This window comes from Vipera ursinii (assembly GCF_947247035.1).
Source record: "Vipera ursinii genome assembly, chromosome: 9".
NCBI lineage: Eukaryota > Metazoa > Chordata > Lepidosauria > Squamata > Viperidae > Vipera > Vipera ursinii.
This window is the reverse complement of record NC_139523.1, coordinates 18,142,687-18,248,846: the sequence shown is the minus strand read 5'-3', so window position 1 is coordinate 18,248,846 and position 106,160 is coordinate 18,142,687. Positions and strand designations below refer to the sequence as shown.

Sequence of the window (106,160 nt, the reverse complement as noted above, 5' to 3'; positions counted from 1 at the left end):
ACATAGATATATATTTGTGTGTGTCTCACACTATTAATTTTCCCTTAGTTTATCTTTTCCATTCTCTCTAGTATCAAGTATTCAAAGTTCTTTAGAACAGAAATTTAAATTTCTTACCAACATAACCAAAAACAGTTCCTGTTTTGTGTATGGTGATAATACTTTTCTTATGCTGATCAATACTACTATGTCCACTTATTTAAAAAAAAGCATTTACAGTTGATGTTGTGGGAATCTGTCAAGATCTGTAATGATTGCACTCATGAATATAGAGGGAATATAATGTTAGAGGGAATATAATGTTCAGCATAAAAGCAGGCCGGATCTAGAATAGCTCAAGGCCTGCATCTGGCTAACAATTCCTCCCAAAACCATTGTTTGCTTTCCAAACAGGAGCTGTAATTTCTTGTGGATTCAAAGTTAGCTTTCTTTCTGCAGACTTCTATGCTAATTGGGTCAATGTACATGCTATTTATTGCCCACAAGGGTACCGTAAATCATTCCCAGTTGCTTTATTTAAACTCAAGCAGGAAAGGGAAGAAAGAGATTACTACAGTATATATAAAAAACAAAAACAAGGTTAACAGTAAAAGGATAAAGGAATTACAACATTTGCACCATAGCAGGGAAAGAGCATCTGGTTCAGAGCCAGATGAGTAGTCTAAGCAATCCAACAGGATGGGAAAGGGATAGGGAATCATGGACAGGGATAGTTGTAAGTCTCAGGCAATCAAAGAGGAAAGGCTGCTTTTCACTCTCCTTTTAAAGCAGGTGCTTCTAATATTTATATTGCTGCTGAATTTCTTGATTTGGGGGATACGTTTGGTCCATGCAAGGTTTCAGAGATGCTACAGGAAAGATAAAACACTATTAGTATCATATCAAAAGATTCTAAGTATTTTATATTCTATTCAGAGTATGAACACTTGGCAAACAATTTAACATAAAAGGGACTAACGATTTCTAACCAAGCCCAGATATTTCATAAAGAAAAAAAAGAGACTCATTCATAAAAGTTTCCTGAGTTAAGATTATAGATTGGAAGAAAATGTCAGATAAGCAGATATTGCTCACTTTTGTTTACATATAATGGGAAACAAATCTGCATCAAAAAGTGGAAAACCACTTATTTAGATGGATTACATTAGTTCGTGGAAAGTACAATAACTATCCATCAAACTGCCCATCAATTTTTTTTTTAAAAAAATTCTTTTAACAAATCTTTCCACACCTGTGGAAATAATTCTTTATTAGTTTCTCCATCCCGTGTGTGATGTTCAAAATATCTTCCATCTGATTAAGTTTTCAGAGGCTCAACTACTGAATTTTATTGAGAATGGAAGTTTAGCTCTCCGTTCCAAGACTGTCTTCCAGCCACCATTGAAACCATCTGCAGTAATCCAAATTTGCAATGACACTGCACTGTGGACCTTCCCTAGTTGAAGAGCAAGAGCTTTCCATGCTATCACTTTGGAAAACAGGCAACTGCTTCGGATTAATGGGAAAACTGTAAATTCTACCAGATAGCCCAAATAGCAAAGCCAAGTATTTAAGGATGGCTGTTTGCCATTTTTAAATCCTTGCTACTTTCTCTGTTTTAACAGTACTCAACCAGAGACTCATATTCCTTTTCAAAGAAAGGAAAATAAAACCTAGAGAGTATGAAAGGAAAAATGCCTTGCGCCCAAAAAGTAACAAAGGGGGAGACTTACATTTCTTTCCCGCCATACTGGCCTACTAGAGATTTCAGCAATGTTCTGGGATGTATTTGTTCCTGGTAAAGATTTTGTGTTGTTCAGGATTCGTACAACGGTGCCAAGAGCCTCTGATATGTCCTGCAAAGACGAACCGCTCAACCCATACAGTGTAGAAGCTGCATATAAATGAACAACAACAAAGATAATAAATATCACAAAATGCTGCGAAAAACCCTTCTTAGCAGACCTGGTGGGACCGTCGTTCTTGCCACCTTAATAAATGCATTGAGATATGTCTTTCCACCTTAGTTTACTTTTAAAACAGTGGATAAATTTTTCAAATCAAGCATTTCCTGCCACTCCTAATTCCATCCTTTGTTCCTTCATCAAGCTCTTTTGCTGGTGCCTTTAAACTGTATTCATTTTAATTCTTGTTTATTCATTGATATCCTACCTTTCTAAATGTAATACTCATATAAGACCGCTTAGCTAGGATGCCAGTAAAGAATTCTCTACCAAATATCAACACTGCACTTTCCTGGCGAGTGCTCTTATATTATAACAAAATGAAAAGTGAGATTTGCTATGGGGGATGCTGTTTTCAATAAGTAGACTTAATTAATAGCCAAGCAATTATTCTGGGCAAGATCTAAGTGATTTATGTTCTGTATTGTGGTCAGTACTGAGTTCAGGAACAAACAAATATTAAACAGAATCAACGGCAAGACAATCATGCAAGTATACAGGCAAGATACAAATTCTTGCAAGGAATGCTGGAAGGACAAAAAGGAAATTGATGTCACCATGGTGAAGAGGCCCTGTTTGTTGATGCCTCCAGAGTTACCTTGGGTTAATCGGAGCTCCTCACGTACTGTATCCAACTCAGCCTTCAACATGGTGCAGCCCACACATGGGGGTTGCATCCTGGAACCAGGGCCCCCGTCTTGGGCTGTGTCACCACTGCCATTTCCACTCCAAGGAGAATCCAGTAAAATGTCAATGCTGTCACTAAATGAAGGTCTGTCTATGTCAGGAGACCCATGACCATCATGGCCAGGTTGGGGGCTGGACACGGTGGCATCCTTGTCAAAAGCCAGCTGAGATGGCCCAAGACTAGCCGATGCTTTCTGCTCATGCATTATCCCATTCACAGCTTCTGAAACTCGGCCACTGCTTTTCATCTTAGCTTCCCCCTCCGTCTGGCTTTCTCCAGCCACATTATAACTGGGGACAGATCTTCTCCGCCCTTTTGCTTTCCCAGCCTGCTTTCCTGGCCTAGACATGGACATTTCCTTTGCTTTCTTTCCAGTTTCAAGCATTTCTTGCTCCTCTATGTTATTATCCAACTTCATCTGCTTGGCTGCTGCCACACCGTGTTCTCCATCCTGTTTGGGCACAATCTGCTCTCTTGGATCTGATCTGGCTCTCTTCCTCAGCTGAAGATGTGTTTCTGTACCTGAAGATGGAGAATAAGTTTATCTTGAGAGACCTGCCAAGATACAAAAATAACAATGGGCTCGTGGTTAAGGCCCTAGGCTGGGAATCTTAAGACTTGGGTTCCAGGCCCATAGATGGAGTGCCATTCCACTCACTTCTTAGAGGGTATATGCTTCCTTACTTAAGAGGTTTTTGTTTGGGCTGTAAATATGAATACAACCCTTAAAATGTGAAGGGTAGTTGATAGCTTTCCTTTCATAAAAACTTTGAGACAGATCATAATTAATTATTCCTATTTTACAGATAAATTGAAGAGCCTTGGTGGAGCAGTGGGCTAATGCCTCAAGTAACACCAGCTGCCTGCAATTAGTGCAGGTTCGAGTCCCACCAGGCTCAAGGTTGACTCAGCCTTCCATCCTTCCGAGGTAGGTAAAATGAGGACCCAGATTGTTGGGGGCAATAAGCTGACTTTGTAATAATGCTGCTTTGGGGGGGGGGCGAAAGCCCTAATAAGCAGGCATATACATAGAATGAAGGCTATTGCTAAGCACATTGATTTGTGCTTTAGATTGTAAGCCGCCCTGAGTCTTCGGAGAAGGGTGGGATATAAATGGGAATAAAAAAAAATTAATTTTTTTTTTAAAAAATGACAAATTAAGATAAACTGACTTGCTTAAGATTCACCCAATGTGGAACTTCTTCATGGAGTTTATGCATATACTTCTAAAGTAATCTGAATTAATTTGAAGAGTTCTTTTTTTTTGTCTTCTCTCTATAGTGTACCTAACCCTCCAGAAGAGGCTTAGATTCAACTAAATGCCTTTTGAATCAACCAACCCTGCCATGGATCTGAAAATTACCATTCAAAGTGTCTTTACAAATATGCTGTTGAGTGAACTCAACAGGCTGTGACATATATAATGAGTGAACATAAACTGAACCTGAACAGGGGTTGCCACAAGGAAGAGGGAGTCAAGCTATTCTCCAAAGCACCTGAAGGCAGGACAAGAAGCCACAGATGGAAACTAATCAAGGAGAGAAGCAACCTAGAACTAGGGAGAAATTTCCTGACAGAATAGTTTTTTAGTGGAATAATTTGCCTCCAGAAATTGTGGGTGCTCCAACACTGGAGGTTTTTAAGAGACTGGACAGCCATTTATCTGAAATGGTATAGGGTTTCCTGCCTGAGCAGGGGGTGGTACTAGATAATCTCCACGGAGGAGGAGGAGGAGGAGGAGGAGGAGGAGGAGGAGGAGGAGGAGGAGGAGGAGGAGGAGAAGGATGAGAAGGAGGAGGAGGATGAGAAGGAGGATGAGAAGGAGAAGGAGAAGGAGAAGAAGGAGGAGGAGGAGGAGGAGGAGGAGGAGGAGAAGAAGAAGAAGAAGAAGAAGAAGAAGAAGAAGAAGAAGAAGAAGAACAACAACAACAACAACAACAACAACAACAACAACAACAACAACAACAACAACCTGGGAGGCCTATAACATTTGTCCTCAGCAAACACTTCACTTCCTTGCCTTCTGATGATCCCAATCACGGCCTTGGCTGGCTTTTCCTTCCCACAGATTTTGCTAATTTGCTAGTCTCTATGCTAAGAAGCGTATTGTCAAAAAAATGCTTCTTTGTTTGATATATTGACCAAGCAATGATAGAAACTGAGAGGATAAAGTGGATAAAGCTGTTTATGGTATGCAAATATAAGCAGAAAGGGGAAAACAACCTGAGTGGAGATTTACTAAAACAATAGACACTGATCCTCAAAAGATAAAAAGAAACAAATCTGTCACATCCAAGATTCGATGCCCCTAATAAGCAAAGTCTTACCTAGCAAGCCAACCTTCCTAGGATTTTCTCGACTGTCTTTTACGCAGGGTTGTCTCTGATCCTCATTCACGTCTTCTCGGGGTGAATCTACAACCATGTTATCAGAAGTAACACGGATCTGAAAAATAAGAATTGCCACTCTTACAAATTAAAAAGGGCCCTCACTTCCACACCAAAAGGGTAAAGAGGTATTCCCCTATCATTCGTGAACTGAGGATAAATACAAGCATTTTGAACTTGCTGTTTGTTGCCTCATCCTAAATATTCTCCAAAACTGAATCTTGCTGCACAATCACATGAAAATATTGGCTAGAATTTGACAATTTATACCCATAAGAATTTTAATTTTTTTAAAAAAGCAGATTCATTTTCTACTGTCTAGAGAACATTTTGAACAGCCTGTCTGCTTTTACCAAAGCAGAAAGGCTCAAAGCAAATCGGAAGTACAGGAAAACAGCTTTCATCTTCCTATGACCTGCAGTGCTTCTCGTTGCTACCTTGTCAACCCCCCCCCAAAGCAGAAATAATTCTCAACATAATCTTACTTGGTCCCGTTGCCTCTTGGACTCAAAATGGAGCTGGAATCTCTCTGCCAGGGCCACAGCTTCCTTGCTATTTTCGGGCTGGCATTCACGTACCAAGGTCTGGATCTCTTCAGGGAGTATGTTCAGGAACTGCTCAACAACTAGCAGCTCCATAATTTGCTCTTTGCTACGCACGTCTGGCCGTAGCCACTGGTGGGAAAGCCGCCATAGACACCTGTATGCTTCCTGGGGTCCCTGGGCCTCCTGGTAATGGAACTGCCTGAATGACTGTCGGCGCGTCTCTAAGTCTATGTCTGTTTCAAGTGCTTTCGCACAACTGCTGGCACACAGATGTTGGGCCTTGTGGTGGAGCTGGTCTTTACCTTGCTGCTGAGAACTCTGGTATGGATCGCACAATGGATTCAAACCTGAGAGATGTGCCTCTGAATTATCACCTTTCCCTGTTCCTCCCAGGTGCCCCGCAGCGAAAGGCAGCCTTGGGCCTGACAGCATCTCCTGACAGTGGTCTGCGGGAGGCTGCTGAGACAAGAGCCACCTTAGTATCTCTTCGGCTGTCCAATACTGTACTTCAGGAGGCACCTTAACTCTTCCTCCGAGGGCTTCCTTCACTGCAAGTCTGTTTAGACTCTTCCCCGAGAGGTCAGACTGCATTATCTGTTCTAATAAAGCCTGCAGGGATGAACTAGGCCCTGCAGCTGTTCCTGCTCCATGCTTCGTGGCCATCTGCAAGGTCTGCATAGGATTAGCACAGGCAGCAGAGTTAGGACTGGCAGGAGACCGCTGAGTTAGCACCTGGACAAGCTCAGTTTGCTTCTGAAAAAGTTTCTCAAAGAGCTGGGCTTGGAACTCCCTATCCTCACGTCGCATCTCCTTGTCGTGCTGGATGAACTCCGCTAAGCTCTGTTTTTCCTCAGCTTGTAGGGCAACCTGTTTCTGCATTCTCTGCAGTTCTGGCTGATGTGAGCGACTGCACTTCTGGCCAGCCCCCCTTGACTGCCCATCCCCCTGAACCTTTTGTTTCCGAGTTCGAAGATGGGGACGTTGGTCAAGCAGGGAGATGAGCTGCCTGGGCGGAGGCTGGATCTCCATTAGCATAGGAGAGACCACATCTGTAAAATAAGGAACACTGAAGAGCCATATATGTGTATATATATATTAAAAATATACCGGTACTCGCAAAGTAGTGCAACCTCATCCATAGCGTCAGAATGATTCCTAACATCTGCTGGCTGATTCGAAGGTCAGGAAAATAATAAAATGAATGCGAACACAACACCTGTGACTGCATGCTAAAAACAAAAAAAAAGGCTGAAGGTTACCCTGTGATGTTTTTGTTTTGAGTGTATAAATAATAATAATAATAATAATAATAATAATAATAATAATAATAATAATAATAATAATAATAATAATAATACCTGACAGAATTGGCTATAGAGCAGGGGTCTTCAAACATGGCCGTTTTATGACTTGTGGACTTCAACTCCCAGAAGTCCTTAGCCAGGCACGCCTGGCTGAGGAATTCTGGGAGTTGAAGTCCGCAAGTCATAAGAGGGCCAAGTTTGAAGACCCCAGATATAGAGGATTATATTTATGGCCAGAGACATCAAGTTCTGGTTCCAGTGGAATTCAGGTAAAATATTTAGACCAAAATATTAAGTCCAACAAAATTGTGAAACTAAAGACCCAAAAAGTTCAGAAAACAATTAACAGAATATTCAGACATAAGCTCCACCACCCCTCCTTAGGTATCCTTCTAGAGAATTTGTACTGACACCCTCAGGAAAAATGAACAAATGGTTGTTACCCAGCTCAGGTGAGATTTCACCTTCCGATTCCTCTTCCTTCACCTGAACTGGGATGACTTGTATCTCACCAAAAGCCTCATGAGTCTCTGCCTGAGTGTAGCTGAATTCATCAGTCCCTTGGCTTTCAGAGGCAGCAGTTTGGGACAGCCAATGCCCGGAGGCCTGGGACCCCCAACGCTCAGTGATGCTGGATTGGGCCCCCCAGGGCTCAGAGATGGAGAGGCCTTCCTGTCTGTCCGCAGTGACACCGGACCCTTCACCAACCTCAGAGGGGAAACCGGGCCTGCAGTTTATATACTGTGTCATGATCTGGTCAATTTCATCGTAGAAGGGGCATTTGATAGGGGGCCGGCCCACAGAGTTATTTTCCTTGGCCTTGCGGTAAGCCACTTTTAAGCCTTTCATTTTTTCACGGCACTGGTCTCCAGTTCGATAAATGCCCATTTCTGCAAGACGCTGAGAAATGCCATCGTAGACGGCACGGTTCCTCCCGTGGGAGCTAAGGTCATGAGTGACCGCTGCCTCAGTCCAGAGGGCAAGGAGCACCTTGATATGCTCTGCTGGCCAGCTAGCTGCCCGCTCTTGTGGTCTATCCCGCCTCATTTCTACCAAGGGAAACCTGAAACGTCTCGTCGGCAGGTTACACAGCAGGGATCAGGCCCGCCGAAGTCCAAACACAAGCCGTGCTGATACAAGGAAGGAAATGTAAATGGTCTGTATTTCAGAGTTCGGGCTTTCTGTGCTGGAACTGCCTTGCAGATGGTCCTCGATTCTCCTCCGTCTGTCATTTATGCAGAGAGTGTAGATTACGAAACTTCCAAATCTAGGCATCCAAACTCTGCACAGCCCCAATAGCTACATCTTCCCACTTGTATCAGGTGCAGAGATATTAGGTCAGGGTAAGTCACAGCTCACGAGAGAAGGAAGAATACTGCATCTCCTGGGGAAGAAAGGTCAGGTTTCAAAAGCCAACGTTTAAATCAGAAAAACTTTGATCTTCTATACCAGGGGTAGGCAACTTTGTCTCTTTTATGACTCGTGGACTTCAACTCCCAGAATTCCTGAGCCAGCCATGCTGAGGAGAAAGGGAGAGGTTTCCAAGCTGAGCTATGCTGGCTCAGGAATTCTGGGAGTTGAAGTCCACAAGTCATAAAACAGCCAAGGTTGCCTACCTGTTCTATACTGTATAAAACCTCTCTCTCCTTTTAACTAACTTAGTTATCTCCTCTGTTTGTTGAAGGGGACAGTTTGGTCACATCTGGAAAAATCCTGGAAGCTTGTGCCAAAAAAAATGACTAAATATTTATATCACACACTTCTCCCAAGCACTCCAGTGCAAGTTAAATGTTTTCTCCATTTTGCCTCATGTCAGTTCTGTGAAGAAATTCAGGTTGAGAGAAAAGTGATCGGCTCAAAATATAAGCAAGCTTAACAGAGAAGAACTACAGAGTATTATGCCTCGGCTTGTCACACAATATTGTAGCATTTGAACACTAACCCCCGGAATCCTTCAAAATAAAATCACTGTGCAAAATTAATTGATAATATAATCAATTTCTATTTCTTGCAGAGATCTGAGATGACTATTCCAAGAATAAGCGATGTTTTTTCCAGACATGTCTACTTCCATTTTCAGCTTCTGTGTTGTACAATGCACAAAAGCTTGCATTGGTTAGAAAAATAAGTAATCCATTGTATACAATCCCCCTCAACATGACAGAACTAAAACTACTTCCATATCAGGAGATTACTTGTTTTCATTCAATACCTCACATTCAATACCTCACATCATGGTAACAGCTGAACAGTTGAACAAGATTAGAAAACACACAATCCAGGACATCAGTGTTATGAACAATAAAGGTCAGTAGGCACTAGATCATTTATTACATGTAAAAATGAATAATTTTATTTTCTGTTCTAAAATATTGTCTCATAGCCCAACAATATAAACAGATCTTGCTTTTAATCAGCTTTATCTCCATGTACATCTGCACAGAATGGCAGTATGACGCTACTGTGTGCTTGCTCATCTGTGACATAAGATTTGAGGATTAATGCACATTTTAACAGTCCAGTTCCAATCTTAAGCAATTTCAGTCCTCTTGTATATTTTCATGAAAGCAAATTCAGATTGGTTCCACAAGGTATATTCTCAGATATATAGCAGCACTATTACTTTATCACAATCTGGAAAAGAAAGTGAAATGCACTCTTCACCAAATATTGGGCTAATTGCTATTTCACACCGTAACCAATCTAAGAATGGTATTGTGAAGTTAACACTATACAACACAAGCCTATATACTGAAACAACTCTTTTGTTGATTCATAATATACTAAAGGCAAAGGGTCCCTCATGCACAATATTTACTAACTATATTTTTTGCAGCAATGCAGAAGTGATTTGTCATTTTACTTTTTTTCCTCAATCTGCAAATTATATTACTGTACAGTAAGCTTTTTCCAAATCACCAGATGGCAGCACCTGGATGTTATCTGGAATCAAAACCAAATGATTTCCAGGAATATAATCTGAACTAGATTAAAAGAAATGCAAGCTACCGTACTTCAGTTGCAAAGGACATATAAGTCACATAATTCACTAGAAATTCAGCTGAACGTGAGGGCATTGCTTGCAAAGAATGAAGATTAAAAGTATTCAACCATTACATGTTGCGGAGGCGAACTATCAAATTTATAACTAATCAGGCTAAGCATATTACATTCATTTTAAAGGCATATTTATATATGATTGATCTCTCTGGAATAAAATTAACACAGTAACATAGTAAATAAAATAAGCTTTCAGGAAGAAAGTAGCATATAAATATTTTAAAATTCACACATATAAACACGTGGAAGGAACCTTTTAGGCCGCAGAACAAGAATCCAAATTATCTCCAGAAGATGGTGTCTATTCTCTACTTGCACAGTGTTTGCCTTATAGATATCCCTTTTATAGTTTGACCCACAGTAACCATTTACATGTATCTGTAGTGTATATCTAGCCAATTTTTGACATAGTTACCCTTTTACTAGTTAAACTTGCAATATGACCATGCAATGTATAGATGTGCATTTGACAGGGAGGGAGGGGGAGAGAGAGAGAGAGAGGGAGATTTTGACTTGGCTACTGTATCATTTCAAGAGGATTTGATTTGGTTATTGTTGCAATTGTATGTGTGTGCAGACACAGAGAGGTAACATATGCATAGCCAATTTTTGACTTACTTTAACAAACTGTGGTTACATGTATTTACACACAAAACACACAATACATAAAGAGCCAAATTTCTATTTAGTGGCCATTTCAGCAATTTGGATTTTGTATAACTTGGGTACACACAGACATGTATATGTACGTGCATATATAATATGTATAGCTAGGTTTTGATTATTATTGTAATAGCTAATGTACATGCAAAACCAACAGTTGTGTACATGGTTGTATTTTGACAATAAAGGTTCATTAGAAATTATCATTTTATGTTTAACCTGAAGTGATTTGCAGTGTGTGTGTGTGTATACACATAAAGATATACATACATACTGGATGGATGGATAGTTTGGGTCATGAAACGTCTGCAAGAAAACAAGCAAGCTCAGAGAGCACCAAGGACCCCTCATTTCAACCCGGAGCTACCAATATTCTCCTTCATTGGGATGGATGGATAGATAGATCGGTAGGCAGGTAGGTAGATAAGATAGATCACAGGTCTGCAACCCGCGGCTCCGGAGCCACATGCGGCTCCCAGTCCTCTGCCATGTGCAGTCCAAAAAAAAAAAAAAAAGTGGGACTAAAAAAGTTCAACCAATCAATTCAAATATGCAAGGTAGGTGCATATCTCACCTTGTCTCCACTCTTCAGTCAAACCCTGTTCTGCCCATGCGCGCATGTACACGCATGCACACGCATTTTTTGCAGCTCCCAGTTTTTCGTTTTGTGAGGGAACTGGTTCCGAGTGGCTCTTTCACTGTTTCAGGTTGCTGACCCCTGAGATAGATGATGGGTAGACAGACATCACACACAGGATACAGTATATATACATGAGAACATTTACACTATACATCAAGGCTATAAATCAAGAACCAGCTTCGGGCTAAAGCTGCAGGCGGGGGGGGGGGGGGGACCCAGGCGCTCTGGGTTGAGATCCCGCCCGGGGGCAGCTCCGATTCCTGCAGACCAAAGCCCCGAGGAGGCCAGGTGGGTTTTCCCCGGCCCCTCCTTGCCCCTTTGCTCCCCCGGCCCCCTCCCCACTTACGGGGTCCCCGGGCGTCATTAGACACGGCCCGCCGGGAAGGCAGCCGAGATGCTCTTGCAGAAAGGGCAAAGCCCTTAAGGCCAAGCGGTGCCTCCATCCCTTTCCGACCCGCCGCCCGAAGGCCCGTCGCGGCCCGCGCCCTCTTCTTCTCCGAGGCAAGAATGGCCTCTCGTGATGATGATGATGGAGAGGGGGGGGGCTTCCCTACCTGCTTTGGGGCACCCCAAACCGCCTACCTGCGGTTAAAGGACCAGGAGAAGAGAAGGCGGCGCTTCGGCCCAGGACTCGCCCGCGGGAACCAATAGGAAAGCCGGGAGATCTCGACCGGGAGGAGATCATTGCTTGTCCCATCGGTCAATCATCCTGGAGGAAGGGCTCTAGCGCTGGCGGCCCCCCCCCCCCCCCCGCCCCTCCGGGCTACCTATTCTGATCGGGCGGGAGCTAAGGACGGGAGAGGTGAAGCACACTTGTCAATCAAAGAGACGTAGGCCAAGCAAAGGACTACCACTCCCGTGAGCCTCTCTGTCCCGGCCGGCTGAGCCTGGCCGGAAGCGGCGTAACCCAGGCTGGTTTCCGGTCGAGCGGATTCAAAATGGAGGAGATCGGTATCTTGGTGGAGAAAACACAGGTACGGGGAAGGGAGAGCGAGCTGCAGGGAGAGGAGAAGCAGCTGCTAAGTCGCGGGGAGAGCGGCGGCCTGGCCGGTGGTCCGGCCTCTTCCTCCCGCTCCTGAGGCTTGGGAAGGAGGAGGCGGCGGGGCACTGGGAGCGCGAAGGACGGAGGGGGAGATGCCGAGTCACCGCTTGTTGGTAGGCCTGGGAATGGGTGTGAGAGCAGGCCGCGTTGGCCAACAGGTTCCCTCCTCCTAGGCCCGTGCGAGGCGTGTTTCCAATTATGGAACTGCGAGCCGATTAGACTTAATTCGTATTTGGGTTGTATACAGCAACTCTCTTTTGTACGCCTTGATGGGCGCTCATATAAATATAGATGTTGTTACTATGCCATCATCAAAATCACCCTTTTTTTGTATATGACTCAAGACAACGAAGAGACCTAATATTCCTGCCTTCTCCACAACCAGACTGTGAATTGGGCTTTAGTGAGAGAGAGGGACTGGACCAAATCCCCCACAGCCAGGTTTTGTGCCTAAGGGAGGATTAGAATGTACTGTGTACTCTTTTCCAAACTATCTTATCTCATTTTTCACCATCTTCTGGGACGCTATTCTCCTTTTCACTGAAGCTTATGCCAATCTCAGATTGAGACTTCAGAAAGCCATCTGTTAGGCGATAAGGGTTGTATCACAGGTAGGAATAAGAGCAAACTTAATAAAAATGCTAAATACTTTATCTGTTGGAGCTTTTGTCCAATTAGGCTTCAGGGTTTAAAAGCACTCCAAGGATGTCACTTTGAGTACATCTAGCTTGTTAATGTTGCCAGTGTCCCATTCAATTCCTCTGGCGTGTTTGACAAAAGGTTGAAGTTGGTTACATGTCTATTCATTTGTGCGAAATTTTGAAGTAAGGCTTAATCAGTAAAACGAATATAAGCCCGAGGCTTTGGAGTTTGTGGCTAATGAGGACCCAGATTGTTGGGGGCAATTAAGCTGACTTTGTAATAATGCCGCTTGGGGTGTGTGTGAAAGCCCTAATAAGCAGGCATATACATAGAATGAAGGCTACTGCTAAGCTTGTAAGCCGCCCTGAGTCTTTGGAGAAGGGCGGGATATAAATGGAATTAAAATAAATAAATAAAATAATGTAAGGAGAAAAATAAAGCATGGCATGTATTTCTAACATGGCATGTGTCCTTCAAGATAAGCAGTAACTGATAAGCTGATTATATGTTAGAAATATGTGGCATGCTTTATACGTGGCATGCTTTATTTGTTTATATACAGGGCATGCTTTATAGAAATACATGGCATCCTTTATTTTTCTCCTTAGATTAGCTATAAACTATATAAGCCTTAGGCCAGTGATGGTGACCCTTTTAGAGACACAGTGCCACCCCAGCTCCGCTCCCCTCCCTGTCCGCTCCACCCCACCCCCCACTCCATGGACTGCTGCAGATTGTTCAGGCGGCCCAGCAGTGTCATGGCAGCCACGGTCTCCGCCTGCGCCCCGCAGCATCAACTGCGCGTGACAGGTCATGAGGGTGGAGTCTTGTCCCCACTGCCCAACTGCCATGTCCTTGGCTGTGCTGCTTCGTGTGGGCCGTGCTTGGGGGTGACTCCTCCAGGGGGGCTGCTGGTGAGAACAAAGCTGTGGGGGGGAGTTGGGTCTGGGGCAACGGCGCATGTGCCCACAGAGAAGGCTCTGAGTGCCGCCTCTGGCACGCGTGCCAGAGGTTCACCACCACTGCCTTAGGCCTATATTCGTTTTACTAATTAAGCCTTACTTCAAAATTTCGTACAAAAGAATGGGCATGTAACCAACTTCAATCTTGTGAATATTAGAAATTTTTGCTTTTTTTTTTTGCAACAACTGTTATTTTTTTCCTCAAAACTGATAAGTAGCCAAGCCACAACTCCCTGTGTTTAATAGATACTGACATTGTATGTTAAAACTGTGGCTCAAAACAGATGGTTGAACCTTTAATATTTCTCTTTCAGTTATCCCTATCTTAAATAAAAAGTTGCACATGCTTAGTAAACCATGTGCTACATATTGATTCTGATGTGTTAACCTTACCAGCCTTAAAGAATTTAAATGAACTGCACATTCTGTTTAGGTGAACACAACACACATCAATAAGTCAGATAAGGATTCAGTTGCGTATGTTAAACTTGTTTTTTGCTTCTATTTTGGTTTCTTTTTTCAGGATTTTTTGGCCTCAGTATCGTGCAAATCCAGGTCTTTATCATTCATACTGTATGAAAATGGGGATATTCTATATCCAAATTATTTATATCTAATCTGTGCCCTGTGTTTTAATTTCTAGGATGAGCTTCCTGCTCTCTCTATTTCCAGACCTCAGACTGGCCTCTCCTTCCTAGTTCCTGAAACTGAGGATGTTGAGGATCTCTATAGCCGATACAAAGTGAGCTGATGTTCAGTCACATACTACTATTTTTTAGCAATGCTGGGGAACATTATTGTTTCTAAATTGTATTTTGTATTTGTCAGCCTACAGCTGCGTCTATGTTCAAAAGGCATTGGAAAAATAGAACCGAAGGTGTTGGAAGAAAGTAAATTATTAACTTTATATCCTGCATTTATTTTGTACAACTCAAGGCAATATACATCATGCTTTTTCCCCATAACAGCATCCCAATAAAGCGAGTTGGACTGAGATAAAATGAATAGGCCAAAGTCACCCAACTGACTTGCATGCATAAGGATTAGAACTTGCAGCCTCCTGATTTCTACTATAGTACAGTTGATAAGGTGTACCAAACTGGATGTCATAAATATATAAAAGAATAGATCTCTGTAGAATTTTATTCAAGTGTTTCATATCAGTTCCTTCTTCATGTCTGATAGCTTTTGTACCAGTGGCTCTACCTGTTGCTATTAGCTTTCTGGAACAATGGACTACTGAGTTCTCTTTCCCTGCCGAGAAAAGCATTATGGCAAGAAATAAATGCAGTTTCCTTTTCCCCCTCTCGTCCACCCCCCAGTAAAAGCGTACTGCCAGAAACTACATATTAACTAGTACTTTTATTTGTTTTTCCTGCTCTCTCTTACCAACTTTTTTTATTTTGTCTCGTGTACTGGTTTTTTAGATTGCAAACATAAAGCTCCCCTCTTCATTGTGAATTGCCCTGAATTTTAAAAAAGAAATATTATCACTCTTTCAAAAAATAATACAGTCAAGTTATTTCAAAACATACATTTCCCCATGCATTTCTGGTACTCAGGATTCCCATACTACTCAGTAGTGGGAGTATACTACTTGATTCACTATGCATATTCAGAAGGAATCCATTTATGTGGTTGGTTATCTCTAATCCTTGCTTCATTTTATAAACGGGAATTTTTCAGGTGCAACAAAAGCCACACTTTTTTTTTGGGTCTTTTTGTAGAAACTCCAGCAGGAGCTGGAATTCCTGGAGGTCCAGGAAGAATACATCAAGGATGAGCAGAAAAATCTTAAGAAGGAATTTCTGCATGCTCAGGAGGAGGTGAAACGTATCCAGAGCATCCCACTGGTCATTGGCCAGTTCCTGGAGGCAGTGGATCAGAACACAGCCATCGTTGGTTCTACCACAGGTAGAGTACCTATCCTTTTTGCTGGCTCTTGATTTATGGAAGGTTGAGGGAAGAAACTTTACAGCAGACATTTATCTTTTTTTGAATTATCTCCCTGGCAGCTCTCAGGACATTTTTGTTTTCTGTCAATTACCCCCCAAATGCCTCAAAGCATCTTAAGAAAGTGAAGTTACAGTTAGGCTTGATGGTTCCTCCGTCTCATAGAGAAGTTAGGTGATAGGCCTAACTAAGTGATCTTCCACCCTCCCCATTACTTGGAAGTAGAAGTAGGACCCAGTCTAACCTTGTGAATATCTCCAATGCAGGCTCCAACTACTACGTCCGAATCTTGAGCACCATTGACCGTGAACTGCTGAAGCCCAATGCTTCTGTGGCCCTACACAAACACAGTAATGCCTTGGTGGATGTGTTGCCTCCTGAGGCTGATAGCAGTATTATGATGCTAACTTCAGGTGACGTGCATCTTATCTTTCTTAACCAGATGCAAACTCTGCTCTCTGCCTGCCTGGAGTGTGTGTGTGTGTCTGTCTGTATGTATGTATGTGTGTGTGTGTTTGCCAGAATGTCATTTCATGTGCAAAAATTCCAGATAAATATGAGAACTGAATATGCTAATAAACTCTTTGCTGCATCGGGTCATCGTGAAGTTGCTGAGCACACAATGTGCGGTCACATGACCTTGGGGGAGGCGGCTATTGGAACTTTGGAATTGGGTCATAAGTATCCCCGGTGAGGTCTGCTGTAACTTTGAAAGGTCACTGAGTTGCCGGTTGTGAGTCGAGGACTAGCTGTGTGTCATTTCTTGAATTGAGAGCAAATGAAAACATGGAATCGGGTTGCTTGCAAAGACGGGTAGTTATTGGGTTGACAGCTTATCAGTGTCTATTTGTTCCAAATAGACCAGAAACCAGACGTGATGTATGCTGACATTGGTGGGATGGATATTCAGAAGCAGGAGGTCCGAGAGGCTGTGGAGCTGCCCCTCACTCACTTTGAACTTTATAAACAGGTATTCTAAATTTCAGGGCTGAAAGTCTGCAAACAGAAGTCGATACAAATAGTCCTTTTGTTATACCACATTTTTGTTTTTCAAAACTCATATAAGGCATTTGCTCTCCTCCCACTCAGCTCAAGCATAATGACTTCTAACCTAGTTTGCTCAGGTTATGAAGAGACTGACAAGCATATTTCACACATTATCTGTCTCTTAGAACATAACATTTTCAAGTGTCAAGTGCTTCTTAAGCTGAGGTATTAGCAGTTATGTGATAGGAAGAAATATATGTCAAAAGAAGCATGCAGTCTTCATGATATAGTAGTTACTAGTGGCTAGGTTTTGCCCATTGTCCTAGGCTGTGAAGCTCTCTTGGTTTTGCGCAGTGTGGGTACCTAGCCATTGCATTAATGGTTTAATAAGATAGAAATACAGTAATTATTTAAAGCTAGAGGCAGTAAAACTAGACAGCTCACTGGATGTACCAACAATGAAAACAAAGCTTAAACATGCTAGGCATGTAATGCTACGTTACGGTTCGCTTAATGTATAACTACCATTGTAGTTTGGGATATTTGTTGCCAGGCAAAACAGTGCACTAAGATTAATAATTGACTGGATTCAGAGGTTTAATCTTAGCATTGATGAAGGGAGCTATATAATATCAAAGTATCGATGTCCATACTTCAGCCATTCGAGACTGAGGGCATCTTTATTAAATCTGGGAAAAAGTAAAACATGATGGCCTCACAAATTAATTATTTCATTGCTTGTTGCTTCCTTGTGTGACTCTTTTATAGATTGGAATAGATCCTCCTCGGGGTGTATTGATGTATGGTCCCCCTGGCTGTGGAAAGACTATGCTGGCCAAAGCTGTGGCCCATCACACCACAGGTAGGTATGGTTTTGGTTATATTACCATGTGTCACGTATAAATTCCTCCCTTGTTAGGTGTTTTTCCCTTTGATCTGGGCTATTTTGGTGGCTTATTGCCAACCTTTTTGATACTTGTTAGTGCCTGAAGCTGAAAATGGGCAAGGTCTAAGTGTACTTTTAAGAAGGCAACATGGATGGGAAAATAGTTGCTAACCAACAGGTGCAACTGGACGTAGGAGTTGGAGGTGTCCTAGAATGTGTATTATCACCTTCCTCTATGTAAAGAAGGATAGGCCTTCTTTCTCTGAGCCTTTTTAGTCTTCTCTGTAATAGCACACAGATCAACTGATGGAAGTTAACATTTGGTTACTCTGGAAACCACCCACAAGCTTGACCTTAAATGTATATTGATTCATAAATAAACACAGGCTCCTGCACAATCATATGCATAATTCCTCCTGCTGTGATAACAAACCAGGGTGCTCTCGCGATGTTTTTCTGCCCAGCTGCTTTCATTCGGGTGGTGGGGTCTGAATTCGTCCAGAAGTACTTGGGTGAAGGGCCACGCATGGTCCGGGATGTTTTCCGACTGGCCAAAGAGAATGCCCCGGCCATCATCTTCATCGATGAAATTGATGCCATTGCCACCAAACGCTTTGATGCCCAAACTGGAGGTGAGTTGGCAAGCAGAAACCGCTGAACTTTGGAGTGTAGCTCTGATTATTTGGGTGGAAGCTGTGGAGGATGTTTGAAAAATGGGGATGTCCACTTGGCCATGTTGCCTGGATATTTTCAGGCAGTTACAGAGATGTCCATGTGGGTGGGTTCTGGAGAGGCGGAAATAGTGTGCCCTGAAATTGCCGGCAGATAACACCCAGGGAGAGGGCCTTTTCTGTGGGTGCGCCTACCCTCTGGAACCAGCTGCCCGTGGAGCTCAGGACTGCCCCTGACCTACGTTCATTCCGCCGGGACCTGAAGACTTGGCTCTTTGAGCTCTCTGACCCAGGCTGAGAATTTTAACTAGGGTTTTATTTTCAGGGATAATTTAATCTTTTAATTCTCTTTTAACTTTGTATTTTATATTGATCTGATTTTAAAATGCCCTGTAAACCGCCCTGTGTCCTTCGGGAAAGGGCGGTATATAAATCTAATAAAATCTAAAAATCTAAAAAATCTACTTAGTATCCTCACTGATTCAGCAGCCGAATTGTGCTGCTGCTGTCATTAACTAGAACTTGTGGTTGTTTGATCTATCAATATTATGTAACCCTCTCTGCAAAGGCTTTTATCTTAACAAGCAATACTGAAGCTAAGCCAAAATAAAAGAAGGCAAAACATTGCTGTGTTTACACAATATACTTCATCACGTTAATGAAAGATTGCATGGCTGAATTTGTATAACTGGCTGAGTTTGATCAGCCATCATATTCATGGTTAACATTATTTGCTTTTATTTTGGGGCGGGGGGGGGTTGGTGTAAAAAACCTAGCTTTTTGATGATGATGATTCGGCGTGTTCTGAATCCTGAAACTGAGTTATTTGGTAACAAAATCTAAATAAGCTCTAGTTCCTTTCCTCCTTATTTATGCTGAGCACTTCAGTGTGCAGCAATCTTTTCCCTCTCTTCCTGATTCGCATTAGGGACTAAATAGGTTTGACATTATTTCTTTAGCGGTATAAATCTCTAGTACCTGGCCGCTTCTTGGCTGCTGAGAATCACACGGTCCTGGTTACCTAATATGTGGGCATTGCTCTTTCCTTGCCTTGTCACAGTGTGATGGAACTCTGGGCTTGCAAAATTCTTTATCTGTTGACCACAGTATCTTCTGTGTTGGGTTGGCCTGTGAAAGCCAGAGGAGAATCTCTCTGTAGGTGGGTTTATGTTTCTGTGTTTGTGAACTGTAGCTTCTAATCACCACAGCAAGAATGGCTGTTTTCCCAGGATTAGGCCTGGACTTGTTACAGATGCCCTCATTTCTCAACATTTGGTAAATTAAGCCCTCTTTACTACCTTGGTGCAGATTTGCTCCATGATGTGAGATTTTAATTTGGTTTGGGAAGGTATAGGACAGACCTGTCAAACTGCCGGCCTGCAGGCAGGATGAGTCGTGCCAAAACTGCTCCCACCCCATTGCCAGCAATGGGGAAAAAGTCCCGATACGTCGCACGACGACATGCCTGGTATAGGATAACAAGTGAGGAATTTAAGAAAGGGGAGATTAGAAGTCCTGGTAGCTCTTAATTGTAGGAAATAGTAAACTCATTAATCAAATTCTACCATTCTGTGGAATTCATTTGGAAGAGAAGAATTTCAACATTAATAAATATCTAAATTGGGGAAAACCCTAAGAGGATAGATTGCAAAACGTGTTACTTCATGTATCTATTTTGGAAAGTTTCACAAGATTTCTGGTTCCTGTTCAGTATTTTGTCAATATGTATAATAAGTTGAAACTTGGGAGCGTCAATAAAAATGAGAGTTCTTTGATCTTGAGTTGCTTCCCAGAGGGAGCACAAGCTGTGGAATGAACGTGTCAGACGTGGAAGATGTAGGAAAGCGTGGACTGCTTCTCTTACCCGGCTGTCCTCTGATAGTTTTGTCGGTCTCTCCGCAGCGGACAGGGAAGTTCAACGGATTCTCTTGGAGCTCCTCAATCAGATGGATGGCTTTGACCAGAATGTTAACGTCAAGGTGTGTTGGGGCTTAAAAATGGCTTGAGTGATCTAGGGAGGCGGTGATCTGCTTGCACTTTCCTACATTTTGAACTACACAAATACAGCGCTTAATACGAGTGTGCATGTGTTCGAAAGGGGAAAGGAGAAAAACTCTTCCCAGTTCACAGCAAAATACCAAAAATTAACATATTGCAATTACTAAAAAGTTTAGCCCACGGTTTCACAATAGCTGATAATCTGCTGAGGCACTTGCCATGTCAAAAAAAAAAAAAGTTATGCAGCTTCTTTGCCCATTATGTCAGGTTTTTTGGCAAGTACCTAAAAGTAATTTTTTTTCAAGCATGGGTTCATTTTGGAAGTCTGGGCTGGGATTACAAGAATTCCAGTAACGGAACTATTTCCCATTTTGAATCAATGTGGATGGATTTCCCCCCCCCCCTTCTAATAGTGTTCCTATGAGTGAACAAGGAGGCGAGAAGCTTACAAGGCAGTTAATGGTTTTCTGAATCCTTGTCAGTTAGGGAACCAACCATAACAACCGCAAGCTTTTTGCAGTTGCTAAAGTGAGGAAAATTCCAGACTGGGGAAAGATTTTCTCCTTTTACTTATTAAAATTCAGTTCACTATTTCTCTTAGTCAGCTGTGTTTAAGAGTATACAAGCCACGTATATAGCTTTGGGCTGAGTTGGCATTTTAAAATTCAGGATTGATGTGGTTGTTTCTTCGCTTGTTCTTTTGACCACAGGTGATAATGGCTACAAACCGAGCAGACACCCTTGATCCTGCTTTGCTCCGACCGGGCCGTCTAGATCGTAAAATCGAGTTTCCTCTGCCAGATAGACGCCAAAAACGGTTAATCTTCTCTACCATCACCAGCAAGATGAATCTGTCTGAGGAGGTGGATCTGGAAGATTGTATCCTTGACAACAACTTGATGAAAAGAAATGACCTTTTTTTTTGGTGTCCTTATTGGAAGCACATAGCTACATTCATCTATAGCAGGGGTCTCCAAACTTGGCAACTTTTAGATTTATGGACTTCAACTTCCAGAATTCCTCACCTCTGGCTGGGGAATTCTGGGAGTTGAAGTCTACTAGTCTTAAAGTTGCCAAATTTAGAGCCCCCTGATCTATAGAAACAGGAAGCTTGGGATATGGTTTTTTTTTTTAAAAAAAAAAAAATTCTTTCCAACCCAATATTGTTGTAAATAAATTACATAAAGTTGTTCAGGACTCCCCCTATGCCAGGATAGATTATAGCTTCCATTTCAGGCGGCAGGTTGGGGGAGAGAAAGGGTTTTGTGTCTAACGCATCTTATTGGAGCAAAGTGTTTTAAGTTCCAGCATCTCACAATTGTGTTTTGCATGATTTCATTGTATTCTCCCTTTTCTCTGTTAATTCAAGGTTGTGTACATTTATTTTTATTTTATTTTATTTTAATTCCATTTATATCCCGCCCTTCTCCGAAGACTCAGGGCGGCTTACAAGCTTAGCAGTAGTCTTCATTCTATGTATATGCCTGCTTATTAGGGCTTTCACACACACACACCAAGCGGCATTATTACAAAGTCAGCTTAATTGCCCCCAACAATCTGGCTCCTCATTTTACCTACCTCGGAAGGATGGAAGGCTGAGTCAACCTTGAGCCTGGTGGGACTCGAACCTGCACTAATTGCAGGCAGCTGGTGTTACTTAAGGAAGCATTAGCCCACTGCTCCACCAAGGCTCTCACTACATAGACACCTCTCGCTAGTTTTTCCTTTACAAGAACAACCCTATGAAGAAGGCTTTGCTGAGAGCGGGTATCAGACTCAGAGTCACCCAACGACCTATAGGTTCAAGCAGGGACTTGCACCTGAGTCTCCCTAATCCAGTGGAATGATGGTTAAGGTGTTGGAGAAAAAGAGACCCAAATTCTAGTCTACCCTTAACCATAGAAATGTGCAGTGTAACTTGGGCCAGTCATTCATTCATTCATTCATTCATTCATTCATTCATTCATTCATTCATAGCCCAATGTATCTCCCCAGGTGGTTATTGGGAGAAGAATAAGGGGAGCATTGCTGTGTGCAGTACCTTGAGCTTCTGAATAAAAGGCAGGATAAACATTTGGTAAAGAAAAACTCCCAACGACTTCAATCGCTGCTTAAGACGCATAAATTTCAGCTGCTGTCCTGGGGCCCTTCTTCCCGCTCACGTCACCAGTGGCTGTGTTGCAAGAGCTGCTTCTTGTCCAGCAGATCCCTCTTCCAGGAACAAATTAGAGGCAGCGACTGTGGGAGGAAGAATTCATGCTGTAATAGTTGCTCCTGACTGGTTAGAGCTGTTTTCTGTTTAGCCTTGAAAATAAAGCAGGTGGATTGGACACTTCCTTGTGTTCTTGCCTAATCTGGCAGTGCTCTTTCTTATGAAATGGGATATCCAACCAGTTCCATTTTGTGTTATTGCTGGGTTCTTCCCAATTCCATCTGGACCACCAGGAACTAATTCTTTCAGAGGGGAAGGAGACTCCGATCCTTGTGAAGCTTGACCGGGAGAATCTGTACCCTTTCCAATGAAGCGATTACTTAACTTTATTTCAATAATTGGCTCCCATCTGTTGGTTTCCCTGTAACAGTTCACTGGGTCAAATGGAAAAGCGACCACTTGGAAGAGAAAACCACGCATGATTGGAGAAATCAGCTAGCTAAAAATGGTGGGGTGGGTCAGGTTGGGCCTTTTCTCTTTATTTTTTCCTTTACTCCTTCTAGATGTGGCACGGCCCGATAAGATCTCGGGAGCTGACATCAACTCCATTTGCCAGGAGGTTAGTATGCTCCTCCTGTTAGGTGCTCCAAAGGAACAGATGGCCGTCAGTTTTCAGTCCCGCTTAACAAACTGCTTCCTCTTTATTCTGGTCTAGCAATCCTAACAATTAGGGAAATGAGAGAAATCTTCAGAGGAGGGGGAAAAAAATAGGCATGAAATGTTAGCCTGTGAATCACGTTCCTCCTGGGTCAACTTCTGTGAGAGAATATGTGTAGGTTGGTAGCCAGGAACTTAAGCTATGAGCTGGGAGTCACGAGTTTGGATCTTGCCTCAATAGCAAACTGTAGGAGGACTAAGGATCTCTGCCAGCGTTACATCTGATACCTTATCCATCTTATTGGGTTTTATTCTTCTGGTGGTGGATTTTAGCAGACATTTCACACACACACACACACACACACACACACACACACGTGGTATTTCCACTTAGGTGGGATAAAAGAGAAGGCGAAACAAAGCATTATATGTGGGAGTGAATAGAAAGATTGCTGATGGAGATTCAGCCAACAGCCATATTATTTTGTGTATCTAACCAGCTGGGAACTGGCAATTAAAGTAGGGATCCTCTGAATAACTATCCCAATGGATTTATATATATCTGTATGTGTTTACATTTGCAGTGGCTTTAGTGGGCTGGGGGCTGCAATCATACTTTGGTTTTCAATGCAGGAATCAAAAGTTTAACATACTCAGCAGTGTGTTGGCATCTGTTGAAGGGAGGTTACTGCTTTCTTGGGCAATACATTGGGCTGCAGTTCCCAGAACCTCTTGCCCAGGTGGTGCGAATTATAAATCAGAATGAGAACATGCCTTTGAGCATTGCTACATGGTGTCTTTCCACCTCTCTTCTTCTGTTGTGAGCACTCCCTTTTCTTCATTGTTGATGTTTGAAACATGTTCCCTTCTTCCCAGCCTCATTATCTTCTCGTTCTTCCTTTTAGGCTGGGATGCTGGCAGTACGAGAGAACCGTTACATTGTCCTCGCCAAGGACTTTGAAAAAGCCTACAAAACAGTCATCAAAAAAGATGAACAGGAACACGAGTTCTACAAATAAAGATAGGAACAGCAGGACCAAAGCTTGGTTTGGTCGTCTCAGTCCTTGGGTTGGAAGGAAAGGCTGTGTTTTTTATGTGTTTCTGGTAGGCAACATTTATCCTGTGAGGTTTTTTTTTAAAGCTATCCAGAAATGCCACTGTTCCCTTCATCGGTGGAAATTGGAGATGAGTTTGTCTTTTATCTCATCTCCATTCCCATATGTTCTTGATCTGCCTATATTGATTTTATTCTCAGGCCCGATAAGGAGTAAGGTTTGAATTGGATTAACATTTGCTCCCTTGAGAGAAGGGAGTATGGGTGGGAATAGACCTGTCAGCTATTGTTACACCACAGTTCCATCATATTTGAAATTTTGTCACATGGTTGGAGCTTGCGGTTGATAATTGAAAGCAATAGTTGGCCTGTAGAGTGCGTGGGTTCATATTGCATGCTTGGTTCACATGTTAAATATTAGATCAAAATCAGTCAAACCTTTTTTTCTAGCATTGTGTAATGCCCATCTGAAGTTTTCACAGTTTTTATAAGTTGGGTTCCACATTACACTAAGCTAGGTTTTATTAAACATGATTTGAAGAAATCTCAATTTAGACCCATGAATCCCCACCAAGCCACATTATGAATTAGTAATATGTTGTATGATCCTGATTGTCAAAGCATTGATGACTTGTTAGCAAATACAGTAAATGAAGTTTATTCTTACGGTCCAGAAAAATAAAAGATTTTTGTGATACCTTTTTGCAACTGTTGGTGCCGCTGTGGAAGAACCAGGTTTCTTGGAAAGCTAATCTTTGGATGATGAGGGATTTTGTGTCAGGCGCAAAGGACCAGGACCACATATGATGCCATTCTAATGCTCATGCCAGGAATTTACTCAGCTAACGGTTAGCATTGTTTTGGTGCTAGATAAGGGTTAACAGAATTCAAGGGGAGGAGTTGGACTTAGTTTGTTTAAGGCGATGTAGAGATTCTAGGCTGATTCCTCTTTTGACTCTGCCCCCAGATTATGCCATTCCTTCTACATCTTGAGAATGGCTGTACCAGAATTGTTCACATTCTTTGCAACAATATCTAACTCATTAAAGAACATGTATTTTAAATATTGAAAGCAATGAGAGACTGTATTAGAAGCAATAGACTTATCCTATATCCTCATATTTCCAAGGGATCATCTTGCACAAAAGCTGTGTATGAAACATAGTAAGCACAAGCTGTTGTATTCCCAAACTATGCTGTGCTTGAAACTGATCGCATTTTAATCTGGTTGGTTCACACACCACATCATGCCAAGAGAATGAGTTTGTTCATACTACAGGCTAAATTAATGTGGGTTGTTTGCTTTGGATTTAACATGCTTTGCAAGTCTATCCCATTGTGGTGTAGTCAGCAAATTGGGATTTAAACTGTCTTATTGATATACATGACCCTGTCTTTGTGTGCGTATTTTTAAAAAAATTCTTTTTGCTATTTTGCCTTATAGAGGAAGTGATGCAGGTGCCTATAAATTTTCTTTCGTTTGACACAAAAATAGCAACAAAGTGTGCAGTTTTAATAATAAAAGTAGCAGAAGGAGGGTAAAAGAAACAAGCACTTCTCCTTTAGCAACTGGCTTAGTCATACACCATGTGTTGGCTCTGGCTAGAACAGGGGTAGGCAACCTCGGCTCTTTTATGACTCATGGACTTCAACTCCCAGAATTCCTGAGTCAACATAGCTGACTCAGGAATTCTGGGAGTTGAAGTCCATGAGTCATAAAAGAGCCGAGGTTGCCTACCCCTGGGCTAGAAGAATGCCAGACTGACATGGCTATACAGTATGACTGTCAGATAAATCTCGACCCTTGTTTGCTTTCAGTTTATTGTCTTGCAAAGCAAACAAAAGACTCCTGCTTCACATTCTCAGGCCAGGAAAAAGCATGTGCCAAGCCAAACGGAAGCAGAACTTTACTGGTTCAAGTCTTTCCCTCCACCACCTTCCCCCTCAAAGTTTGAATGATTTGACTAGTTGAAAATTATGTGGGCAGGAAGTGTCACTAGGTCAAAAGTAGTTTCTTTGTTTTAACTGGGAGTTCTCTTGCCTGTTACGGCTGTCAGTTGGCCTAGTAGCTTTGCAACAGACATCTGCCGTTAAGACAATTTTGGGAGACATGAGAATCAGAACGTTAACCTCAGTAGCTTTAGTTTGCATGAAATAATTGTTTCATTTAAAGCTGGGAGTTGGTTATCCTTCTCCCTTACTCCCCCTCCCCATCAACAGATCTCACTTGCTTTATTTTTTAAAAAGACAAATTTAAAGATAAAAGTCCTCATTTTATTTCCTACCCATCCTTTTTGTATACATGGCAGGTTCCATGTTTTTTTTTTTTTAAAAAAAATCTGCACCGAAAAATAATGGAACATCTCCAATAATACAATTAACCATGATACCCAGCTGCCAGAGCAAAGCTTTCACGTGACAGTTAATGATTATGAAATTGAACAGTAATTAAAGATATTGGAGAAAGGATACTTTCTGGGTGGAGTATTAATTGGGACAAGTGCTTTTCTCTGAAAGCAGATTAGGATGTCTTAAGTCTGCTGTCTTCAACTAAGGATAGATGAAATTGTCAACTTTGCTTTCTCATTTTTTAAAATCTCTATTCCATCCAATTTGTAAAATCAGAACATTTTGCTAAATTGTTATCAAATACAAATACTAAAATTGCATTTGTATTGGGGAAATTCAAGAGGAAAATCTCTATTCCATCCAATTTGTAAAATCAGAACGTTTTGCTAAAATGTTATCAAATACAAATAATAAAATTGCATTTGTATTGGGGAAATTCAAGAGGAAAATCTCTATTCCATCCAATTTGTAAAATCAGAACGTTTTGCTAAATTGTTATCAAATACAAATACTAAAATCACATTTGTATTGGGGAATTTCAAGAGGAAAATCTCTATTCCATCCAATTTGTAAAATCAGAACGTTTTGCTAAATTGTTATCAAATACAAATACTAAAATCACATTTGTATTGGGGCATTTCAGGAGGAACAGTATTTAAGAACACCTGTTTGTAACGGCTTGCATTAACTCTTTAAAAACAGACGAACCTGTCAGACACAAAACAATGTCTTCATTCGATTCCACAAAATAATCCTATCAAGATTCATATCCAGGTTTTTTACAAGCTACATTTGCCTGGATGGAGGAATCTATTTATACCTCAGAATTATTTTTCTTACACTCAGATGGAAAATTGCTGATTTTGGTAACCTCTTACTAAAAATCGTTTCCCACCCCAAAAGGATGGAAATCCGGTCCTATCCTTTGCAGATCGCGATAGTCAGCTTTTGTCAGTTCAGTGACCCTATGCAGCACATCCCTTAGTTCAAGAATAATAGGATTGGCAATCTTCCAAGCTGGATTTCTGCCGATACTTCAAATGCGTTAATTTTGCATTTCTGATTCTGAATTGGCGACTTAAAACTCTAGAATGTGATCTTTTCCAAGATGATTGGTTCCCTTTTTGAAATTGGGGTAACATGCTTTTAAGGGCTGATTTCATATAACTCATTGAATCAGGAAAACTTTTGTTTGTTTAACTTTGATGGACTGGTCATTGACCATAATAAAAGTGCTGTTCCGTTTTGGGCAATTTAGTGCTTGCTTAAGCTCTATTCATTTGGCTGTTGTTGTTTTTAATGGCTCTATTTGCTGTACCAGATCTCTAAAATGAGCTACTTTGATAATCTGTTTAACCCCTAGACAGCCCATGCCACTCTGGGTCTTCATTTCAGTGATGTTTCTTATTTAAACAGAAACAGAATGACTGTGGGTGGGCAAAAAAAGCAGCGGGAGCAATTTCCAAGTTCCTTCTGGTTTCCTCATTGAATTTTCTTCTGAAATCTGGCAGGGAACATTGAAAATCTTCCCATCCTTCCGAATTCAGGAAAGCAGCTCTGAATTGTCCTAAATCAAGATTGTCACAGAGGATATCCATGTGGTTGCTAAGAGTCAACATTGACTAAACGACATATAATCAAATGCCATTCCAAATAAGATGTGAACACCAGCAGTCACAAAGAGCAATATTTTAAGGAAATATAAAGTGCAGAGGCAACAGTTTCATTTTAATTTCTATAGACAGAAAAAGAGAAGATTCAAAAGTTTTATGCAGAACAGCTGACCAAATGCCTAAAATTATCCTTATATATATTTATTTATAAAGTGCTTGGAATTGGTGAACAGGTAGGCTGTTCTTGATTTATGACTGCAGTCAGGACTAGAACTTCTGCCACTAAGCGAAGCCATCATTAAATGAGTTGTGTTCAATTTTACAATTTTTTTGCCACAGTTGTTAAGTGGATCTAGCTTCCCCCATTGACTCTGTTGGAATCTCATAAGGAAGGTTGCATATGGCAATTGTGACTGCAGGATGCTTCAACCATTGTAAACATCAGCTAGATTCCAGTGTCCAAATTTTGACCATATGACCATGGAGATGCTGTGGCAGTTGTAAGTCTGTGCCATTGTAAATTCAAGTGGTCGCTAAACAAATGGTTATAAGTCGAGGACTACCTGTAGATTTTACAAAGAATAAAATGTCAGATTGCTGTCTCTAATTTAGGAGAAAGACAATGGAGGATGAGAGAAATTAAAATGAAGTAAATGAAAAAAATATGATTCATTACAGTATTTTTTGTCAAATGTATATGACTGCCCATCTCACAAAAGGGCCTCTGAGTGACATGCAACAAGACAAGACTAAAAACAAATATAAATGTTATGAAAAGCTTTACAAAGCACAAGGCTTAAGAGAATAGTAAGTATAAATAGCAATGGAGCCACTTCAGTATCTTACCAGTCTCTAGGAATTGAGGTCCATACATCTTAAACTTGCCAAAGTTGATGAATGCTGACCTAAAGTAAGTATCACTGAATTTTCTGATTTATTGTTGAGTAAACACAGTCAATATATTGACAGCCACAGCACAAGGTGTTAGAAACTAATTAGTTTCACCATCTTCGGCAATAGTGGGCCCTCCTTGTCAGGTGGAATTTCGGTTATCTTTTTTTGGAAATGGGAGTGTCCCATCCAGAGCAGATTTTGCTTTTGAAAAGGGACAGTTAGCCACCAATAAAGCCTGTTGGTGAGCCTAGGCAAAACTTTATTTTTCCAAGATGCAGCAGTGAGTTGGATCCAGGGATACCACTTAGAACCAAGCCACTGAAATTCACAGGGTGAATAAGTCAGATTTGATGCATGGCTCACCAAGTTGAAACATACACAAAAGTCCGGAATCCAGGCCCGATGTACTGTATATGCACTTCCAAGCCACCCACAAACAGATGATCTGTCTCTTCCCCAACTCTGGATTTCACTGAGCCCCCCCTCCCCACAAAAAAGCGCTGCTCCCGCTGCTTGGACAACAGCCGCTCCCTCCAAATGTTGGGGCGCACATTGGAAGTGCCTCCTCCCAATTCTTTTTAACTCCACACGTGCGCCCAGGGGTGGGTGTAAGAAACCGGGAGAGGCACATTGTGCTGAGCGGGGTACGTGCCCAGACAGGTGGTTCTCCACCAGGCGTCCTTCTCATTCACCAAGGACAACCCGCCTGAGCCCCGGGCGGCTTGAGGACTACACCGCAGCCCTTAACCTGGTGCCTGTTTAACCCAGGAATAGCCTGAGTTTCGGCTCCTCCAAAAAAGAAGCGGGCGAAGCCAAACCTGGGCATGGCAACCAGCCAGGCCTGCCTTTCATGGGTATCCCCCCCCACTCGTGTTTTTCTCTCCTTTGCATGAGAATCTGGCCATGGCAACCAGCCAGGCCTGCCTTTCCTGGGTATCCCACCCACTCGTGTTTTTCTCCTCTTTGCACGAGAATCTGGCCATGGCAACCAGCCAGGCTTGCCTTTCCTGGGTATCCCCACGCCACTTCTGTTTTTCTCCTCTTTGCACGAGAATCTGGCCATGGCAACCAGCCAGGCTTGCCTTTCCTGGGTATCCCCCCCGCCACTTCTGTTTTTCTCCTCTTTGCACGAGAATCTGGCCATGGCAACCAGCCAGGCCTGCCTTTCCTGGGTATCCCCCCCCACTCGTGTTTTCCTTTGCACGAGAGCGAAAGGTTTCCACGCACCCGCGGAGCCAGGCTCGAGGCTCCGCCCGCCCGGCCACGCTGCCTTCCGTCTGCTCCGGCCCCGCCCTTTCGCTCGGCTTCGCGGCCGCGCGGCGGCGGCGGCAGGGGAGCCGCGGCGGGGCTGCGTGCGGCCAAAGGGGGCGGCCGCCGTGGAGGGCGGGCGGACGAGAGAGAGAGAGAGAAGGTCCTGCCTCTTCCTCCGCGCGGCACAGCGGGGTCGCCGGCCGGGAGCCTCGCTCGCCTCTCCATCCCGGCCGGGCGGGGGAAGGGGGCGTCCGCCCGCCCCCCGCCCCGCACTTGCCGCGCCGGGCTATGTTCGAGTAAGGAGCGCGCTGCGGGGAGGGGGATGCCGGGCTGGCGGAGGGAGCGGGTGGCGGGTGGCTGCGGCCGGCTGGCCGGGCAGAGAGGCGGAGGCGGCGGTCCGTCCGCGGGGCAAGGGGTCTCTGCTGCGGCTGGGGCAGCTGGCAGAGGGCGAGGGGTGAGATCCGGAGGGAAAGAGGGCATCGGGACGGCCCGCTGGCTCCTCGGCGATCGCCGGCTTTAGGCTGCGCGGGAGGGCTGGGTCACTTGTCAGCTGGCAGATGGAGGGAGGAAGGGATGGAGGGACAAAGGAGCTGCCGCGCGAGAGAGAGAGAGAGAGAGAGAGGGAGAGGGAGAGAGGGAAGGAGGGAGCGGGGGCTGGTGGAAGGGAGTGCGTGGCATCCTTGCGAACTGCGGCGGGCGGAGGGAGAGCCGGCTCTGGCTGGCGGAGGGCAATCAGGAAGATGCCGCGAGGTGGAAAACATGCACACGCACACACACACACACGCACACACCGCTTTCTGCCCTCCCCCCCCCCAAAAAAAATCTCTCTAATTCCCGGAAAGCCCTGGCGAGGGCCAGTCTGCGTGTGTGCGCGTGTGTGCGCGCGCGCCCGAGTGTAAAATTTGCACGCTTTTCCCTTGCAAGAAGGGTTCAGATCTGGCTGGCCCTGCCCCTCTTTCCTCCTCCTCCTCCTCCTCCTCTTCCCCCCCTGCCTCCCCACACGGGGTTTCAATCGAGCCGCTGGGGCATCGGCCATTCGCTGCCGGTCGCCCTCTGGGTTGGGTAGCAGCGCCTTTGTTGCGCGGGTGCCCGCAGGGCTCCGCTCCTGCGTGGGTTGGCGGGCGCGTGCGCGCGGCCGAAGAAACAACCCCCCCCCCTCCGTGGACAGCCCTTTTCCTGTCGTGATGTTCGCGGGCCCGCGCTGCCCATCTTCTCCAGCCTGCAGGATCAACCAGATGGATCTCAATGTCTGGACAGCGCCAGAATGGCTGGCTTTTTGTGTGTGTGTGGGGGGGGCAGGCTGTTTGATTAGTTTATAGTTAGGTATATTTTGTGAAAGTAGGGTGCATTGGGTAAATGTAGCTTTCCATTCTCTCTCTCTCTCTCTCTCTCTCTCTCTCTCTCTCTCTCTCTCTCTCTCTCTCTCTCTCTCTCTCTCTCTCTCTCTCTCTCTCTCTCTCTCTTTCCACACACCCCCAGCTTTTGAACTGGTGTTTTTTTCTGTCCCAATATTGCACAGGCTGCTGATGTTCCCTGTGGCTCACTCATCATCCCCAGCCCCCACATAGATAGAGGTTGCAACAGGAAGAATGCCAGCCAGTCTCTTGGATTAGCTTTGTTGACTTCTGCGTCAACTAATGTATGAACAAACAGACATACCATGTGCTTTTGAGCAGATGTATGTGGGGTTTTTTTTCCTTGTGCTGAAATTGGGCTACTCTTGAATCTGGACTCCTGAGATCCTTTTTTCTACTCTGGAGAAGCTTCCTTAGCATCTTTGACAAAGCAATCAATTTGTGGGAACCTTGAAACGTATTTTTACAACTGAAGAAGGGGAGTATAAAATTGCACAGTAAAGAGACTTTCCAGAAACATCTGGGTTTACTTTCCCAAGCTTCTAATGCCCTTCCATTATATATGTGGGAGAGGAAGATGAGTTCCATAATCCTAAAAAAGCTGTATGGGAGGGTAGTCCATAAACAAAAAATGTGATGTAATTTGAGGGATCTTTAAGATGTCACAAATATCTTCATTTTTTAAAAAACAGTGTGGACTGTTCTAAAAGCTCTGAGATCCTTATTCAAAACTCTGCAGGCCAGTCACGTGATTTTGAATGTATAAAGGTCATAGGGTCATAGGATGCCAGAAAATCACTAGTTAGATTTGCACAGCCATTTAAGGATGTCGGTTACAAACTTAGTAGCTGTAGCTGCGTACAGTACATATAAAAATGCTAGGTTTCTTTTTTTTCTTTTTCTTTTGCTCTTGCTGAATTATTTTGTAGTTTGGCATGTTGTGTAAGCCTAGGGCGCAGGGGTAGGCAACCTTAGCTCTTTTATGACTCGTGGACTTCAACTCCCAGAATTCCTGAGCCAGCATGGCTCAGCTTGGAAACCACTCCCTTTCCCCTCAGCATGGCTGGCTCAGGAATTCTGGGAGTTGAAGTCCACGAGTCATAAAGCGGCATAGGCCTAGGCCAGGGGTAGGCAACCTTGGCTCTTTTATGACTCATGGACTTCAACTCCCAGAATTCCTGAGCCAGCATGGCGGAACTATGGCCCCCTCATGACTCGTGGACTTCAACTCCCAGAATTCCTGAGCCAGCATGGCTCAGCTTGGAAACCTCTCCCTTTCCCCTCAGCATGGCTGGCTCAGGAATTCTGGGAGTTGAAGTCCACCAGTCATAAAAGAGCCAAGATTGCCTACTCCTTAATGGACAGATCACTGTATTCTGAAATTCCCCAAAAGGATTTATTAACAACTAGGGTGATGCATACTGTGTGAATACATAGCTATTCATTGTATGTTTGGCCCTATGGCAAGTTTCTCTTCAATTAATCTAGGTATAGATCAGTTCATATCATTCAGTCCTCAAGAGAAAACGAGGTCATTGAAATCCAGGTGCAAACTCATCAGAAGTGTCATAAAAGGAAGAGATTATTGGTAGTGCATCTTTGTGGGACACTATTTTCTGCTCCCAAAGAAATGAAATTCATCCACTGTGGTTCCTTTCCCATATTACTGAAAATGATGATCACCTTCAATTGCATTGTGGGTAATTTTGGGACTTTAAAGGGCTATTTATAGGCTTAAACACCCAGTAGATCCAAGCTTGGGAACTTGGAAACAATCCTTTTACATCATCGTCAGTGCATGGGGCAAATCAGATTTACTAAAACTTAAAGTAAGATTGTGTAGGGATGCTCACTCCTGAGTTCCAAGTTGAAAGCCCTAAAGTGGCTTCCATAACATGAAGAAGAATGAATTTTGCCTGAGTGATGCAACTGGAAATTGATGTGTGTGTTTGGGATACAGGTGGCCGTTGACTTATAACCTTTCATTTAGCTACTGTAAAAAAGTGATTTATAACTGGACCTCGGACTTAACAACCTTTGCAGTGTTCCCATGGTTACAGGATCAGAATTCAGATGCAAAGCAACCTGTAATGTATTTATGATGGCTGCAGAGTCCTCAGGTGACACGATTGCCATTGAAGGCTTCCAACAAAGTCCATGGGGAAAGCGACCACGTAATTCACTTGACAACTATGGCGACTGAGCAAAAAAAAATAAAGGTCATAAAATTGGGCGCATTTCGCTTATTGATTTGGTTAGCGATGGAGGTTCTGATCCCTACTGGTGGTTGTACACAGAGGACTACCTGTAGATGCAGCCTCCTTATCTGTGAGTAGTTCCTGGGAACTAGAAAAAACGTTTCAATAACTCAGCAGTAAGGGCAACATTACACAAAAGGCTTGGTGGAGCAGTGGGCTAATGCCTCCTTAAGTAACACCAGCTGCCTGCAATTAGTGCAGGTTCGCATCCCACCAGGCTCAAGGTTGACTCAGCCTTCCATCCTTCCGAGGTAGGTAAAATGAGGACCCAGATTGTTGGGGGCAATAAGCTGACTTTGTAATAATGCCGCTTGGGGGGGGGGGCGAAAGCCCTAATAAGCAGGCCTTCCGACGCGACCTAAAAACACATCTGTTTAAGCAATCCGGTCTGGTCTGACGAGTTCGGTTGTAATTATTGTTTTAAGGTAACTATCTTCTACATTTAGGCAAAACTAGGGTTTAATTTGTTTTCAATATCTGTATTTGTGCATTCTGTTATTTATGTCACTGTTCACCGCCCTGAGTCCTTAGGGAGAAGGGCGGTATACAAATCAAATAAATAAATAAAATATACCTAGAATGAAGGCTACTGCTAAGCTTGTAAGCCGCCCTGAGTCTTCGGAGAAGGGCGGGATATAAATGGATTTTTTTTAAAAAAAAGTCAACGGCAGGAAGTGAGGGTCAACAGCCTTAGCACGTTGCTAGCACAGACAATTATGACTGGGAAGAAGGAGAATAGGTCAGTTACCTTATCTTTCCCCTGCCAGTTCCAGTGAAAACATCTGTGATAGTCTACTTCTGCTACTGATTTTGTGGTCTTCTGTTGGCTGTTTTCTGCAGTCTTACAGAAGCTTAGAAAGGTACTCTGTGTAAGGCGCAGGACTGTTTCAGGCTGTCTGTCTGCAGGTCTATGGTCAGAAGGATACTGCTTCACCGTCAGAACAGTCAGGGTCAAATTTATTATGGCAGGAGAAAGGAGAAGTATGGAAATAATACTAATGATTTATTAAACTTGTAGGGCACCCAACTCCCAGCAATTTTCAATGGTCCAGATCTGTCCAGAGGTTGCAGAGAAAAAGATTCTGACTGCATCCCTATGCAGGGATGTGGGAGGTGGGGGGCAGCTCAGAATGTTTTCATTTCATTTCATTTATTATAATGTATTTGTATACCGCCCTTCTCCCGAAGGACTCAGTGTTGCTAGTGACTCCATTCTTAAGGCTTTAATCTTCCTCTTTCCTGGCCACGTGGCTCAGAGGCAGCCCATCCTGTGCTTCTCAGTGTGTACATAGACACAGACACAACATCGTGGAGAGCAGAGATTCACATTGAGACAATGCTTGTGGAGCTACATGTACCAGATCCTCCACAAAAGCACATGCTAACAGAGGCCACACCTACTATCCCCAATATATATCCATATTCCTTGATTTCTCCTGGAGGGCAGGTGCATGTGTATGCACAAGCATGCTCACTCTTGGCATGTTTTGTCACAGAGAAGAAAATACAGATGCATTTAGGAGGTAGGGCTGGAAGAGATCTTGGAAAGAATTCAGAAGCTCTTCATGCTTTTCCACACTCACCCTATATGTTACATCAGCATCTGGCATGAAACAATTAAAGTGCACCATCTCAAGTACCTGTGATCTAACAAATCTTGCTTAACTATAACTTCTAGAGGCCTTGGCTGGCATAGCCAGTGATGTGGGAGGAGAAATTGTCCGGAGTTGGTAGGACTCAAAAAATGCAACTGTTGTGGCCTGTTCTATGCAATAAGACCCATCTACAGCTCTTACGACCACAATTGAGTGCAAAATTTATGCTGCTAAGCAAGACAGCTGTTAAGTGAATTCTGCCCCACTTTACGACCTTTCTTGCCACAGTTGTTAAGTGAATCAAAGCGGTTGTTAAGTTAGCTACATGTTTGTTTAGCGAATTTGGCTTCCCCATTGACTTCTTGATGGAATTGTTGGGAAAGTGAAGGAGGAACACCAGAAGATTTATGAAGGAGAGGGGTAGGGGTAGAGAGAGACAAAGATGACAGAGATAGAGGGAGGGAAGGGAGGAAGACAAAATCTGAATTCTGATTCATAACCACCCAGAGTCACTTGGACATTGAGATTGGCAGCATATACATTTAAATAAATAATAAATATGTCCCTGGTAGCTCAGTCCCTATCAATATAAACATGAAGCTAGATATTCTCTCCCTAGCACCCCCGGCCTCCCAGACATTTCTTTACTCTTTTGAAAGGCATTTCACATCTTACTACATGGTTCTTCAACTTGCAGAGACTCTACAGAGTTCCTTGCAATAGCTTCTTTAAAACAAAAACAAAAAACCCCACCCTTAATAACGTGCGGTGATCGCTATCTTTAGGATCCCCCTTCCTTAGATGTAACTCTAATCCACGAAACTACTTTAAAAGCACCGGAGATTGGTTGATCATTGGGGAAGCTGAAATGTTTTGGCACCATGCAATTCTTGGTCTGATTCACCTGAGACATATCCGGTGATTATAACCCGTGTGATTTCCAGGCATTTTTCAGATTTCAAACCCACTTGGATGGTGGACATGACCAGGATATGCAATCATTGTGCAAGGTTTGAGAGCTGCAGAAGGCACAGGGAAGCAGGAAGGGTGTGTAAGTGAATAGCAATTACTGCTCACTTATCTAAACCAATAGAGAAGCATAACATAAGCATAAATCATGCTTACTTTTATATTATACATTACAATAATTTCTACAGATAAATAGATTTGAATAATTCCTGTGCCACTTCTCGTTATAACAAGCCACAAAGCCATTTATAGTAGCCAAAACATTATTCCAGAGGCAAACAGCATTAAGTGCATCTAAAAAAGAAATAAAAACAGAGCAGAATGAACTAAGATACGAAAGCAAAATAAAACAAGAAAAATATTTCTTTAAACAATTACTCTGGGAGGAGTTTATTTGTTTATTTATTCATCACATTTGTATATCTGCCATCTCATGTAGTGACTGGGTGCGTAGTAATAAAATGAGATACATAAAAATAATTGAAAACGACCAAATTGAGTAAAAGTTTTTTTTAAAAAAAACAAAAGAACAAAGGTCAGAAAAAAATATACAACAGAATACATTCACTTAACTATCAACTAGTCATCTAGCAGGTTTCAGATATTTGACAGGATCAAGGGTGCATGAAGGGCTGGGGAAGAGAAATGTAATAAGATACATTTTTAGAAATGCTCTCTGCCTGCCAGTTTGGTAGCTTGGCAAAAGTTTGCTCTCTGCCTAGCAGTTCCAGGTTCCTACAAAAATCACTGGTTGATCTTGAGAAAATTCCTGTTTTTTTTCAACCACATGAAATTGCAGTTAGGAAGATAATGTAATGGGTGATGCCATTAATAATAATAATAATAATAATAATAATAATAATAATAATAATAATAATAATAATAATAATAATAATAATAAAGTTGGAAGGGACCTTGGAGGTCATCTAGTCCAACCCCCTGCTCAGGCAGGAAACCCTATACCATTTCAGGCAAATGGCTGTCCAGTCTCTTCTTAAAAACTACCAGTGTTGGAGCATTCACAGCTTCTGGAGGCAGGTTGTTCCACTGGTTAATTGTTCTAACTGTCAGGAAGTTTCTCCTTAGTTCTAGGTTGCTTCTCTCCTTGGCTAGTTTCCATCCGTTGCTTCTTGTCCTGCTTTCAGGTGCTTTGGAGAATAGCTTGGCTCCCTCTTCTTTGTGGCAGCCCCTGAGATATTGGAACACTGCTATCCTGTCCCCCCTCGTCCTTCTCTTCGTTAAACTACACATACCCAATTCCAGCAACCGTTCCCTATATGTTTTAGCCTCCAGTCCCCCAATCATCTTTGTTGCTCTTCTCTGTACCCTTTCTAGAGTCTCGACATCTTTTTTACATCGTGGTGACCAAAACTGGATGCAGTATTCCAGGTGTGGCCTTACCAAAGCATTGTAAAGTGGTATTAACACTTCACTTGATCTTAATTCTATCCCTCTGTTAATGCAGCCTAGCACTGTGTCGGCTTTTTTGGCAGCTGATGAGGAATAAGCAAAAGGGCCACACTTAGTATCTGGGGTCCAAGGCTAGAAAGGAAGAAACATCTCACTTCCGAGTGGAACGTTTTGGGAGATCTTTGTCTTTTAATAACAGCATTTAGTTTTATTTAATTTTAGGGTTTATTTAGTATATTTTAGTTCTTTCTTTGGGAAACTGTATCTGTGGTTTTTAGCAATCAGGATCTGAAGAGGTTCTAAGAACTGGAAGAAGGGTAATAATAATAATAATAATAATAATAATAATAATAATAATAATAATAATAATAATAATAATAATAATAATAATAATAATAATAATATGAGTTAAAAAATCTGTGCGTTGACAAAATATAGAGCCTTGGTGGCGCAGTGGGCTGATGCCTCCTTAAGTAACACCAGCTGCCTGCAATTAGTGCAGGTTCGCATCCCAGCAGGCTCAAGGTTGACTCAGCCTTCCATCCTTCCCAGGTAGGTAAAATGAGGACCCAGATTGTTGGGGGCAATTAAGCTGACTTTGTAATAATGCCGCTTGGGGGTATGTGTGAAAGCCCTAATAAGCAGGCATATACATAGAATGAAGGCTACTGCTAAGCTTGTAAGCCGCCCTGAGTCTTCGGAGAAGGGCGGGATATAAATGGAATTAAAATAAAAAATAAAAATAAAATAAAAATGTCAATTACAAAAGGCCACATTGCTTAGATCTGCATGTCATACATACTGTGGTCAATACATTGTGACGTGTTAAATCATAATGCGCCGAGTTTTCCCCAAGAACTTAGGATGTCATAATATATTGACACAGTATACATGACGTGCAGATCCAAGCACTCTGGCTTTTTGTAATTGACAGATGGAAATTTTGTCAACGCACAGATTTTCTAAGTGGTTGTTGTTGTTGTTGTTATTTCCCTTTTCTGGTTCTTGGTACCTCTTCTGATCCCAGTTGTACCAGCTAAAGAACTGGCAGCTGTGATTTCGTGTGTGTGTGTGTGTGTGTGTGTGTGTGTGTGTGTGTGTGTATTTAATAATCATCCTCATAACCCAAACTATAATAAGACTGCTTGAGAGGTATATTGTTTCCTTCTCCGGTCCAGTTGAAAGCCATCTGTGGAATGGATGGCAGAGAGAAAATTAGGAGCAGTGGGCAGTGCCATCTTCATTCAGCTGGCCCAGTCTTGTTGGGTTCACAGGTGGCTCTTATTGCTTGGATTTGAGGATCCAGGAACAGAAATGCCGTTGGTGGAACTCAGCAATGCAGTGAAAGTGGCTTGCAGGTTGTGCCTTTCAGGAACAAAAACTTGGATCCCCCCCTCCCCTCCCTCAGCTTTCCTTCCTTCCCTGCCCTTCCCTGCATCAGAAACTTGCTGCTTTTTTTTTCCTATTCAAGCCTTGGGACCATAAGATCCCAGCAGATTCTTGGGGAGCAGCCTCTGGAGATGGGCTTGTCCAAACTGATGTCCCTTGAAGAAAAAAAAAGCCGAAGTGCAATAGGATGAGGGATGATCCTTCAAAACACTCCTTTGTGTGCCACGCTCCCCCCCACAACATCCTAAAGCAGCTGTTCAGCGTAAAATAACCACCTGCTGCAAACATTTGTCTGGGAAGCAACAGGAAGGAGGGAAGCGAGAGCTAAACTAAGGGGCTGATGTACACACAGCCAACGAGAAGAGCAGGTGGTGTCCAGCTTGCCGCAACCATTTGCTCCGTCTTCGTCTTTCTCTCTTTCTTGCGGTACTTGCTCCGCAAATATTTGGCTTTCATGCATTTTCCTCCGCTCTCTTTCTTCCTCGCTCTCGTTTGTACCAGGGCGCCAGGCAGATCCCCAGGTGGCCGGTAAGTTCCCTGCTTGGTTGGGTTTCGGGCAAAGGAGGGAGCGTGCATGAGCATTGTTAAGTTGTGGGCTCTGGAGAGCAGGAATGATGACATGAGGCTGAGTACAGAATAACTCCAACTTTTATTCTTGCTGGAACTGTACTGAAGCTTGGGCCGCAACCAGCCACAATATATAGTCTAGCCCCTAGGCGGCAGCCAGTAGGCTTGAACCCATGCTTGCCGCCTGGGGCTGACCAATTGCAGGACCGGAGACGGCCTGTCTGGGTTGCTGGAGAGCCGTTAGCTCCTCCAGCAACAAATGTGGTGTAACACCACAAGCCCAATACATAACAAGCATGATGGAAAACGTGGAGATGTCCTTGCTTCCCAGACCTGAAAGACCAGGTCCTAGAGAAAAGCTGGCCTCGTGTGGCTTCCTGTTGTGACTCAGGGCCAGCCTGTGGGTCCGACAGCCGGCTCCGACGTATCGGAGGACTCAGATGAGGGGGAGGAGGGAGACGAACCGGCTGATGATGGTTTGGAGGCTTTGCAGAGTCCTCAGCCGGGGACCTCTTCTCAGCTGCGTGAGCCCGAGAGTGCGGAGGATGATGACCCACAGCTGGCCCTGTTCAAGGACGCCCGACGCAGGAGGCAGTCGAGCAGGAACAAACAAAGAAAGGCTATGGGACTCCTCGGGAGGAGGCACAGGGAGACCACGCCCTGAGCTCTCTATAAAAGGAGTGTTTGGGGAGGGGCTGGTTGCTGAAAGCAACTTTTCCGCTTGAGAAGACAAGCTCTAGTGTTTTTGTTAACTGCGTAATTAAATCTTGGCAGAAGCCTTTTAGCCTTGGACGCTCTCCAGTCTCTTCTTTCTGATAAGGGGTTTGTTAGAAGAGGGCTGGTTCAGAACACTTCCAATAGAGTGGTGCTGGCAGCAAGTAGGCCACTAGCGACCGTGCTCATGCGCAAACAGGCCGCTAGCAACCGTGTGACGCTGGCAATGGTGATAGCACTCCTGTACATGCGCAAATGGGGCCACTAGCATGAGTGGGGTGTGTGTGCACATGTGCATGCACGCACCAGCCATTCCCGCGGCCTGATGGCCAACAGACCACAGCCCGGTATTGGGTCGCAGCCCACAGGTTGGAGACCCGTGTTCTAGCTCAAAATCCTTACGATTCCTAGAATTAATTAAAAGTTTTTGTTAGCGGTTTGCTCTCCAAGGTTGTTTCAATTTAGTTTCTGAACATTTTGTTACCAGGCTAGGTAACATCATCATGACCAACTGACTACACTGGCACATAAAGACATTTTATAAGCTAAGGAAAATAGGACAAGAACATCCCGCTGATGATGTCACCTGGCCTGGTAACGAAACGTTCAGAAATTAAATTGAAACAAGCTTGGAGAGCAAAGCACCGCCCAAATCTAAAACCCCCAAGCTACGTGTACGTCCTATTACTTCAATGAATTAAAAGTGTTGAAGTTCATGATGCTGGCTGTTCCACTTAACATTTGAATGATTGGAGACATGTCTGTCGTTTTTTAACCATTCAAACTGTAGTCGTGAAAATGGGAATGTTTATTTTAAGTTGCCCAAAGGCTTATATTTGAAAGGAGCAAGACAGCAGACTTTTTTTTCTTTCTTATGACATTTGCACACCATCCCAGAACATAAAACGTCTTTGGGCAGCTTAGAATAAGCAAACAAAAAAAGCAATTTCGTGTCAGACCATAAAAATCCAACCTTAGCAAACAAACCGAAAACAAAAGGAATGGAATGCAGTGCCTGGATTCCCCAAGGATGGTCCTTTGCACTGCAGTAGTTTGTTAAAGTTTTCACATCTTAGTAGCCCCCAATTAAGGGCCTTTCATGTTCTGGAGATGCCTCTTAGGAAGATCAGCATCACTTGTTCTTGACAAAATTCCTGTAGATGAAGAAGAATTTAAAAGCTGCCTTATGCTGGAGAAGTTAGGTAAAGGTAAAGGTTCCCCCGCACATGCGTGCTAGTCGTTTCCGACTCTAGGGGCCGGTGCTCATCTCCGTTTCAAAGCCGAAGAGCCAGCGCTTGTCCGAGGACGTCTCCGTGGTCAGGTGGCCGGCATGACTAGATGCCAGAGGTGCACGGAGCGCTGTTACCTTCCCACTGCAGTGGTCCCTATTCTACTTGCATTTTTATGTGCTTTCGAACTGCTAGGTTGGCAGAAGCTGGGACGAGTAACAGGCGCTCACTCTGTTACGTGGCACTCGGGATTCGTCCCGCCAAACTGCCGACCTTCTGATTAACAAGCTCTGCATCCTAACCCACTGAGCCACCGCATCCGGAGAAGTTACAGGTTTCTATATCTTGGTAGGCCACGGTTTTTAGAATGCAGGAGATACCACTGAGAAGACACATCCAGTTTGGTGCAGTGGTTAAGGTGTTCAGCTAGAAACCGGGAGACTGTGAATTCTAGTCCCGCCTTAGGCGTGAAAGCTGCCTGGGTGACCGCGCCAGCCTCTCTCAGCAAACTCTTATCCCACAGGGTGGCTGTGGTGGGGAAAATAAGAGGAGGAAGGAGTATTAGATGTGTTTGCTAACTTGAGTTGCTTATAAAAATAATAAGGTGGGATATCAATAAACCAACAAATAAGGATCACTTTCACCAGCTGCTCGCTTCCTATCTTGACAGTTCCTGGGAATCTCTGCTGTCTCCTAAGGTGACCCAAGCTTGGGATTTGGATCCTGTTTCACCCCTTGAGAAAGCACTTTCCTGTTTGCATTGCTCTGCACCCAGAATAATTCCTTGGATGGGAAGCAGATAATCCTGCTGATGTCATTATTTGGCTTAACTTTACTCAGGGCCCCAAGGGAATTTCTGCATCTTTAAATCTTTAGAGTCCCACAGAAGGGAGAATGTGAGGGGAAGAAAGTAGTGACGTTTACAGATGCCTTTTTCAGAGCTTGCAATGCGTCTGTCAGGCTGAAACAAAACAGCTTTGGCTTCAGGCAGGTATTACTGGCAAACCTGGGAGCAGTGGCCAGATTCGATAGCTTGTTGAACAGCGAGGATGAGACGCAGATCAGGCTGCAAAGAAATGCAGGCAAAAGTGTTCAGATACAGATAATGAACTCACGTTTACAGTTTGCGGAGTACGGGTAGTCCTTGAGTTATGACTGCAACGGAGTCTGCCCATCAAGGTCGTAAGTTACAATGGTCGTAAAGTGGGTCACTCCCATAACCGAACCAATTTTATGACCTTTTTTTTGCAGTGATTGTTAAGCAAACCCATGGTTCATTATGGGCCAAAAAGCAAAAGTAAATGCCAGTTTGGGGCAAAAGTGCCCCATGGGTTCGGTTTAACAACTACTGCAAAAAAAAAAAAACAGTCATAAAATCCTGGTCCTGTAACTCTGGGATGATGCAAATGGCTGTAAATTGAGGCCAGTTGCTGAGGACTTGGAAGGAAGTGATATGACCAAGAACTTCAGCACTGGGTTGTAAAGGAGATTGTTGTAACTTTGAAAGATTGTTAGGTGACTGGTCATAAATTGAAGATTACCTGTATCTTTTTTATAGAGCCTCTTGTGCCTATACTATATAAGGGATAAACACACAGGCATCATTTCCTGGAATATTCTGGGCAAAGGTTAAGGTATTTTTTTTATATTTAACAATCAGCTACGTATGGACATCAACCCAGAATGAGAATTATCTAATTTACTCAAATTGATATTGCTCCTGCTCTAAAAACAGTGAGAATTTCTTTATAATTTGCTTCCCTGCCTTCAGTTCTGAATAGGTATACTGTAGGAGTCTTAAGTTCAAAAGATTCCCCGCTGTTTGGGATCCTGGTTTGTTTTCTCCACTCAGCCTGCCTCCCAGGGTTGTCATGAGAGGAAAAAGACGAACAGCATGTTGGCTGGGGAATTCTTGGAGTCCAAGACATCTTCAAGTACCAAGATTGAGAAACACCTCACTGAAGTAGCCTTGAGCATCCTGGATGGAAGGCAGGATATTAGTATCAGGGGGGGAAAATATGAAGAGGCTTCACAGTTGTGAATACAGCTAATGAAATGACAGCACTGCACAAAATCCTGCATCGCTATGGTTGCATTCACACAAAATACTATATTGGTTAGAACTTTTTTTTTGGGGGGGAGGCTTAACATGGTGAACAAATGAAGCCAAATTGCTAATGCAGAACATAGGTGTAATGTGTTGGCTGAATGCAGCTCATCTGATGCCGAAAAGGCTGCTGTGTGGGAGCTGTGTTTGTAGTGGGATGTGGGAATGTAGGCATGTCTCGATTGATGTTAGCTCTTTGAGGTGGTCCAGACAAGAATCAGAACAATAAATCCTAGCTCTGTTTTTCCTGCCTTAACAGAATCTTGCAAGACTGGAAAGTATTTCTCCCCTCCTCTCCTTCTAGGAAAGGATCCATTCCGAAATACTTCCTGCACTCTCCCTCCCTTTGTGGGCTGACTCATCTTTTGCATGACTGTTACCAAATCTGCGGCTCTTCCTCCCATCTCCAAGGTCATTCTCACATCCCTTTACAACCACAGCTTGACATAGGACCTGATGCTGGAGTTGGGGCAAGTGCACGACCTTGCCAGGATTTAGCCTTTACAACTGGGTCTCAGCTCATCATGTTCCTTCCCGGTTTTTCTTTCCAGCAGTGGCACCATTTCTCCATGCACGACCCCCAGCAACTCTCCGTCCTTGAGAAAGCGCCTCTTGCAGCTGCCTGCCCGACCAGCTCCAGAGCCACCCCCGGAGACCATGGTGGAAAAGGGTACCGATAACCCTGCCGAGCGGGGCCCTTCGACGCCGGCCCCTCAAGGCAACCCCATCAACTACCCGCTCAGTGGGCGCAGCTTTATGCGCAATAACAAGGTACGGTTGGGGGGAAGATCTGGAGGCAGGTAAATTAGTGGTGGAATGGCTTTCTTGAGATCTGACCGTTGAGCTGCTTAGCTGGTGTGGTTCTATTTATTTATTTTCTTTATATTTCATATTTCTAAACTGCCCATCTCCTTCAGAGGGAAGGGGCTCTGGGTGGCCTACAGTATAATATAGCCGATACATAAAACAACATAGAAAGGTTAACTGTAAAATTAAACAAAAAAAAGCATTTCTCACCACCTGGAGGCACCCCTTTGAGATAAGCCAGGTCAGGAAAGAGCCTCTGCAAGAAATACTGGAAGTCTCCTGTGTTGATATAGGTTGTAATAATAACAAAATCCTGAACGGTTGACAGTATGCTTATACAGCATGCTGCCCCGCTCCCCTCACCCACACGCATGTACAGCAAGAGTTCTATAGGTGTTTATTCAAACCTCCCAAACAGGTCCTCGGAAAGCACCCCTGTTGCACAGATCCGGATTCCAAGCTCAGTACAGCAAGAGTCACTGGGTAACCGAGTCCAATCAGCACACATGAAATCCAGGAAAGCAATCCAAGAGTCAAATAGGCCAGGATACATGACACGAGCAAACAAGGAACAGAACTAGGCATGGTCCTCCAGCAACACTCAAGACCACAGGGCGAGGTTAAATAGGCAATGCTTGTGCAACTCTTCATGAGAGGCGAGGTTGCCTCCTCATGAATAATCTAGCTGTGTCCTCTCTGCTCCATGTATCCTTGGATTGGGAGGAGATGTGGACTCCACCTCCTCCTCATTGGTAACGGGCAGCTTACTCCTGCTCCTTGCATGGAGCCTCCTGGCCAACTTGCTGAAGCTGTAGCTCGCCTTCCTCAGGCCCAGCTGGGGTTGCTCCCTCAGGCTAGCATTCTCTTAGCCCCCGAACCTGACCAATATTTGGCCCCAGACTTTCCTCTGCAGACTCAAACTCACCCACCTCCTCTGAATCGAATCTGGAGATGAAAAGATTGGTTTCAAAATTACCTTGTCACCACCCATCTAACTGTGGACAGTCTAAACGTGGCAGTTGCTAAACAAGAGCTACCTGTATTCTAATCTGTACTTATATAATAACATTTAATATATTTACTTTCCTTTCTTTTCCTGGTTTTTTTAATTGTTTTTCTTTCTTCTGTTTTATTAAAGTTTTTTTTTAAATTATTACTCTGATTTTATCTGTTCTGATTTCAGAGCAGAGCCTGAAAAATAGAGGCTCTTTTTAGAAACTGAGCTAAGGCAGATGAAGTACCCACTCTGGTCAATTACTGTCTTATTCAAGATATTGCCTCAAAAGTCCAAATTAATAAGTTCACTACTTTGTTTAAGCCAGTTTTGCCAATCAGTCAGGTTTCAAAACAACTCTGGACCTGTGTCCTTCCTGCGAAGAATTCTAACTTTTCTTTTCCTTTCTCTTTTTTTCAGAAAATGCAGAGCTGGTACAGTGTAAGTAGATGATGATGATGATTTTTTTTATCCTGCCTTTTAGATAGATAGATAGATAGATAGATAGATAGATAGATAGATAGATAGATAGATAGATAGATATGTGTCAAATGCTTGTTAACTATTTTTAGATTACCTTGCTAGGCCCCATATTTGTGTAAATTTTAAATTGCTAACAAAGAATTAAGGGAGACTGATATGCATTTCAAACTTATTAGTTTTCATCAGTCAGCCATACCCTTCTGAGATTTGAACCTGGGCTGATTGCACATTAGGCAGTGGCCTAGAGGTGAAAACAACTTCCTAATGTGCAATCAGCTCAGGTTCGAATCTCAGAAGGGTATGGCTGACTGATGAAAACTAATAAGTTTGAAATGCATATCAGTCTCCCTTAATTCTTTGTTAGCAATTTAAAATTTACATAGATAGATATATAGATAGACAGATATAGATATAGATATAGATATATAGATATAGATATAGATATAGATATATAGTTATATAGATATAGATATAGATATATATGGTACCTAATATGCCTTCCTCTTCCTATTTTCCCCACAACAAAAACTCTGTGAGGTGGGCTGGGCCGAGGGTGAGGGAGTGGCCCAAAGTAACCCAGCTTCACACCTATGGCTAAAATCATCATCTCCTGGTTTCTAGATCAGCACCTCTAGCACTACATAAAGCTGGCTGTTTAATATTGTTTTTCTGTCAGAGGGTTAAGAATAAAAACTATTAGAAGCACAAAATGTTTTCTTAAAAGCAGAAGTTAATGATAATTCACCGATATTGCTTTGCAATATCCCCAATCCATTTTTTAGTTTCTAACTTAAAGATTTTACAAAGGGAGCCCTGTAGAATAATAGGGACATGGTGGCTCAGTGGGTTAGGACGCTGAGCTTGTCGATCAGAAGGTCGGCAGTTTGGCGGGTCGAATCCCGAGTGCCGCGTAACAGAGTGAGCGCCTGTTACTCGTCCCAGCTTCTGCCAACCTAGCAGTTTGAAAGCACATAAAAATGCAAGTAGAAAAATAGGGACCACTACGGTGGGAAGGTAACAGCGTTCTGTGCGCCTTTGGCGTCTAGTCATGCCGGCCACCTGACCACGGAGACGTCCTCGGACAAGCACTGGCTCTTCGGCTTTGAAATGGAGATGAGCACCGGCCCCTAGAGTTGGAAACGACTAGCACGCATGTGCGGGGGAACCTTTACCTTTTACCTATAGAATGATACTGTGACCGTATGTCCTTTATTATAAAGGACAGTCCTTTATTTCAGAAAGCTGGCCTTTAGATTTTAATTTAATTATTCCTTTTTGCTCTTGATTTCCAAATATGGGAAAAAATAAAGATCAAACCTGAAAACGGGGCAAAAAACGGTTTATGTTCATAATTTTGCTTTATCCAAAATTATCCAAAAAATAATGGCCACTGTATCTGTTGAGTTCAGTAGAATTCATCCTACTTTTTTTTTCCACTGGATATAGTTAGTTTCCTTTGCATGTTTACCCAGAAACTGGCTTCATTGCTGCTTATCACAGTTGTCTAAAAGAAATACAACTCTGAATTTCAGGGCACTTTCCCCCCACCTCCCTTTGCAAGATAAGACAGGAAAAAAAAAGAATTTATTTCCTTAATAGATTCACACTAAGATTTACCGGAAATCCTAGGTGAATTGTTTGGCAACACCACCAATCCCCCAGCTTTTTTTTTTTTTTTTAGGTTAACTTCAGTACTTTTGACATTGGTTGAAACCCAGAGTGCAAAAGGAGATTTAGAAATTCTTCTCCTGCTGGAGGTGGTGGTGGTGATGACGACTTTGTAAATTGATCTTCGTGTCCAGTTTAGATCTGAAACAGAGCATGGTAAATTGCATTTGAGATTGGAAGACTAGCTTTGAAGAACTGCTGCTCTGTGCCACTGAGAAGGTGACCCGCCATTTTGTTTGCAAAGTGGATACTTAACTATTTAGTTTGGAAATGGCATCCGGTCAAATGATTGCCAAGGCAGCTTTCAAATTGTTTATATTAAACGACGAGAATGCGTTGCTTGATGGACTTTTGTTTGTTAGAAAACGAAACAGTCAAATCATATTTAAATAGAATAATCCAGGCATGTTAAACTGCCGGCCCGCAGGCCGGATGCATCATACTGAAACTGCGCCCACCCCATTGCCAGCAATGGGGAAAAAGTCGCAATACATCGCGCGATGTCACGTGACATCACGAGTTTGACATGCCTGGACTAATCTGACTGAGCTGAAGGGGGGGAAGCACCAACAGACAGTCCTTGTCTAGTGACTGTTTGTAGTTAGGATGGTGACCAAACAGCAACTTTGTGAACAATCATTGCACCGACAAATGTTTGTAGGTCTGTAAAGCCAAGGAAAACTGAAAAAAGATTACAGGTAATCCTCAACGTACAACAATTCATTTAGTGACTATTCAAAGTTACAACGGCATTGGAAAAAGTGCCTTATGACCGTTTTCCATACTTAATGACAGTTGTTGCTTAAGGACTTACTTGCCAGTCCCAATTGTGGTCACTAAAATTAAGGACTACTTGTACATGTAAAATACATCCAAATAGCCATTGGATATTTTGGATTCGCTTGTTCACTGAATGACCATCTGATTCACTTAACAACTGCCACAACTCACTTTACAACTATTGCAAAAATGGTTCTAAAATCTAGTCCATCCAGGTGATGCCTCAGCTTAATACTGCAATGAACTGATGACTAGAATTCCATGCTCCATTGTGACTGCGTGACAAGGATTACCTATAATTATTATGTTGATTGGTTTTATCCTCTCTATAGCCTCTTTTTCAGCAGTGTAAGAAAACACGGGACTTTCTGCCTTTGGCTTATGTTATCTGTATAACAAATGTGTGGGGGGGGGGGCAGGGGGAGAGGATGTGTCTCATTCAAGATCATTCAAAAAGGTTCATGGCTGAGTGGAGATTTGAACTCAAAATAATATTCCATCTGTGAACGGATGCTTTGGGTTCGGTCATGCAATCATAAAGCGGGCCGCCCGCATGATGAACTCAATTTTATGGCATTTTTTTATCGTGGTCGTTAAGCGATTGCCATGGTCATAAAGAGAACCCATTGTTTGCTGTAGGGTATTTTTGCCAAACCCCAGACATAAATAAATGGCGGTTTTCATCAAAAACATCACACAATGCAGACAGCTGTAAATGTGGACTTGTGGACTGGTTGCCGAGTGTCTGAAATGCAGTCAGGCAATTGTCAGGAGGGAGGGAACTGGCTGTTAGAATTTTGGAATTATATCAAGAGTCACCTTGGGGAGGTCTGTCATAGCTTCAAATGGTAACTATACAACTGGTCATAAATGAAGGAGCATCTTTACCTACAGAGGTGATGGGTTCTCCATCTCTGGAGGTCTTTGACAGCCATGCCCCCAGAGAAAGTTGAGTTATTTTTCCAGCACATTGCAGAAGATTGGATTGGATAATCCTTGTGGTCCCTTCCAACTTCACAATTCTATGATTCTAGTCTACTTTTTTGCGATCCTGGTTTGGTTCTGCACGATACTTGGCATTAGATGCCCTGGAAATGTTCCCAGAGGGCAGATGAAAAACGCAGAATATAAACAGGCAGAAAAGTAAATAAACCACTGGCCCAGGTTTGGTCTGGAGCAGAGTGCAACCCTCACCCTGGGACCAGAGTTACAGGCATCTAATTCCACACTGATTGCGTTCACACGGCATGCCAGGTTTTAGCAGTTATGTTTTAATCGTTTAGCATTTGTGCTGCCCTCTTAATTTATGGCTCAGTGCTTTGAACAGAGGGGATGGTTTCATTCAGGAACCAGGTTAAGTGGGTTGTGTGACTGCAACCATTGGCATTCCAGGCGTCTGCAGGGCTCTTTTCTCACATACACCCTCCCCAGTTAAAAGCAGCCTCCCTTCCAGTCCCCTGGATCTTTGAAAGGCAAGGCCCTTCGCCAAGATTACAGATTATGCTTCTGCTGTTTTCTTTGGCTGGGAATAAGTTCCGTCTGAGAGCAGGAAATGGTTAAGCGAAGCCTGATACCCTTCTCCCCACCCATCCCCTTTGTTTCCTGTAAGCAACACCCAGGCGCCCTCAGCCAATGGCTGGACGGCGTAACTGGAGCTCTCCTTGGAGGGGGGGGGACTCCAGTTGTGCCTTTCTAGGCTCCAGAAAAAAACTTTCCCAGACCCCCCCCTCTCTTTTTCTGATGATCACCAGTTTCTACCCGGTTGTCTTCCCCACCCCTCTCTGCCAACAGGAGATTCTGCTGCCTTTGGAAAAACCGAATCTTCTTCTACCTGCAAAGCTCCTTTCTTGTATCTTCAAAGCTCCGTTCGGGAGCCAAATTTTCCCTCCCGGCTTTTTCTTTTTCCAAGCTTTTAACCATACTTTGGATTCTCGTCCTTTGAACTTTGCGCACTCTGGCCTGTCCCACCTTTGTTTTCTCTCCTACTCTTAAAACCCCTTCCTGGGTTGAGCCTGCAGCCATCCTCTCCTGTGCTGCTGGCACTGGCACCCGAACTTTTCCCATAGTTGGTTCGTTCATCCTTCCCTTCCCTGCCAGCTGCAACAGTTCCCTCCTCTTTGTCCAAAACCATCAGGATGTGGTCTGCAACCCTTTACCTTCTGGATCATGGTTGCTCTTGCTTGCTATGACAAACCTAGGTTTTCTTCACGTGCTGCTGGCGGTTGTTTCATCCAGACAAAGTAAGAGATACAGATCTTTCCTTCCTTCCTTCCTTCCTTCCTTCCTTCCTTCCTTCCTTCCTTCCTTCCTTCCTTCCTTCCTTCCTTCCTCCCTCCCTCCCTCCCTCCTTCCTTCCTTCCTTCCTTCTCTGTCATTTCTCTCTTTCTCTCTCTCTCTCTCTCCCCCACCCCTCTCCTTCATAAATCTTCTGGTGTTCCTCGTTCACTTCCCCATAAGTTCCACAAATGGGTAATGTGTAGTCTTCCTCCCCTAGAATGGGGTCTGTGGTATGATTACAGGGCTGATAATTGAGGAGGCACGCAGAATCTGTTTTGTCCTCTTCTTTTTAGGTCCACTTGTTGTATATGCTTGTGGAAGGGAGAGAGGAAGGAAAGAAAGAAACATATTAGGTTACAAATGAAAAACACACTGTGGAAATAGATGTGGTGCAGTGGTGAAAGTGTTGAATTAGGACCAGGGAGATGCAGGTCCTAGCCCACCCCTCATCCCCTTTGGGCCAATCCCTCTCTCTCAGGCCCAGAACCAGTGTGGGATAGTGGTGAGAATGCTGGATGAGGAGTGAGAAGATCCAGGTTCAAATCCATCTTGAGCTACGGAAGCTCCCTCAGCCCAGGAGCCACAGTGGAATAATGGAAAAGGTGCTGGACTAGGAATGGAGAGAAACATATTCTAGTTCTTCTCAGCTACAGAAGCTCCCTGGGAGACTTTGGGCCAGTTTATCTTTGTCAACCTGTCTTCATCACTGGTTTGTTGTGGAGGAAAAAATAGGAAAGAATGCTGTGTATGTCACCTTTACTTCTGAAAGCAAGACAAGATATAAATCTAACAAGTAATAAGGGATTGAGGCAGCTACTCAGTTCACAATTCACATCCTTGATTTTGTTCAGTACCTCTCTTTTTCTGTCCTTGAGATAATCAGCCCGTTTACTTAGCAAGAGATAATCAGCTGTTGAGTTCACACCACCATATAAACAAACCAACTAAAGATATAACATTAGCACATTGCATTAACTTTGGTTAGTATGGGTTTCGTGTTGTTTTTGTGGCTTTACCTAGTTCAGGAGTAGGCAACCTTGGCTCTTTTATGACTCATGGACTTCAACTCCCAGAATTCCTGAGCCAGCATGGCTCAGCTTGGAAACTCTCCCTTTGCCCTCAGCATGGCTGGCTCAGGAATTCTGGGAGTTGAAGTCCATGAGTCATAAAAGAGCCAAGGTTGCCTACCCCTGGCCTAGTTTATGAATTTGACCTGCTTGGCTGATTTCAGGTTCAGTGTATTGTACAGAATGCAGAAAATGGGTTAGTTTAGTAACCAGCCTCAGAGTGTTGTGTGAACTAGTAAAAAAAAATATTGTAGTGCAGGAAAGACCTATGTTCAGATCTCCCATTACCGAGTGCTGTGGGCAGTCTTGACCAGCTTGTCAGCCTGACCCACCTCACAGGATTGTGGTAAAACAAATGGGGAAATGTTAATATGCTGTTTTAATTCCTTGAAGGAAGGGCAGGAATAATTTCTTTTTAAAGCTAATAAATAGACATAATCTCATTCTTTTGGAACTCTTATCTTCTTGGTGAAAACTTTGCTGTAACTAATTCCTTCCCTAGAACTCACTTCTAGTGGTAGAAGTGGCTATAGGTCTTTTCTGATTTGGGTGTTTTGTGAAAAAAGGACCTAGTCCAGCAGATATGACTGTGTTGATTGACAAAACCATCTGGAAAATGCCAGGGTGGAAAGGCAGGTTGGGCAGAAGGTAAGGAGACCAAATCATCCTAAGGCCTCTGTTTATGTATTGGCAGATGTTGAGTCCCACGTACAAGCAACGCAATGAAGACTTCCGCAGGATCTTCAAAGGGCTGCCTGAAGCTGAGCGTCTTCTTGTAGGTGAGGCACCAGAGGAGATGGGGGTTGGGAATGGCTTGGGCTTGGATCTAAATCAGGGGTCTCCAACCCCCAGTCTGTGGACCAGTACCGGGGCGTGGCATGCCAGCAACCGGTCCACACAAACAAGCAAAGCCCCATCTGCAGGATGTAGGCAGCACACAAAACCATGCCCCCTCCGGTCTACGGAAAAACCTCTCTCCATGTAACCAGTCCCTGGTGCCCAAAAGGTTGGGGACCTCTGATGTAAATAACAGAGTGGGTGAACTGGGCAAATAGCATCACTTAGAGGGGCTAGAGACTTTATAACGGTCAGAATAGGCTAGGGTAGTCTGTGTGACCTCAATGGAAGGCTAAGTTGGACTTTGAAGAAGCAGGAGAGAAGGTATTATTGACCCTTTGGGGTTTGGAGACTCCAACTTAGTTGGAGAAGACCTCTGAGAATTATCACGGATAGCCAAGAAAACAAATGGACCGTCAGACAAAGCAACCCAGAGTCCTCACTCAAAGCACAAGTGACCAGGCTTAAATTATTCTACTTTGGACACATTGTGTGAAGACCCAGCTCTCTGGACAAGGTAGGAAAGCTGGGAAAGAGGACAACCATTAGTAAGGACTCAATTCAAGTGGTGATGGCTGCATCCTTGGAAGACCTGAAAGACCTAGTTAGGGGCAGGTCATCCAGGAGAAAATCTACCTATTGCGGTCGCTAAGAGTTAACGCCAGTTTGATGACACGTCGCTCATTGGTGACTGCATAAAGATGGTGGAAGATATCATTGGGAGAACAACTTTGGAAAGTGTGGAAAATTACGAAACTGTAAGGGGGAAGAAAAACCCAGTGTTTTTCCTCTTAGTTCTTTCAGTTTGGGGGCTGGATGTCAGCAGCAAGTCCTGTGGGTAATTTCCAATCCTGGAATGCCTGCCACTTCAGAGGTTTATGATAGTCTTCAAATAGCTCAACATTCCCGAGGGTAGCACTTAAAGCAAAGGGGGAAATATAAGGAGGGCAAGAATTGGAGTTGTCATGTTTAGACTTGTTTTACATGCCTACGGTTTTTAAAAGCACTGGTGGTTTGTAGTTGTCACAGCTATGTTTACCCTTCTTTTTTTTTTTTTTTTTGAATGCTGTCTGTCTCTGGCTCTCAGTTACAAAGTCCTCCGCTGCAATTGTGTAACATGCAAAACATAGCTGGTTTTAGCTTTGGCTAGCATAGTGTTTGGGGCTTGGTGGCACAATATATTGCGTGTTGATTTAGTTTATAGTTTAGAGAGTGGGACGTAACTTTAAAAATAGGTTCCCAACTAGGTTAAACATACTGTGTGTGAGCATAGCCAATGTACAGGTAGGCCTCAACGTGTGATTGGTTGCTTAGCAACCATTCAACTTTACGGACGGAGCCCTTCAAAAGATAAGGTAAAGGTAAAGGTTCCCCCGCACATGCGTGCTAGTCGTTTCCGACTCTAGGGGCCGGTGCTCATCTCCGTTTCAAAGCCGAAGAGCCAGCGCTTGTCCGAGGACGTCTCTGTGGTCATGTGGCCGGCATGACTAGATACCAAAGGCACATGGAATGCTGTTACCTTCCCACCGTAGTGGTCCCTATTTTTCTACTTGCATTTTTACGCGCTTTCGAACTGCTAGGTGGGCAGAAGCTGGGACGAGTAACAGGCGCTCACTCTGTTACGCGGCACTCGGGATTTGATCCACCAAACTGCCGACCTTCTGATCGACAAGCTCAGTGTCCTAACCCACTGAGCCACCGCGTCCCTTCTAAAAAAAGATACTTACGACCTAAATTTGAAGTTCCAATGGTTACCCACCCCCGGGTGGTCACATAATCACATATTGAGCACTTAGCAATCAGTCACATTTACAGCCATTTGCAGTGTCTTGCAGTCATGTGACCACAATTTACAGTGTTTTGTTTTGTTTTGTTCCCCCACCCTGGAAACTGATTTTTTTTACTTCTGGTTTCTGTCAAAAACTGCCCGTTGTAGACAATTGGTTCACTTAAGAATCGCAGCATTTGCTTTATGACCATGCCAAAAAAAAAAGGGTCATAAAAATCAGGCATAGTCATGTAATCATCCTCTTTTAATTTACAACCCTAATTCCTGGCTCAGTTGCGGTCATAAATTGAGGATTACCTGTATCTGAAATAAAAATGTCAGAAGTTTGACGAATATCTCTGGACCTGCATCCCCCTTAGTACCAGGCTGCAAGGATAATTTGCCATTTTAATGTCTACTTTCTGTGTCCCCCTTTCCATGCCCCCTGATATCTCCTGTCTCCTTAGATTACTCCTGTGCATTGCAGCGTGACATCCTTCTTCAAGGACGGCTTTATCTATCGGAGAACTGGATCTGCTTCTACAGCAACATCTTTCGATGGGAGACCACGGTAGATGCTCCATCTGGGATTCTTTCTGATTGCTTTTAGCTCTGCCTGTCATGGCCTCTGACTTCTGTGTTGCCCTTTCCATGATAGATCTCCATCCAGCTCAAGGAGGTGATATGCATCAAGAAGGAAAAAACTGCCAAGCTGATCCCCAACGCGATTCAGATTTGCACAGAGTCTGAGAAGGTGAGATCAAGCCTAGGGATCGATGTTGTCCTTTCCAAGGCGCCACATTTTATAATCTGCCCCCAAAAAGGGCTCCAGTCTTTGATTTTCTTCATGTGTTGCAAGAACTGGGCTTTGTTTGTCATCTCTTCTTACTAATCGGGTTATCTGTAGCCATCCCTACTGATGCAGCGATTTGAAGCTGCACGAATCTGCTTGCCTGTCGTAGGGAAAGAAAACGAACTTGCACAAGTGGAATAAAAATAAATTAAAATAATCATAAACAAAATAAAATTAAAATAAACTTTAAAAGTTAAATAAAAATAAAGTGGGCTAGAATAAAAGCAGAAAATAACTTTAGAAGTGGGGGGCTCATACTTGGATTGAATGCCTGGAGACACCTCTGTGTGAATTGGCAGCCATATAAATGCCTTAAATAAATAATAAACAAACAAATGGGTAGCTATCCCCCCTTCTCCTCCTTATTTTTTAGGTGTGGGGCTTTATTTAGCTTTTTCCCCCCAATGAGGAAATGACACAAAACAGACAAGGACACTTCATGCATGAGAGCAGGCCCAAGATTTCCCACTGTGGAGGTTCAATTTGATTTAATCTGCATTACTTCTAGTACTAAAGGTTCCCTTTCATTATGTGTATGTTTTCTGACTTAAAACCTCCTGTGAAACTTTGCTTCCTGTATTGTGACCAGAGACAATTTTGAGGACTGCAAAACTCAGAAATGGATGGCTGCAAAGTGCCCCAGCTAATTTTATAAAACGGCTTTTCTCTGAGGTTTGGCAGAAATCCGCAATTATGGATTTGGCAGAAATCTGCAATATCCAGGATTGAATCTAGATCTTCATTTGGGCATTAAGTTGTGGAAACTTCCCATCCTTGTTCTAGATCAGTGTTTCTCAACCTTGGCAATTTGAAGACGTGGGGACTTCAACTCCCAGAATTCCCCAGAATAGCCATTCTGAAGCTGCACATGGATGCTCAGTGCCACTGAGAAAAAAAAATATGGTGTCTGAAGCCCAATCAAAGGATACCAGCCTTTCTCTGTCCCAGCTTCCTTCTCTCCTTCACTTTTCAAAGTGTTGGGGGCACATGATGGACCTTCTGCATACTTTAAATACTTGAATAGATTTTACCCATAAATCTGGGTTATCTTTCTTCCTAGGAAATTTTGCATTCCTGTGCAAGAAGAGAACCTAACTCTCTTGTTGTTGACTGTTTCTTTTCTTTCTCCTGTCTGCCTATGGAGATTCTCAGTCATCCAGGTCATGTTTGTCCCAAAGATGCTTTTTCAAAAGGCAACTGGACGTTTCTTTGTTTTTTCCTTGAAGATGTTTCACTTCTCATCCGAGAAGCTTCTTCAGAACTGAAGAAACAAAACATCTTCCAGGTAAAAAACAAACAAAGAAAGGTGCCTTTTGAAAAAGCACCTTTGAGTTCTCTCTATCTCATTCCTGCCTTAGACTTCCTACATTTTTCTTCTGGCATCTTTGCTGTGCAAGGCTGAGGTCTTTATCTCAGAGGCATCTCCTCCTGATTTATAGCCCTAATCAGCAGGGCAGCGTCCTAGAAAAGAGATAGCACATCAGGTATAAAGAATTCCAAAGCAAAATGGGTGTGTCCCTATCTTTAGAGTGGTTGTAGAAAATCATTTTAATGTGGAACCATCCTTTCTTTGCAGAGTTTCATGACCTGTGACTGCACACTTTAGAGAAAACAATGCACACTTCGCAAGTGCCTTTCAATATAAGCACATCCAGGAAGCCTGAGATTGTAATCTTCATCAACAGTTGTGCTTAGACAGCCAGGGAGGACTTGTAATCTTTGAGATCCGCTCAGATGCCTCAGATGTTTCCTTCTGGTATTGAGGTTTGCAGTTTGAAACAGCAGAGCCCATTTCACAGAAAGCTATCATTATTTCTGCCTGGGATCGTTGTAATCGTTCAGTCCATTATTCATGCAAGAATGCATTGCACAATCTGTACCATGCATGTTATGAGGCAGGAAGCAATTTCTGAGAGTCGAGAATATGGTGATCTGCTAGAACAGTATTTCTCAATCTTGGCATCTTCTAAGACACGTGGACGTCAACTGCCAGAATTCCCCATTTCACACAGTTAGCAAAGTTGAGAAACACTGCTGAACTATATGTCTCAGCAACCATGTGGTGATAATATAACTCCTGCTGGGGGCTGCTGGGAGTTATAGTTCAGTCACATCTGGAAGAGCAACACTGGTCAACATAGATAAAGGGTTATTTACCCACCTGTGTGAATAGCAGGAGCAAGAACATAGATTGTCTCCTGGAGATCATCTGTGATGAGGGAATATCCTTGCAGCTCCATAATCATATGTGCACATCCATGTGAATAAATTCCAGTTCCTCTGTCTACCTTCCTACCTACCTACCTACCTATTTATTTACCTACCTATTAATTAAATCAATCAGATTCTCTGCAGTTCGCAGTAAATAAAAACCATAAAAGAAAGACCATCCCATTGAAAGATCAATTGAAAGATCAATTGAAAATATTAAAGCACAACAAAAAAAAACTTAGTAAATCAATATCAATCAAGTATGGGTGTCCCCCTTGCTCGTCCTAAGCCCTCCAAAATAGTTACATTTTCAGAAAGCAAGTTTCTTTGTGTCCCCGAGAAAGCACAGCCTAAATACAACATACAAGAGAAGCAATGAAAGTTCCCAGCAGTCAAACTTCTTTGGGGAAGGCCAGTCTTAACCATTGTTCTTCTTTGTGGTTCCCAGCATTTCTTCACATCTTTCGGCGCCCGTGACCGCTGCTTCATGCTAATTTTTCGCCTTTGGCAGAATGCCCTTCTGGACAAGGTAGGAAGAAGCCACCTCGGATTTGCCACAACTCAGTTCTCAGAGTGGTGGACTAGATTTGATCACGTTTCAAGGTTTGCCTATATGGAGATGGTCAGTCATCCAGGTCATGGTTGCCCTAAAGGTGCTTTTTCAAGAGGCGAGTGGGCTTTCTTGGTTTTTCCTTGAGGACGTTTTACTTCAGTTCTGAAGAAGCTGCTTGGATGAGAAGCGAAACGTCTTCAAGGGAAAACCAAGAAAGTCCACATGTCTCTTGAAAAAGCACCTTTGGGACATGTAGCCTTGGTGGAGCAGTGGGCTGATGCCTCCTTAAGTAACACCAGCTGCCTGCAATTAGTGCAGGTTCGAGTCCCACCAGGCTCAAGGTTGACTCAGCCTTTCATCCTTCCGAGGTGGGTATAATGAGGACCCAGATTGTTGGGGGCAATTAAGCTGACTTTGTAATAATGCCGCTTGGGTGTGTGTGTGAAAGCCCTAATAAGCAGGCATATACATAGAATGAAGGCTACTGCTAAGCTTGTAAGCCGCCCTGAGTCTTCGGAGAAGGGCGGGATATAAATGGAATTAAAATAAAAATAAAAATAAATGTTTCAAGGTTTTTCCCCTGTGGCTCCTATATACTGACTTGTTTAGCTTTGATACACCCATAGAAACAGATACACCCACAAAGGAGATTCAAACATGATGCTTAACCAAGGGGAGCAAACTTTCTGATCCCTTAGATATGCTCGAAGTACAATTTCCAGCTTTCCTAGAAAGTGTGGCTAATGGTGAAAGAGGCTAGGATTTATAACTTGGGGTGCCACAGGTTGCCTGTTCCAAACCATCGTGTTCTTTCTTGGTTCTGCCTTAGTGTCAACCCGATGGAGAAACGTATTCCATAGGAAGACTAGAATTACACTTTTTTGAGATAGGCTATTGTAACAGAGAAGGGACGCGGTGGCTCAGTGGGTTAGGACGCTGAGCTTGTAGATCAGAAGGTCGGCAGTTTGGCGGGTCGAATCCCGAGTGCCGCGTAGCAGAGTGAGCGCCTGTTACTTGTCCCAGCTTCTGCCAACCTAGCAGTTCGAAAGCACGTAAAAATGCAAGTAGAAAAATAGGGACCACTCCGGTGGGAAGGTAACAGCGTTCCGTGCGCCTTTGGCGTCTAGTCATGCCGGCCACATGACCACGGAGACGTCCTTGGACAAGCGCTGGCTCTTCGGCTTTGAAACGGAGATGAGCACCGGCCCCTAGAGTTGGAAACGACTAGCACGCATGTGCGGGGGAACCTTTACCTTTACCTTATTGTAACAGAAACCTGCAGGTCAGATTGCATTTCACTCATACCCCGGGGAATTAAGGGGAACCAGCCTCTTTCTAATACAGGTAGCCCTCAACTTACAACTGTTCATTTAGTGACCATTCAGAGTTACAACGGTATTGAAAAAGGTGACTTATGACCGTTTTTTCATGCTTATGACCGTTGCTGCATCTCCATGGTCATGTGATCAAAATTCTTGGCAACTGACTTATATTTATAACGGTCGCAGTTTTCCCGGGGTCATGTGATCCCCCTTTTGTGACCTTCTGACAAGCAAAGTCAATGGGAAAGATTCACTTAACAACCATGTTTCTAACTTAACAACTGCAGTAATTCACTTAACAACTGTGGCAAGAATGGTCGTAAAGTGGGGCAAAATTCACTTAACAAATGTTTCACTTAGCAACAGAAATTTTGGGCTCAATTGTGGTCGTAAGTCGAGGACTACCTATACTTCCCACCTTGCTGGACTTAATGCATGCTTCTTCTTCTGCACTTTCTGTGGCCCTAATAGCTTCTAGTTTCCTTCTCCAAAGTCATCTCCATGGCTCCCTACACTTAATAGGTTGCATGAGTGCAGCCATTATGTACTGAAAACCATAGTTTATGCCATTGGGCAATGTGTGAACCCTGTCAATTATAGCTTGCTCAGCAACTCACAGTTGAAACAGATGTTGACTTATTGTCATAAGCTCTTCAATAGCTGTGCTATGTATCTGCTTCTTCATTTCCTCTTTTAATGTCCTTCCATTGCCACCAGACGTTGCCCCCGCGAGAACTCTGGCACATTGTCCATCAATGCTATGGTTCTGAACTTGGCTTGACCAGCGAAGATGATGATTACGTTTCTCCCATTGATGATCTCAATGGCTTGGGGTGAGCATCCGCTGTCCTGCAGATGGGACAGTTTTCTCCTGGGTCAGGGAATAGAACCTGTAGCCATACCTCTTTCTTAGCTGTCGCTTTGCCATCTGCCTGAGATGGTGAGCAGCCTTTCTCAAGGTTGGTCCTTCCATAAATTAGCCTTGCTGGTTCAGAAGACTCCTTTTAAATCTTCCTCTCTTTTGTCACTGCCTTGCCTTGGATCACAACAGAAGCCACAAAGAAATTGGAGATGATATCGACCTGACTGAGCTGACTTCCCGCTGCAGCACTGACCTCAAGCTGGACACCAGTCCCTTGCTGGACAAAAGGGACACCAGTCACAGCATCAACTCGCTGGCCAGCAGCAGTGATGGGACCACATCGGTGAGGATAGGGGATTCAAAAGACAGCTGGAATGTCGCGAAGGTCCATTCCTAGATTTTGTACCCCATAAGAACTACTTGCCCTACAACAATGCATGATAAGCTGATTGCAAACTTTTCCATTCTCCTCTTCCAAATTACCTGCTTCGCATACGTTCCTTTCCCCTCCCTAGAAATCTCATTTGTTTTGCATATTTTTAAAGCACTTATTTTACCATCTATTTGTAGGTGGAGGGAGAAAAACAAACAAACCACACCACCAAATTTCAGCAGTATAATCTTGGAAAGTTGCATGATGTTTATGGGTTGCTATCTCCCAAACCTTGTCCTCTTGGGGTTAAGTTAAAGGATTTAATAGATAATACCTGTGAGAAAACATTTATGTAGCAGGATTGGATCGCTGAAGAAAGAATCAAGTAAACTAAAATAAGTTCAGAGATGAGGAATCGGGATGATTTGAAAGATAGAAAACAAAGTCATTGAGGAATAAGAAACTGTTTAAGGTTGTTTATTTGAGAGTTTGTTGATGCTCCCTGACCTTGGTTGTTTTCTTGCAGATGTTTCATTACCCAAACCAGGTACGGTAACATCATCAATGCTAGGCTGTTTTGTTTGGGAATCTTTAAGCTTGAGAACGGAAGACTGGGCATAGCATAGCACTCTTTAAATATCTGAAAGCCTGCCACATAGGTGATGGAGACTTACTCTGCATAGTTCCCAAGGACAGGACATGAAATATTAAGCTTTAGAGTTACAGCAAGCCAGATTCCAACTGAACATTAAAAAATAATATAGAATCAGCTGGAGATAAGACTTCCTTTTATTGGGTGTAATTCAAAGGGCAGCTAGACTGTGTTTTATCAGAGATGTTGTAACATGGATAGGTACCAAAGTCTTAACAGCCACTTCCAACTATAAGATCCTGTGGAACATCTTGAACAGAGGTCAAATTAATCTCCACCTACTTGTGAAGGACTTTAGCTGAATCTTTGAAATACAGGAAGGTGGTGTAGATTGGTCGTTGTGTTCAATATTCCCCAGAGAGATGATGTATCTTTAAAGAAAAGTCTTTCTTTTCTGGTTCCACCTAAGAAATGCTAGAAATCAATTCTGGAACATTTAATGTGCAAAGCACATGCATTAAAAGTCTAACTAACAGTCTCTACTCTTGGGTGCAGTGGAATAAATGCCTTTGAACTATTAAAAGACTCAAGTTAAAATACTACAATTGTTCCTATGCTCCATACTACTTTTTATACCTTTGCTTTATAAGTATATATGCATCACATGCCTATCAATGACTTAAACGTTGCAAACAACAACATAAAACTATTTTGATAATAATATCAAGGACTTTACCTTGTTCTTGTAAAGACACTCAACCCTCAATTTTAAGTAAAGACAAAACAAAAGCACATGAGGGGAAATGGGAAGTTCTCCCATTGTTGTTTAAAATACTTTTTGAGTGGAAAGTAATTCTACTTGGAAAGGAGTCCCTCTGCATATTGTCAAGGGACTTTTTCAGTGTCCCTGTGACTTCAAACAATCACGAAACAAATGGTTGTAAGTCAGGGACTGCCTGTATTACCTTCTGCTGCATGCTTGGTGACAAGAACATATCAAACCGCAAATATTTTGGCTGATTGACTGTCTGGATGCTGAATGTCAAATGGTGGCCAAATGTGTATTTTAATGGAGCCAATCCCCAAAGCTCGGCTGGGTTGAATCTAATGCCGACTTGCTTCCTTGTAGCTGGCAGAAGATCTGGAGGATAACACTGATAGCCAAATGGATGCTTCATCTAGCCACACAGTGACCTCAGCCACAGACCTCCCTCCCGATGAATTGGTGCAAGGGCCTGCTGTGTCCTCCCCGGAGGGGGACCCCCTTCCCAGTGAAGATCTCCCCACCGACATGAGCAATTCCTCCTCTTCCACACAAGATGAAGGTCAGGCTAACCTCCATCCTGTCTGAATTTTTTCCGTAATTTCAGATCAGGAGATCTAATCCGACCATCTCTCATTCTCTGTTCTCCAGCTGAAGTGGAAGGCTTCTTCACAGACTTGCCAGGGCGGCTCCTGATCAACGCCGTGTATCACGTTGGCGCCGAGAGGCTGCAGCAAATGCTTTTCAGCGACTCCCAGTTCATACACAGCTTTTTGGACCAACGCAAGTTCACAGGTAAGGAGCGTGGAGAAACCGTTTCAAATCACATCCTCGGTGGACATTCGGGAGCAAAGTTCAGGGCAGAGTTGACATTGCAAAAAAGAAAGGAGACCGCTGTTTTCTGTCTATTTTAATGGATTAACTTAGACTTCCATAACCTGGTCTCCAGCTGATGTATCGAATAAGTATTTGGGAGGCTTTTGCATAAACAGCCCACTACAATCTTCCCTGATTGAGAGAGACACGACCTTCCTCCTTGCCAGCCTAATCCATAGTCTCTTGGAAAGAAAATCGAAAAGTCTTCACCTGAACGTTCCAAAGGTGCTTTATTTTGAAAGGCAACTGGACTTGGTTTGTTTTGCTTGAAGACATTTCGCTTCTCATCCAAGAAGCTTCTTCAGCTCTGAACTGAACTGAAGAAGCTTCTTGGATGAGAAGCGAAACATCTTCAAGAAAAACAAAAACAAAGAAAGTCCAGTGGCCTTTTGAAAAAGCACCTTTGGGATAACCGTGACCTGGATGGCTGAGAATCTTCACCTGAATGTCCGTGGAGGGAAATTGGTTTCAAAGAGGAAATAGTTCCGCTGCTGGAATTCTTTTATGTCCATCCAACTCAATCAGTCTTACAAAAGAGATCCTAGGATTGTGCTGGAAATGATTGTTTTCAGTTTTAAGCAGCTGTCAACCAATTTTGGAACTGCTCCTGGCGTGGCTGCTGCCTGTTGCTCCCACTTTTGGTAGGCCCCCAACTTGGGAGATATTGCCCATCCCAGATTTAAGTCAACTTTTAAAATGTCTGGATTCATATATCTATATCTATATCCATATCCTTATCCATCATATCTAACTTCTGTGAAGGCTACAGCAAGCGTGACTGATGATGTTATAATATTTCCAGGTGGAACATGGGCAAACATTTTGGTCCTTTTGACTATATTGGGTGGGTTAAGATGCAAACAGGGCAACCATTTTCCCTCAAAATCTTCCCTCACAGCAAGCCAAATCCCCAGGTCTAAATCCCCCCCCAATCCTAGAGGGCTACAACAACTGCAAAAGGGGTGCTGGGGGACCCCTCACAAGCCATAAATTGCCCACAGTTGAATTCATCTTTTCAGTCCTATGATCCCTTTCATTTTCAGTTCAAAGTTAATGGTTGTGAGAATGGATCGTAGTTCCCCAGCAGAGCAAAAGACCTCAGTTAAACTGGCCGTTTCCTGGGCATTTTATAACAGGTAGCAACCCTTTGAAACATTGAGTCCCGCCTGATTTTTATGTGCTTTTTTTTTTTGCTGGAAGCCATTTATACCAAAGCCTTGCAACCTTCAAAGATAACAGGTATCCATTAAATCCAAATCTGTGGCTGCTTTTATCATTTGCATAATCACATACATGATGTAAATTGTGTGGGTTGCAGTAAAACCTTGACTCAGTGAAAAGGCTGAGCGCCAAAGAATTGAGGCCTTTGAACTGTGGTGCTGGAGAAGACTCCTGCGAGTCCCTTGGACTGCAAGGCGATCAAACCGGTCAGTCCTAGAGGAGATCAACCCTGACTGCTCTTTAGAAGGCCAGATCCTGAAGCTAAAACTCAAATACTTTGGCCACCTAATGAGAAGGAAGGACTCACTGGAGAAGAGCCTAATGCTGGGAAAGGTTGAGGGCAAGAGAAGAAGGGGACGACAGAGAATGAGGTGGCTGGATGGAGTCACTGAAGCAGTAGGCGTGAGCTTAAATGGACTCCAGAAGATGGTAGAGGACAGGAAGGCCTGGAGGAACGTTGTCCATAGGGTCACGATGGGTCGGACACGACTTTGCAGCTAACAACAACAGAGTTTGAACAGAACGTGTTCACTGTATCCAGAGCTCCCTAAACGCGTGTTTTATCAACTAAGACTTTACCGTACCGTTTTTTAAAAAATATTATCCTGATAATCTTTCAATTGCCACTTGGTTTTCCTACCCTGACCTCAACTTTTCTTTCTTCCCTCTTCCTAGATGTTACACTGAGTTCATGGAGCGGAGACAGCAAGTGTCACCAAAGCCGCGTCATCACCTACACCATCCCCATCAGTAACCCTTTGGGCCCCAAGGCTGCACCGGTGGTAGAGTCCCAGGTATGGAGACCGGGTTCCTAAAAATACGAAGAGGGGCAGACAAAGCAAAGTCATGGTATTTTGATCCGCTGGCTGGCCCGGTAAAGATAAGTCCTTGACTTGCAACACATCATTTAGTGGCCGTTCAAAGTTACACCGGCAGTGGGAAAAGTGACTAATGACCCATTTTTCACACTTACCACTGTTGCAGATCCCCACGCTCAGGTGATTTGGATGCTTGACAGCTGACTCACATTTATGACGGTTGCAGTGTCCCGGGATCTTGTGGATCCCCTTTTGTGACCTTCTGACAAGCAAAGAAACCAGATTCACTTCACAACCGTATTACTTAACTTACCAGCTGTGGTGACTGCCTTAACAAGTGTGGCAGGAAAAGTCATAAAAGTGGGGCAAAATTCACTTAGCAGATGTTTCACTTAGCAACCGAAGTGTCGGGCTGAGTTGTGGCCATAGGTTGAGGATTACCCGTGCTAACTTTTAAGCCACTGATTCCTTGAGACTGTTATCTGAACAAACTGAGGGGCAGGGGGAAAGATAGCATTGACCAAGAATGGGTGTTAAAAACTGAATGTCTGCGCTTATCGTGCTTTTTTTCTCTTCACTTTTTGCCTGCTGGATGCCAGACTCTTTTCCGTGCCAGTTCCAAGAATGGAGGCTGTGTGGTGGACTCGGAAGTGGTCACTCAGGGCATCCCTTATCAGGATTACTTCTACACTGTGCATCGGTACTGCATCACCACCGTAGCCAAAAGCAAGGCCAGGCTCAGGTATTAATTCTTGGATTGCTCCCTTCTGGCATCCGTACAGTTGGCGAACAGGGTGTTAGGTTAGAGAAGTCTAAGACGTGGTGGAGATTCCTGGGGAAGAAACAGGGCAGAGGGAGGAGGTTGCCAGCAGCAGCCATAATAAGCTTCAAGTTCATCAAAATATTGACATGCGTCATGATGCTCTAGAGCAGGGGTCTTCAAACCTGGCCCTTTTATGACTTGTGGACTTCAACTCCCAGAATTCCTCAGCCAGCAACGTATACCAGGGGTCTTCAAACCTGGCCCTTTTATGACTTGTGGACTTCAACTCCCAGAATTCCTCAGCCAGCAACGTATACCAGGGGTCTTCAAACTTGGCCCTTTTATGACTTGTGGACTTCAACTCCCAGAGTTCCTTACCCAGCAACGTATACCAGGGGTCTTCAAACTTGGCCCTTTTATGACTTGTGGACTTCAACTCCCAGAATTCCTCAGCCAGCAACGTATACCAGGGGTCTTCAAACCTGGCCCTTTTATGACTTGTGGACTTCAACTCCCAGAATTCCTCAGCCAGGCTTGCAACTTAGATTTTGTATCATGATGACTGATACAAGCGAGCGAGTCGTGTCATTGCATCACTATATAAAATACGGCTTATGATTCATTCCTCTTTGTTAGGAGTCCATTCATTCTTTCTCCCGCTCAATGAATAAATCAGTCTATTAATCTGCACTGCTACCCATCTCCACAAATGACTCCTGGTTGCATTTTGGCTGCTTTTTTTTGTTTGTTTGTTTTGAATCTGATTAATATATCAAAACCATACCAGGCCAAGGAGGATATCAGCTTACAAATCCCTTTTCTCTGGATGCCTAGTTCACTTGCGCTAGAAGGGGAGCAAAACCATTAGAGGACCCTCTTGATGCCATGTAGTCTAAACTAAATCAGTAGCAGGACAATGCATCCATTAGACAAAGATGTACAAAAGTTCAAATTCTCTAAAACTCTTCCTTGGGTACAATGCTACATCAATCGATGCTGCATGAAAAGAAGGACTCGGGGTGACATGATAGCAGTGTTTCAATATCTCAGGGGCTGCCACAAAAAAGAAGGAGTCGAGCTATTCTCCAAAACACTTGAAGGCAGGACAAGAAGCAAAGGATGGAGACTCATCAAGGAGAGAAGCAACCTAGATCTAAGGAGAAACTTCCTGACAGGGAGAACAATTAGTGGAACAACTTGCCTCTGGAAGCTGTGAATGCTCCAACACTGGAAGTTATTAAGAAGAGTTTGGACAACCATTTATCTGAAATGGTATAAGCCAGACATGTCAAACACAAGGCCCGGGGGCCAGATCTGGCCCGCGAAGTGGTTTCATGCGGCCCGCAAAGCCATCCTGGAAACAGCGAGGGAACGGCCCCCACTGCCTTGGCCCTGGCCCAGAGACCCTCCTTCTGCCAGAGACCCTCAGATCTGTCCCACTCCTGCCCAGGCCCCCATAGGCACCCTTGATACGAATGATGTAGAGCTGGCCATGCCCACCCAGTAGGCCATACGCACTCTAGCCATGCCCACCCAGTAGGCCATGCCCACCCTGGCCATACCCACCCGGCCCCCTGAGGGCAACCGCAATGCTGATGCGGCCGTCAATGAAATTGAGTTTGACACCCCTGGTATAAAATTTCCTGCTTGAGCAGGGGCTTAGACTAGACTAGAAGACTTTCAAGGTCCCTTCCGTTATTCTCTTGTTCAATCAGAATGGGGAAGAAGCAAACCAAACCAAATTAAGCCAAGTTTGCAGCTCAAGAGTTCATATTGAGATAGAGACTGTAACCTAAATGCATGACTGTGGGCATCTTCGGGTCATTTTACATGCAGCATTCATCATGACTGATATCCCCGCCCTTCCTGGTTCTGAAAACAAAAAGTTTACTGAGCCTCTGATCTCCTTGGAGAACAACCTGATCTTGTAACTGCAGATGAAATGGGGAAAAAGATGAGACAGATATAGGAAAGATTGTATAACCCCAGAGTTCCTTTTCGTTGCAAGCCAAGTGAAGTATTCCGTTCTTTGCCAAAGGGGTTCCTTGCCAGGTTTCCCAGCATCCCGTGAGGGAAACAGAAAGGTTCTTTGGTTCATCTGTAACAGTTGTTCTCCATTACAGAGTCTCCTCTGAAATCCGGTATCGAAAGCAACCGTGGACCCTTGTGAAGACTTTCATTGAAAAAAATGCATGGAGCGGTGTGGAAGAATACTTCCAGCACTTGGGTAAGTGAATCAGGGAGACAAGCTATAGTGCAGAACCTGTCCTTTGGAACAATACAACACAGTTGGGTTGGGTACTCTTGTCTTCCCATTCATGAAGATAATGAATAGAATAGAATAGAATAGAATAGAATAGAATAGAATAGAATAGAATAGAATAGAATAGAATAGAATAGAATATGGAATGGAGTAGAGTAGAGTAGAATAGAATAGAATAGAATAGAATAGAATAGAATAGAATAGAATAGAATAGAATAGAATAGAATAGAATAGAATAGAATAGAATTTATTTATTTATTTTTTATTTTAATTCCATTTATATCCCGCCCTTCTCCGAAGACTCAGGGCGGCTTACAAGCTTAGCAGTAGCCTTCATTCTATGTCTATGCCTGCTTATTAGGGCTTTCATACACCCCCCAAGCGGCATTATTACAAAGTCAGCTTAATTGCCCCCAACAATCTGGGTCCTCATTTTACCTACCTCGGAAGGATGGAAGGCTGAGTCAACCTTGAGCCTGGTGGGATGCGAACCTGCACTAATTGCAGGCAGCTGGTGTTACTTAAGGAGGCATTAGCCCACTGCTCCACCAAGGCTCATAGAATAGAATAGAATAGAATAGAATAGAATAGAATAGAATAGAATAGAATAGAATAGAATAGAATAGAATAGAATAGAATAGAATAGAATAGAATAGAATAGAATAGAATAGAGCTGGAAGGGACCTTGGAGGTCTTCTAGTCTAGCCCCCTGCTCAAGCAGGAGGACCTATACCATCTCAGACAGGTGATTGTCCAGTCTCTTTTTAAAAACCTCCAGTGATGGAGTGCCCACGATTTCTGGGGGCAAGCTGTTCTACTGGTTGATTGTCCTCACTGTCAGGAAGTTTCTCCTTAATTCCAGCTTGCTTCTCTCCTTGATCAGCTTCCAACCATTGTTTCTCATCCTTCCCTCTGGTTCTTTGGTGAACAACCTGACTCCCTCTCCCTTGTGGCAGCCCCTCAGATACTGGAATGCTGCTATCATATCTCCCGTATTTCTTCTTTTCTTTAGACTGGCCAAACCCAAGTCCCACAGCCGTTCTTCGTATGGTTTAGACTCCAGGCCTTTGATCATCTTAGTTGCTCTTCTCTGAATTATTTTTTCCAGACTCTCAATGTCTTTTCTGTGATATGGTAACCAAAATTGGCTGCAGTATTCGAGGTGTGGTCTTACCAGGGCTTTATAAAGTGTTCATCAACTTCTCCCAGTAGAGGTTTTTAGAGAATAGGTAATTCTGAAGTTATCTGAGATATTCACCTATAGTCATATGCAGAATGAGACAAAAGTGTAGATGTTTTGGAGAGGCTCCTCTATCAGGATCATGATTTTAGGCATGAACTCAGCCCTCCAACATCTACACCTCTGTGGTCAAATGTTGTTTCAGAACTGGCACTGGTGCAAGCAGAGAAGGCTCTGCTAGAGGACAGCTGCCATGGCAAAGAACCCCGGGGTCTCTTGTCTGGATTGCGTCGCAGGAAACGGACCCTGAGCTGGAGAGCCCCCCATGTTGAAGCCCCAATGCCCACGCTACCCGATAGTGAAGGTTCATCGCGAACTGTTCGCCCTTCAGGTATGCCTCCTTGTTAAGAATGGTCTAATTCCTTTCCCTTCCGTGATATACAGGAAATCGGTAATCCTTTAGACCAGAGGTCCCCAACCTTTGGGGCACCGGGGACCGGTTCAGTGGAGAGAGGTTTTTCCATGGACCGGAGGGTGCGTGGTTTTGTGTGCTACCTGCATCCTGCAGTTGGGGCTTTGCTTGTTTGTGTGGACCAGTTGCTGGCATGCCGTGGCCCGGTACCGGTCCACGGATCAGGGGTTGGAGACCTCTGCTTTGGACATTACTGAACTACCCAAATCCTTCAGCATTAGGAATGAGACTAAATGAGGCTGCATGAAGTTGCAGTTCAATAATGTCTGGAGCACCTAAAGTTCCTTTCGTTTAAGTCCTTGACCTGTTGGTCTTCTGTTCTGTAGGCAGCCTGACCTCACGTCTTTCAGAACAACTGCTGGAGCCAGGACAGGGACAGACCGTCTCCACCGTGATCCTTGTCATCAGTCTGGTGTAAGGAAGCTGCTTTTGGGGGAGGTGGGGCTGCGTTTGGAGAGCATCTAGAGAACTTCCCCCAGTCTGATCCTCCAAAGTTCTCAATAGTGGTTGAACTGGTTGGGGAACTGAACTGCATATATTTGGGAAGCTGATCTAGATCAGGGCTTTTCAACCTTTTCACCCATTGTACCACTTGTAGGATATGGCAACATCTGAGTTCCACCAGTCACCTAGCAAGGTGTCAAAAACTTGATGACCCCCCCCCCCAAAAAAGGAAAAAAGTGATGAAGTACAGGTAGTCCTCGACTTACAACAGTTCGCTTAGTGACTATTCGAAATTACTATGGCACTGAAAAAAGTGCCCCCAAGCCACAGCCCAGCAAGACACCTGCCTGCCCGCCTGGCAGCGCTCTTCCTCCTGTCCGAGGTTTCCATTGTTGTGAGCATTTCTGTTGAGGATTGGCAGTGGGGGTGGGGGATGGGTGTTTGGTTTTTATTCCGCCCCCTCTGCTAGGTGCTTGCAGCAGGTTTTGGTCACTTCACATGACCCTGGGACACTGTGACCGTCATAAATAGGAATCAGTTGCCAAGCATCTGAATATAAATCACAAGACCCTGGAGATGCTGCAACATTCCAGCTGATCGGTGCTTCTTCTGGGCTCAGCAGAATCGCCAGGATCAGCGCCGAGCTGCAGCTGGAGCCTGGCGCTGATCCTGGTGCTTCCACTGAGCCCTGACAGCCCTGCAGCTCCAGCCGTCTCTCGCTCAGGCTTGTGCGGTGCTGCCACCAGTTCAGCTCATTCCCCTCCCCCACTACCACTTTTTTAGGATGGTCGCGTACCACCTGCCAGGTGCCAATGTACCACAGGTGGTACCCGTACCACTGGTTGAAAAGCCCTGATCTAGATCAACCTTTTCAGACCTGATGTTTCTGTAGAGGCAGACTGCCACTTTCAACTTGTCCAGCCAGCCCCATAGCAGAGCTGGCTCTGGAGAACAGTCCAACACATCTGGAGGCCCTTTCTCAGGGAAGGCTTTTCTAGAGTTCTGTATATGAGTTTTCCATTTGCAAACTTGTAAGTATAGACGCCAGAATCTGCACAAGGTCACAACTTACATAGGGTTACAGCTTACTGCATTTAAGGAAGAGTCCAGTCCACTGAAGCCAGGAACAGGGCTGGCTTTATCCTGGAACACCCTATGATGCCATCAGAATGGGGTTTTAGTGGAGCCTGGAATTCTGTTTAATGGATAGGGTGGCCTCAAAGACAGCAAGGCTGGCTGAACGTGAATAAAGTAACTTGCATGGCCATCAAAACAAGGCTCCCCTCTCTGCTCCCCAAACTGAAATGACCTTGTTGCCGCACTGCTAGGTGGGTTGTAGCAAAAGGGGGAGAAAAGATCAAGCCCCAGAGCTGTCAAGGCGGGTTGGAAAGCCTCCGGTGCTTTGGCTTTCATATATGCTTACCTTAGTCACTAACACAGAACAAAATTATGCTGGCTTGTGCTTAAAGTGTACCACTAGCTTCCTAAGATTCCTCACCCCGCTTCTTTTCTCTAGGTGGGTTGGTTTATTGATTATTTCAATTTATCTGCCTGTCCCACCCCCCCCCCCAAAAAAAAATCAAATTCATGACTTAGGACAGTTCCCAACAGTTAACATGCCATAAAACATAATTGAATAAAAAAGGTTTCTAGTTTAATTAGCTTAATTTCCGGCTAAATTAGCAACCTTATTTGTCTGAAAAGTGCAATAGAGTTTGGGAAGGTCTGGTGTGGCAGCATCTATGCTGGATATTTTTTTTCCTTTTTTTATTGATGAGACAATGCAGGAACAAAGCTTCATCTGTTCTTTCTTTCTTTCTTTCTTTCTTTCTTTCTTTCTTTCTTTCTTTCTTTCTTTCTTTCTTTCTCTTTCCTTCCTTCCTTCCTGCCTTCCTTCTCTTCTCTTCTCTTCTCTTCTCTTCTCTTCTCTTCTCTTCTCTTCTCTTCTCTTCTCTTCTCTTCTCTTCTCTTTTCTTCTTTCTCGCCTCCGCACAGGATCTGTGTGAGGTATTGTATGTCAACAGCCCTCCAGCTCTAGCCATGTTGCTACTGCCTTGAACATCCCTGTGCCCCTTACCTGACCCCATCCTGCCATGCCTTCCTGCTTTGAAACCTCCAGCTTCCACCCTACCTGCCTGCCTGCCTTCTTTCTTTCTTTCGTTCCCAGTCCCAAGTGGCTTCTTCATCCTGGCTTGGTTCTGGTTTCTTGATTGGCCTTCATGATTCCTGCTGTTTCAATCCTCTCCTAGCCTCTGCTTGAGCTACCTGGCAGGCACTTCCATGATGTCTTCTACTGTTATCCCACCCCCCGACTGCACTCTCCTGACCGTGTCTCTTCTCCCTCTCCCCAGTTCTAAACTGTGATCCCCACCAGATTAAACAGGAAACGGTGTGTGTGTGTAAACAGTGGCCCGAACCCTTAGCCAGAATCTGTCTTACATGATTCCACCTACACTTTCCTTCTTGTTCACCTCATTAAACTTATCAGTTGTTCTTACATCCCTGTTCTGTCCTGCAAATGGTGGGGGGGGGGCTAACTTTCTCCCTATCCATCTTCATTCCTAGGGCTTCTTATATTTCAGCCTATACATTTTTAAAGCTTAGAGGGCCAGCCACTGAAAGGAAGATGGATTTTTGTCTCCCAAGGTTAATGTGATTGCCTATGCAAAAATAGTAAGACTATCTCTGGGAGTTAGTCTGCCTGCCACAGACCCCCTCATTAGCTCAGGCTGAGATCATCTTTTCCACTGGCAGCACTATCAGTGCATGGATGCCTGATATAAGCCCCAGTGATGTTGTGCAAATTATGAAATTCATATCTGCTGCACAATGACAGCATGGCGTGCATGATGTTGCTTCTCTCCCTCCTCTGTTGATCCAGATGCATTGATGTGTTTCCTCTATGACCATTGCGGTCACTAGCTATGTGATTTAAAGGCCCAGTTCACACACAATGCATTAAGCCGGGGGCTTATTTCAGTTATAAAGGCTGGCTTAATCACATTCGAAGCCAAACCAAAATAGATCCCTGCGGGATTAAGGCAAACTTTGAAGGCTGTCTTTAGGGATGCTATTTGACTATATTGTTACTCTTGGGAAATTATAAAAAAAAAGATTATCGGGACATTTTAATCCCATGTTAACGATTATCATGCATTATTTTAATCATGCTCTTGAAGGGGTCGTTCCCACTGAGTATCCATTCTGATTCTGACTCTTTACAGAATCCCCCAAAGTTCTTGTGAATTCTGGAGGAAATTTTGGTCATTTAAATCCCACCACATTCTAGCTAGAATTGAGTGCCTTCTTAGTCTGAACGGGTCTTTTATGTTACCAACGTGTTTGTGTTTCTCTGTAGTCTCTTAGTTCTGGTCATCCTCAACATGATGCTGTTCTACCGGCTGTGGTCTCTGGAGCACACAGCCCGAACTGTGGAGTCATGGCAGACGTATGCACTCTCCAATGGGTGAGAAAGACTCTCCGGGAAAGAGAAAATGGGAGACTGACTTTCTTTTACTCTTAGGAGATGTTGAGAATTTAATGCCAAGCTAATATAGCAATAGCACATAGACTTATATGCCACTTCATAGTGCTTTACAGCACTAAGTGATTTACAGAGTCAGCATGTTGTCCCCAACAATCTGAGTCCTCATTTTATTGACCTCAAGAGGACAGAAGGCTGAGTCAACCTTGAGCCGGTCAGGATCGAACTCCTGGCGGTGGAGTGCAGGAGTCAGCCTGCAATACTGCATTCTAACCACTGCACCACCACAGCTCATGGATTTGGGGGTCCTGAATTCTCTCAGAAATGTTGGCAAAATGGAGTTTGCATTGAAGGAAAGAGAGAACAATCTTCTCAAGGTAGCTTGCTGCTGGTTTAATATAATTTAGTATTTGTGTCAAGAAATAATATGCTGCAAATTAGCAGCTGGAATGGTAGCAATGAAGACCTTGAAAAAGATGCACTAATGTCTTAATGAGCCAATATTTACAGACATCAGGCTATGCAAGCAGTGGGCTTCCTTGTGACACCTTATAGTAGTGAAAGTTGGACTTTGACGAAGCAGCTTTGGATCTTTGGATAACACTCCTTGAGAGAGCCAAGGAAATAAGCGATAGATAGATCAGAGAACAAATCTGTTCAAGACTTCTCACTCAAAATACAAATAACCAGATTCAAATTTTCATATTTTGGACGCATTATGTAAACCTCTAACTCCCTTAAGAAGTTTATAATGCTGGGAAAGGTAGAAAGAGAGAGAAGAGGATATTCATCAGTAAGGTAGATGGACTCAATTACAGTGGCAATGGCTACACTTCTGGATGAACTGAAGGACCAGATTGGGACAGACCATCTGAAAGAACATCTATCTATGTGATTGCTTAGAGTAGATGCTGATTTGATGGTATATAATCCACCAGTCCAACAATAGCATTTATGTCTGGGGATTTCCAAGAGTTGAAGTCTTCTGATATGAAAATATTTTTAAATTAGCCAGAATTAAATTAAGTATGTTTATACATGTGATGCTAGGTATATACATATACATATACATACATATACATATACATATACATACATACATACATACATATATTCGTAGATTTTCACGGGTACAGGTATGTAGGTCTTGGCGTATTCGGGTCTTTTTCTGTGTAAGATTGAGAGTGTCTTGGCGACGTTTCGACGAGGTCCCACTCGTCGAAACGTCGCCAAGACACTCTCAATCTTACACGAGAAAAGACCTGAATACGCCAAGACCTACATATATATGTAGTCATAACAATATTGTATCTTATTGTTGAAAGGCTGGGTATAAATCAATAAAGAGACAGCAGAAACCCAAATAGATACAAGTGGAATAATAAACATATTTATTAACAAAATATTTTAAAGCATATCATGACCCCTCAAAAGGAAGCCAAAATTATTTACATTCCTTGCTGAGTTAGATCTTTAGTGGTAAACCAAGATTTGACTCTATGCGAAACAAAGTTGATGAATTGTCCAGCGTATTTTAAAAGAATTATCTTTATTGTATCTGTAAAGTTTTTCAAGTGCTTTTAAACAGCGATTAACCTAAGACTTACAATTTGTTTTGAGCACAACTTTGGTAAACATACTGTCTAACATTGAAATGTTCTGGGTTATTGCCTGGAAAAGCATATCGTAATTCAAATAAACATGTCAGGCTTTTAGTCTATCCCTAAGGAGGACAGAGAATCAATTCTTTTAAGTGAATTTATCCTATAGAGAAGTTAGGATAAAACAAAGAAAGAGTACCACTTTTTGGAGGAAAAATGAGATATAAATGTATATTAAACAGGTGAATGAGGATACAGAGGATCAGTAAATTATTTGAAATATTGCTTGACAGGATTTAGGAAGCTGATGCCCTTTACCTCTGTACAGCCAATAGAATTAATTAACTGCTCTTTAATAAATGCAGTCCGCTGACTGGAATAAACAATAAAACAATATAAAACCCAATTAAAAAACCCCACCATACAGTAACCAAGAGAAAATCATTGGCAATAAAATGCTGTGAACTTCTAACAGTTTTTAAAATGCTTGAGCAAATGAAAGGTTTTTTGTTTGACATAGTGAAGCTGTAAGAGAGGTACCAGAGTCTTCTGAGGAAGGATTCGAAAAACTTGATTCGTGCCTTTTTTAGAAGGATGCTTGGAAAACGTTTTCAGATGAAGACCATCCATCAAGGTTGACCAACCAAGAGTTGGATGTGTCTTGCAAATTCCAGAAAGCTGATTTTCTGATAGGCCTAACCTGCTTCTAAAATAGAATTATAACTTTCCTTCCATACCTCTAAAGCCCAAATGGCCATAATATCTCACCCTTTCCAGTATGTTTTTGATATTGCCCTAAATTGCTATAAAAAGTTTATAGAGAATATAGCTTCTCCCCCAGCCTTAGAATCAGGGCAGTTAGGTTCTGGAAGGCCAAATGACTTCTGCATTAAACACTAGTTTAATGGTTACCAGTTGTCTTCCGGGCGAGATTTAAGGTGCTGGTACTTACCTTTAAAGCCCTACATTGCTTAGGCCCGGGATACTTGCAGGACCGTCTGCTACCGGGGACGACTTCCCATCGCCCAGTGCGCTCACACAGAGAGGGCCTCCTCAGGGTACCGTCGGCCAGACAATGTCGGCAGGCGACCCCCAGGGGGAGGGCCTTCTCTGTGGGAGCACCAGCCCTTTGGAACCAACTTCCCCTTGAGCTTCGGATGGCCCCGGACCTCCGGTCCTTTCGCCGCGACCTCAAAACTTTTCTCTTCCATCAAGCTGACCTGAATTGATGATGGGTTTTTAAATATGTTTTAATTTTTAACTGTAGTTAATTTATTTTGGGGCTGTTATTTAATTCTTTTTTAATTTTTGTATTGTTGTTTTTATTGTTGTAAGCCGCCCTGAGTCCTTCGGGAGATAGGGCGGCATATAAGTCCCATAAATAAATAAATAAATAAATAAATAAATAAATAAATAAATAAATAAATAAATAAATAAATAAATAAATAAATAAATAAATAGTGAGGGGTGTGGTAATTCACAGAAAGTGAACTCAAGAAGTGGACACACTGCTGATCCATCACAGTAATTGTGTCTCCTTTTCTGGCAGGAAACTTCCACAGACAGCCTCGGAATGGGCAGAGATTCTGGAGTTGCAAAAACAGTTCCATAGTGTGGAGGTGCAAAAGTGGAAACAGATCCTGAAGGCATCCGTGGAACTTCTGGATGAGGTGAGCTCTCCAGTTTGAATGTTCCTCCAGCCCTGCTAGTTCCTTGAAAATGTGAGAAACGATGCTCCAACTCTTGGTTTCCAGAAGCCCTTTTTAGCGTCAAGAGATTTCCATCAGATGTTGACCATACAGTGGAGATTAAGAGATATTGGACTTCATTCCTACAGTCCCTTATCATTGTCAGGCAGGTTGGTCCTGATGGAAGTTGAAGTTCAAAGGGACAGGAAGGCACCAGATTGTCTACCTCTACACCAAAGGTTTTGAAACCAGTTTTTGTAACTTCAAGGCAAGGATGGGGAACCGGTGGCTCTCCTTATCTTTTTGAGGGATCTTTGGAGTTGCCAGATCCAGTGATGGGAGAAGCACAGATTCTCCATCCTTATTTCTTTAACAAAAAGCAGGAAATCCAAAATCTTAGGCTATGGAATTGGGTACCCAAAACTCATATTTGACTATGAATTGCTACGGTGACCCTTTAAGCAAGCCTTTAGTATTCCAATTCCTTCAAGATGTGTTGAAACAATTGTATGGAAGTCACAAGGTTACAGAAGGCTGGCTTAAGGCTCGTCTACAAGTGGAGCACAAATATGCGGTGAAATACTGACTGGATCTTTGCCTATAGGTTGGGTTCAACCAGTATCTTGATATCTTTGGCCGATAGTTTGCGGTGTTTTGTGAAAGCAACCAGTTCTGCCTTGTCCAGTAAAACACAGAGCTTAATATGTTTATGTGAACTCAAGCAGAGCTTCCTTCTTCTTGGTTGGGGCAATGCTTTCCTCTTTGGGGAATAACTTATTCTTCACTTTCCACCAGATGAAACTCTCCTTGGAGAAGTTGCAGCAAGGCATTATGGTGGCAGAGCCGCCGCCGTTGGAACCGGAGTGAAGCTACAGTATCTCCCTCTCTCTCTTTTGAGGAAGTTGCTGAGTTACCAGAAAGAAGATTCCTGAGATCCATCTCGGAAACTGTTGAACTGGTGGTGTGGGCATCCTATGAGAGGAGACCGCACTGTGCTTCTCATCAGATCCATCACCTGGACATTATCCTCAAGAGTGCCATGGTAGCGATGGATCTCTTGGTGGAACCCATTTTGCCGGGGACATCTCTCTTGGATCATTCTTCCTGGGATTGTTCCCGTAGGGACTTCTCGTCATCCCTTTCCCACTTCACTGCTATTTATATTGCATCCAGGACCCCCAAGAATCCTTGGTTTTCCTGTATCCTGGCACCGGTTCTTTTTTCCAGCTATTGTTTGGGGAGGAACGAGGGTGGGATCAGTTTTGGGCGGGGGATGGCTTCTGGAGCGGGGATCTATCTTTTGCACTGAAACTTCACTCAATAGCTAAGATAGCCTAATGGAGGACAGCAAAGAACCAAGTTCTGCCATTCCCTCCGTCCCTCCCCCCCTCTCTCTCTCCCTCTCTCTCTCTCTTTCTCTCTCACACACACACACATGATCATGAACAGAGCTGTGGTGGCGCAGTGGTTAGACTGCAGTATTGCAGCTAATTCTCCTAACTGCCTACTGCCAGCAGTTCGGCAGTTTGATCCTGACCAGCTCAAGGTTGACTCAGCCTTCCATCCTTCCGAGGTCGGTAAAATGAGGACCCAGATTGTTGGGGGCAGTAGGCTGAGACTGTAAACCGCTTAGAGAGGGCCGTAAAGCACTGTGAAATGGTATATAAGTCTAAGTGCTATTGCTGTTGTTCTTGATGGTGGGGTGAAAGCAATTCAGAGGCACCAGTGGGGTTCATTCCTTCTTCAGCAATCTTCCCTGCTGCTCCCCTGCTCTGTCTTTCCTACCATTGGTGGGTAGATTGTCAACGTTCTTCAAAGGGATCTTCCCAGCCCATTACCTCCGATAGGGTAAAGCATCTTCAGCCCCGCATTTTCACATACAGAAAAGCAGGGGGGCTGGACTACAGCATCTTCTTGTTGATGGCATCTGTTATCACAGAAAACTTTCTGAACAACGGGTCACCCTTGAAGTGTCCCTGGAACTTTGAAAGATACATACACCAGCACTTCTGTATACACACATATAGATGCTGGAATCCGGTCCAGTCCTTTTCTGAGTAGTATCTGACTTCTGAAAGTATCATCTGATCTCTGCTGACCTCGGACTGTATTTACGCAACACTAAATCCAAATGTCTGATGAAAAAGCACACCTGTCTTCCCACTGTGCATAGTCAGTCATCAGCTTAATGCAGGGTATCTAACCTTGACCATTTTTAGATCTCCGGACTTGCAACTCCCACAATTCCCCAACCAGCATGGGGAATTCTGGGAGCTGAAGTCCAGACATCTTACCATTGCTAAGACTGAAAAACGACAACTTACTCTGTGTAATCTGGACCAGAAATTGTCACCACTTGAGGTTTATTGAAAATGGACTTTGTAGCCAAGGCAGGTTACAGGTTGAAGTATTCCGTGACCTCCAATGGCGCAGCTTTTTTTTGAATTTGGAAAACACTTAAAAAAAAACCTCTGTTAACAAATGGTATATAGCTATTGAGAGGATGGGTAAAGTGCTAACGTTTGTTCTCATTCAGCAGGCATTTGGTTTGGTGCGCCAGGCAAACCGAGATAAATTTAGTACATAATGCTCCAAATGGTGCTTTTTGGGGAATGTTGTATCTGGGTGCAATCAAGAAGGGTGGTTCCATTTGGGTTTTATTTTTTTAAACCCTGTGCAGCATGCCACGTGTGCCACATGGGAGACTCTCACATCAGCCTCGTGGATCGCAGCAGCTGGGCCTCGCCTTCCCACAAAGAAGCTGTCTTGTCCACTATAAAGTGAAGTTTCACTGCCAATCTTGGCCTCTAAGCCCTTCAAGTATACTGCCAGGGGCAGGGAGGGGGCATTAAATCTGCCCCCTCCTGGAGAGGGGGTTATGTGTCTGTCAACTCTGTGTTCCCTTTCCCTCCAAGACCTGGGAGACCCAGGTTTCAGACCCTCTCCCTTTTTTACCCTTCTCCATTAAAATTGGGGTTGGGGGAGGGAGGGGTGGTCTCTTTCCTTCAGTTTTTGTAGACCTGTTCAGTATTAATAATCCAGTGTGTTTGCAGTTCCAGAAAAAAAAATGCCAGGGCTTATTTATTAGGGAGTGAAATAAAGACCGTGGATCGGAGTTTGCAGTGCCTTCGTGTGCGTTTTTTTGGGGAGGGATCAATTTTTTTTAAAAAAATTTTTTTTGTCTAAATATGTTTGCCTTGCTTTTTTCCATTGTGCCTGCATTTCTGTCTTGTCTGGCTTGCAAGATGGATGTCAGCCTTTCGAAGTAGGCCATTTTGGGGACCAGATACCACAAGAATTACTGGAATTTCACTTTATTGTTGCAGTGGGGTAAGAACAGAACCTTGAAAAGCCTTCTACCTTCTTATACCAAAGAAAGTCAAACTGGGGTTATCTTGAGTTCCTTTCTCATCCCCTCTTCTTTTCCAAAACTTAGCTGACTTTTGTTTTAACTGTTTCTGCATTCCGTGTCCCGGAGACGGACAAAAGCAAGATTGAAATGCATGCCCCACCCCTTTTGCACATGTGCCGTGATGTCACAAGGGTAGACAAAAGGGGTGCAGCTCACAAGGGGTTGCAAGAATGGTCTTGGAAGGCAGGAGGAAGACAGGCAAGACACTAATTAGACAAGGGATGTCTCAGCTCACAGAAGGAATGGGAGTGTAGGGACTGTCCCTAATTCTCTGGAAAGTAAAAATAAGAGAGGGGAGAAGTGCTTTCAGACTTGCAAGATTTTGTTATTATAAACTTACAATAAAGGTAGTGTTAGTTGCAGGATCCAATTAGATCCAGGATCTATTGGACAGAAGTTCCCTGAGGATGGGACTCCAGCACAAGTCTGAAAGCTTGGCAGATGAAACCTCTGGTCCTGGTGACCAACCCAGATTGGAAAACGTTATCTTGGGACGTGTAAATTTGCCTTCATTCATAGTGTCAGTACTTATAGTTTTGGTTCTCTGTCTGGACTTACTTGAAAGGCTGGTTACTTGATGACTGGGCCCTGCTTTTATCTTGACGAAGGCAGCAAGGAAATCAAACGCATTTATGTGTATCTGTCACGGTTCTGACTACTGAAACACTTCAAAGAACCTTCAGGCATTGTTTATTCTAAAATGTTTGTTCTAAAAAATACTACTGGTCCTATAGGGGAGCTGATGGGAGCATGTAGTATTTCTGACCCTCCAATTTTCCTACAATTAGATCAAGGTGAAAGACAACTGCCCACGTTCTTCCTTTTTTTTTCTTTTCTTTTTTTTTTTGAGCTCTGCCCTTGTGTTTTAGTGAAAGAAATGTATATATTTTTCAGGGTATCCTATGCAAGGCCAAAATAGCTCCTTTGGTTTATTGTCAAACTACAACATTGAATTACTTCTCTAAAGCCAGAACTGCATAAAAAAAATAAACATTGACTCATTAGATTCTAAGTTAATGTCAAAAGGCTTCTTAAGAGAGCAGTTTGATGTATTAGAATGGTTAAGGGATTAGGCTAGAAACCAGGAGATTTGTGAGTTCTAATCCCACCTTAAACCTGAAAGGTGGATGGTGACTTTTTAGGCCAATCACCAGGAGATGGTGAGTTCTAGTCCTACCATAAATCTAGTCCTAAATCTGGCTGGGTGACCTTGGACGAGTCACTGTCTCCCAGCCCTAGGAAGAAGGCAAAGTCACTTTTGAAAGATATTGCCAAGGAAACTGCAAGAATTAGTCTAGGCCAGGGGTAGGCAACCTTGGCTCTTTTATGACTTGTGGACTTCAACTCCCAGAATTCCTGAGCAAGCATGGCTCAGCATGGAAACCTCTCCCTTTCCCCTCAGCATGGCTGGCTCAGGAATTCTGGGAGTTGAAGTCCACGAGTCATAAAAGAGCCAAGGTTGCCTATCCCTGGTCTAGGCAATCACTAGGAATCAACAATACCACTTGGACACACACACACAAACATACACCCAAACTTCTCAAAGTTTTCAGGATTGCCATCACTCATGGGACTTGTGCAGGCAAAGACAAGACACAAAGCCTTTTAGACTGACCTCCCCCCCCCCCCGCTTGGAGCTAATTCTAAACACGCTGCAATCCCCTTCTAAGTTACTTCTAAGTTACTATGACTCTCCAGGGGTTCCTAACCAACAGGCTGAAAAGCTCTTTTGACATTTAGGGTTTTTTTTTTTTAAAAAAAGCACGGTTGGTAGAATTTGTGCCATTTACGCACATAATCCCCACAATGGTACTTGATGCTACTTGCACATTTTTGTCCAGCAGATGTGATCAAGTCAAGCCTTTATGGTCAAAGCCCAAGACCAGCATTCATGCAAAACTAAGACTAAACTAAAACTGCAATGGGGTAAACAGCAGTAGTAGCTTTGCTACTACTGAATGCCATTGCAACAAATAGCTGACTGACCTTGGTTGATGGTGAGAAAAACCTGCTCCTGCTTTACGGCCAATTACCAGGGTTCCTGGGTAGGCAAAAGACGCAGAAAACATTTCCCAATGCTAATCTAGATTCTTGTCTTGGTCCCGCTACGGGTAGTCCTCGATTTACTATCATTCATTTACTGACCATTCAAAGTTCCAAGATTACTTACTCCAGAACCTTTGAGCTGGCCATTCAAAGTATTTCCCCTAATACATTTGGAAAGTGGAATGTCATCCAGAGTTGGTCACCACATTACAGAAAAGATGCCGAGACTTTGGAAAAAGTGCAGAGAAGAGCGACTAGGGTGATTAAAGGCCTGGAAATTAAAACATATGTAGAACGATTGTAGGATTTGGGTTTGGAAAAAAGGACTAGGGGTGACATGACAGCAGTATTCCAGTATTTGAGGGGCTGCCACAAAGAAGAAGGGGTCAATTTACTCTCCAAACCATCAGAAGACAAGATAAGAAACAATGGATGTAAACTAATCAAGGAGAGACGCAACCTGGAATTAAGGAGAAATTTCCTAACAGTGAGAACAATTAACCAGTGGAACAGCTTGCCTTCAGAAGTCGTGGGCGCTCCATCACTGGACGTTTTTAAGAAGAAAGAGACTGGAAACCATTTGTCTGAAATGGCATAGGGTCTCCTGCTTGAGCAGCGGGTTGGACTAGAAGACCCTCAATGTCCTTTCCGGCTCTATTCTGATCAATATTGATTGATTGATTGACTGAATTAATCTACAGTCAGGAGCTTACCTTTGCCCATGTGCAGAGTGTCATTCTCTCCAACTAGGCTAGGACTAAGACTTTTGTCAACTTTGCAATTCAACAAAGAAAAAGTAGTAAAACCAAAAGGGCAATATATTTATTTTATTTTATTTATTTTAATTCCATTTATATCCCGCCCTTCTCCGAAGACTCAGGGCGGCTTACAAGCTTAGCAGTAGCCTTCATTCGATGTATATGCCTGCTTATTAGGGCTTTCATACACCCCCCAAGCGGCATTATTACAAAGTCAGCTTAATTGCCCCCAAAAATCTGGCTCCTCATTTTACCTACCTCGGAAGGATGGAAGGCTGAGTCAACCTTGAGCCTGGTGGGCTGGAGTAATCTCCCCTGCAACTTAAGCTACCCGAATTCCTTCTGGACCCCCCGCAATAACCCGGAGGCTCTCTGGGGACGCGCAGAGCGTTTTTTCATACTCCTCACCCAGTCCTCAACAACTAGCAGTTTGGAAAACTTTCCTTCTGGTCAACTGGACCTCCAACTCTGGTTATTTTACCAGAAAAAACCCTCTCTAGGCCGATCGGCGGTTCCGGCCAACCGAGGATTAGAAGCAGGGACTCAAGGCTGGGGGTGGGGGGAGGATGGGGGGGGTGCCTCGGGACGGGCTCCGCAGCCACTGCGGAGAGTGACGCATCCCTCCTCCGCCTATGGTCGTGTTTCCACCCCCCTCCTCCCCCACCCCCACCCCCGCTGACTCTTCCTCGCTCACGTTCCGCCGATCGCCCGATTTCGGAGGCGGGCGGGGGGGGGAAGCCACTGCGGGCTCAGCCCGGCTCGTCCGGTAGGCTTCCTACCTTTACGCCCCTTCCACCCCCTCGAGCTTTAGGCCCGCGTGGCTTTCCCTCCCGGTTGCGCCGCCGCCGCCGCCGCTGCTGCAATGCATCAAGTTTGGCGGCGCCCGCCTCCTCCGCCTGGCGCACGCTTTGATTCATCCCTCCTCGCCCTGTCCAGCAGCGAGCCAGAGCAGTTGCCGGGCGGATCAGCCTCTGCCGCAGCGGTGCGCGCCGCCGGAGAAGGTTAAGGAAAGGGGGAGAGGGGTAGGGGGGCCGCGGGGGCGAAGGAAAGAGGAGAAGGGGTGTGTGTGTGTGTGTGTGTGAAGGGGGGGGAAGGAGGAGGAAGCGAGGAGGAAGCGAGGAGTCGTCCAGCCAGCCAGCCGCTCGCTCCCGGGCGGGCCCGATCCCTCCCTTCCCTTCCCTTCCCTTCCGCATCGAAGCGCAGGAGCTCCAATCCATCCTTCCTTCCTTTTAGCCAAGCCAGGCTTAGCGAGATCGGGGAAGGCGGGGACCGCAGCGGCTCCGACCCCGCCGTTGCAGCGCGCCAAGGTTTCAGACAGTCGGCCGGCCGAGAAGCGATGGAGCCCTCCCTCTCCAGTGCCGCGGAGGCACCTGTCCGAGGAGGCGGCTGATCTCGGGCTCCTCCTGGGCGCCGGCGGAGAGCTTGCCCCCCCCCTTTTTTTTTTTTTTTTGCAAAGGGCTTGCTTGGAAAAGTGGTCTTTTTTTGGTGTGTGTTTTTTGTTAAGAGGAGGCGTCTCATTTGGAGAGAAGCGACACCCCCCTCCCCATACACACACACACGCCCCAATTGAGAAAAGGCTTCGGGAAAGACCGCGCGGGGTGGGGTGGGGGGCTTCCTGGCGGGCCGGGGGAGCCGCGACCTTTCAGCCGAGCAGGGCCGCAAGCCTCCAGACCTTGTCGGCCCGGGCGCCCCTTGAAGCCGAAAGGACGCGGGAGCGCGGGGGGCCGAGCTTTTGGGCGGCGCGACCGGGAGGAGCCGCCGCTTTGCCCGCGGCTGGCTCTGAAGAAGGGGAGCCGCTTCCCGCCGCGCCGCCTGCTCGCCTTTCCTCGGGCCCGTCCCAACTTTTATGGCTCCCCCAGCAGCCGGCCGCCGCCTCCTCTGCTTCTTCGTGCCATCTTGCTCCCCGGCTTGGCTCTCTCGCAGACCCGGGCCGACGGGGGCAGCAGCCGCAGCAGCCGCAGCCGCAGTCGTCGGGGCCAAGAGCGGCGGGGCGCCTGGCGCGGCCGACGTCCGTGCAGATCCCGGAGAGGAGGAGGAGGAGGATCGGGTGTCCCGAGGCGAGGGCAGGTGGATCCGGCTGGGACATTCCGAGCCGCGGCTGGGTTTCCTTCGGGGCGGCCGCTGAGCAAGCTATAAATAAACCCTCCCGGGAAGATTCTTGCCCAGGATCGTCTTGACTGTTGACCTCAAGAGGGGGCTTGGAAAGGGCCGGACGAGCCCACCGGAGCGGCCCACCTCCCGCTCGAGAAGGGAGCGAGCGCACCCTGGATCCGATTCCCCCAGCATGGCCGCCCCGCCACCCGTCTCGCTGCTGCTCTGCCTGGCCCTGGGTGAGTTGGACGAACGGGGCGAGCGGAGGGTGGGTGGGGGACGGGCGGTTGGAGAAGGTCCGAGCAGACGGCGGTGGGAGCCCGGAGGGTTCGCGGGGAGCCCGGCGTAAGGACCGGTCTTCTTTCCCCATTCAAGTCTCGCCCCTCGGGCTGCGTGCGGACGCCGGCCGGCGCAGGCCTCGCCGGGATAGGAGGAAGCCCACCCTGCCAGCCCCGACACCAGCCCGTCTTTACCCCTCCCAAAGGCCTCTCGGCACGTGATTTGGAGGTTTTCTGAACGCGGTAAGGAGATAAACGTGTCCGGGAAGGCCTCTTGCCGCTTTGCCTTTATTTCGTGCCAAGAGTTTCAGTCCCGGATGCGGTCAGTTTTCTTGCTGGTTTTCACTACCGCAGGTTAGGCCTGGACTTCTAGGTCTGTGAGGTGTCGGCTTGGGATGGAGCTAATGCAATTGCTTCACACACACACACACACCACACACACACACACGCCCCCCCCAAAAAAAACTTTTGCATCTTTTTTTTTCCTTTTTCTTTTGGTGGGGAAGGCTGTCCCCTAAAACTCCTGATGCCTTAATCTGATGCCTCTCCTCTTCGCTGGAGCCAACCTGGAATTTCTTGCAAATGAGTGAAATGAAATCACAGTGGGTGGGTGGAGGAAGAAAACAGAAAACTTAAAAAAAAAGATGCCTGGAGGTTTGAAGGGGGCTTCAAGGACGGAGCTCTACTGGAGACAGGGACCTCCAAACACAGATTTCTTTCTGACTCAACAGAGGGAAATGTGCTTTGTGACCTTGGATTTCCAGAGATGGTGGATGGCATCTCTCCTAGCTGTGCAGGGACAGAGATAATCCAGGGATGGCAACCATGCTTGGGTCAGATTGCCAAGGCGATTGAAGAAATAGAAGTTTCCAGTGAAGGAGAATATTTGTAGCTCAGGGTTGAAATGAGGGATCCTGGGTTGCTCTCTTGAGCCTGCTTGTTTTCCTGCAGTTGCTTCATTACTAGGTGACACCATCAGTACTTAAGGAAACATAAGTTTTCTTAATTCTGGAGGCAACCTATAATTGGAACATATAATTCGGGAATAGGGCGGTATAGAAATTTAATTAAATAAATAAATAATCGGAAAATACAATTTTCACTAACTCTCATCTAAGGTTTTTTTAAAAACTGTTTAAAAGAAAATGATAAATAATCTGCATCCTTCCTGTTGCCTTGGCCTTGCAATGTCAGGTCTTAACACTCCCCCCCTCAAATAATGTACACTGAGGGCCACCTCTTGCATCAGTTGAAGCTGTTTTGCTAGCAAACTCTTAATGCATTTAAAGGTAGCCTTCATTTTCTTGCTTTTTCATGGAGCATGTATGGTGACAGGAGGCCATGCTTCCAATTTCTTTCCTCATTTTCTGCAGCTTCCAATCTCAGTTATCCTTGCCGATTTCAAAGGCTGCTTGGAACCTTTGCCTCATCAGCCCCCTGGAGAGATAAGAGTTTTTTTCTGGTCCTGAGAAACATACTTTTCATTCAATGTCCTACAATGAAATTCGGCCTTCAGATGCCCAAGCCCTGCAACACACAATCACAGGACCTTTGAGGCATTCTATAAAATGGTGTGAAACTTTCTTTCATCTGGAGGGGGGGGAGAGTCTGGTTTTCCAACTAACAATTTTTATTAAAAGGCATATATTCCATGACCTAAAACTCCTTGCGTCAGATGCATCTGATGCTACCATATCTGATCAGATGCTACTAGACTCTTGATTTTTTTTGTCACCGTAGATAAACACAGCTGTCCTCTTACAATGTCATCATCCTGCAAGAGTTGAAAAATAATTAACAACTTGATCAACATAACCTCCTCTTTCTCTCATCCAGGAATAGAATGGAAAATATGTATAGTACCGTCAATTCCCAACCTGCTGGGCAAAAACAATTTTTAGCATCAATTTTTATTTATTTCCAGTTGTTCCTACTTTTTACAACCTACAAGACAAACTCATTCGTAGACAAAGCTGATGGATGGTACTAATGCTTTTAAAACCATCAAAAGAAACAGAATGAGGATATTACAATAGCAGAGTAAATAAAGTGGTATCTTGGTACTCAGCTGTTTTGAAACACAACTCAATTTGGTATGCAACATATTTTGATGCGAAAATTTTGTCCTGGTGTTCATCATTTTTTGGTACTCAAAGCACAGACTAGAAATTGTCATTCTCAGCTACCTTGTGAGTCACTACATTATACCCCATGGGGAAAAAATTGTTTGGTACTCATCATGCTCCTGGAACCAATTAAGATTAGATTAGATAGCCTTTATTGTCATTTTTTTCCTGTGGACACAACAGATAGATATTTTTTTTATTTTTTTTATTTTAATTCCATTTATATCCCGCCCTTCTCCGAAGACTCAGGGCGGCTTACAAGCTTAGCAGTAGCCTTCATTCTATGTATATGCCTGCTTATTAGGGCTTTCACACACACCCCAAGTGGCATTATTACAAAGTCAGCTTAATTGCCCCCAACAATCTGGGTCCTAATAGATTGATTGATAGATAGATAGATAGATAGATAATGACATAGCATAGGACTTTAAAAACAAACCTTCAATTTGATTCAATTTTGTTTTCAATTTAAGACAAAAACGAGACCAGCAACAGCAAATAAAAAAGTGAATTAAAATAAAGCATGTCATCATCAGAAGATATGAAAGTAATTTGGCTAAAGGTTCTTGTACAACAGTATTTTTCAAACTTGGCAACTTTAAAATGTGGGGACTTCAACTCCCAGAATCCCATGCTGGTTGGGGAATTCTGAGCGTTGAAGTCCACATGTTTTAAAGTTGCTAAGTTTGAAAAACGCTGCTTGAAAAGGCCTTTGAAAAGTCACAGCAAGAGCTATGTATTTTGTTTTATGCTGCCCTTTTCTGAGAGGTTTAACGTGGTTCATTTGTCTGTTTCCTTGCATAACAACTCCTGAAAAGTAGGTTCATCTTCATTTCTACTTCATTGTGTATCCCCTTTGCCTCCTAGATGTTCTTAATCAGCCCCCAGTATATATTTTGGCCATTGTTCTTCCAATTTCATTCTGATTTTCAGACTTCCCTACCTGGTCACCTGCAGTTGTTTGTTTGTTTTTTTTCTGTTAGATGAGTCACCATATATAAGAAACTCCTTCAGCTGAAGGACCTGGGTGTTTGGTGGAAGGAAAGAAGGAAAATTATATTGAACTCTTTTCTGGAAAGTGCTAGAGGAGTCTGGTTTTCTTTGACTTCAAGTGGTTTATCAATGAATAAACCAAATCAATGTTGGTATATTCCAGGGGTCTTCAAACTTGGCCCTTTTAGGACTTGTGGACTTCAACTCCCAGAATTCCTCAGCCAGCGTGTCTGGCTGAGGAATTCTGGGAGTTGAAGCCCACAAGTCATAAAAGAGCCAAGTTTGAAGTCCCCTGGTATATTCTGTCAGGCCCCCAGGATCTCCGAAGTGGAGTGAATGGCTGCTGTAAGCGTGGTTGAGCTTTTTGTCAGAAATTGAGAATGTGTTTCATTAAAAGTGAGATTTTTTACACTTGGTTGTTCAGAACTCGGCTTGAGAAACCTGGCAACAAGGAAAGTGGATAGGTTCACATTAATTATGCTTACAGAATCATATATCATTAAACTAATAATTAGTTACTAATGCATTAGATCTATCCATCCATCTATCTCATCTATCCTCTGTCTTCTATCATCAATCTTCTATTTACTTCTGTCTATACTCCACCAACTCTCATCCATCTATCTTCAGATTTTTATAGCTGCCCAATTCTGGGAGTTGAAGTCCACACATCTTCAAGTTGCCAAGGTTGGGCAACCCTGATCTAGAATGTTTTCTCTCCTAATCTAAATCTAAATTCTAACTCTCAAGAACATTGGGGCAATCTGAAATTACTTAATGGTTCATAAAATACCCTCTGCATATATTCAAATATACAATGCTGCTTCTGTTCAGTTCCAGTTTCTGCTGCAGCTGTTTGGCTCTGGGCCTGCCTCCAGCTGATTTTCTGGAAAGGATTTGGAATTAGAAGTTCCAAAGCAGTTCCATTACTGGGCAAATCAATGGCCTCACTTTAGATTGCGTGAGGCTCTTTGCAAATGACACACAAATAATATCCTCTGAAAAAACAGTAACCAAATTTGTAGGTGCATGTTTCTATCAGGTGTGGCCCTCTCTGGCTCTTGTGTGCATTGAATGGAGGTGCAGTCTTCTGTTGTACAAACCAATGTGGCTGGAGTCTTTTGCTTAGGTGGCAGGATTGTAACTATGCTTTAATGGGTTATAACAATAATTAATCTGTTATGAATGTTTCCAGCAGTTTAGAGCCATTGGCTTTCTTATCCTAAGTTTGCCCTATGTGCATTTATTGATGTAAGCTTGTTTCCTCTGGACATTGGACAGCTTTGTGCAGAAATTAATTTTCAGTGGGGCTTATTGCTAGATGCCCAGGAATTGCAGCTGTAAAGATCTAGAATCTAATAATAAATTCTAACTGGTTCAATATTGAAATTACAGAGAAAGTAACATCTTAATAGGAATTGAAATTACAGAGAAAGTAACATCTTAATAGGAAATTGAGTATCTTATTAGAGATGGGAAAAAGGGTCATAATTGTTTAAAAATCCCAACAAAGTAGGCTGTTACCATTAAGCAAGTTGCACAATGGTGGAAATGTTTGGTTTTGGATGCTGCTTAAAATGAATGTTCAACTCATTTCCAATCATTAAATTTGCAAAGCTCTCGCTCAAGTGCTGTTTGACAGCTTGTGGGTTGAGGCCAAATGGTGCTTAGAAATAAGGTACATTGCATCTCAAAATCTCCCAAGTTGACAATTCTGTAAAATTCCCACAACGGTAAATGTTCCCCAGGCTCCTGAATATTGTGTTTCTCTGTCACCTTTGCAACATCTGAGAAACCAAAATGGGGAGGAGCCTAGATTTTTATATATGGTCAGAATTTTCAGTCTGGTGCAGGGATAGGCAACCTTGGCTCTTTTATGACTCGTGGACTTCAACTCCCAGAATTCCTGAGCCAGCATGGCTCAGCTTGGAAATCTCTACCTTTCCCCTCAGCATGGCTGGCTCAGGAATTCTGGGAGTTGAAGTCCACGAGACATAAAAGAGCCAAGGTTGCCTACCCCTGGTCTGGTGGGTATCTGTTGCCAAATTAAGCAATGAGTTACAGGTCATTCTGAATTTACAACCACAACTGAGCAGAATATCTGTGGCTAAGCAAAGCCATTGTTAACTGAGTTATGCCTGCTATTACTTTTTCTTTTGATGTGGTTGTAAAGTGGATCATTGCAGCTGTTAATTGAACAACATGGCCATTAAGCAAATCTGGTTTCCTCCATTGACTTTGCTGGCTGGGAAGATCACAAAGAGTGATCATGTGACCTCAGGATACTGCACCTGTTGAAAATACATATCGGTTGCCAAGCACTCAACAATTTTATCACATGACTGTGGGGACGCTGCAGTGGTCATAAGCGCAAGGACTGGTCAAGTCAGGTTTTTTTTTTAGTGCTGTTGTAACTTCAGTCTCTAAACCAATTGTTGTAAGTCGAGAACTACCTGTACGTTATTGTAGCTTTAGTTACACACTTTCATCTTCCTGTTTCGATGCGTAATCTGTCCTTCTCCAGAAGCTGGAGTAATTTATCTGATTACAATTTTGGCAGCTATGGGAATGAACTTCGCTGAACTCTTGTGAGGTTTACTTTGGAATAAACATGCATCAGATTACACTATCTGCCATTGCTTCCTCTTGGGATGGCTCTTCCTTAGGCATGCAACTCTCTCTCTCTCTCTCCTTTTAGATTCATTTTATTTATTTATTTTCGAAAAGGAAAACAAAGTGCATGCCAAAACATCCTTTCTCCACCTCCCAGTTCAGTTTCTATGATCAGTGTCAAATGGGCAGGTTAAAGTGTTTGCTGAGACCCCCAAATTTCTAAAAAGGAGGCTATCAGCATATTCACCTGCCACTCTTTCTCTGTTTGGGAGATAAAGCTGAGTGCAATCTCCATAACAGCAAGCCTATTTGAAGCGAAGGATTTTCAAAGAGAAGCTTCAACATGACATTCTGCCACTTGGTGCTTCACAGCTGGGTTTGTCTGGTTATCCAGGATGGCTGGAGATATATTTACCTAGTCAGAAGCATTTTTGAAGCTTTGTATAAACTGCTTTATCACTTTTTGAAGGGGAAAAAAATCACCCCTATTAAGATTTAAACTAAGAATGCCTGGTTCACAAACTATAAATCATTTACTAGGTCAGGGGTCGGCAACCTTGGCTCTTTTATGACTCGTGGACTTCAACTCCCAGAATTCCTGAGCCAGCTATGCTGGCTCAGGAATTCTGGGAGTTGAAGTCCACGAGTCATAAAAGAGCCGAGGTTGCCGACCCCTGAACTAGGTTATGGTGAAGTAAATCAACTCCAGTCAATCAGAATAGAGTTGAAGTCCACAAGTCCTAAAAGGGCCAAGTTTGAAGACCCCTGGTATATTCTGTCAGGCCCCCAGGATCTCCAAAGTGGAGTGAATGGCTGCTGTGAGCGTGGTTGAGCTTTTTGTCAGAAATTCAGAATGTGTTTCATTAAAAGTGAGATTTTTTACACTTGGTTGTTCAGAACTCGGCTTGAGAAACCTGGCAACAAGGAAAGTGGACAGGTTCACATTAATTAGGCTTACAGAATCATATCACATCATTAAACAAATAATTAGTTACTAATGCATTAGATCTATCTATCTGTCTATCTATCATCTATCTATCTATCTATCTATCTATCTATCTATCTATCTATCTATCCATCCTCTGTCTTCTATCATCGATCTTCTATTTACTTCTATCTATACTCCACCAACTCTCATCCATCTATCTTCAGATTTTTATAGCTGCCCAACTCACAGTTGTGATTCTGGGCAACATACAATAAAACAACCAGTTACAATAAATTTTAAAAAAAAACTATTTTATGTGGGGAGGCCCACTACAAGATCTTGTAAGATTCTGTTAACCATAACTTTGCAATAAAAGTATATTGGTCTACATGATTTTGATCTCCCAGACCAGTAGTTCTCCACCTTAGCAACTTGAAGATGGGTGGGCTTCAACTCCCAGAATGCTGGCTAGGGAATTGAAGTCCACACACCCTCAAGTTGCTAAGGTTGAGAAACAACTGTCCTAGACTGGTTTGCCTGAAAGGGCTGATATTGAGTGATCATATTGAGAAGATGCAGGGGAATATTTTGAGATTCTGCACCCATCCCTCTGCAGAATGGATCCTCCCTTGGAAATAAAAATGACACCCAAATAAAGCTAGAAAATGTTTGGGTGAAAGATTTACACCATCTGAAGGGAAACCAGCATGTTTATGTGATATAATTGGTAGGCTGCAATGGTAAGGAATTTAATACCGAATGCCTGTTTGCATTTTTTAAGTATTTATGCTTCACTTTTCATTCTTTTCCTCCCTCTATTTTTGTTTACAAGAACATGGACATTTATTTTAGGAATGATGACATATCCATATAAGTATTAAGGTTAGAGTTTTGTCATTTACTGTATGCTACTTCCTAAGACGATACAAGGAATCTGCTTTTATATATTCCATTAATGATTTAAACATTGAAGTAATAAATGTTATATTTTATATTTTATTTTGTTCCTTAAAGATTTTAAAATATGCAAAAAAAACCCCCAACAACAACAACCGGAGGATTTAAAAGCTGAAAAGAGATCAGGAGGTTTTTTTTAATATCTGTCTGTAATTTTTCTGATTCCTTCTCTTTCAGTGACTCTGTGCCAAGGCGGATGTGTGGAGGTGGATGCAGAAACGGAGGCCGTAGTTGGCGAGTCTTTCAAGATCCGTTGCATCTCGTGCAAAAAACGGAGTGAAACAGAGGCAGAAGCTTTTACTGAATGGTTCTTCAAAGAAGAGGGGACAACCGACCTAGTCAAGGTGTGTGCTGGAGCAAAGAAGGAATATCTTAGCAGAGAACTAGCTGCCTGCTCTTCAGCTGTTTGTTAACTGAGACATTTGTTAAGTGAGTTTTAATCCATTTCTTGCCCCAATTGTTAAGTGAATCGGTGCAGTTGATAAGCTAGTAACCTGGTTGTTAAGTGAATCTGGCTTCCCCATTAACTCTGCAAAGGTTGCAAAAGTTGATCACATGACCCCAGGATGCCGTAATGGTCCTAAGTATGAACCAGGTTGCCAAGCATCCGAATTTTGATCACACTATCACGGGGATGTTACAAAGGTCGCAGCTGTGGAAAAAAAAACAACCCTCATCAGTCACTTTTTTCCCCAGTGCTGTTATAACTTTGAACAGTCACTAGATGAACTGTTGTAAATCGAGGACTACCTGTATTACTGAAGGGCTGTAGTTTCCTGTGTGCAATATTGTTTCTCCTGGTTCCGATTGGATCCTCTGCGTCTTTTCTCCAGATTCTTCACTATGATTTCTATGAAAAGCTCGTTGTGTATGATCCTCGCTTTGAAGATCTAGTGGTGTGGAATGGTACCAAGAAAATTGCAGATTTGCAGGATGTCTCCATTTTCATCCTGAACGTGACTTTCGAACACGCAGGGGAATACATCTGCAGTGTCAACCGCACACTCCATTTTGCCAATGAGTTCTCCTACAACATCATGATCAACAAGACCATCCACCTTGATGTGGTTGAAAAAGGTAAGCACAAAGCTGGCGCTCAAGGCTGTGGAGCAGGCAAGGGTACCTTAGCGTGTTGTAGACGATTAAGAGAGTTTAAACCTCAGATCACTTATGGATCAGATCATCTTTTTAACCATCTTATTTCCCACGGTGTCCAATCTGGCAGTTTCAGAACGTATCCTAGTTCTCAAAGCTGACACTCCTACAGCAGGCAAAAATAAGTCCAGTGTGAGTGGAGTCAGAAGGACGGGGTGGCTTCTTGCCTGCGTTCCACCAATGAGCATAACCAGAAGTAAGGATGGATGTAGCCAGAATCAAAAGAGAGAGAGCCACAGATAGACTAGGTATAATAGTTTGTTCTTAGACTGAGAAAAATATATATATTATGTAGGCAGTCAGTTGCAAACTTCTCCATTGTCACTGAGAAGATCCAGTTCCTTGGTGGATCATAGAAAGCTGTCAAAAACAAAAACAGAAATGTCACTTTAGAGAAATAGCACTGAAATGCTGGAATTCTTGTAGCTCCATCTGTTCATCCAAATAAATCAGGTTAAAGAGAACTCCGAGAATAGTTACTGGAAAGAATCCCGTTGAGTTTTAGGAATGTGCCAGAGAGCCCCAGAGTTAGTGGGTTCACTTCCAGATGAAGCAAGGTCATTCTTTGCCTGTGGTCCATGAGCCACAGTTTCCCAGAACCTTAGTATCCATTTCCATTCTAGCAAAAAGGGGCCCAGAGTATAACCAATTTCAGCTAAACCTGGATGTCTGTACTTCACATAGCCCTATCCCTGTCTTCCCTTTTCATCCATAGCCAATCGGGATATGGCATCTATTGTCTCCGAAATCATGATGTACGTCCTCATTGTTGTCCTGACCATCTGGCTGGTAGCTGAGATGATCTATTGCTACAAGAAAATTGCTGCAGCAACAGAAGCAGCTGCTCAAGAAAATGCGTAAGGAGAGTGGGTTAGGGCAGGAGAAGAAGCAAGGGGGAACAATATGGGGGTTCCAAGTTCTAACTGTATTGAGTGGCTGTTAGCTACCCAGTGCTATATAGTGAGCCATGTTGCTCTGGGATGAAGCTTACCAATTGTGTGTTTTGAGTACTGATGAGCAGCTCATACAGAAACCAGACATTGTAGTAAAAGAAACGCCTAAGCTGACGTTGACATCAAAGATTGCTCCTGGCAGCTTCTGTGGCACTAGGCATCAACCCAGCAAGGTAGACCAGACAAAGAAACTGATGTCATATAGGTCATTGTAGTTGTTATTGTAACAAATATAGTAACAGGTTCTTGCAAAATTGAATATGCTTTCCTCTTCACTTTATCTGTGAGTAACCAGATAATTACTCAAACTAGCTTCTTGATCCAGGCTCAAGCCCCTCTTAACTGACTATTACCTTGGCAGTGGCTTTTCCTATTTTTCAAGGCTATTCCCTATGTCCTGTCCACTAAGGTTCTACACTGGGTAGGGCTGGGATGGGACAGTGGATAATTAAGTAGGTATATATACATTAGCAAAGGAAAAATCTCTGGAGCACGTGTGGGAGGAGGAATGAACTTGTCCAGTGAGAGAGAGAGAGAAAGTATACTTGCTTTCTTTCCTAAGTTGTTGACAAAGCCAAGATGTATATTTTTTATGTTTCATCATTATCACACTTCAAGGACAGACTTCTTCCTTCGTGGCTTGTGATTGCAAAAAGCATGTGATTTGAAAAAGCATGAGGTTCACTTTTCTTAAAATCGTTGGGTCCACAAGCAACTTCTGCATGCTCACAAGGAAGTTAAAGGAGCTTTGGTAGGCCTAAAACTTCTAGAAGGAATTGAGTCAAACTCAATAACTCCTGGAGATTTGATGGATCATGAATCCTGGCTTGACCATAAGCCCCACTCATTTTGCATCCTTGCCCTCTCTGTTGGGCTCTCCAGCTTTCCATAAATCAAGATGTCCTGCAACTATTACTCATCCTTCTATGAGGCTTATTCTGCTGCTTACCACCATGATTCCCCCTCTTTTCATTCTTCTACCATGGCATCATGCAAGGAAATGGCTTGTCACTAGCTTTATCTCCCTCACAGGGAGGAGGGGATGTTCTGGGTCTCCTAACTGAGTCACTTAATCTTATTGGGGTACCAAAGCACACCACATCTTGAAAAGATACTGAAGGCTGGCTTAGCATTTGGTTGTGATGAAACTCCAGCAGTTACTGGAGTTTGTATTGTGTAAGGGAGGAGTGGGGGAAGGTGACCTCAGCTCCATTTCTGAAGTATGCTCACGTCTTTTTGTGTCCTAACAGTTCTGAATACTTGGCCATAACGTCGGAAAGTAAAGAAAACTGCACAGGGGTGCAGGTAGCTGAATAGCCCAGGCCAGGCCATTGGCGGGCACTGGGATTCCTGGTTTTTATAAGGTATGTTCATTATCATTATTGTCATCATTGTCATTATCTAAATCAGGGGTAGGCAACCTTGGCTCTTTTATGATTCGTGGACTTCAAGTCCCAGAATTCCTGAGCCGGCCATGCTGAGAGAGGTTTCCAAGCTGAGCCATGCTGGCTCAGGAATTCTGGGAGTTGAAGTCCACGAGTCATAAAAGAGCCAAGGTTGCCTACCCCTGATCTAAATGAATATCATACAGACAATCCTCAACTGTGCAACTCTTCCAAGTTAGGATGGAGTTTAAAAATGCTATTTACAGTCCACCCACACTGGTTGAACAGCAGGAAGGCGAAGTTTGACTTTACTCCCTTCCTTCTCCAGAAGAGGAAATTGCAACAGGTAAGAGAAGATATACCAGGCTAGGACAGGGGCAGGCAACTTCGGTTCTTTTATGACTCATGGACTTCAACTCCCAGAATTCCTGAGTCAGCGATGCTGACTCAGGAATTCTGGGAGTTGAAGTCCATGAGTCATAAAAGAGCTGAGGTTGCCTACCCTTGGGCTAGGACAAGCAGCAGAGATGTCATTTGTGCCGTGATGTCATGGCGTGTCAATGACGTTATATCGGCAACCCTTTCCGTGTCAGTTCCATGAGGATATCATGACGCTTGTGATGATCCTCCCCTTCAGATGGGAAGGGGATAGAAGATTTTAGCAGCTGGTCCCCAATGACCCATGCCCCTTAGCAAGCGGTCCACGAATAACGACTCGTAGTACCAATATTGCAAAACTCTCCACTCCCAGGCCTCGGAGAGACTTCAGGTTTAATCTTAGGTTACCTTTTGCCATCAAGGTGACCTAAGGCTGCATTCTTCACAATTTTCCAGGGATGAGGCTTTGACAAGGAGTGGAGAAGAGGCAAAGTGACTCAGCAGAGCCATCAGCAGCCCAGAGAAGAAGTGAGCTGGAGCCAAGCAGCCCCTCCCCCCCCCACTGCACGGTCCTTTTCCTTAATGAAAGCATGCTATTTTTAATACCAGAGCTCTGTATCCAAGCCAGCCACTCAGAGACAGTCATGCATATTTTTCGGGGAAGGGTGGGGGACTTTCGCTCTTTTAGTCGCAGGTTTATCACCTTCCGGAGTGGGAATTGCCCCTGCCATTAGCATGATGAGAGCATAGCATGGTGGCTTGCTCACGTAATGCAAAGCTTGAGGTTCTCTCCCACCGTGGCCTCCCCCAGGCCGGCCAGAGGCCTCTTTCCTTTATGAGCACTTGCGCTTTCTGATGTTTTGCACATTTCTCTGCGCTTCGAGTTCTTTCGGTTACTTCGCAACCAGCACTTTCGATGGGTCTGAGGAGACGATCCCATCTTTCTCTCCTACGCCTCAAGATGGATCTGGACTTCTCAGTGGCCGAGTAAAGACTGGGTAGAAGACAACTACAGAATGGTTCCTAAGCCATGGAGGGAATGCTCGGATGCCAACCCTGTCCCCAACTCTGTTGCAGAGTGAACTCTCTGGGGCAGGTACGGATTGTGCCACCCGAAGGCCCGTTGCTAGCACAGGCACCACCCTTCACTTAATTTTCTACCAAGCTTTCCTTCCAAGCTGGCTGGTTGGCTGGCAGGCAATGCAGGGTTTTGAAGGTCTTTGCAAAGGAGAGACGCCTTGGAATAGAAATTTGATGGAGAAGGAGACTTTTGCTTCTCTCCCTCTGTCCCGGAGATGTGGGTTGTCACGGCGCCCTGTGTTGGGCTTTGGTGGCTGAGCTTGGCCTTGGAATTGGTGCAGATCAACGTCACAGCAATGCCATCACCCCATTGTCGTCCTCCACATTTTTCCCTTCCTGGATCCATTGTTACCTTGCCAGGCCATTTTGGCTGTTTGGAGAATACTCTGACCTCTCCCCCCCTGCTCAGATCCCCTCCCTCTGCGGCTGGTCCTAAGAACCAGCTGCCATCACAATAGAATAGGGTTTGTTCATAAATAAAGAGGATTGAATTTCACCCGCTCTGGCTCGCCGGTGTCATTCCTATGATAAATATGATGCGTGTCTAGAACATCTGGATGGGTCTAAGCAGGGGACGAAGAGATGCAGATGTGGAAAGAGTGGGGAAGACAGGCCTGTCTCGACAGGGAAGCTCTTTGAATTCACCCCACCATAATTGACAATTAAACATTTGCTCCTTGCTTTAAATAATTTAACTCTGCTACATACCAATAAACTTTTTTTTAAAAAAAAGAAAGAATCCTTGCCTTCCGGCAATAAAAACGAGAATGGGAATAAGTACCAGTTTTTCACCCAGCCAAGCATTCTTAGCCTATTCTGTTTCAGAGGATCGTCGGCATTTTAATGTGGGAGGGGGAGACCCATTCACAAAAATAAAATTCAGGAGGGGGCTGCCAATTAACTATCGCTAGGTTGGTTCTTTCGTAGTAGCATAGTGTAGTTCTGGCCCAGACAGATCAGTAAGGTGGCTTGGCATAAAATACCTTTACAGACTCTGTAGAAGTTGAAGCTAAAACTCAAATACTTTGGCCACCTAATGAGAAGGAAGGACTCACTGGAGAAGAGCCTCATGCTGGGAAAGATGGAGGGCAATAGAAGAAGGGGACGACAGAGAATGAGGTGGCTAGATGGAGTCACTGAAGCAGTAGGCATGAGCTTAAATGGACTCCAGAAGATGGTAGAGGACAGGAAGGCCTGGAGGAACGTTGTCCATAGTGTCGCGATGGGTCGGACACAACTTCGCAACTAACAACAACAACAGAAGTTGATTATTAGAAGTTCTGGAAGTTGGCAGTGCTGACTCTGTAGATACTGGGTATGGCTCAGTACAAAGTACTGAGGAATAGTTGGCTATTCCTGTTTTTAGTTAGGAAAAGAAGGCTACAGTATTTCTACTGTCAGTTCTATTTTCTACTAAGATTAAGGTTCACCCAAGAGGCCAGATTGCAACCAAATAGAATCCAAGAACTTCTGATTAATAAACTGAAGAAACGTTAGGTAGCCATCATGAAAGAATTATAGCAATTGCACTGTTTCCAGGCAAGCCTTGTTTCCAGAATCAGTATTTTGGCCCTCTATATGGGATAGGCTGTCTAGCCCCCTATTTAGCAAGAGAGGGTCAACTTCCATCTGTCCCTGGTTTTTGAAATGGTCCGATTGGCTGTCACGCTTTTCATAGATTACTATATATGAGAATTGCTCTTATACAACATTGGTAAATGGATCTCAGAGACCCAGTTTGGCGTAGTGGTTAAGGCATCAAGCTAGGAACCAGGAGACTAGTTCTGCCTTAGGCACAAAGCCAGTGTGAGTGGCTTTGGGCCAGTCACTCTCTCTCAGCCCTAGGAAGGAGGTAATGGCAAACCTTGGCAAGAAAACTGCAGGGATTTGTCCAGGCAGTTGCCCAGAGGCACAAATTCATTCTCCCTCTCTCTCTCTCTTTCTCTCCCCCCCCCGCCCTCTCTCTCTCACACACACACACAAACAGAGAGAGAGAGAGAGTACACACACAGAGGGAGACTGCACACATACACAAATGAGAAATCTTACGGTAGATCTTGAAGAATGATGTTTTCTGACACCATCTGGTGGCAATTGCTCAATGCACACTTGTGAGTCAAAAAAATGAAGCTATAAAGCAGGGGTGTCAAATTGCCGGCCCACAGGCCATATGCATCATAGCGAAACTGCGCCCACCCTATTGCTGGCAATGGTAAAAAAAAGTCATGGTATGTCGCAACATATCACATGACATTGCGAGTTTGACACCCCTAATATAAAGCAATATCTTTTTAAAAAAACACATAATTTGCTATCCTCAAAATCCACTAAATGACTTCATAAACTTTACCAATAAATAACTGCATAACACTCTAGGTACAATTGTACACCGTTTACTAAGCTGAGTTTTAGCTTTGGGCAGGGTTTTTTTTTGTCATAGAACACTCAGAACGGAGTTCCGGCACCTTTTTTGGATGGAACCTTGTAGGGGAGGCAAGGAGGGTTGTATGACGTGTGAGTTCCGGCACCTTTTCCTTTTACAAAAAAAGCACTGGGTTTGGGTATTATTCTTTGGAGAATGATTTGATATATGAATGCACACCCTTTGGTTACAAAATGGCTTTGGTTATTGTGCAATCAAAATAATTTGTCATCAAATCAAAATTTATTTCTGGTCCAAGATGAATCATAATACAGGACCAGCATAGAATGTAATAACTATAAAAGGAGATTTTAAAATTGCAAGAAAACCCTAAAGCGATTAGCAACTACAGTAATTCAGTAACTGGTTTAAACATACTGTGAACTTATCTGTTGTACACTATAGGTAGTATTATACTGGATTTTTTCTTAAATCCCTGTGGTTCCTTTCAAATTTAAATTCCCTATGCTGAAGCTAGATAAATCAGATTAGATTGCAATTCAGCAGCCAATGTGAAATGCATTGATTTTCTTTATGCAAAGTCCCATCTATTTTATTTAGCTTCAGCCTGCATCACCCACCTGATGGGGATTTTCTTTGAAAATTATTTGGCTGCTAAAGAAAACCTAGTGTTCCTTCAGCCAGGGAGAAATTGGTTGTACTGCAAAGGAGACAGTTTTCATCTGACTGAGATACATGTACCAACCAAAGGGAACAAAAGTAAAAATATTTATTATGTTTTAAGTAATTTTAACTCTTAACTGAGGAACTAGAGATAATTATAGGCCAAATCAGCACTAATTCTATCTGTACCTTAGTCAAACTGATCAAGAAAAATAGAAAACTTATCATGATCATTTAAAAGGAGCTTTGTTATTTGTAATTTCCTTAGCAATAGAATACAGTGGTCAATTTATTAACTTGGAAATGTACAGCTAATAAGTAGATATCGTTATAGCAGCAGATGTAATTCCTGTCATTCAGACGATACATCCAAGTGGAAAGGTAATTGTTTATATAGTTCAACAGTAAATAAAAGAGATACAAAACGAGAGCAGGGCACCGGATCTCATTTGTATATAACAAACTGATTGCAGCATCCTATTCATAAATCTTTGCTTGCAGGAGGTATGATCACTGGATCCCGGGAGAGTGGTCAAGTGATCTTTTTTTGGCAGCTTTGTTAATATGGCAAGATTAAGTTTCCAAATATGTTACATAAAACTGTTCTCAAAACATAAGGTTCCATACCAAGTGGAACCCAAAGTGTTTTTTCCCAAAGGCAACTGGACTTACTTTCTTTTTTTCCCTTTTGAAAACATTTCTTATCCAAGAAGCCTCTTTAACTGAATTTCCTTCTCTTCTTGGATGAGAAGCGAAATGTGTTTTTTTAAAAAAAAAAACACCAAGGAAGTACAATTTCCTTTTGGAAAAGGCACCCATGGGACAACCATAGACGTACCGAGTAGAAAAAAAAGAAGGAAGAATAGTATTTGGGATAATAAGCGTTATAAGGTAGCCAACCACCATTGGGATATGTTAGATCTAAAACCTGGCTTGTCATTATTGGTCAGGAAAAGGCTCCCTCTTACCATATTTTAAGGGACGTGGTGGCTCAGTGGGTTAGGACGCTGAGCCTGTCGATCAGAAGGTAGGCAGTTTGGCGGGTCGAATCCCGAGTGCCGCGTAACAGAGTGAGGGCCTGTTACTCGTCCCAGTTTCTGCCCACCTAGCAGTTCGAAAGCACGTAAAAATGCAAGTAGAAAAATAGGGACCACTCCGGTGGAAAGGTAACAGCGTTCCGTGCGCCTTTGGCGTCTAGTCATGCCGGCCACATGACCACGGAGACGTCCTCGGACAAGCGCTGGCTCTTCAGCTTTGAAACGGAGATGAGCACCGGCCCCTAAAGTTGGAAACGACTAACACGCATGTGCGGGAGAACCTTTACCTTTTACCTACCATATTTTGCCATTCTTTTGTCAGCACACTTTGGAGCAGACCCTTATGCTCTAAAGCAGGGGTCCTCAACCCACGGTCTGTGGACCAGTACCAGGCCACGGCATGCCAGCAACCGGGCCACACAAACAAGCAAAGCCCCATCCATGTGATGCAGGCAGCACACAAAATTACACCCCCTCCGGTCCGCGGAAAAACCTCTCCACGTATCTGGTCCCCGGTACCCAAAAGGTTGGGGACCTCTGCTCTACAGACCTGTTCTCCATTCACTCAGCCATGTCTTATTTTGTGACCTATCCCAGCCGGCCTTTGGAGACGTCTCATGAGAACCACCATTAGCATCTCCCTAGCCAAATGCTAATTGAACCCATTTCTCAGCAGTGAGACAAATACATTATGTTAGGCAGAAAGAGCCTGGCCACGGGAAGGGCATTGCTAGTTAATATTAAGCACTCAGGGCAGGCTGCTTCAATTACACGGCCTACTAATTGTGGAAATGCCTCCTGGGTGCTAAGTAGCTCTGAAGTGTAAGCAACCTCTGTTTCTTTTCTCCCCTCCCTGCATCTCCTTGTTTCCAAGCTCTGGTACCATTTTCTTTCATCCTTGGCATTTTTTCAAGTGCCTCCCACCTCTGGGCAGGTGAATTACCCATTCACGAGGCCCTCCACAGCCATTAAAACAACCTTAACATTCTTTGGATGACATTCCAGACTCTTAAGTAGATTGCACAGCACAAACTAAACTAGAGCGACAGCCGTGCTAGCAGTACAGTTCAGGGAATTGCATGGTGGTTATGCATTTTTTTTTTAAAAAAAATCAAGATAACCTGACCACCAATTAAAAGATTTTTTGAAAATTTTGGTTCTTTGATTCAAAATGTATTCTCTGTTCCTGAATTTATCATTGTACGTGAATCTGTATCTATCTACATCTATAATGTACTTCTACATCCATCAATGGAAACTTGGCTTAACTGTAAGAGAGTCCACAAGGAATTTTAAAAAGTCAAAATGGAGTCGGTGATTGACATGGAATTTAATTGCGGGGGTGAAAAAGCAATACCTGGAGCAAAACTCGGGTTCAGTCTTGCTGTTAAAAAGATGAAATATCTACTGTAGGAATCTATTTGACAAGTAATGATAAAGATTTATTTCAAAATAATTGTTTGCCGATTTGGAAAAATACAGTCGCAGATATTTTAATGTGGAGAAAGTTAAAATTGTCATAGTAAAAATGACTGCAGTCTACAAAAACCTAATTTTCTGCTCCAGATTATTCCATTAAACATTGAAAGTAAGTATTAGGTTACTGGCAGAATTTCAAAATACAGGACAATACTACAGTGATAAATATATTTTATTAAACAATATAGGTAGTTAAAAAATATGCTTGAAGCCCTGCCTCTTTTTTATAGGTGTCACAGGGCAGGGCTTTGATCACATAACCACAGACACAAATTTTAACTTTTTTTTTGAAGCCCTCTGCAAATGCTCTGTCAGCCTTCATCCCATAACAGAAATTAACCTTAACATTCTTCCACTTCTCCGCATCATTCTCCTTCGTCAAAATATAACCTGTCCATTCTCCAGAGACCTATCATTTTGACCATATTTTCTTAATCTCCATATGGTGGTTTGGAGTAATTTGATGCTGCTTTTCAATCATGTCCCAGAAGTATTTGGTGTCGTGTGAATTCATGCCCCAAACTCTAAAGCAATTAGAGACACTTAGTGCCCTAAATCTACTAATTGCTTTATCGTGTCTGCTCTTTTATGCTTCAATTCTCCTATTGATATAAACCGCTCACCTGCATGAAAAATAATTCATATCAACAAAAGAGATGCAAGCAGAGTTGGTGGAACACTGGTTAAGAGAAGTATGTCAAAGAGGGGAAAATGTTAGCTTCCCCAAAGTATCTCGGTGAGCACGCAGCAAAAGTTATGACTGACTTGACTGTTAGGCCGTTTTTGTTATGAAACTGGAATCAAGCTAATTCTCTAAACTAGTTTGCATTTGAGGCACAAATGAGGGGCCTCAAATTATCCCACTTTGGGCATATTATGTGAAGACCCAACTCTAATCTGGGAAAGGAAAGAGAAGAGAAGGGCCAGCAACAAGGTGGATAGCCTCACGGGGGTAATAGTTGTATAATTTTATTTATTTTATTTATAATGGGAGGACTTGGAAGGACCAGCTGGGGACAGATCATCACAAAGAAAAATTACCTATAGTAGGCAGTAATTTTTCTGTGCAGATTTGCTAAGACTCCAGATAACATACAGAGAGATGGAGAAGGTCAGTGATCCTGAAGCAGATCAGAAATGTCGTTCTTTATTGCCCTTTATAGTCTTAGGAGGATGGAATAAAGATAGTTTTCCTTTGGGATTTCCGATTCCTTCGTACAGTGACAGTAACAGGAGATGGATCCAGGGGCAAGCCTGGGACTGGGTGCATCGTGCAAAACTGCAAGAATCAACATGAAAGGTTTATTGTAATATTCTGCCCATTTTGCTGAAGTGGTGTCCTCACTAAATTTAGGAAGAATACAAGTCAGATGTAAGGTAAAGATAAAAGTAAAGGTTCCCCCGCACATGCGTGCTAGTTGTTTCCGACTCTAGGGGCTGGTGCTCATCTCCGTTTCAAAGCCAAAGAGCCAGCGCTTGTCCGAGGATGTCTCCGTGGTCAGGTGGCCGGCGTGACTAGATGCCAAAGGCGCACGGAACGCTGTTACCTTCCCACTGTAGTGGTCCCTATTTTTCTACTTGCATTTTTACGTGCTTTCGAACTGCTAGGTTGGCAGAAGCTGGGACGAGTAACAGGCGCTCACTCTGTTACGTGGCACTCGGGATTCGACCCGCCAACTGCCGACCATCTGACCGACAAGCTCAGCGTCCTAACCCACTGAGCCACCGCATCCCTTCTAAGTCAGATGTATAAGGGCTCATATATTGCAATGGGAATGCTTGTGGAGTTGTCTATTTTCCATTTCTGTAAGATACCATGAGCTCTGGAGGATTCAGCAGCATACGACTCTAATCCCATGCATGCATGCATCCATCCAAGCTGATTTTCCCCTTTCCCCCCTTTCCATTGCACTATTGCACATTGACTGAATATATTTCTTTCATTGTGGCTTCAGGTATGGGTTGACTCCAATAATTATGGGTTGAAACCCATGGCCTAGCACACTGAGTAAATCAATGGCTTATTCAGTATCATTAATCACACATGGTTTAATGCAGTACTTCTTCTTCAGATGTGTGAACTTCAACTCCCAGGAGTCCCTAGATTTGAAGCTCACACATCTTAAAATGTTCAAGGTTGAGATACACTGATTTAGTGTTAATGTGTGAGCCCCATCACTGAATGCAACCTGAACTGTTGTGTTAAAGCTGGCTGGGAAGGAAAGATCTACTCAGTCCTTAAACCATTTGGGTGACTTTGGATCAATCATGTCTCAGTCTAACGTACCTCACAGAATTATTGGAGCATGAAATATAAGTTGGGGAGAGAATCACATATACCGTCTCGACATCCTACTAAGCAGGGCAAGTCACGAATATGATTGAATACATTTCCTGTCCCACGTATTTGAGGACATATCTCAGTAGTAGACAATGTTAGGTTTATCCACCAGATTTGCTCTCAATAGTGTTTCTCTGACTTTTTGGAGAC

At 43.7% G+C, this 106,160-nt stretch overlaps 4 protein-coding genes across 7 annotated transcripts; 3 read left to right on the top strand and 1 right to left on the bottom strand.

The window, feature by feature from the left end:
• Positions 1-497: 497 nt before the first annotated feature.
• Positions 498-12,058, bottom strand: LOC310644471 (uncharacterized protein). Of its 2 annotated transcripts, none has more exons than XM_083369467.1 (7): positions 11,813-12,058; positions 7,311-8,251; positions 5,504-6,612; positions 4,959-5,076; positions 2,542-3,153; positions 1,713-1,873; positions 498-848 (listed from the first exon to the last, which is right to left on the bottom strand). In XM_083369467.1, exons 2-7 carry the CDS (start codon positions 7,912-7,914, stop codon positions 840-842), a joined length of 2,613 nt encoding a protein of 870 aa, XP_083225593.1. In that variant the 5' UTR covers positions 7,915-8,251; positions 11,813-12,058; the 3' UTR covers positions 498-839. The 2 variants fall into 2 exon arrangements, with proteins under 2 accessions (XP_083225593.1, XP_083225592.1); XM_083369466.1 differs by lacking the exon at positions 11,813-12,058 and adding an exon at positions 11,165-11,308.
• A 90-nt stretch (positions 12,059-12,148) lies between these two features.
• On the top strand, positions 12,149-24,931 carry PSMC4 (proteasome 26S subunit, ATPase 4). 2 transcript variants are annotated; one of them, XM_083369535.1, is made up of 11 exons: positions 12,149-12,204; positions 14,520-14,618; positions 15,604-15,790; positions 16,096-16,242; positions 16,690-16,799; positions 17,585-17,678; positions 18,167-18,334; positions 20,276-20,352; positions 21,082-21,250; positions 23,087-23,142; positions 24,086-24,931. In XM_083369535.1, exons 1-11 carry the CDS (start codon positions 12,169-12,171, stop codon positions 24,197-24,199), a joined length of 1,257 nt encoding a protein of 418 aa, XP_083225661.1. In that variant the 5' UTR covers positions 12,149-12,168; the 3' UTR covers positions 24,200-24,931. The 2 variants fall into 2 exon arrangements, with proteins under 2 accessions (XP_083225661.1, XP_083225660.1); XM_083369534.1 differs by lacking the exon at positions 12,149-12,204 and adding an exon at positions 12,212-12,385.
• A 5,505-nt stretch (positions 24,932-30,436) lies between these two features.
• Positions 30,437-80,069, top strand: GRAMD1A (GRAM domain containing 1A). Of its 2 annotated transcripts, XM_083369468.1 has the most exons (19): positions 30,437-30,637; positions 44,486-44,705; positions 46,156-46,176; positions 52,705-52,789; positions 55,083-55,186; positions 55,274-55,369; positions 58,128-58,208; positions 60,272-60,387; positions 60,606-60,759; positions 62,511-62,706; positions 62,796-62,939; positions 64,917-65,035; positions 65,659-65,801; positions 67,946-68,049; positions 69,471-69,656; positions 70,064-70,151; positions 73,540-73,647; positions 76,816-76,936; positions 77,750-80,069. In XM_083369468.1, exons 1-19 carry the CDS (start codon positions 30,630-30,632, stop codon positions 77,819-77,821), a joined length of 2,166 nt encoding a protein of 721 aa, XP_083225594.1. In that variant the 5' UTR covers positions 30,437-30,629; the 3' UTR covers positions 77,822-80,069. The 2 variants fall into 2 exon arrangements, with proteins under 2 accessions (XP_083225594.1, XP_083225595.1); XM_083369469.1 differs by lacking the exons at positions 30,437-30,637; positions 44,486-44,705; positions 46,156-46,176 and adding an exon at positions 50,413-50,906.
• Positions 80,070-84,737: 4,668 nt separating this feature from the next.
• SCN1B (sodium voltage-gated channel beta subunit 1) lies at positions 84,738-98,600 on the top strand. Its single transcript, XM_083369097.1, has 6 exons — positions 84,738-85,500; positions 93,334-93,500; positions 93,990-94,233; positions 95,027-95,168; positions 96,515-96,628; positions 97,484-98,600. The coding sequence occupies exons 1-5, from the start codon at positions 85,455-85,457 to the stop codon at positions 96,579-96,581; spliced, it is 666 nt and encodes a 221-aa protein (XP_083225223.1). The 5' UTR covers positions 84,738-85,454; the 3' UTR covers positions 96,582-96,628; positions 97,484-98,600.
• Positions 98,601-106,160: the final 7,560 nt, after the last annotated feature.

Excerpts from the sequence above, each read along its gene's own strand:
- PSMC4 (XM_083369535.1), top strand. The coding sequence starts at position 12,169 with ATGGAGGAGATCGGTATCTTGGTGGAGAAAACACAG. Across the intron at positions 15,791-16,095 it reads CATCGTTGGTTCTACCACAG|GCTCCAACTACTACGTCCGA; the intron begins GTAGAGTACCTA and ends TCTCCAATGCAG. Across the intron at positions 18,335-20,275 it reads CTTTGATGCCCAAACTGGAG|CGGACAGGGAAGTTCAACGG; the intron begins GTGAGTTGGCAA and ends GTCTCTCCGCAG.
- LOC310644471 (XM_083369467.1), bottom strand. The coding sequence starts at position 7,914 with ATGAGGCGGGATAGACCACAAGAGCGGGCAGCTAGCTGGCCAGCAGAG. Across the intron at positions 5,077-5,503 it reads CCAAGAGGCAACGGGACCAA|ATCCGTGTTACTTCTGATAA; the intron begins GTAAGATTATGT and ends CTTATTTTTCAG. Across the intron at positions 3,154-4,958 it reads TAGGAAGGTTGGCTTGCTAG|GTACAGAAACACATCTTCAG; the intron begins GTAAGACTTTGC and ends CTCCATCTTCAG.
- SCN1B (XM_083369097.1), top strand. The coding sequence starts at position 85,455 with ATGGCCGCCCCGCCACCCGTCTCGCTGCTGCTCTGCCTGGCCCTGG. Across the intron at positions 94,234-95,026 it reads CCTTGATGTGGTTGAAAAAG|CCAATCGGGATATGGCATCT; the intron begins GTAAGCACAAAG and ends TTTCATCCATAG. Across the intron at positions 95,169-96,514 it reads GCAGCTGCTCAAGAAAATGC|TTCTGAATACTTGGCCATAA; the intron begins GTAAGGAGAGTG and ends GTGTCCTAACAG.
- GRAMD1A (XM_083369468.1), top strand. Across the intron at positions 46,177-52,704 it reads AAATGCAGAGCTGGTACAGT|ATGTTGAGTCCCACGTACAA; the intron begins GTAAGTAGATGA and ends ATGTATTGGCAG. Across the intron at positions 52,790-55,082 it reads AGCTGAGCGTCTTCTTGTAG|ATTACTCCTGTGCATTGCAG; the intron begins GTGAGGCACCAG and ends CTGTCTCCTTAG.